At 60.4% G+C, this 136,032-nt stretch overlaps 2 protein-coding genes across 2 annotated transcripts; one reads left to right on the top strand and one right to left on the bottom strand.

Annotated features, from left to right (window-relative positions):
* Nucleotides 1-16,237: 16,237 nt before the first annotated feature.
* Nucleotides 16,238-95,974, bottom strand: EIF2AK3 (eukaryotic translation initiation factor 2 alpha kinase 3). The gene is made up of 17 exons (XM_068167686.1): nucleotides 95,694-95,974; nucleotides 79,185-79,314; nucleotides 53,297-53,491; nucleotides 50,505-50,635; nucleotides 45,346-45,580; nucleotides 44,940-45,102; nucleotides 43,599-43,736; nucleotides 42,844-42,966; nucleotides 40,972-41,192; nucleotides 34,926-35,038; nucleotides 32,879-33,001; nucleotides 31,013-31,162; nucleotides 27,427-28,195; nucleotides 23,688-23,855; nucleotides 20,900-21,001; nucleotides 17,418-17,480; nucleotides 16,238-16,541 (listed from the first exon to the last, which is right to left on the bottom strand). The coding sequence occupies exons 1-17, from the start codon at nucleotides 95,954-95,956 to the stop codon at nucleotides 16,365-16,367; spliced, it is 3,264 nt and encodes a 1,087-aa protein (XP_068023787.1). The 5' UTR covers nucleotides 95,957-95,974; the 3' UTR covers nucleotides 16,238-16,364.
* An 11,785-nt stretch (nucleotides 95,975-107,759) lies between these two features.
* On the top strand, nucleotides 107,760-131,159 carry RPIA (ribose 5-phosphate isomerase A). The gene is made up of 9 exons (XM_068167615.1): nucleotides 107,760-108,046; nucleotides 115,660-115,720; nucleotides 117,832-117,887; nucleotides 122,702-122,761; nucleotides 124,109-124,173; nucleotides 124,881-124,949; nucleotides 126,289-126,430; nucleotides 127,171-127,270; nucleotides 129,435-131,159. Exons 1-9 carry the CDS (start codon nucleotides 107,864-107,866, stop codon nucleotides 129,530-129,532), a joined length of 834 nt encoding a protein of 277 aa, XP_068023716.1. The 5' UTR covers nucleotides 107,760-107,863; the 3' UTR covers nucleotides 129,533-131,159.
* The last annotated feature ends 4,873 nt before the right edge of the window (nucleotides 131,160-136,032 follow it).

The raw sequence follows: 136,032 nt of genomic DNA on the forward strand, positions 1-136,032 counted from the left end.
GGGCAATCCCAGGCAGCAGCACAGGCTGGGGGAGACAGGCATTGAGAGCAGTCCTGTGGAGAAGGCTTTAAGGGCACTGGTGGATGGAAAACTGGATGAGAGCCAGCAACCTGGGCTCACAGCCCAGAGAGCCTGGGCTGCATCAGAAGCAGTGAGGTCAGCAGCCTGAGGGAGGGGATTCTTCTCCTATAGTTATTCATCTTAAGCTGTAGCTGCTTTTCCCCTGGCACCATGACCAAACAGCCCAGTGTCCAGCTTCCAACCTGGCTAGCTCTGCTCCAAAACCCACTGGCCACCATCCCATTGTTCTAAGTCCAACTCAACTTCCCCAGCAAGGCAAAGAAATCTGTGCAGGTAACATCAGCAGACAGCCTGGAGGGAAGGATCCATCCAGAGGGAGCTGGGCAGGCTGCAGAGCTGGGCCCAGGACAGCCTCATGAGGCTCAACAAGGCCAAGGGCAAGGTCCTGCAGCTGGGGCAGGGCAATCCCAGGCACTGATCCAGGCTGGGCAGGGACTGGCTGGAGAGCAGCCCTGCAGAAAAGGCCTTGGGGGTGCTGGGGGAGGAGAAGCTCAGCAGGAGCCAGCAGGGAGCACTTGCAGCCCAGAGAGCCAAGCAGAGCCTGGGCTGCAGCAAGAGAAGTGTGGCCAAACCCCACCACCATGATGGGATCCTGTGACAACCCCAGCACAGTGGGGTTGGAAGGGACCTCTGGAGTTCACAGGCTCACAGGAGGTCAGGGGTTGGAAGGGAGCCAAAGAGATCATCCAGTCCAAGCCCCTGCCAGAGCAGGAGCAGAGAACCCAGCACAGGTCACACAGGAACACATCCAGACAGGGCTGCAAAGGCTCCACAGAAGGAGACTCCACAACCTCTCTGGGCAGCCTGCTCCAGGCCTCTGGGACCCTCACAGGCAAGAAGTTCCTCCTCATGCTGAGCTGGAACCTCCTGTGCTGCAGTTTCCATCCACTGCCTCTTCTCCTATTCCAGGGTGCAGCTGAGCAGAGCCTGTCCCTGTCCCCTCCCTCCTGACCCCCAGCCCTCAGCTATTGATAGACATTGATCAGATCCCTCTCAGCCTTCTCCTCTCCAGACTCAACAGCCCCAGGGCTCTCAGCCTCTCCTCCCCAGGCAGTGCTGCAGTCCCTTCAGCATCCTTGCAGCCCTCCCTTGGACTCTCTCCAGCAGATCCCTGTCCCTCCTGAGCTGGGGAGCCCAGAGCTGGATGCAAGATTCCAGGTGAGGTCTCAGCAGGGCAGAGCAGAGCGGAAGGAGAACCTCCCTGGCTCTGCTGGACACACTCCTCTGCATGCCCCCCAGGACCCCCTTGGCCTTCTTGGCCCCCAGGGCACATTGCTGTCCCATGCAGAACTTGCTGCCCCCCAGCACTCCCAGCTCCTTCTCCTTGGGGCTGCTCTCCAGCAGATCCCCTCCCAGCCTCTCCTGCTGCAGTTTATTCTTCCTGCCCAGCTGCAGGACTCTGCTCTCATCCTGGTTGAGCCTCATTAGGTTCCTCTGTGCCCAGCTCTCAGTCTGCCCAAGTCTCTGAATGGCCTCACAGCCTTCAGGGGTCTCAGCCAAGCCTCCCTGTTTGTTATCATCAGCAAACCTGCTGAGCAGACTCTGTCTGTCTGTCTGTGCCCTCATCAGTGTCATTGATGAAGATGTTGAACAGGACCAGACCCAGCACTGATCCCTGGGGAACTCCACTGGTTACAGCTCTCCAGCTGGACCTGGCACCACTGACACCACTCTTTTGACTCTATTGTGTAACCAGTTCCTGTTCACTCTCACTGTCTGCTCTTCTATCCCACACCTCCTGAGCTTGCTCACAAGGATGTTATGGGAGACAGTTCACCCAGTTCAACCCTACTGCCAGCGCAGGGCTCCCACAGCAGCCTGCCCAGGATCACAACGGCCGGGGGAGGGGGTGGGAAGGTCTCCAGAGAAGGAGACTCTGCAGCCTGTCTGTGCAGCCTGCTCCAGGGCTTCAGCTCCTTCACAGTGAAGACTTTTCCCCTCCTCTTCAAGCGAAAGAGCCTTTTGCCAAGAAAGGTTGGAGCAGGCGAGGACCCTTCCCCCCCGGCACGCTGTGGCTCTGCGGTTCCTCCGAAAGGCCGCAGGGTTTCCGCATTTCGGTTCAGTTTAGCAGCAGAGCAACCCTTGGCAACCCTGCTGAACGCCTCTTCGGCTGTGCCCTCGCCCTGCCCGGCAGGGACCAGTCCGAGGGCAGGAAAAAAGCCCCCAGCACACAGGCGCCCTGCGCCCCAGGGACGGAGCGGAGCGGCGCCGGCAGCAGCGGCGGAGCAAGGCTGGCAGGGGGCGGAGCAAGGCTGGCAGGGGGCGGAGCAAGGCTGGCAGGGGGCGGAGCAAGGCCGGCAGGGGCGGAGTTAGGTCGGCAGGAGGCGGAGCAAGGCCAGTAGCAGGGGCGGAGCAAGGCCGGCAGGGGCGGAGTTAGGTCGGCAGGGGGCGGAGCAAGGCCGGCAGGGGCGGAGCGGGACAGAGGGAGGAGCGGGGCAGAGCTCCGGGTGCCTGCCTGCGGAGCCTCCCCTGGCCGCGGGCCCCGCGGAAGGCGGCAGCGGCAGCCGTAGCCGCAGCCGTAGCCGTAACTGTAGCCGCAGCCGTAGCCGTGACTGTAGCCGTTGCCGTAGCCGCAGCCGTAGCCGTAACTGTAGCCGCAGCCGTAGCCGCAGCCGTAGCCGTAACTGTAGCCGTTGCCGTAGCCGCAGCCGTAGCTGTAGCCGTTGCCGTAGCCGCAGCCGTGGCCGTAGCCGTTCTGGGTAAGTGCCGCCGCCGGGTCCCTCCCCCGTTCCCCGCAGGCCGTGCGGCTCCAGCCCCGGGCTCCCCGCGAGCAGCACCGCCGCTGCTCGCCCCCACCATCCAGGATCCCCTTCGCAGCGGGTTCTCCCCGGGCGAGTCCCGGGCACCCTGGCCAAAGGACCCCGCAAACCCTCGGCAGGGCTCTTCCCCCTGCTTCCCCACCCACGGTTAAAAGCTCCTTGCCGGCCAGGCGCCCGCAGCCTCCTCCCGGGCGCTGTCCCCCTGCTCCGGGCTGGGGAATGTGCTCTCCAGCACCGCTGAGGTTTTCTCTCCCGGGAGATGGGGTTTGCCCCCAAGGTTTGTGGTTTTGCCGCTCAGGGTCTGGGGTTTTGCAGCTTAGGGGGCTAGGGGTTTGCATCCCAGGGTTCCGGGGGTTTTGCCCTCCCCAGATGTTGGGATTTTGGCACCTGTGGTTTGGCGTTTTGCACCCTGGGGGGGTGGTGTGTTTGCTACCCAGGGGTCGGGGTTTGGCACCCCGATCTTCTTCTTGCACCCCCCCAGCGCCGAGGGGCAGCCGGTGCCTGCAGCGCGGGTTTCGCTTCGCCTCCAGTTCCCCTGCTGGGGTCGGCTTCGGGGTCTCCTCGCTCCTCACAGAAGTGGTTGCAATAGACAATGGTTTGCTGGGGAAGAGCATAAACTGCTGGGGGCACAGCTGGAAGGGGAGCCCTCCTGCTGGGGGCACAGCTGGAAGGGGAGCCCTCCTGCTGGGGCACAGCTGGAAGGGGAGCCCTCCTGCTGGGGGCACAGCTGGAAGGGGTGCCCTCCTGCTGGGGGCACAGCTGGAAGGGGAGCCCTCCTGCTAGGGGCACAGCTGGAAGGGGAACCCTCCTGCTGAGGACACAGCTGGAAGGGCAACGCTTGTGCTGTCTCGCAGGGGTGGTTTGTCACATTGCAGTGGGGCAGGAGCCATCAGCCTTGCACAGCCAGGCTGGAAGCAGCTCCGTGGGCTGGGGTCTGAGGGCCAGCGGTGCCCTTGGTACCTTGGGCGAAGCAGCAGGCATCCAGCCCAGCCGTGCTGCAGCTGCCCCGAGCTGGCTGACCGCCTGCAGCGGTTGGGTTTTAAGGGCAGGACTCAGTCTTGTGCTGGGTTCCCAGCCCCGGGGCTGCTTAGCTGACGGAGGGGTTGTAGGAGTTGTTCTGCCCTGGTTTGGGGGTGGAAAGAAGCCGTTGGTGCCCAGACAAATCCTGCCCTTCATGCGGGAAAGCTGGATGGAGGCAGGGAGGAGAGTCGGTGCCAAGGCTCTCTTGCTGCCTGGGCTCCTCAGGTGCCTGTGGTCCAGGGGGAAGCGTCCCAAGGGATGTGCCTCCTCCTGTCTCGGCAGGCACCAGCCCTACTTGCACTGCTTGAGCTGCTGCAGCCCCGGCCGGCAGCAGAAGGGAGGAAGGGGATGTCTGGGGGTCCCGGGGCAGGGCTGGTCCTTGCTGCCGTGTGCTGCCTGCTGCTTGGTGAGGTGGGAGACAGAGCTTGGCAGGAAATGTATCTCCAGCTTTCCTGATTCCTCCGGTGTGCAGCCCGCCCTGAGGCTGCAGAGCTTTCCCCCCTCCCCTGCTGTCAAGGCAAACCGTTCCGTGCTGAGGTGAAGCTTTTCCCTGGGGTTTGGCTGCCCAATAACTGAGGTCAAACTCTGTGTGCTCAAGGGGAGCTGCTGGAAGGCTGAGGCTGCTGTGCTCAGGCAGGCTGAGGGCAGAATCCTGCCCATCAGGTGTGGAGAGGAAGCAAAGCTGTGGCTTCCGAATGTGAACAGCACAGCCGGGAGCCCCTGCGGGGCTGGGAGGTTCTGGGATGTCCTCACCCCCTGCTGCAGCTGGCTGGAGAGCTCCCGGCAGCCAAGGCTGAGCGAGCAATGTTAAAGCCTGGCGCTGCTCTGTCAGCAGCACAGCCACGGCAGCTCTGCAGGACTGCTTCAGTCCTGGTGAGGAGAGCACATCCTGTGTCCCACAGATGCCAGTACAGGTGCTGAGGCTCTCTCATCCCCTGCTTCCCTCTCTTAACAACTCCCCAGGTGGTTGAGCAGTTCAGTCCTGTGCTGGCTGCCCAGCCAGAGGCAGAAGGGGTGAGGGAGACCAAGCCTGGCTGTGCCACAGGCTGTGAATGGGCTGCCAGGGACCTTCTCCTGCACAGACCGCATCAGGATGGAAGGGACTCTCACAGCTCATCTTGTCCAAGCCCTGTAGGCAGCAGGGACACCTCCAACTGCCCAGGGACACAGCCAGGCTGAGCTTCAATGGCTCCAAGGACAGAGCCTCAAGCCCAGCCCTGGGCAGCCTGTGCCAGTGTCTCCCCAGCCTCCCTCTGCAGAACTTCCTCCTCATGTCCAGCCTAACTCTGCCCTGCTCCAGGTTCAAACCACTGCCCCTGGGCCTATCCCCACAGCCCCTTCTGAACAGTCCCTCCCCAGCCTGCCTGCAGCTCCCCTGCAGATACTGAACTGCAGCTCTGAGGTCTCCCTGGAGCCTTCTCTCCTCCAGGCTGCACAGCCCCAACTCTCCCAGCCTGGCCCCACAGGGGAGGTTCTGCACCCTCTGATCATCTTGGTGGCATCCTCTGGACCCAAGATCTTTGACAAGGAGCCAGCAGCAGCAGGATCCTGTTGCCTGCAGTCTGAATTAGAGTTTAGAGTTGAAACCTGAAGATTCAAGCATCCATCATCCTTCCTTTGCTGTCAGGGACATCCTGGATGTCAGGTGTGGAGAGTGCAGCCCCTCAGCCCAGCTTTGTGCTGATCCAAACCAGTCAGAGCTCTGCTCTGCTGCTCCCTGTTGGGGGCACATTTCTCTCCTGTCTTTCTGCATCGCTGTCTGATGCTCCTGGATGCATCCTGCATTAATCAGCCTGCTGCTGGTCGTGTGGAGCAGGCCTGCCAAGGCAGGCTGCTGGCTGAGGTGGCCCTTAAGCAGCACAGGGAGCTTGCAAAGGTGAGCTGCAAGAGCTGTGCCCTCCTCCTGCTTGAAGTTTGAGGTCAGTGTGTTGACAGGTCAGGAGCAGAGCAGTGCTGGGGAGGTGATGCTGTGCTAATTGGAGCTTCTCTGACACTGCTGGGTCCTGACCAGCAACCCCTCTGAGCACAGCCATTGTCTGCAGCAGAAGGAGGATTCATAGGTTCATGGAATGGGTTGGGAGAGACCTTAAAGATGAGCCAGTTCCAATCCCCTGCAGGGACCCCTCCCACCAGCACAGGCTGCTCCAGGCCTCATCCAGCCTGGCCCTGAACACCTCCAGGCAGGAGGCAGCCACAGCCTCCCTGGGCAGCCTGTGCCAGAGTCTCACCACCCTCACTGCCAACAATTTCTTCCTCATCTCCACTCTCAGTCTCTCCTCTCCCAGCTCAAAGCCATTGTTCCTCAGCCTGGCACTCCCAGCCCTTGTCCAAAGTCCCTCCCCAGCTCTCCTGGATCCACTTCAGGCACTGCAAGGCTGTTCTAAGGTCCCCCTGGAGCCTTCTCTTCTCCGGGCTAACAGCCCCAGCTCCCTCAGCTTGGCCTTGTAGCAAAGGTCCTCAGCCCTCTGATCATCTTTGTGGCCTCCTCTGCACTCAGTCCCACAGTTCTGTCTCCTTCTTAGCTGAACAGCACCCAGTCAGTCAGACTCACCTGAGGCAGGAGTTCTGCAGCACAGGGCTGGTAAAACACTGCACAGGCTGCCCAGGGAGGCTGTGGCTGCCTCCTGCCTGGAGGTGTTCAGGGCCAGGCTGGATGAGACCCTGAGCAGCCTGTGCTGGTGTGGAGGGGGATTGGATTAAATGATCCCCGAGGTCTCTTCCAAGCTAAACCAGTCTGTGTTCATGGGCTGAAAGTGATTAGAGCTCAGCTTGAGGTGAAATGAGAGAGATGTTGCCAGACCCTGCAGAGGCCCCAGCAGGTGTAGGAGATGAGCTGGAAGATGTCTGTCCCCACCTTTCTTCTCTACAGGATGGAGTTCAAGGGGTGGTGTCAGTGGTGCCAGGTCCTGCTGGAGAGCTGTGACTGCTCCAGGGATCAGGGCTGGGGCCAGACCCCTGAACCCTGTGAGGCCATTCAGAGACTTGGGCAGACTGAGAGCTGGGCACAGAGGAACCTAATGAGGCTCAACCAGGATGAGAGCAGAGTCCTGCAGCTGGGCAGGAAGAATAAACTGCAGCAGGAGAGGCTGGGAGGGGATCTGCTGGAGAGCAGCCCTGGGGAGAAGGAGCTGGGAGTGCTGGGGGGCAGCAAGTTCTGCATGGGACAGCAATGTGCCCTGGGGGCCAAGAAGGCCAAGGGGGTCCTGGAGGGCATGCAGAGGAGTGTGGCCAGCAGAGCCAGGGAGGTTCTCCTCCCCCTCTGCTCTGCCCTGCTGAGACCTCACCTGGAATATTGCATCCAGCTCTGGGCTCCCCAGCTCAGGAGGGACAGGGATCTGCTGGAGAGAGTCCAAGGGAGGGCTGCAAGGCTGCTGAAGGGACTGCAGCACTGCCTGGGGAGGAGAGGCTGAGAGCCCTGGGGCTGTTGAGTCTGAAGAGGAGAAGGCTGAGAGGGATCTGATCAATGTCTATCAATAGCTGAGGGCTGGGGGTCAGGAGGGAGGGGACAGGGCCAGGCTCTGCTCACTGTGCCCTGGGAAAGGCCAAGAGGCAATGGATGGAAAGTGCAGCACAGGAGGTTCCAGCTCAGCATGAGGAGGAACTTCTTGCCTGTGAGGGTCCCAGAGGCCTGGAGCAGGCTGTCCAGAGAGGTTGTGGAGTCTCCTTCTGTGGAGCCTTTGCAGCCCTGTCTGGATGTGTTCCTGTGTGCCCTGTGCTGGGTTCTCTGCTCCTGCTCTGGCAGGGGCTGGACTGGCAGATCTCTTTGGCTCCCTTCAACCTCTGACATCCTGTGACTGCTCTATGCCCTGAAAGGCCACCAGAGCCCAGCTGGGAGAGGCTGCTCCCAGCCCCCCAGTTGGTGACTTTCCAGTGAAGGACATCCCCAGGCCTGTGCCCACAGCTCAGTGCCCAGGCTGTGCCCAAGTGGTGCCTGGCAAGGTGGGGATGATGTGCTGCAGGCTCTCCAGCAGGTGAGGATGCATCCATCCATCCCGGCACAGCAGCCTGGGCTCAAAGCCTTCTTCTTGGCCCCTTGGAGCACTGCAAGGCCACCAGAAGGTCTGCCTGGAGTCTTCTCCTCTCCAGGCTGCCCAAGGCCAACTCTCAGCCTGGAGCCTCCCAGCAGAGGGCTTCCAGCCCTGCCAGCCCTGCCGTGGCCTCCTCTGGCCCTGCTCCAGCAGGTCCCTGCCTGTGCTGAGGGCTCCAGAGCTGGACACAGCTCTCTGGGAAGGGTAACTGAATATTCCTGAGTCAAGGAGGGAGCTGCTGGTGTGAGCCTGGGGGGAGGGGGCTGGTGAGCTCCTGTGTGGGACAGGTCAGCAGAGCTCTGTGCAGGGACAGGGGCTGAGGTGTGTGAGGCTCTGTAAATCTGCAGCTGGGAAAGCTAGGAATCCTGGTGGAACAAAGCTTGGACAGGGAGGAAGGGTAAGGCCTGAGAAAGAATTGCAGAAGAGTCCCAGAAGGATCTTGCCAGGCTTGAGAAGTGGCCAGGGCCGGCTGCATGAGGGTCAGCAAGTCACAGGGCAAGCTCCTGCAGCACCAATCCAGGCTGGGTGCAGAGTGGGGTGAGAGCAGCCCTGAAGCAAGAGCCTTGGGGGTGCTGGGTGCTGAGCAGCTGCCCAGGAGCCAGCAGTGCCTCCTGCAGCCCTCAGGCAGCTGTGTGCTGGCTGCAGCCAGAGCAGGGTGGGCAGCAGGGCAGCAGAGGGGATCCTGCCCCTGGGCTCTGCTCTGCTCAGACCTCACCTCCAATCCTGCCTCCAGCTCTGCTGTCCCCAGCAGGAGAAGGACTCAGAGCTGCTGCAGAGAGTCCAGAGGAGGCCACAAAGATGCTGCCAGGGCTGGAGCAGCTCTGCTGTGAGCACAGGCTGAGGGAGCTGGGGCTGTGCAGCCTGCAGAGGAGAAGGCTCCAGGGGGAGCTCAGAGCTGCTGCCAGGAGCTGAAGGGATCCTGCAGGAAGGCTGCAGAGAGACTTTTCCTGAGGGTGTCTGGAGCCAGGCCCAGGGGGAATGGTTTGGAGCTGAGGCAGAGCAGGGTTAGAGTGGGGCTGGGGAAGAAGTTCTTGAGCAGGAGGCTGGGGAGGCTCTGGCACAGGCTGCCCAGGGAGGCTGTGGCTGCCTCCTGCCTGGAGGTGTTCAGGGCCAGGCTGGGTGAGGCCTGGAGCAGCCTGTGCTGGTGGGAGGTGTCCCTGCCCAGGGCATGGGGCTGGAGCTGGATGAACATTCAGGTCCCTTCCACCCTCCTAGATTGATTCTGTGGCTCTGTGGCAGCAGCCAGCCTGGGCAGCAGCCTCAGCTGCCTGTGGGGGCAAGGATGACAATGAGAGCACAATGACAGAATGGGCTTGCAAGGGACCTCCAGGGTCATCTGCCTCCATTCCCATGCCTTGTGGACATGCTGCCTGCACGGGATGCAGCTGAGCTGAGTGGGATTTAGCTGCCAGCCTCTTGCCTGCCCTCTCTCTGGCTCTTGCTGGTTTGGTCTCAGGCTTCACCTGCATTTGTGTTCACAGGAGGCCTTCTCCTTGCCATGGAGGACTTCAGCAAGTGCTGCACCTGCACCCTCGCCCCCAGGAGCTCAGAGCCTTCTACTGGAGCCAGGAGCAGTGATGGCACAGCAGGGTGTGTGGATTCTCCCTTGAAGCAAGGGCAGCACCCCCAGCACTGCTGCCCAGCCAGCCCTGTGCTGGTCATTCCCTCTCCTCTCCTGCAGCTCCTAGCAGTGGGAAGATGTTGGTGGACAGAAAGGAATCCTGGCTGGCTAATTGCTCCTCTGCTGCTTCATCCTTTGTGAGGGGAGAGCACAGGCTGGCAGGAACTGGCCTGCAGGAGGTGGTGGCTGGCCTGGTGCTGGCTCTCCTTGACTTGGTCACCCTGCTGGGGGGCACTGTGGTCCTCCTCTGCCCCGTGGTGGAGAAGAGGCTGCACACTGTCACCTGCGTGCTCATCATGTCCTTAGCCATGGCAGGCTTCCTGGAGGCTTGGCTGCTCATGCCCTTCAGGTAAAGAGTGCCTGCCAGCTCAGCTCAGTGCCTCTGCAGTGCCCCTTCTGCCCCCTGGGCAGCTGCTCCTCCAGCAGGGCTGCCTGGAGGGTAAATGAACCCCAGAGTGCCAGGCTGGAGGGGCCCCAGGCTCCTCTGCTCCAAGCTTGGCAGGTGATGGAGCAGCTGAGATGAGCTGGCCCAGCCCCCTGGCAAGCTGAGCCTGCAACCTGTCCCATGCAGGGGACTCCACTGCTGCCCCTGGGAGCTGATCCCAGGGCTGGCTGTGCTCCTGGGCTGCAATGGGAATGTCCCCAGCAGTACCTTGTCCCCATCACCCCTGGGCTTTGCCATGGCACTCCTTGTGCCAAGGGAGTCTCCATGCCCCTGGTAGCCACCCCTGATGTGCTGGGCCATGGTGATAAGGCCTGCCCTGAGCCTTCTCCTCTCCAGGCTGAGCACCCCCAGCTCTCTCAGCCTCTCCTCACCTGGCAGGGCTGCCAGCCCTTCTCTGGCCTTTCTGTACTGTGGACCAATACTCCAGCAAGATGCTCAGAGGGCTGAGAACCTCCCCTGTGGGGCCAGGCTGGGAGAGTTGGGGCTGTTCAGCCTGGAGAATGGAAGGCTGCAGGGAGACTTCAGAGCAGCCTTCCAGTACCTGAAGGGGGCTCAGGAGGTTCACCTCCCACCAGCCCAGCTTGCTCAAAGCTTCATCCAGCCTGGCCTTGCCTCCCCAGCCTCCCTGTGCAGAACTCCCTCCTGATGTCCAACCTAACTCTGCCCTGCTCCACTTTCAAACCACTGCCCCTGGGCCTATCCCCACAGCCCCTGGAGAGGAACTGTGGACGAGGGCTGGGAGTGACAGGATGAGGGCAATGGATTGAAGCCGGGAGAGGGCAGACTGAGACTGGAGATGAGGAAGAAACTACTCAGCTCTGCTGAGACCCCACCTGGAGTACTGCCTCCAGTTCTGGAGCCCCTATTGCAAGAGGGATGTGGAGGTGCTGGAAGGTGTGCAGAGAAGGGCCAGGAGGATGAGCAGAGGGCTGGAGCTGCTCTGCTGTGAGGACAGACTGAAGGAGTTGGGGCTGTTCAGTCTGGAGAAGAGAAGGCTCCCAGGTGACCTCATTGTGGAGGCTCCAAGTATCTGAAGGGGGCTACAGGAGGGCTGGGGAGGGACTGCTCAGGATCTCAGGCAGTGATAGGACTAGGGGGAATGGAATGAAGCTGGAGGTGGGGAGATTCAGGCTAGATGTGAGGAGGAAGTTCTTCCCCATGAGAGTGGTGAAGCCCTGGAATGGGTTGTCCAGGGAGGTGGTTGGGGCCCTGTCCCTGGAGGTGTTTAAGGCCAGGCTGGCTGAGGTTCTGGCCAGGCTGATCTAGTGTGGGGTGTCCCTGCCCATGGCAGGGGGGTTGGAGCTGGGTGATCCTTGTGGTCCCTTCCAACCCTGACTGATTCTATCATACTAAGAAATTCTTTAGAGTGAGGCTGGGGAGACTCTGGCACAGGCTGCCCAGGGAGGCTGTGGCTGTCCCCTGCCTGGAGGTGTTCAGGGCCAGGCTGGATGAGGCCTGGAGCAGGCTGTGCTGGTGGGAGGGGTCCCTGCCCAGGGCAGGGGGCTGGCACTGGCTGATCCTGAGGGTCCCTCCCAACCCAGCCCATTCTCTGGTTCTCTGAACCTCTGCTCTTTGCAGGAATCACATGAGCACTGGCCCCAGGCCTAGGGCAATGACAGCCAGACAGGCAGCAGTGCTGTCTCCCTCCTCTCAGCCTCAAAATGGCTTCTGATGAGGGGGGAAATGCAGAGCAAGCCGGAGGGGCTGCTAAGCTCCTGCCAGAGCTCATGTGAGACATGGAGGTGAGGGCTGCAGGGCTGGGGAGGCTGGCTGGGGGTGGGCAGGGAGGCTGCTGCAGCTGTGGGGTGCTTCACAGGGTGGGTTCAGGCCCTTCTGGGGGTGTCCTACCCCCTGCAGCTCTTGCTCTGTGGGAGCTGGGGAGTGCTGGCAATGGCCACAGGGAGCAGGGGCATGCAGGGGAAGTGCTGCAGTGGTGCTGAGCTGCTGCAGTGGTGCTGAGCTGCTGCAGTGGTGCTGAGCTGCTGCAGTCTGCCAGCTCCACCCCCTGGGGTTCCTCAGAGTGTAATGGACTAAAGCTGCAACCAAGGCCTACAATGGCTTGGGTTGGAAGGGAGCTTCAAGATCATCCAGTCCAAGCCCCTGCCAGAGCAGGAGCACAGAACCCAGCACAGGTCACACAGAACACATCCAGACAGGGCTGCAAAGGCTCCACAGAAGGAGACTCCACAGCCTCTCACCCCAGGTGGGGTTTCATGAGAGCAGAGGGGCAGAATCCCCTCCCTGTGCTGCTGCCCACAGCTTGGATGCAGCCCAGGACACAGTTTGCTTCTGTCCTGCCAGAGACCATTGCTGGCTCAGGTTGAGCTTCTCACCCAGCACCCCCAAGTCATAGTATGATAGAATCAGTCAGGGTTGGAAGGGACCACAAGGATCATCCAGTTCCAACCCCCCTGCCATGGGCAGGGACACCCCACACTAGATCAGCCTGGCCACAGCCTCATCCAGCCTGGCTGCAAACACCTCCAGGGACAGGGCCCCAACCACCTCCCTGGACAACCCATTCCAGGGCTTCACCACTCTCATGGGGAAGAACTTCCTCCTCACCTCCAGCCTCAATCTCCCCACCTCCAGCTTCATTCCATTCCCCCTAGTCCTATCACTCCCTGAGATCCTGAGCAGTCCCTCCCCAGCCTTCCTGTAGCCCCCTGCAGATCCTGGAAGGCCACAATGAGGTCACCTGGGAGCCTTCTCTTCTCCAGACTGAACAGCCCTTCTCCTCCAGGCTGCCCATTCCCTACCAGCCTGGATCAGTGCCTGGGATTGCCCTGCCCCAGCTGCAGGACCTTGCCCTTGGCCTTGCTGAACCTCATGAGGTTGGCTTGGGCTCAGCCCTGCAGCCTGCCCAGGTCCCTGTGGATGGATCCCTTCCCCCCAGCCTCTTGCCCACACCACACAGCTGGCTGCCACATTCCCTTTTCCTCCAGGCAGCACCTCCCAGGCAGCAAACTCACCTCTGCAGCAGGAGCTGCACAGCAGGAGCTGCACAGCAGGAGCTCTGCAGCACAGCAGCAGGAGGGGCCCAGCAGAGCCCTGCAGAGCTGCTGCAGCTGCCCCTGGGGGCAGGCTGTGAACAGAAGTGAAGACACCCGAGGGCCTGGGGTTGTTTTTATAAATAAAACAAAACAAAAGAGGTTTATTAAATCATTTTGAGACTTGAAAGAAGTCACAATAATTTCAGTGCACTCAACAGTGACAGCAAGTGCCTTCTGTACACCACCAACCCAAACGGATTGAGCCTGGCTGTAGAGAGAAAATCACTGCAGGGGGCAGGGCAGGAGGGGCAGGGAAGGAGCAGGAGAAGGGGCAGGGAAGGAGCAGGAGAAGGGGCAGGGAAGCATCAGGAGAAGGGGCAGGGAAACATCAGGAGAAGGGGCAGGGAAGGAGCAGAAGGGACAGGAGCAGGAGAAGGGGCAGGAGAAGGAGCAGGAGAAGGGACAGGAGAAGGAGAAGGAGCAGGAGCAGAAGAAGGGACAGGAGCAGGAGAAGGGACAAGGAAGGAGCAGGAGAAGGGGCAGGGAAGGAGAAGAGGCAGGGAAGGAGCAGGAGAAGGGGCAGGAGAAGGAAGGACAGGAGCAGGGCCAGGAGAAGGGTCAGGAGCAGGGCAGGGCCAGGAGAAGGGCAAGAGCAGGGGCAGGAGAAGAGTCAGGAGCAGGGCCAGGAGAAGGGCAAGAGCAGGGCCAGGAGAAGGGCAAGAGCAGGGCCAGGAGAAGAGTCAGGAGCAGGGCCAGGAGAAGGGCAAGAGCAGGGCCAGGAGAAGAGTCAGGAGCAGGGCCAGGAGAAGGGCAAGAGCAGGGGCAGGAGAAGGAAGGGCAGGAGCAGGGCCAGGAGAAGGTTAAGAGCAGGGGCAGGAGCAGGGCCAGGAGCAGGAGCAGGGCAGGGCCAGGGGAAGGGGCAGGAGCAGGGCAGGGCCAGGAGCAGGGCAAGAGCAGGGGCAGGAGGCAGCTCCAGCAGCAGGGCACTCAGGGCCCCACTGCCCTGAGTTTCCTGTGGGTTGTTTTGCTTTTCCAAGGTCCAGCCCCAGCAGCTGCCCTAGGCCAGGGCTGACTTCACCAGCCTGAAGCTGGCAGAGTCCCAGCACTCTCCTACATGATTTGATTATTGTTTCACTATGGCTCTTCCAACCACTGCCTGGAGGAAAACCAAACAACCCCAGAAAGCAAACCCAACCCTTTTCTAACGAGCACAAAGAAATGAGAGCTCCTTCTCCTCCTCCTCCTCCTCTGGCTGAGCTGGGGCAGGGGGCTGGGAGGGTTGGCTGTGGGCAGTGAGAGGTTGCAGAGCTGTGGGGCTGAGGACTTGGAGGGTTGGGGGTTGGAGTTTTTTTTGCCTTAAAAATAGTGCAGAGCCCAGCAGGGGACAGCAACAACAACAACAAAAGGTAACCAAAAGAGCATCCAAACAAAGGAGTTGTAGCTCGTGGCAGAACCCCATCTTCAGCTCCCCAGGGGATCAGCAGAGATCCTCACCAGGCTGTAGAGACTGTAATTTGCTCTATAAAAATACAGGATTTAGTTCTATTTACACCTTACAGCTCTCCCTTACCCAGCAAGCTCCACATAGACCAGCTGCAGAAACAACTGAGGAGGATGAGGATGATGATGATGAGAATGAGAATGAATCCCTCCCCCTGAGCACCTCCCCCCCAAAGCAACCCAGAGAGAAAGGAGAATGGGCACAAGATTGGTGGGCACAGGGGCTGGGCTGCACACCCCCCCCCCCGCCCAGGAGAGGGAATGGAATGTGGCCAAGTGTGGCTGGTGTGGGCTGGCAGAGCGCAGCCAGCTCTGTCCAGCACAGCTTCTCCCCCCGGCACGGCAGGCAGGGGCTGGGTCACCCGGGGCCAGGCCGGGCGCCCTGCTGGGCATCCTGCTGGGCATCCTGCCAGGTACCCTGCTGGGCATCCTGCCGGGCACCCTGCTGGGCATCCTGCCGGGCATCCTGCTGGGCATCCTGCTGGGCACCCTGCCGGGCATCCTGCTGGGCATCCTGCTGGGCACCCTGCCGGGCACCCTGCCGAGCACCCTGCTGGGCACCCTGCTGGGCATCCTGCTGAGCACCCTGCCGGGCTCCCTGCCGGGCGCCCTGCTGGGCATCCTGCCGGGCATCCTGCTGGGCATCCTGCTGGGCACCCTGTTGGGCGCCCTGCTGGGCATCCTGCTGGGCACCCTGCCAGGCACCCTGCTGGGCACCCTGCTGGGCACCCTGTTGGGCGCCCTGCTGGGCATCCTGCTGGGCATCCTGCCAGGTACCCTGCTGGGCACCCTGCTGGGCATCCTGCCAGGTACCCTGCTGGGCATCCTGCCAGGCATCCTGCCGGGCATCCTGCCAGGTACCCTGCTGGGCATCCTGCCGGGCATCCTGCTGGGCACCCTGCTGGGCACCCTGCTGGGCATCCTGCTGGGTACCCTGCTGGGCACCCTGCTGGGCATCCTGCTGGGCACCCTGCTGGGCATCCTGCCAAGCACCCTGCTGGGCATCCTGCTGGGCACCCTGCTGGGCATCCTGCCAGGTACCCTGCTGGGCACCCTGCTGGGCACCCTGCTGGGCATCCTGCTGGGCACCCTGCTGGGCATCCTGCCAGGTACCCTGCTGGGCATCCTGCTGGGCATCCTGCCGGGTACCCTGCTGGGCATCCTGCTGGGCATCCTGTTGGGTACCCTGCTGGGTGCCCTGCTGCACACCCTGCTGGGCATCCTGCTGAGCACCCTGCTGGGCATCCTGCCGGGTACCCTGCTGGGCATCCTGCCAGGTACCCTGCTGGGCACCCTGCTGGGCACCCTGCTGGGCATCATGCTGGGCACCCTGCTGGGTACCCTGCTGGGCATCCTGCTGGGCACCCTGCTGGGCATCCTGCTGGGCATCCTGCTGGGTACCCTGCTGGGCATCCTGCCGGGCACCCTGCTGGGCATCCTGCTGGGCACCCTGCTGGGCATCCTGCCGGGTACCCTGCTGGGCATCCTGCCAGGTACCCTGCTGGGCACCCTGCTGGGCACCCTGCTGGGCATCATGCTGGGCACCCTGCTGGGTACCCTGCTGGGCATCCTGCTGGGCACCCTGCTGGGCATCCTGCTGGGCATCCTGCTGGGTACCCTGCTGGGCATCCTGCCGGGCACCCTGCTGGGCATCCTGCTGGGCACCCTGCTGGGCATCCTGCTGGGCATCCTGCCGGGCACCCTGCTGGGCATCCTGCTGGGTACCCTGCTGGGCATCCTGCTGGGCATCCTGCCGGGCACCCTGCTGGGCATCCTGCTGGGTACCCTGCTGGGCATCCTGCCGGGCACCCTGCTGGGCATCCTGCTGGGCACCCTGCTGGGCATCCTGCTGGGCACCCTGCCGGCCAGGCTGCCGCTGCTGCCCCGGCCCAGCCGCGCCGGGGGGGCCCTGAGCAGTCACTTGCTGGGCTGCCTGCAGTGCCTGTTGCCCGAGAGGCTCATTGTCCGTGACCTCTGCCTCAGCACGGGCCTGGGGGGCAGCTCCAGCTCCTCGAACACAGGGTTCTCGATCAGCGCCGCGGCCTCCGGCCTCTCGGTGGGGCTGGGGGACAGCATCTCCTGCACCATGGTGTACTGCAAGGGACAGGGCACACTCACACAGCCTGCACCCCCCAGGGCACCAACCCCACTGCAGCCTCCTCTCAGGGAGCTGCAGGGAGCAAGGAGGTCTCCCTCAGCCTCCTCTGCTCCACACCAAACCCCCCCAGCTCCCTCAGCTGCTCCTCCTCAGCCCTCTTCTCCAGACCCTTCCCCAGCTCTGTTGCCCTTCTCTGGCCCTGCTCCAGCTCCTCAAGGTCCTTCTGGGAGTGAGGAGCCCAGAGCTGAACCCAGCACTCAAGCTGTGGCCTCCCCAGTGCTGAGCCCAGGGGCACAATCCCTGCCCTGCTCCTGCTGCCCACAGCACTGCTGCTCCAGCCCAGGCTGCTGGTGGCCTCCTTGCCCCCCTGAGCACCCCCTGGCTCCTCTCCAGCTGCTGGCACCCAGCACCCCCAGGGCTTTCTCTGCTGGGCAGTTCCCAGCCCCTCTGCCCCAAGCCTGGAGCCTCCATGGGTGGTTGCGACCCAAGTGCAGGACCCAGCCCTTGGCCTTGTTGACCTTGGCTCCTGGATCCAGCCTGGCCAGATCCCTCTGCAGAGCCTCCCAAGCCTCCAGCAGAGCCCCACTGGCACCCAGGGCAGTGCCATCTGCACACTGAGGGAGCTCAATCCCTCACCCAGATCACTGATAAAACATCAGAGCCCTGGCCCAGCCCTGAGCCCTGGGGACAGCACTGGTGACCAACCAGCACTGGAGCTAACTCCGCTGCCCAGCAGTGCCTGGGCCTGGCCCCCTGGCCACTAACACAAAATGCTCCACAACAGCTTTTGGGTTTCCCCTACAGAGCAGAGAGCTGCAGTGCTGAGGCAGCAGTGCTGAGGCAGCAGCTGCAGTGCCCAGTGCCAGACTCACCTCTTGTGCATATTTCTGAGTGAAGAGTGGTGGAAACTTCAGATTCCTAACATCACTCAGGGTCTGTGGAAACAAACAGGGAGAGCCCTATGGTAACCCTTCCAAAATGCCAGCCAGGACTCCCCCAGATCCCTGCAAACAAATCAGCCTGATGGCAAAGCTCCTTCTGGAAGGCTTCAGAGGGCAAAATCCACAGCCTGCTGCCCCTGGCCCTTTTCAGCAGGCTGTGATTTCCCAGCCAGCAGCACTCAGGCTGCAACAGGAACCACCCCACCAGAGCTCAGCTCTCTGCACTCTTGCACCACCCAGATGCACAAATTTCACACAGTCACAGAATTCCTGAGGCTGGGACAGACCCCTGAGCCCCCCCAGCCCAGCCTGTGACCCAACCCCACCACACAGCTACACCCTGCCACCAAGTGCCACATCCAACCTGTCCCTGAACACCTCCAGGGGCAGGGACTCCACCAGCTCCCTGGGCAGCACATCCCAGGGTCTGATTCCCCTTTCCATCAGGAAGTGCTTCCTGACATCCAACCTAACCCTCCCCTGGCACAGCTTCAGGCCATGGCCTCTTGTTCTGGCACAAGTTGCCTGGGAGCAGAGCCTGAGCCCCACCTGGCTACAACCTCCCCTCAGGGAGCTGTAGAGAGTGCTAAGGTCCCCCCTGAGCCTCCTCTTCTCCAGGCTGAACACCCCCAGCTCCCTCAGCCTCTCCTCATCACTTTCCCTCCACTCCCTTCCCCAGCCTGGTTGCTCTGCTCTGGACCTGCTCCAGCAGCTCAAGAGCTTCCTTGCAGTGAGGTCCCAGAGCTGCCCAGTGCTGGAGGTGAGGCCTCCCCAGTGCCCAGCACAGGGCAGAATTCCATCCCAAGTGCTGCTGGCCACACTGCTCCTCACACAAGCCAAGATGCCCTTGGCCTTCTCTGCCCCCTGGGCACACTGCTGGCTCCTGTGCAGCTGCTGCCCCCCAGCACTGCCAGGTCCCTCCCTGCCAGCTGCTCTCCAGACACTCAGCCCCAGGCTGTAGCCTCCATGGGGCTGTTGTGCAGGACCCTGCCCCTGGCCTTGTTGAATCTGCCAGAGCAGGGCATCCAGGGCAGGGCACACAGAACACATCCAGGGGGGGCTGGAAAGGCTCCAGAGCAGGAGACTCCACAACCTCTCTGGGCAGCCTGCTCCAGGCTCCAGCACCCTCCCAGGGACAAAGGTTTCCCTCCTGCTCCCCTGGCACCTCCTCTGCTCCAGCTTGCCCCCAGTGCCCCTTGTGCTGTCCTTGGCCATCCCTGAGCAGAGCCTGGCTCCAGCCCTGCACATCTTTATCCCAGCACTGAGGGCAGCCCTCAGGCTGCTCTGCTCCAAGCTCCAAGCCCCAGCTGCCTCAGCCTGTGCTCACAGGGAGCTGTTCCACTGCCTGCAGCAGCTCTGTGCCTCTGGGCTGGACTCTCTCAGGCAGTTCCTTGAGGTCCTTCCTGAACTGAGGGCCCAGAACTGGACACAAGATTCCAGCTGTGGCCTCCCCAGGGCAGAGCAGAGGGGCAAAAGAACCTCTCTGATCTGCTGACCACAGCCCTTCTAACCCACCCCAGGGTGCCCTTGGCCTCCTTGGCCCCAAGGGCTCCTTGCTGGCTCAGGGGCATCCTTCTGCCCACCAGGACTTTGTTCTCCTCTATCCTCCTTACTCAGCTTTTAAGTGATCTGCTCCCAAGCATCTGCTGTGGAAATAAAATGCCCTGCCACAGCCTCCGGGCTGCCAGCCTCAGGCAGAAGCAGGTCTCACTCTCCTCCCCTGGGGATCTTCCCAGCTCACTGCCACTCACTGTGCACCAACCTGCTAGGCTGCCTCACCAGGCAGAGGTTTTGCTTCAGCAAGCAGTGCTAATGCTTGGCTGATGCCAGGGCTCAGTGTAACAATGTGGAAGCAGCCACTGGAGTAGCTGCACTCCAGCCATGGGCAGGGGAGGGCTGGGAGGTTCTGGTGGGGCTACCAACAGAGCAAAAGGACAGTGACAGCCCTGGGGAGCTGGGCAGGCTCTTCACCCTCTTGTCTCCACAGATCCATAGCATGGGTTGGGTTGGAGAGGACCTTCAGGATCATCCAGCTCCAACCCCCTGCCGTGGGCAGGGACACCTCCCACCAGCACAGGCTGCTCAGGGCCTCATCCTCATGAAGTACATCAGAGTTGAGGCAGTTTCAGGCACACTCTGATCACTCTGCTGCTAGCCTCAGAACAGAAACTGGAAGGACAAAGCTGCATGAGATCCTGAGAAGCCAGGACAGAATGATAGAAGGGTTTGGGCTGGAACAGCTCTCTGAGCTCACCCAGTCCAACACCAACCCAACCCCACCATGGCCTCCAAACCATGGCCCAGCTGCCATGGCCACAGGGTTCTGGAGCACCTCCAGGCATGGGGACTCCACCACCTCCCTGGGCAGCCTCTGCCAGGCCCTGACCACTCCTGCAGCACAGAAACTTTCCCTCATCTCCAACCTCAGCCTCCCCTGGCACAATTCCAGGCCATTCCCCCCCTCTCCTATCACCTGAGACTAGGGAACCCAACTAGCTCCTTGCTGGGTGCAGGTGCCAGTCAAAGTGATTGTCTTCAGGGGGGCTGCAGCTGCTGTGGGTGGGAGGGGTTGAATCAAGCACTGCCTCTCTTCCAGACCATGCCCTGGTGTCTCATTAATGTCAGAGCACTTGAAGCAAGAGAATGCAGCACCAGCCCAGCTGAGGCTGCCCCCAAGGCCTGAGCCAAGCTGCTCCTTGCATCTCTGCTAACAGCAATCCATCCTCACAGGGAACTGAGCCCCTCCAGGCACAGGTTCAAATGACTCTCTCCTTCCTGCTCACCATAAACAGGAGGAGAAACCTTCCTGGCTGTAGCCCCTGTCCTCTGTGACCTTGTACCTGAGCAGGATGGCTCTCAGGTGCATTATAACAGCAAGGAAGGGTTGTGGTGCAGCTCCAGAGCTCCCAGCTTCACAGTGGATGCCCTGAAGGTGCCCTGAAGTGGGGAGACTGTGCTCAGAGCTGTGTGACACTCACAGCTCAAACTGTGAGCCACAGTCCTCACTAAGAGCTTTGGGTGCCAAGCACTGCAGGAGCAGAGCAAGGAAGGAGCAATAAAACTCCACAGTGTGGCTCCAGCTCTGGCATGAGAAGCAAGCTGGCAGTCCCCCAGTCACAAGCTGGATTTGTGGCCTGGATCCTCGGGCCTCCCAGCTGAGCAGCTGCTCTCACCTGGCTTGAGCACAGAGCAGCTTTGCACAGGAGTTAAGGCCTCAGCCCAAGTGCACAGAGCAGGAAGACTGAAATTTCCTTGCAGGGATGCAGGGGGTCTGCCCAAGGCTGATACAGAAGCTGTGCTCCTAACTGCAAGGCTTTGTCAGACTGGAAGGGAAGCCCTGGGAGAGGTTTGCCCAGGGGAGCAGCTGCTGGAAGCAGAGCATCCAAGTGAGGAGCAGCCAGTGCCATACATACCCTGACCCTCTCCATCTGTGTGCTGAAAGGGTAGAGCAGCTCGAAGAGGATCAGCCCCAAGGAGAAGATGTCCACCTTGTGTGAGTAGGTGTTCCCACAGATCTGCAAGGGCAACATGGGAGAGGTCAGCCAAGCTGCTCCCTGGGGACACCATGCACACAGCACCCCTGGCACTCAGGCTGTGCAAGTCACCAAGCTGTGTGCACAGCTCAGCACCCCAGGGCTGGCAGAACCTTGGCCAAGGGGGAGCAAGGCCCTGTGTAATCAGCTCCTCTCTGTAGGGCTAAAGGTCTCAACTCAGGTTCAGAGAACCATTTGGGCTGGAGAAGACCACAGGCTCACAGGATGTGAGGGGTTGGCAGGGACCTCTGGAGATCTCCCAGTCCATCACCCTGCCAGAGCAGAAGCAGAGAATCCAGCACAGGTCACACAGGAACACATCCAGACAGGGCTGGAAAGGCTCCAGAGAAGGAGACTCCACAACCTCTCTGGGCAGCCTGCTCCAGGGCTCTGGGACCCTCACAGTCAAGAAGTTCCTCCTCATGCTGAGCTGGAACCTCCTGTGCTGCACTTTTCATCCATTGCCTCTTGGCCTATCCCAGGGCACAGTGAGCAGAGCCTGTCCCTGTCCCTCCCTCCTGACCCCCAGCCCTCAGCTATTGATAGACATTGATCAGATCCCTCTCAGCCTTCTCCTCTCCAGACTCAACAGCCCCAGGGCTCTCAGCCTCTCCTCCCCAGGCAGTGCTGCAGTCCCTTCAGCATCCTTGGAGCCCTCCCTTGGCCTCTCTCCAGCAGATCCCTGTCCCTCCTGAGCTGGGGAGCCCAGAGCTGGATGCAAGATTCCAGGTGAGGTCTCAGCAGGACACCAGACCTTTAAGATCACTGAGTCCAAACATCCCCTCACTCCCCCAAGGCTGACAAAGCTTCACTCACTCACAGGTTCACCTCAGCCCTGGTGCTCAGCAGGGTGTCCTTGCTCAGCTGCCCTGCACCTGAGCCTCTGGAATGCATTCGGAGCAGGAGCAATGAAGGTACCCAAGCAGCAATCACAGCCACTCTAATTCATCTCTAAATCTATCTGGATTTGGAGTTATTGGCTGCTAAATCCATCTACACTTAGACTGACATCAAAATCTATCTGTCTTTCAGACCTACTGACATCTCCATCTGACTATAGTTAGATTGATTGACATCTAAATCTCTTATAGTTAGATTTATTGACATCTAAACCTGCCTGTGTTTCAACTTAGTTTCATCTCAATCTGTATTTATTGACCTCTAGATATTTAGACCAATTTACCTCTAGGTCTATGTTTAGATTTGTTTACACCTAGATCTACCTCTGTTAAGGTTTATGTGCATATAAATCTATCTGTAGATTAAGTTGTACCTGAACCTGCCTGAACTCAGATTTGTTTATAGCTGTATTTGGATTAATTTACTCCTAAGTCTATATTTATTTATATATAAATCAAGATCTATTGACATCTGACTCTATCTAGGTTTTAGATTTACACCTAAATCTGTCTGTATCCACATCAATTTCCCTCTGGGTTTAGACTCAAATCAACTTCCCTCTGGCTCTACACTTAGATCAATTTCCCTCTTGGTCCAGACTCAGATCAATTTCCCTTCTGGGTCTAGACTCAGATCAATTTCCCTCCAGGTCTAGACTCAGAGCAATTTCCCTCCGGCTCTAGACTCAGATCAATGTCCCTCCGTGTCTGGACTCAGATCAATTTCCCTCTGGGTCTACACTCAGATCAATTTCCCCTTGGGTCTGGACTCAGATCAATTTCCCTCCAGGTCTACACTCAGATCAATTTCCCTCTTGATCCAGACTCAGATCAATTCCCCTCCGGGTCTAGACTCAGATCAATTTCCCTCCAGGTCTACACTCAGATCAATTTCCCTCTTGATCCAGACTCAGATCAATTCCCCTCCGGCTCTACACTTAGATCAATTTCCCTCCAGGTCTAGACTCAGATCAATTTCCTTCTGGGTTCAGACTCAGATCAATTTCCCTCTGGTTCTACACTTAGATCAATTCCCCTCTGGGTCCAGACTCAGATCAATTTCCTCCAGGTCTAGACTCAGATCAATTTCCCTCTGGCTCTGCACTCCGATCAATTCCCCTCCGGGTCTGGACTCAGATCAATTCCCCTCTGGCTCTACACTTAGATCAATTCCCCTCTGGGTCCAGACTCAGATCAATTCCCCTCTGGCTCTAGACTCAGATCAATTCCCCTCTGGGTCCAGACTCAGATCAATTCCCCTCTGGGTCCAGACTCAGATCAATTTCCCTCTGGCTCTAGACTCAGATCAATTCCCCTCTGGGTCTGGACTCAGATAAATTTCCCTCTGGCTCTAGACTCAGATCAATTCCCCTCTGGGTCCAGACTCAGATCAATTCCCCTCTGGCTCTAGACTCAGATCAATTCCCCTCTGGGTCCAGACTCAGATCAATTCCCCTCTGGCTCTAGACTCAGATCAATTCCCCTCTGGGTCCAGACTCAGATCAATTCCCCTCTGGCTCTACACTCAGATCAATTTCCCTCTAGCTCTACACTCAGATCAATTCCCCTCTGGCTCTACACTCAGATCAATTTTCCTCTGGCTCTACACTCAGATCAATTCCCCTCTGGCTCCACAGCTATTCCCAACATTCACTCTGGACCTGGACTCCAAGCTCTGCCTTGAGGGGCAGAGACTTTCAGCACCCTGCTGGAGCAGCCTGCTGCCAGGAGGGCCGGGAAGGCTGCAGGGGGGAGCAGGGAGCACCAACCTGTTCTGGGCTCATGTAGAGCTTGGTGCCCACTTGCCCTGTGTGCCTGGCGTAGGCTGGCATCGGGGTGAGCACCGACTCCTCCTCCTCATCTTGGTCCATGGCAGTCACCAGGCCGAAATCCCCAACCTTCACTATGTCATCCAGGGTGAAAAAGATGTTGGAAGGCTAAGAGGAAACAAGAGGGGGAGAGAAAGGTAGGGGTGAGTGAGGCAGAGGGCTCCTGGGGCCACTGCGGCCTCATCCAGCTCCGCTCTGCTGGCAAGGCAAGGAAGCTAGACACAGAAATAGAGAGATACACACTGACCCCAGGCTGGGCAGGGACTTGGGGGTGCTGGGGGAGGAGAAGCTCAGCAGGAGCCAGCAGGGAGCACTTGCAGCCCAGAGAGCCAAGCAGAGCCTGGGCTGCAGCAAGAGAAGTGTGGCCAGCAGGGCCAGGGAGGGGATTCTGCCCCTCTGCTCCACTCTGCTGAGACCACAGCTGCAGCTCTGGGGCCAGTGCTGGAGCCTCTGTGCCAGGAAGGATCTGGAGGGGCTGGAAGGTGTCCAGAGAAGGGCCACGAGGAGGAGCAGAGGGCTGGAGCTGCTCTGCTGTGAGGACAGACTGAGGGAGTTGGGGTTGTGCAGGCTGGAGAGGAGAAGGCTCCCAGGAGACCTCATTGTGGCCTTCCAGGACCTGCAGGGGGCTCCAGGAAAGCTGGGGAGGGACTTTTGAGGGTGTCAGGGAGGGATAGGACTGGGGGGGATGGAGCAGAACTAGAAGTGGGGAGATTGAGATTGGCTGTGAGGAAGAAGTTGTTCCCCAGGAGGGTGGTGAGAGCCTGGCACAGGCTGCCCAGGGAGGTGGTGGAAGCCTCCTGCCTGGAGGTGTTTGCAGCCAGGCTGGAGGTGGCTGTGAGCAACCTGCTGTGGTGTGAGGTGTCCCTGCCCATGGCAGGGGGTCGGAGCTGGCTGAGCCTTGAGCTCCCTTCCACCTCTGACAGCTCTGTGGTTCTAAGGCTCCACAAGCAGCAGGCTGCCAGAACCAGCTGGGAAGCTGAGGGAAGAAGAATGATTCTGGCATCAAACCCCAGAGTGCTCAGCTCTTCTCACCCAGGGGAGGTGTCCTGGCACTACCCAGGGCTGCAGGAAGCCACCAGCTGCTGGCAAGAGCACAGAGAAGTTCTCCAGCCCTCCCTCCTCACATGGCAAGTTCCCAGCAGCTGCTGCTGGCTCCTGGGGTTTATTCTCACCCCAAGTGCCACACTCATTTGCACCTAGCACCTCAGCTTGGGCTTCTCTGCCCAGCACATGGGGGTGCTGGGTGCCAGCAGCTGGAGATGAGCCAGCAGTGCCCAGCTGGGCAAGGAGGCCACCAGCAGCCTGGCCTGGAGCAGCAGTGCTGTGGGCAGCAGGAGCAGAGCAGGGATTGTGCCCCTGGGCTCAGCACTGGGGAGGCCACAGCTTGAGTGCTGGCTTCAGCTCTGGGCTCCTCACTCCCAGGACACTGAGAGGTTGGAGCAGGGCCAGAGAAGGTCCCTGAGGAGCAGCTGTGCCCAACACAACCCAGCTGAGTCTGGACAGAAGGCTGAGAGCTCTGCAGCTCCCAAGAGCAGCGACAGCAGAGGTCTGCCTGAGCCCCCCCTCAGCTTCTTTGCCAGCTACCAATGGCCTCAGCCTTGACCTTCTGACAGGAGACTGACCTGAGAGGTCCCCCCTGCTGGGACAGAGCTCAGAGGGGTTTACAGCAGATTTTCGTTCTGGATGATCCCCTCAGCTGGGAAAGCCTTTTAGACCATGGAGTGCAACCACTGCCCAGGCTGGGACTAACCCACAGCCCTCAGCACCACAGCTCTGCCTCTGCAACACACCTCCAGGGATGGGCATGCAGCAACCTCCCTGGGCAGCCTGGGCCAGGCTCTGAGAAGCCTTCCAAGCCAGAAGCTTCTTCTACTCTCCAACCTAAACCTCCCCTGGGGAAACCCAAGTGTGGGAATTGGAGCAGCAGGACCTGAGAGGCCTGTAAGAGATGAGGCAGGTTCCAAAGCAGAGTTGTGTTTGTCAGCCTGGAAGTGTGGGGTGAAAGCCTCCTGCTCTGTGCCTGCAGGAGGCAGCTCTGTGACTGCCCTGAGCCTGCAGGTGAGTGAAGGAATTTGTGTCTGTGGAATGATGTGGCACAGCTCTGGCTCTTGTACCCTTGCCCACATCTCACACCAGCCACCTGGGGAGAGGTGAGGCCCTCAGATGTGTTAGTAAAATGTCTTCAGTCACCACACTGGAGGCCATGATCAATCCCCTGTGACACCTCAGGCCACTGCCTCTCCTATCACCTGAGCCTAGGCAGCAGAGCCCAACCCCAGCCCACTGCAGCCTCCTCTCAGGAGCTGTAGAGAGCAAGGAGGTCTGCCAGCTGCCAGCTGCCCTGCTGCCAGAGAGGCTTGCCCTGCCCTGAGGGATGATTCCTCTTCACTCCATGGGGCACTGCACCTCCAGGTGACTGTGCAGACCTGAACTCAGCTCCTGTAAGCCCCTGCCGAAGTCACTGATGAGACTCAGCTGCTCCAGCAGGGTTTCTCTCCCCTGCCATACACAGACTGTGGCCAGTTCCACACTCAGGATCTGCCAGTTTAAAGCAGGGGCTGGCACTGAGCTACCAGCCTGGCACTGCACAAGCAGCAGGCAAGTTTGGAACTGCTGCTGCCCAGGTCTGGCATGCAGCAGAGGGACCAGGACCCTGTGATGTCATTTGAGTCAGTCCAGGCCTCCCAGGGAACTACAGCACCAGAGGCTTCTGCAGGATGCCCTGGGGACAGAGCAGTCCAAGACCTTCTGACAGCAGTCAAGGAGAAGCTGTTTGCCTGCAGGACACAGCCAGGCAGGTATCCAGCTCCAGCCAGCAAGTGGGGAGCTGAGGCAGGCAGAGAATCACAGCACTGTCTGGGCTGGCAAAGCCCTTCCAGAGCAGCCAGCACAGCCATGCTCTGCCTCTGCCCAGGCTGGGGCTGAGCCATGGCCCTCAGCACCACAGTTCTGCCTCTCAAACACCTTCAGGCATGGGCATTCACCCACCAGCCTGGGCAGCCTGGGCCAGGCTTGGAGAAGCCTTTCAGTCAAGAAGTTTCTTCTAATGTCTAACCTAAACCTCCCCTGAAGCAAGTTGAAGCCATTTCCTCTTGTCCTGTTCCCAGGCAGCAGAGCCCAAACGCCCCTGGCTGCAGCCTCCTCTCAGGGAGCTGCAGAGAGCAAAGAGCTCTCCCTCAGCCTCCTCTGCTCCACACCAAACCCCCCCAGCTCCCTCAGCTGCTCCTCCCCAGCCCTCTTCTCCAGACCCTTCCCCAGCTCTGTTGCCCTTCTCTGGCCCTGCTCCAGCTCCTCAAGGTCCTTCTGGGAGTGAGGAGCCCAAAGCTGAACCCAGCACTCAAGCTGTGGCCTCCCCAGTGCTGAGCCCAGGGGCACAATCCCTGCCCTGCTCCTGCTGCCCACAGCACTGCTGCTCCAGGCCAGGCTGCTGGTGGCCTCCTTGCCCCCCTGGGCACCCCCTGGGCTCATCTCCAGCTGCTGGCACCCAGCACCCCCAGGGCTTTCTCTGCTGGGCAGTTTCCAGCCCCTCTGCCCCAAGCCTGGAGCATTCATGGGGTGGTTGTGACTCAAGCCAGCACCCAGCCCTTGGCCCTGCTGCATTCTGTGGTGATCATGCCAATAAACAGATTTAACCCCCCAGCCCCCAACTCCTTTGCCACTGTGCCCTTTGAACACAAACCTTGAGATCCCTGTGCATCAGTCCCTTGCTGTGCAGGAAGTCCACAGCTTCAGCTATCTGCAGGAATATCTGCAGGCACTCCGTCCTCTCCCTCTCCTCTATGCTGCACCTTCTGCTCATCCAGTCCTTGAGGTTCTCTTTCCTGCAGAGCTGCATCTGGATGTACAGGTAGACCTTTGGGGAGGGGGGCTTGACTTTGTCTGCAATGTTCTTAGAAAGGTCCAGGCTTAAACTTGTTGGCCTTGGTGGAGACACAGAGAGAGGACTTCCCGAGGCAGACTTCTTGTGCTCAGATTCCCTTGCACCTTTCGCCTTCTCCTCAGAGAAGCTCTCCCCGTGTGAAACACCAACTTTCTCCTCCTTGCTGGAGGCATTGCCACAGCCAGAGTCCTCAAACACAATAGAAGAGGAGGTGCCTTCCCTCAGGTGCCCTCCAGGAGCAGCTGAGGAGCAGGTCTCCAGGGAGCCCTCCAGGCCGTTGCTGTTGATGGTGCTGTCCTCTCCCTCACAGCCTGTGAGCACACTGTCCTGCAGGTTCAGCAGAGGGTCCTCTGACTGCTGCAGCTCCCTGTTGTCCGTGGCAGAGAACTCCAGAGGGGAAAACTGGCTTGCAGATGTGTCCTGCTGAGCACAGGGGATCCCCAGGGCCAGCTCCTGCTCCGAGCGAGTGGCGACCACTTCGATGTGCTCCCTGGCCGAGAAGGGCTCTGCTCGGATCTTGAAGGAGGGCACATCCATGGGGCTGGGAGAACTGAGAGGCCAGTCAGTGCTAGAGGAACACAACAGGCAGGTCAGCACTCTGGGCCTGCAAGCCACCCAAAGGCACTGCCAGGAGCCCAGGTTTAACTACTGCTGCTACTGAGAAACACATCATAGAATCCCAGAGTGGTTTGGGCTGGAAGGGACCTCAAAGATGATCCAGTTCCAGCCCCCTGCCATGGGCAGGGACACCTCCCACCAGCACAGGCTGCTCCAGGCCTCATCCAGCCTGGCCCTGAACACCTCCAGGGAGGAGACAGCCACAGCCTCCTTGGGCAACCTGTGCCAGAGTCTCACCACCCTCACTGCCAACAATTTCTTCCTTATATCCAGCCCTAATCTTCCCTCCTCAAGCTTTAACCCACTGCCCCTCATCCAATCCCCACAGGCCCTTCTGAACAGTCCCTCCCCAGCCTTGCTGCAGGTCCAGTCTAAGTCTGCCCTCTTTCAGCTTCCCTCATCCTGCCATGTGGGAATTGGAGCAGCAGGACCTGAGAGGCCTGTAAGAGATGAGGCAGGTTCCAAAGCAGAGTTGTGTTTGTCAGCCTGGAAGTGTGGGGTGAAAGCCTCCTGCTCTGTGCCTGCAGGAGGCAGCTCTGTGACTGCCCTGAGCCTGCAGGTGAGTGAAGGAATTTGTGTCTGTGGAATGATGTGGCACAGCTCTGGCTCTTGTACCCTTGCCCACATGTCACACCAGCCACCTGGGGAGAGATGGGGCCCTCAGATGCATTAATTATTGTGGCCTTCCAGGATCTGCAGGGGGCTGCAAGAACGCTGGGGAGGGACTTGTGAGGGTGTCAGGGAGGGATAGGACTGGGGGGGATGGAGCAAAACTAGAAATGGGGAGATTGAGATTGGCTGTGAGGAAGAAGTTGTTGCCCATGAGGGAGGTGAGAGCCTGGCACAGGCTGCCCAGGGAGGTGGTGGAAGCCTCCTGCCTGGAGGTGTTTGCAGCCAGGCTGGAGGTGGCTGTGAGCAACCTGCTGCAGTGTGAGGTGTCCCTACCCATGGCAGGGGGTTGGAACTGGCTGAGCCTTGAGGTCCCTTCCAGTCCTGACAGTTCTGTGACTCTGTGGTTAATCAATTTGTCTTCAGTGTAAGCAATCACTACATTGAAGTCCATGACCACTCTGCTGAGTCACTCTCACTCCCACAGCCCCTGTCCAAAGTCTCTCCTCAGCTCTCCTGGAGCCCTTCAGGTACTGGAAGGCTGCTTTGAGGTCACCCAGAAGCCTTCTCTTCTCCAGGCTGAACAGCCCCAACTCTCCTAGACTGTCCCCACAGGGGAGGTTCTCAGGCCTCTGACCACCTTGGTGGCCTCCCCTGGAGGGGGAGGTGTGGGAATCACTAAGCAGCAGGGCTCAGCAGCCCTTCTGCTGCAGAGGGTGGTGTTCCCTCAGTGAGACAAGAGTGCTGCTCAGAGGGACACTGAGCAAGCTCTGCTGCCTGGGCTCCCAGGGTGCAGTCAGGCTCATGAGCAGCAGCAGAAGCAGCAGCCCTGCAGACTGAGGTGCCTGACAGTGCCTGTTGGAGCTGCCTTGGAAGAGTGACAGCTGTGAGATGGTCATTTGATGCCTGAAATATAAAGGTTGCAACCTTCTCCAACGGGTTGGGCAGGTTCAGGTGCTATTATGAGGCCACTAAAGAGTCTGGGATGAGGCCCCATTCCTTGGCTGCTAACACCCCCCGACTTTTGCCTCTCTCCTAACACCCTTCATCTCATTTCCCATTTTTAACTACTCCTACCAAGCTTTCAAAATGCTCACTCTCATTATCCCTCACAGACTCCTGCTGAAATGAAGTCACTGGAGCACTGAAGGACTGAATGAGATTCACCTAAAGCAGTGGAAAGGAGCAAAGAAGAGAGAGATGCCAGAGTGTAAAACCTCATCAGAGTAGCCATGCCCCAAACTTCCAACCATGGGAAGTTTCAGTCACAGAAGCTGCATTAGAGAACTGCAAGATGTTTCCTGAGCTGAAAGAAGGACCTACAACAGAGGACCCAAAGAGAGGACCCAAAAATGCAGAGAAGCTATGACCAAGTGTGATGTAGTTGAATCACAGAACCGTAGAATGAGTTGGGTGGGAAGGGAGCCTCCAAGGGCAGCTTGGCCAAGCCCTGCAGGCAGCAGGGACAGCTCCAGCTAGAGCAGGCTGCCCAGGGACACAGCCAGGCTGAGCTTCAATGGCTCCAGGGACAGAGCCTCAACCCCAGCCCTGGGCAGCCTGTGCCAGTGTCTCCCCAGCCTCCCTCTGCAGAACTTCCTCCTCATGTCCAACCTAACTCTGCCCTGCTCCAGGTTCAAACCACTGCCCCTGGGCCTATCCCCACAGCCCCTTCTGAACAGTCCCTCCCCAGCCTGCCTGCAGCTCCCCTGCAGATATTGAACTGCAGCTCTGAGGTCTGCCTGGAGCCTTCTCTTCTCCAGGCTGCACAGCCCCAGCTCTCCCAGCCTGGCCCCACAGGGGAGGTTCTTCAGGCACCCCAATCTATGCTGTGAGGTTTGAGCATCCAGCATTGATGGCTTGGATGGCTTCATATTCCTATGGCTGTGCCCTGCTGTCGGGGAATTTGAAGCCATCCAAGCCATGACCTGACTTGACCCATGGCCTGGAAGTGTACAACAACATTTGCCTGTTGTTGCTAGGGGAAAAGTTCCCAGTGAGGAGCCCTGGAGCCCTCCCCAGGCTGAGCAGCCCCAGCTCTCCCGGCACAGCTAACGCCCAGCTCTCTGCTGCACAGCCCCTGGGCTCCCCACCAGCTCTCCAGTTCTGTTGCTGCCCCATCTCCAACTGAACTGTTAAGCTTCCCCCAGCCCTGAGTTACCTCTCATCTTTCAGCCACTGCTCATCCATCTTCTCCTGCCAGCTCTCCGGGGGAGCCTCCAGCCAGGCGTTGAAGTAGCGCACGATGCCCGGGTGCTCCAGCTTGGCCAGGGCCTTCACCTCCCGCATCACCTTCTCGCGGGCCAGCTCCCTGCCGGGCCAGCACACAACAGGGGCACGCTCAGAGGGCAGCAGCGTGGCACAGACACCTCTGCAGAGCAGCTCAGCACAGCCAGGGAGCCCAGCAGTGCTGCTCCTCACACAGACAGACAGACAGCCAGACAGCCGCCCCCCCTGAGAACGCCTTCAGAGGGCTGCAGCAGCAGGGTCTGCTCCCAGCAGCTCAGCACTCAGCCAGCTGCTCTCAAATCATGGCAGGCAGCAGAGCTGAGCAGGAGAGCTTCATGCTCCCCATTCTCCCAAGGGACAGAAAAAAGAGCCCTAAGCAGCAATGCCCTACAGGGCTGCAGGAGACACTGACAGCAGAGGAGGGAGGCAGGCAGGGACACCTTGGTGCTTCTTTCTTCATTGGCACAGAATAAGGAGGCTCCAGGATGACCATCTCCAGAGTGGGGCTGATTAGTGTGGAGAGGAGAAGGCTGAGAGGGAGCTGATCAATGTCTGTCAATAGCTGAGGGCTGGGGGTCAGGAGGAAGGGGCCAGGCTCTGCTTGGTGGTGCCCAAGGACAGCACAAGGACCAACAGGGACAAGCTGGAAGCCAGGAGGTTCCACCTCAACAGGAGGAGAAAATTCTCTGGTGTGAGGCTGCTGGAGCCTGGAGCAGGCTGCCCAGAGAGGTTGTGGAGTCTCCTCTGGAGCCTTTCCAGCCCCATCTGGATGTGTTCTGTGTGCCCTGCCCTGGGTGCTCCTGCTCTGGCAGGGGTTGGGCTGGGTGAGCTCTGCAGATCCCTTCCAAGCCCTGTGTTCTGTGATTCTATGGACAGGCAAGCAGGCAGCCTGCTGGTATCCTGACCTAATTAATTTCTCTTCAGAAAACCACAACTGGATCAAGTCAGGTCAGTTGGTTTGACTGGCTTTGAGTATGCTGGGAAAAGAAGACTTTAGGCTACCTTAAATGTCTTTACTGTCAAAGAGTCACACTGCTGTAACACATTCAAGACAGAGGCATTCTGGATGTCATGGCTTTACCCTCCCTCTACTGGCCTGCCTGTTGCTGTCCTAACTTGAGATTTCCAGCAGCAGTGTCTCCCATCTCCCACTAAAAGGAACTGCTGCAAGCTCTGTGTAGGGGAATTCAGCAGCATGGCTTGAGCACCTATGACTGAAAGACAAGGGAGGGGTTGTGGGACCAAAAACTGAAACAAAATGGGCAAATGGAGTCAGAAAAGCTGGGCAGGGAGAGAGGAAAGGGAAAAAGAAGGTAGGAAAGGTAAGGAGAGGAAGGAGAGAAGCAAATTAACAGTGCTACAAATGAGTGGTGCTGTTGTCAAAGGCTCTAATCAACAAGGGAATCAAAGCAGCTCAGGCCTTCATCCAGCCTGGAGGTGTTCAAGGCCAGGCTGGATGAGGCCTTGAGCAACCTGGGCTGGTGGTAAGTGTCCCTGCCCATGGCAGGGGGTTGGAACTGGCTGATCTTTGAGATCCCTTCCAACCCAACCCACTCCATGGATCTCTGAGCTGCCATGGGGCTGCAGCATCCTCACAAGGGTCCTGCTCTGCCAGCACTTCAGCCAAGCAGCTCACCCTCTGCTGGGATGCCAACTTCTCCATGCCAAACCCAAGTCAGCCCCCCCATGAGGGGTGTGTCCTGGATGGCAGAGGGGTGCTGGGCAGGCAGGGCAGGAGCAGCTGGGGCAGGAGCAGCTGGGGCAGGAGCCCCTGGGGCAGCAGCCCCTGCCCCTTCACCTGTTGGGCAGCCGGATGCGTTTGATGGCGTAGTTGCAGTCGTCCACTTTGTTCCTGGCTTCAAAGACCACTCCAAAACCCCCACGGCCCAGGCACTGAATGGGCTCAAAATCTGTCAGGTACCTGGGAGAGGGGAGGGGGCAGGGGCAGAAGAAAGGAGGGAGAAGAAAAATGTGTTAGTACAGAGAGAAAACCCCAAGGCATTTACCACTGAGAGTGAAACCTTCCTGGGAAGTGCAGGGAGCAAACTGAAGCAGCAAGTGGTGCATGGGGCAGCAGCTTGGGCCTGTGGCCACCAGCATCCTGGGGGGCAGCAGGAAAAGTGTGGCCAGCAGGGCTGGGGAGGTTCTGCTGCCCCTCTGCTCTGCCCTGCTGAGACCACAGCTGCAATGCTGTGTCCAGTTTGGGGCTCCCCAGCTCAAGAGAGACAGAGAGCTGCTGGAGAGAGTGCAGGGGAGGCTGTGAGGATGCTGAAGGGAGTGGAAGAGCTCTGCTGGGAAGAGAGACTGAGAGCCCTGGGGCTGATTGGTGTGGAGAGGAGAAGGCTGAGAGGGATCTGATCAATGTCTGTCAATAGCTGAGGGCTGGGGGTCAGGAGGAAGGGGCCAGGCTCTGCTTGGTGGTGCCCAGGGACAGCACAAGGACCAACAGGGACAAGATGGAAGCCAGGAGGTTCCACCTCAACAAGAGGAGAAACTTCTCTGGTGTGAGGCTGCTGGAGGCCTGGAGCAGGCTGCCCAGAGAGGTTGTGGAGTCTCCTGCTCTGGAGCCTTTCCAGCCCCCCCTGGATGTGTTCTGTGTGCCCTGCCCTGGGTGCCCTGCTCTGGCAGGGGTTGGGCTGGGTGAGCTCTGCAGGTCCCTTCCTAATGTTCTGTGATTCTGTGATCTATGGAGTGTGGTCAGAAGATCCAGGGAGGTTCTCCTCCCGCTCTACTCAATGCTCAGCAAGAGCTAAAGAACCTTTGGGGGCAAAAGCATGGGGCTGGCATCTTTTCAGTGGTGCCCATTGATAGGACAAGGGGCAATGGGCACCAAGTGGGACACAACTGATTCAAGAAGCAGTCTCCCATTCCATGGATGAGGAGGACATACAAGAGCAACATTCCTGCTGACAGGTGTCCTGGAGACACTCTGGGATTGCTTACAGCTGCAGGCTCCCATTGGGTGCTTGGTGTCAGCTGGTGATTATCCTGCTGAGCTGGAGAACAACAACAACTGATCTCTTTCCTCTGGATAGGTCTCACACTGACATCTCCAGGCAGACCTTAGAGCAACCTTCCAGTGCCTGAAGGGGGCTACAAGAAAGCTGGGTGAGGCTTTGAGGAACCTGCTCTAATGGGAGGTGGGAGATGTCCCTCTGCTCATGGCAGGGGGCTGGAGCTACATGATCTGGAAGGTCCTTTCCAACTGAAAGCACTCTGTGATTCTCTGCCTTTCCCCCAGGGCTTGCAGTGACAGGACAAGGGCAGTGGGCTGACTCTGGAGGCTGGCAGACTTAGGCTGCAGATTAGGGAGAAATTCTTTAGAGGACCTTCTGTATTGGTTGTTTTTTAAACCCATAGCTTTAAACCAAAGAGAGAGACCTGGAGCTGCTGGAGCAGGTCCAGAGGAGGCCACAGAGATGAGCAGAGGCTGCAGAACCTCCCTGTGGGGACTGGCTGGGAGAGCTGGGGCTGTGCAGCCTGGAGAAGAGAAGGCTGCAGGGAGACCTCAAGCAGCCTTCCAGTACCTGAGGGGCTCCAGGAGAGCTGGGGAGGGACTTTGGACAAGGGCTGGGAGTGCCAGGATGAGGAACAATGACTTTGAGCTGGGAGGAGGGGAGACTGAGACTGGAGAGGAGAAGAAATTGTTGGCAGTGAGGCTGGGGAGACTCTGGCACAGGTTGCCCAGGGAGGCTGTGGCTGCCTCCTGCCTGGAGGTGTTCAGGGCCAGGCTGGATGAGCACAGGCTGGATGGAGCAGCCTGTGCTGGTGGGAGGTGTCCCTGGAAATAAGATGATATTCTGTGATCCTGCAAGCCCTGCAAGTGCAGTGCTGGATGAGCTCACCTGGACACATATCCAGAGCTCTTGACATCACTCCAGCTGCTCTCCTGGGTGTCTCCAGCAGCAGGCTCGTACTTGCTGTCCGTCTGGCACTGCGTCTCCGACTCCTTCCGCAGCTGAGAAGGGACCAAGACAACAACAATAAAAACCAACCCAAGCAATCAGCTCCTCAGGTACTTCAGACCCATTTGTACCCCTGGCTATGGCAGTAACTGATATCACTGAAAGCATCTCCAAAGCTCTGCTCTGATTAGGAAGTTCTTCAGCATGAGGGTGGGGAGACTCTGGCACAGGTTGCCCAGGGAGGCTGTGGCTGCCTCCTCCCTGGAGGTGTTGAAGGCCAGGCTGGATGAGGCCTTGAGCAGCCTGCCCTGGTGGGAGGTGTCCCTGCCCATGATGGGGAGGTTGGAGTAGATGATTCAAAGCAGGGCCATGAAAATGATCAGGAGACTGGAAGACTGCTGTGAGCACAGGCTGAGGGAGCTGGGGGTGTTCAGCCTGCAGAAGAGAAGGCTCCAGGGAGACCTTAGAGCTGCTTTCCAGTACCTGAAAGGAGCCACATGAAGGCTGCAGAGGGACTATTTCCAAAGAGCTGCAGTGACAGGACAAAGGGCAATGGTTTGAAACTGGAAGAGATTTAGACTGGATGTGAGGAACAAGTTCTGCACCAGGAGGCTGCTGGAACACTGGAGCAGGTTGCCCAGGGAGGTGGCTGGGGCCTCATGCCTGGAGATGTTCAAGGTGAGGCTGGAGATGGCTCTGGGCAACCTGATCCAGAGGAGGATGTCCCTGCTGAGTGCAGGGGGTTGGACTGGATGCCCTTTGGAGCTCCCTTCCAGCCCCAACCATTCTGTGATCTCTCAGCTCCCTTCCCAACTAAGCTGTTGTGGGGACTGAAGAGAAAGAGTTCATCGCTTTGGCTTTGGAACCTGGAACAGTTTGCTGACAAGGCAGCACAAACCCTGGTGGTGAAGAGGCCTTGAGAGGAACTGGGGGAGGAGACAGACAGATCATGAACCTCTGGTATTTTCCTGTTTTCTTCAGCTTTCCTCAGCAGATTAGAAGCTGTGAATTGCTTAGCCAGTCACTAAGTTCAGATTCACACAAGTTTTGTGGTGCTGGCATGGAAAAGTCCTGCTGGCCTCATGCTTGTTCTGTAGTAGAAATATACATGGGCCCTGAGTGCTAGCAAGGGAGTTGGATCCTGCCCTGTCTCTGAGCTACCCATGGTGCCCAGCCTCTCCTCCCAGGATCACAGTCTCACAGTTGGTTGGAAGAGACCTCAAGGATCATCGAGTCCAACCTGTCACCACAGACCTCCTGACTAGACCATGGCACCAAGTACCACATCCAATCCCCTCCTGAACACCTCCAGGGATGGGGACTCCACCACCTCCCTGGGCAGCACATCCCAATGACGAATGACTCTCAATGAAGAACTTTCTCCTCACCTCCAGCCTAAACTTCCCCTGGTGCAGCTTGAGACTGTGTCCTCTTGTTCTGCTGCTGGGTGCCTGAGAGAAGAGCCCAACCCCCACCTGGCTACAACCTCCCTTCAGGGAGTTGGAGAGAGCAATGAGGTCTCCCCTGAGCCTCCTCTTCTCCAGGCTAAGCAACCCCAGCTCCCTCAGCCTCTCCTCACAGGGCTGTGCTCCAGACCCCTCCCCAGCTTTGTTGCCCTTCTCTGGACACCTTCCAGCAGCTCAACATCTTTCCTAACCTGAGGGCCCCAGAACTGGACACAGGACTCAAGGTGTGGCCTAACCAGTGCTGAGCACAGGGCACAATGACTTCCCTGCTCCTGCTGGCCACACTGTTCCTGATGCAGGCCAGGATGCCATTGGCCTTCTTGGCCACCTGGGCACACTGCTGGCTTGTGTTCAGGCAGCTGTCAATCAGCACCCCCAGGTCCCTCTCTGCCTGGCTGCTCTCAGCCACTCTGACCCCAGCCTGTAGCTCTGCATGGGGTTGCTGTGGCCAAAGTGCAGCCCCTGGCACTTGGACTTGTTGAATGCCATCCTGTTGGACTCTGCCCATCTGTCCAGTCGGTCGAGGTCCCTCTGCAGAGCCCTTCAGCCCTCTAACTGACCAACATCTGCTCCCAGCTTGGTGTCATCTGCACATTTGCTGATGACTGACTCAATGCCCTCATCCAGATCATCAATGAAGATGTTAAAGAGCACAGGGCCCAGCACTGCTCCCTGGGGCACAGCACTGGTGCCTGGCTGCCAGCTGGCTGTGGCACCATTCACCACCACTCTCTGGGCTCAGCCTCCAGCCAGTTCCTAACCCAGCTCAGAGTGCTGCTGTCCAAGCCAGGGGCTGACAGCTTGGCCAGGAGTTTGCTGTGGGGACAGTGTCAAAGGCCTTGCTGAAGTCCAGGCAGACCACATGCACAGGCCTCCCCACATCCACCAGGCAGTCACCTGATCATAGAAGGAGATCAGGTTGGAGAGGCAGGATGCTGCAGGGCTCTGTGCCTCAGCGTGCTACGTAACATCAGGGACCAGGAGACAAAGTGATTGTCTCAGCTGAACTCACAGTGGAAGATAAAAGCCTTGAAAAAGCTCAGCTCCTTTTCCCTGGACACAAGGTAAGCAGCTGAGGACAACAAAGATGGGGAATACTCTGACTCAGGAACAGAACTCTGTCCTGGAAGCCTGCCGGCAAATCTTTCAGCAGCATGGGAAGTCCATCAGTCCCTCTGTGCTCCAGCAGATGCTCCTGTGGGCTACTGAGCATCACCCTTCCATCACTTGTCAGACTGTGCACCATCCAGAAGTCTGTGATAAGGCTGGGCAAAGCTTTGGGACTCTGCTACAAAGGATGAAAACTGCCAACAGGGCTGCTAAGTACTTGGCAAACACTTTGTGAAGCGTTGAACACCCAGGCTGGGTCACAAGAGAGGGTTTCTCAAGGGGCTTCAGCACCGCCAGAAGCAATCTCAGCCTCTGTGCCCTTAAGTGGCGCTGTGGCTGCTCCCGACACGGGGCCAGCACCGCAAGCCTCGGCAGCTTCACCCCCTGCTGAGCCAGAGCTTCCTGAGCCTGCTGACAAAACTGCTCGGAAAGAGGAGCCTGAGGAGCCTGAGGAGCCTGGGCTCTGTCTCTTCGATCCTGCTGACAAGTGGCAGCTATTGGAAGGGAAGCAGAGAAAGGCGGCGACAGGGAGCTGCTCCCAGCTTCCCCAGGGACTCAGGCTCCACAGCCAGCCCCTGGCTGCGAAGGGCTTCTGTACTTTGTGACAAAAGACCTACACCAACCAGTCTGAGACCAGGGACTGGGTGCTCCCTGCACTCTGCAGCTGATGCAGGCTGTGTTGGGTAACTCAGTGTTGAGTCCTCAGGATTCTCAAACTGTTGCCTGTGGAAGGACCTTGCCAGGCTGGGCAGATGGGCAGAGTCCAAGGGCAGGAGACTGAACACATCCAAGTGCCAGGTGCTGCACATTGGCCACAGCAACCCCAGGCAGTGCTACAGGCTGGGGTCAGAGTGGCTGAGAGCAGCCAGGCAGAGAGGGACCCTGGGGGTACTGGGTGGCAGCAGCTGAACATGAGCCAGCAGTGTGCCCAGGGGGCCAAGAAGGCCAAAGGCATCCTGGCCTGCATCAGGAACAGTGTGGCCAGCAGGAGCAGGGAGGTCATTCTGCCCCTGTACACTGCACTGGTTAGGCCACACCTTGAGTCCTGTGTCCAGTTCTGGGCTCCTCAGGTTAGGAAGGAGGTTGAGCTGCTGGAAGGTGTCCAGAGAAGGGCAACAAAGCTGGGGAGGGGTCTGGGGCACAGCCCTGTGAGGAGAGGCTGAGGGAGCTGGGGTTGCTTAGCCTGGAGAAGAGGAGGCTCAGGGGAGATCTTCTTGCTCTCTCCAACTCCCTGAAGGGAGGTTGTAGCCAGGTGGGGGTTGGTCTCTTCTCCCAGGCAGCCATCACCAGAACAAGAGGACACAGTCTCAAGCTGTGCCAGGGGAGGTTTAGGCTGGAGGTTAGGAAGAAATTCTTCCCAGACAGAGAGATTTGCCATTGGAATGTGCTGCCCAGGGAGGTGGTGGAGTTGCCATCACTGGAAGTGTTTAGGAAGAGACTTGATAGGGTGCTTGGTGCCATGGGTTAGTTGATCAGATGGTGCTGGGTGAGAGGTTGGACTTGATGGTTTCAAAGCTCTCTTCCAGCCTGGTTAATTCTATTCCATTCCACTCTATCCCACTCTACTCTCTTCCACTCCATTTGGCAGGACAATGCCATCCCAGGGTCGACAGAGTCAAGCTGCGGGCGCGGAAGGGAAACCCCAGCAGATGACAGCAGGTCTGCCCTCACCCTGCTGCCCTCTGCCCGCAGCTGCAGCCCCGCGGGCAGCGCCGGGGTGTGTTTGGCTGCAGCATGGTCGCTCTCACACCGCATGGCCAGCTCCTGTTACACAGGGCAAGGCTGAAGCCAACCCTCAGCAGCTGGTACCGGATCAGTTGGCACAGGCTCCCTCCTCTGTCTCACCAATTCCATCACCAAAACCCTGCAGCTCTGCAGCACAACTTTCAACTGACACAGGAAGCAGCACAGCAAGTCATCCACTGACGTCCTGAGTGCCAGCATACTGCAGCTGCTCCCTCGGCTGGGATGCAGCCTCAGAGGGTTAAATGCTCTGGAATCACAGCACACAGGTGCCTCTCATCTTCCACCCTTTGGCAGGCTGCCTCACGCTCCTGTGTCCATTGCTACCTTCCCTGCTTGCATTCTCACAGCTGCTCATATAGGTGAGAAAGCTGAGGATGTCTGCAAACGTTTCCCGATGGCTTTCCCAGCACTAGGGGTACCACAAAACCTCCCCAAAACAGATCCTGGGGCCAGGATACCCAGCTGGCAAAACCAACGCCAGCAATGGGGCATCCACCAGACACACACAGCCCAGACACGCACAGCCCAGACACACACAGCCCGCAGGCCGAGCAACAGAGCAGACTAGACTGGAATTAACCAGGCGGGACAAGACCCTCAAGATCAAGCCCGACCTCTCCCCCCAGAACCATCTGATCAACTCAACCATGGCACCAAGTGCCTCAGCCAGGCTTAGGGTCACACTGGAGCTGCACTGGGGGCTGCACTGGGGGAGCGCTGGGGCCGTGCTGGGGGCTGCACTGGGGGCCATGCTGGAGCCGTGCTGTGGGCTGTGCTGGGGCTGTGCTGGGGCCCTGCTGGGGGCTGCGCTGGAGCCGCACTGGGATCACATTGGAGCCGCGCTGGGGGCTGCACTGGAGCCGCACTGGGGCCACATTGGAGCTGTGCTGGGGGCTGCACTGGAGCTGCACTGGGGCCACATTGGAGCCGTGCTGGGGGCTGCACTGGAGCCGCACTGGGGCCACATTGGAGCCGTGCTGGGGGCTGCACTGGAGCCGCACTGGGGCCACATTGGAGCCGTGCTGGGGGCTGCACTGGAGCCACACTGGGGCCACATTGGAGCCGTGCTGGGGGCTGCACTGGAGCCGCACTGGGGCCACATTGGAGCTGCGCTGGGGGCTGCACTGGAGCCACACTGGGGCCACATTGGAGCCGTGCTGGGGGCTGCACTGGAGCCGCACTGGGGCCACATTGGAGCCGCGCTGGGGGCTGCACTGGAGCCGCACTGGGGCCACATTGGAGCCGCGCTGGGGGCTGCACTGGAGCCGCACTGGGGCCACATTGGAGCCGTGCTGGGGGCTGCACTGGAGCCGCACTGGGGCCACATTGGAGCCGTGCTGGGGGCTGCACTGGAGCCGCACTGGGGCCACATTGGAGCCGCGCTGGGGGCTGCACTGGAGCCGCGCTGGGGCCACATTGGAGCTGTGCTGGGGGCTGCACTGGAGCTGCACTGGGGCCACATTGGAGCTGTGCTGGGGGCTGCACTGGAGCCGCGCTGGGGCCACATTGGAGCCGCGCTGGGGGCTGCACTGGAGCCGCACTGGGGCCACATTGGAGCTGTGCTGGGGGCTGCACTGGAGCTGCACTGGGGCCACATTGGAGCCGCGCTGGGGGCTGCACTGGAGCTGCACGCTGGGGCCGTGCTGGGGCAGAGCAGGACTCACCCTGCTGTGCGGGGGCGGGTGGAAGAGCTTGCGCACGATGCAGGTGGTGGCCACGATGCAGAAGAGGATGGTGCCCACGATCTCCTTCCACCAGTGGAGCAGCAGCACAGGATCCTTCTTGCGAATGCTCTTGTAGCTGGTGTCCTCAAAGAACCTGACCGTGATCTGGGTGCTGCGCTTGCTCCGCTCTCTCTTGTAGTAGGGCAGGTAATAGCCGTTGTCTGGTGGGGAGGACACAGAGAGGGCCACGGTGACTCAGAGGCAACCACACAACTGCTTTGCCTTCCCCCTGGCAGGTGTCCTCAGCAGACACAGAGGGCTTTTGTTTGCATGCTCATGGCAGGTCCCATGGCAGGTCAGAAAAGGCACTGAGTCAAGGCTGTGGGCTCCACAGCAACTGTGTAGAGGGGGAGGTGATGCTCCCCTTCTCCGCCCGGGTGAGACCACAGCTGGAGCTCTGGGGCCAGCTCTGGAGCCTCTCTGCCAGGAAGGATCTGGAGGGGCTGGAAGGTGTCCAGAGAAGGGCCATGAGGAGGAGCAGAGGGCTGGAGCTGCTCTGCTGTGAGCACAGACTGAGGGAGTTGGGGTTGTGCAGGCTGGAGAGGAGAAGGCTCCAAGGAGACCTCATTGTGGCCTTGCAGGATCTGCAGGGGGCTGCAAGAAATCTGGGGAGGGACTTTTGAGGGTGTCAGGGAGGGATAGGACTGGGGGGGATGGAGCAAAACTAGAAGTGGGGAGATTGAGATTGGCTGTGAGGAAGAAGTTGTTGCCCAGGAGGGTGGTGAGAGCCTGGCACAGGCTGCCCAGGGAGTTGGTGGAAGCCTCCTGCCTGGAGGTGTTTGCAGCCAGGCTGGATGTGGCTGTGAGCAAGCTGCTGTGGTGTGAGGTGTCCCTGCCCATGGCAGGGGGTTGGGACTGGTTGAGCCTTGAGGTCCCCTCCAGCCCTGACAGTTCTGTGACTCTGTGGTTCTATAACTGGTCTCTATCAGTGCCCATATGGAGACCAGGGACGAGTGGTGTCCCTCGGGGGCTGGTGCTGGGACCAGTGCTGTTAGACATCTTTGTCAGTGCCATGGGCACTGGGATTGAGGCACCCTCAGCAAGTCTGTGGATGACACCAAGCTGGATGGTGTGACTGAATTTAGACTCTGCTGCAGTGAGCAGTTGGCCTCATTACAGTTTGGGGCAAGTCTGGTTTGGGTCACAATGTCAAACTCATTGAGGTCTCAGCCTGGCATCTCCCCCCTCTGCAGCACCTCCTCTCTGCTCTGGGCATGGGACAGGGGAAGCTTTGCTCTCACAAACTAAGCCAGGGAGGCTTTCTCTTCCTCTTCCAACACTTTAGAGGTAAGAAAGGTCTCTGCTTGCAACCACAATAGCATGGAGGGAAGGGATCCCTCCAGAGGGACCTGGGCAGGCTGCAGAGCTGAGCCCAAGCCAACCTCATGAAGTACAACAAGGCCAAGGGCCAGGTCCTGCAGCTGGGTCAGGGCAATCCCCAGCACTAATCCAAGCTGGGTGAGGAGTGGCTCCAGAGCAGGCTGCAGGAGAAGGCCTTGGGGGAGTCAGGTGGTGACAAACTCCCCAGGAGCCAGCACTGGTCCCTGGCAGCCCAGAGCCAGCTGAGTGCTGAGCTGCAGCCAGAGCAGGGAGAGCAGCAGCACAGGGAGGGGATTCTGCCCCTCTGCTCTGCTCAGACTCATGTTCAAGGCCAGGCTGGATGAGGCCTTGAGCAACCTGTACTGGGGGAAGCTGTCCCTGCCCACAGCTGGGAGGTCAGAACTGGATGATCTTTATGGTCCCTTCCACCCCAACCCATTCCAGGCCTCTGTGGATCCATGCAGCACTTCCCAAGGTGGAAGCTCTACCTACCATATGGGTACTGCAGAACTGAGAGTGCTCCATTGCTGTACTCCTCATGAGAGTATTTGTCATTGCTGAGACACTTGTCAAACTCATCAGAGCCCACCAGCACTGGAGTCCTGGAAGGAGAATCTAAGCAGAGAGAAGACAGAGTTTCCTGAGCTGAATGGTTGGAAAACTTCTGTCCTTGGGTGACTTTAAATGAGAACCCCAAGTGCAGCAGTTCAGAAAACACCTCCTGGAACAGCTCATGAGAGCCACAATGAATGCAAGGAAGCACTAAGGGCATTTTATGGTCAGTTACTAGTAGCCTGCAGACATTGAAGCTCAGCCTGGCTGTGTCCTTGGGCAGCCTGCTCCAGCTGGAGCTGTCCCTGCTGCCTGCAGGGGGGTGGACAAGATGCCCTTGCAGGCTCCCTTCTAACCCACTGCATTCTGTGAAGCAGTGAATACCTCTCCCCCATGCATGAAACTCCTGGTCTGGGACAGGGCAATTCCCTCATTCCCATCACTGCAAAACTCTTCCTCCTCCTGGGGATGAAAACTTGGAGGCAAAGGCAGAAATGTTTTATTGGGTTTGATCCTGCCAAATCCCCAGGAGAAGCAAGCAACCACTAGACATTCATTTACCCCCAAAATGATCATTAATAGAGCAGAGAGAGAGTCCCTGAAGTGGTTCCCAGGTGCAAACACTCTCCTGGCCTGAAGCCCCTTGGGCAGCAGGAAGCTGTGCTCTGCTTTCAGGGCTCTGGGTTGGTACTCACGGATCAAAGGCTTCCACTTGATCTTGGGCAGAGGGATAATGGAGTTGTCATTCCTGGATTCCAGAGCCTTTGGGTTGCTTGGGAACTTCTCAGAAATCCTGACTGAGGACTGCAGGTACAGCTGGCCCCTGTACATCCCTGAGGGACAGAGAGAGTGCAGGGCTTAGGTTTAGTTCTCTTCACCCACGGAAGAAAATGGCCCAGGTAAAATATGTGGTGAAATGGCATCCTGGCCTGCATCAGGAATAGTGTGGCCAGCAGGAGCAGGGAAGTCATTGTGCCCTGTGCTCAGCACTGGTTAGGCCACACCTTGAGTCCTGTGTCCAGTTCTGGGCCCCTCAGTTCAAGAAGGACATTGAGAGACTTGAAGGTGTCCAGAGAAGGGCAACAAGGCTGGGGAGGGGTCTGGAGCACAGCCCTGTGAGGAGAGGCTGAGGGAGCTGGGGTTGCTTAGCCTGGAGAAGAGGAGGCTCAGGGGTGACCTCATTGCCCTCTACAACTACCTGAAGGGAGGTTGTAGCCAGGTGGGGGTTGGTCTCTTCTCCCAGGCAGCCAGTAACAGAACAAGAGGACACAGTCTCAAGCTGTGCCAGGGGAGGTTCAGACTCGAGGTGAGGAGAAAGTTCTTCACCGAGCGAGTCATTCGTCATTGGAATGTGCTGCCCAGGGAGGTGGTGGAGTCCCCATCCCTGGAGGTGTTCAAGAGGGGATTGGATGTGGCACTTGGTGCCATGGTCTAGTCATGAGGTCTGTGTTGATAGGTTGGACTCGATGATCCTCGAGGTCCTTTCCAACCTAAGCTATACTGTGATACTGTGAAAAACATCACCGGAAAGAGTTCACAGCTTCACAGATTGCTCTGGGCTGGAAGGTCCAGGGAAGGGCAACAGAGCTGGGGAAGGGTCTGGAGAAGAGGGCTGGGGAGGAGCAGCTGAGGGAGCTGGGGGGGTTTGGTGTAGAGCAGAGGAGGCTGAGGGAGACCTCCTTGCTCTCTGCAGCTCTCTGAGAGGAGGCTGCAGTGAGGTGGGGGTTGGGCTCTGCTCCCTGGACAAGAGGAAATGGCTTCAACTGGCCCCAGGGGAGGTTTAGGTTGGACATTAGAAGAAACCCTCTTGACTGAAAGGGTTCTCAAAGCCTGGCCCAGGCTGCCCAGGCAGGTGGTGGAGTCCCCATCCCTGGAGGTGTCTCACAGAGGCAGAGCTGTGGTGCTGAGGGCCATGGCTCAGCCCCAGCCTGGGCAGTTAGGTCAGGACTGGACTGTCTGACTTGCTTTCTTCCAGCCTGAGCAGGGAAGGGACTCAGCCATGTTCACTGCAGAGCAGGCTGCAGGCAGTGTCTCACCCAAGTAGACGCTGGACTCGGTGGCCCCCCTGGCAGCTTCCACCAGATCTTCCTCATCCTCCAGCACCTCACTGCTGGCAGTGTAACTTGTGTCATCAAACAGGCTGATGGGGATGACTTTGCCATCCTTCACCAGCCATGCAGAGGCAATTGGAGTGCAGAACTGAAGGGGAGAGAGAGGTAAGTGGCAAGTTACTGTTGGATGAAGCAGAGAGGAGATGAGAGCGATGCTAAGCACCAGGCTAACCTTCCTGAGGGCCTTTCTGTAGAGGTTCCAAGTCAAGAAAGTGCCCAGCAGATGCCTGCTGCTTTGTGAAGCCCCCAGCTGACCCCAGGCTGACAGCCAGCCTCCATGCTGCTGCAGAGCCCTGGCTTGCAGCAGGGCCTGCAGTGTCTGTCCCCCTACCTGGTACTCCCACTCCAGGTGTCCTCCTCGCCTGTTGAAAGCCATCACCTTCCAGTCAGCTACTGAGACCTTTATCACAGTGTCTTTCATCAGAGCTTCCTGCTCCTCCACATCTGAAATGATTTTGGTTTCTTCTTTGCTCAGAGGTGGTTTCAGAGTGCTCTCCAGGTACCCAGCTCGGGTCTCAAGCTCGGGGACGTAGCGCAGCTCGAAGTGACCGACGCTGAAATTCCACCTGCAAGGGAAACAGGCAAGAGGGGAAGGAACTGCCTGAGCCCAGGCAGGCTCCACATCCTCCATCCAGGAGGGTCTTAGCCTCTTATCGAGGCTTGGCCCACAGAACTCAGATAAACACAACTGGGGAGTGCTAATCCAGAAGCAGAGAATGGTTGGGGCTGGAAGGGAGCTCCAGAGCTCACCCAGCCCAACCCCTGCCAGAGCAGGGCACCCAGAGCAGGGCACACAGAACACATCCAGGGGGGGCTGGAAAGGCTCCAGAGCAGGAGACTCCACAACCTCTCTGGGCAGCCTGCTCCAGGCTCCAGCACCCTCCCAGGGACAAAGTTTTCCATCCTGTGGCACCTCCTCTGCTCCAGCTTGCCCCCAGTGCCCCTTGTGCTGTCCTTGGCCATCCCTGAGCAGAGCCTGGCTCCAGCCCTGCACATCTTTATCCCCAGCAATGAGGGCAGCCCTCAGGCTGCTCTGCTCCCAGCTCCAAGCCCCAGCTGCCTCAGCCTGTGCTCACAGGGAGCTGTTCCACTGCCTGCAGCAGCTCTGTGCCTCTGGGATGGACTCTCTCAAGCAGATCCCTGAGGCCCTTCTTGACCTTAGGGGCCCAGAACTGTACCACACCAAACAAGCTAAGAAATCTGGCCAGAGATGATGGGCAAGGTGAGAAGGCAGCTGAAATAGGGCCAAGGGCATCAAAGTTTAGTGCACAGAATGAGCAATTCATCAAGCAGGACAGCTGGGGGCGTTACGAGGAAAGCATTCATGTAGCTGATGAACAGCCAAGTGTAAAGCACCCAGGAAGCACCATGCTGCATGGCACAGAACCACAGAATGGTTTGGCTTGGAAAAGTTATCTCAGATCACTCAGTTCAACATCACCCCAGCCCCACCATGGCCATCAAACCATGGCCCCAGCTGCCATGGCCACAGGGAACCCCTCCAGCCATGGGGACTCCACCACCTCCCTGGGCAGCCTCTGCCACTCCCTGACCACTCCTGCAGCAGAGGAATTTTTCCTCCTCTCCAACCTAAGCCTCCCCTGGCACAATTCCAGGCCATTGCCTCTTCTATCACCTGATTCCAACCCCCACCCCACTGCAGCCTCCTCTCAGGGAGCTGCAGAGAGCAAGGAGCTCTCCCTCAGCCTCCTCTGCTCCACACCAAACACCCCCAGCTCCCTCAGCTACTCCTCCTCAGCCCTCTTCTCCAGACCCTCCCCCACCTCTGGTGCCCTTTTCTGGCCCTGCTCCAGCCCCAGTGAGGGGCCCAAAGGTGCTCCCAGCAGGGCAGAGAGGGACCTGGGGGTGCTGGGTGATGGTAGGCTGAACATGAGCCAGCAGTGTGCCCAGGGGGCCAAGAAGGCCAATGGCATCCTGGCCTGCATCAGGAACAGTGTGGCCAGCAGGAGCAGGGAGGTCATTGTGCCCTGTGCTCAGCACTGCTCAGGCCACACCTTGAGTCCTGTGTCCAGTTCTGGGCTCCTCAGGTTAAGAAAGATGTTGAGCTGCTGGAAGGTGTCCAGAGAAGGGCAACAAAGCTGGGGAGGGGTCTGGAGCACAGCCCTGTGAGGAGAGGCTGAGGGAGCTGGGGTTGCTTAGCCTGGAGAAGAGGAGGCTCAGGGGAGACCTTCTTGCTCTCTCCAACTCCCTGAAGGGAGGTTGGAGCCAGGTGGGGGTTGGTCTCTTCTCCCAGGCACCCAGCAGCAGAACAAGAGGACACAGTCTCAGGCTGTGCCAGGGGAGGTTTAGGCTGGAGGTTAGGAAGAAGTTCTACACACAGAGAGAGATTGCCCATTGGAATGTGCTGCCCAGGGAGGTGGTGGAGTCACCATCACTGGAGGTGTTCAGGAGGAGACTTGACAGGGTGCTTGGTGCCATGGGTTAGTTGATTAGGTGGTGTTGGATGATAGGTTAGACAGGATGGTCTTGAAGGTCTCTTCCAACCTGGTCTATTCTATTCCATTCCATTCTGTGGAGGTGAGCTGTGCCAGACAGCAGCTGCAGAGCCTGCTGCAGACAGGAGAGGGAGCAGGGGCACAGGGAATGGCTGCTCTGAGCTCCCCAAAGAGCCCACAGGAAGGCTGCAGAGGGACTCTTCATCAGGTGTCTAGAGACAGGACAATGCCTCCTGCCTGGGGGTGTTCAAGGATGAGACCTGGGCTAGTAGAGAGGAGTCCGTGCCCACGGGGGGAGGTTGGAGCAGACAGCCTTTGGAGGTCCCTTCCAACCCAACCCCATCTGGGATTCCAAGGCTGTAGCTGTGTAAGACAAGCAACCTTCCCAGCCTGTATCCCATGGGGCAGGTCTGGGGGGGAGGGTGTGAGTAGAACAGCTGCCTGGACTTTGTTGGAGACATCCTGCTGCATTAGCACAGCAAAGTCACAGCCTGAACTGGTTTCTCCAGCAGCTAAGGACCTGTGCTCTGAGCAGGAACAGGCTCTGAACATCACCACAGCACCTCTCAGAGTGGGACTTCCAAAAACTAAGGCTGAAAACATTTTAGCCAGGGCCTTGAGCAGCCTGGGCTGGTGGGAGGTGTCCCTGCCCATGGCAGGGGGGTTGGAACTGGAGGAGCTTCAGGCTCCCTCCCAACCTATTCCATGATTCTGGGACTGGAATGAAGGTCTTGCAGTTTGCTGTCAGAGCAAGCATGCAAGGTCAGCAGCACACAGACAGCCCTGGCTGCCCTGAGGAGCAGGCTGTACCTCTGCTCAGGTAACTCCAGCCCAGCTGGGAATGACAGCATCTGAAGGGTGGGTGGCAAGCAGCAGGGGCCAGGCTCTTTCCACGGGTGCCCAGTGACAGGGCAAGGAGCAATGGACACAAACTGGAACACTGGAAGTTCCTCCTCAACATGACAGAATTCTGCACTGGGAGGGTGCTGGAGGCCTGGAGCAGGCTGCCCAGAGAGGTTGTGCAGTCTCCTGCTCTGGAGCCTTTGTAGCCCTGTCTGGATGTGGTCCTGGGTGCCCTGCTCTGGCAGGGGTTGGGCTGGGTGAGCCCTGGAGCTCCCTTCCAACCCTCCCATGCTGGGGCTCTGTGCTAGGGAGCATGGTCACCATTATCAGTCCCAAGCACTTGCCTGCACCTCAAGCAGCAGCAGCTGCCTGCAGGCAGGCCAGGGAGCACCTCACTGCAGGACCACCCTGGGAGGGCAGGACTGCAGCCAGTGGGTAACAGCAGGAGCCAAACACCCAGCCCCACAGCTCTCCTGCAGCAGGCTCCTCTTGGGGCAGGGGACTGCCTGGAGACAGCCAGCCCACACTGCCTTCCCTGGGAGAGACACTGCAGCCAGAGCCTGCTCCCAGCCTCTAGGGACAGGCAGCACCTGAGGGCTGGCTTCCAAAGCAGCTTGTGGGGAGTGTTCAAGCTGGGGAGGTTGCTTCCTGCCCCTCCCGTTGGGTGAAGCCAGCAGCCTGGGGCAGAGCACAGGGCAGAGCACGGGGCAGAGCATGGGGCACAGCCCAGGGACAGCCCAGGGGCAGAGCATGGGGCAGAGCACGGGGCAGAGCACGGGGCAGAGCATGGGGCACAGCCCAGGGACAGCCCAGGGGCAGAGCATGGGGCAGAGCACGGGGCAGAGCACGGGGCAGAGCATGGGGCACAGCCCAGGGACAGGCCAGGGGCAGAGCACGGGGACAGGCCAGGGGCAGAGCACGGGGCAGAGCATGGGGCAGAGCACGGGGCAGAGCATGGGGCAGAGTATGGGGCACAGCCTGGGGCAGAGTATGGGGCAGAGCACGGGGCAGAGCATGGGGCACAGCCCAGGGACAGGCCAGGGGCAGAGCATGGGGCAGAGCACGGGGCACAGCCTGGGGCAGAGCATGGGGCAGAGCACGGGGCAGAGCATGGGGCAGAGTATGGGGCACAGCCTGGGGCAGAGTATGGGGCAGAGCACGGGGCAGAGCATGGGGCACAGCCCAGGGACAGGCCAGGGGCAGAGCACGGGGACAGGCCAGGGGCAGAGCACGGGGCAGAGCATGGGGCAGAGCACGGGGCAGAGCATGGGGCAGAGCACGGGGCACAGCCCGGGGACAGCCTGGGGCAGAGCCTGGGGCAGAGAATGGGGCAGAGCATGGGGCAGAGCATGGGGCACAGCCTGGGGCAGAGCATGGGGCAGAGTATGGGGCACAGCCTGGGGCAGAGCATGGGGCAGAGTATGGGGCAGAGCATGGGGCACAGCCTGGGGCAGAGCATGGGGCACAGCCCAGGGCAGAGCATGGGGCAGAGTATGGGGACAGGCCAGGGGCAGAGCATGGGGCAGAGTATGGGGCACAGCCCAGGGCAGAGCATGGGGCAGAGCATGGGGCAGAGTATGGGGCACAGCCCAGGGCAGAGCATGGGGCAGAGCACGGGGACAGGCCAGGGGCAGAGCATGGGGCAGAGCATGGGACAGAGCATGGGGCACAGCCCAGGGCAGAGCATGGGGCAGAGCATGGGGCACAGCCTGGGGCAGAGCATGGGACAGAGCATGGGGCAGAGCATGGGGCACAGCCTGGGGCAGAGCATGGGGCAGAGCATGGGGCAGAGCATGGGACAGAGCATGGGGCACAGCCCAGGGCAGAGCATGGGGCAGAGCATGGGGCACAGCCCAGGGCAGAGAATGGGGCAGAGTATGGGGCACAGCCTGGGGCAGAGCATGGAGCACAGCCCGGGGGGGGCACAGCCCGGGGGGTGCAGCACAGCCCGGGGCGGGGGGGGCACAGCCCGGGGGGTGCAGCACAGCCCGGGGCTGGGGGGTGTCACAGCCCGGGGCGGGGGGCAGCACAGCCCGGGGCGGGGGGGGGGCACAGCCCGGGGCGGGGGGCAGCACAGCCCGGTGGGGGGCAGCACAGCCCGGGGGGGGGCACAGCCCGGGGGGGGGGCAGCACAGCCCGGGGCTGGGGGGTGTCACAGCCGGCTGCGCGCTGCCCGCAGCCCCGCACTCACTTCTCGGCGCCGCTGCGCGGTCCCACCGCCCGCACGGTCTTCTGGGTGCGGTGCAAGAGCAGCGTCTCCTCCTGCTCCGCCTCCTCGTCGTCCCAGCGGCGGCAGCCCACGGCCGAGCAGATGTACTTCACCTGGGGCAGAGGGCGAGAGGCTGGCACAGGCTCCCAGCCCCCGAGGGGGAGCTCCAAGCACACCGAAGTCACCGACAGCCGCAACCCTGCCCGGCCGCTGCCGCCCCACGGCCGCGGGGAGCTCTGCTCCGGGGCTGGGGCACAGACGAGGGCTTGGCACGAGCAGAATCCTCAGCAGAGTCTGAGGCATCTCCACCCTGGGGCAGTTTGACTTCCCCTGGACTGCGTTTTGCTATGTTTCCAACAGAAAGCAATCTTAGCTCTGTCGTTCCTGCCTGCCTCCACAGCCATCACTCTCTCACCCTGCACCGAGGCTGAGCCTTGCCCTGACCCAGGTGCAGGGCCTTGGCCCTGGCCTTCTGGAACCTCCCCAGGCTCTCAGATTTGTTCAGCCTGGAGAGGAGAAGGCTCAGGGGAGACCTTATTACCATGGACTTCCCCCTCTACTCTGCCCTCCTGAGACCTCATCTTGAGTCCTGCCTTCAGTTCTGGGCTCCCCAGCTCAGGAGGGACAGGGATCTGCTGGAGAGTCCAGCTAGGAGGATGATCAGGGGACTGCAGCACTGCCTGGGGAGGAGAGGCTGAGAGCCCCGGAGCTGTTGAGTCTGGAGAGGAGAAGGCTGAGAGGGATCTGATCAATGTCTATCAATAGCTGAGGGCTCGGGGTCAGGAGGGAGGGGACAGGGACAGGCTCTGCTCAGCTGCACCCTGGGATAGGCCAAGAGGCAATGGATGGAAACTGCAGCACAGGAGGTTCCAGCTCAGCATGAGGAGGAACTTCTTGACTGTGAGGGTCCCAGAGGCCTGGAGCAGGCTGCCCAGAGAGGCTGTGGAGTCTCCTTCTGTGGAGCCTTTGCAGCCCTGTCTGGATGTGTTCTGTGTGACCTGCCCTGGGTTCTCTGCTCCTGCTCTGGCAGGGGGTTGGGCTGGAAGATCTCTTTGGGTCCCTTCCAACCCCTGAGATCCTGTGATGTCAGTACATCCAGGTGGGGCTGGAAAGGCTCCAGAGCAAGAGACTCCACATCCTCTCTGGGCAGCCTGCTGCAGTGTCCCAGGAAGGCTGCACTGCCATGGTCCTGCCTGCACAGCTCCTGCAGAGAGCCAGGCACACTGCCTGCCAGAGGCAGCTCTGCTGCTGGGGGTACAGGCTACCCAGGGAGGTGGTGGAAGCCTCCTGCCTGGAGGTGTTTGCAGCCAGGCTGGATGTGGCTGTGAGCAACCTGCTGTGGTGTGAGGTGTCCCTGCCCATGGCAGGGGATTGGGACTGGCTGAGCCTTGGGGTCCCTTCCAGCCCTGACAGTTCTGTGCCTCTGTAAAATGAGCAGCCCCAAGGTCTACCTCCTGCAGACTGGGGCAGCAGCAATCTGTTGGTGCCCAGTGCCCCCTGCTATCAGAGAGGAACTCAAGGTGATTCCATCACACTCACATTGGCTCTCTGCTCTTCATCATCACTGATCCCCACTGCAAGTGGCCTACACTGGAATCCAAGGCTGACAGGAGAGGATTCATCTGTGCAGAGCACACCTTGGGAGCTGGGCAATGGAGTGAGCTCCAGTGCTGGTTGGCCATAAGTGCTGTCCCCAGGGCTCAGGGCTGGGCCAGGGCTCTGATGTTGTATCAGTGATCTGGGTGAGGGATTGAGCTCCCTCAGTGTGCAGATGGCACTGCCCTGGGTGCCAGTGGGGCTCTGCTGGAGGCTTGGGAGGCTCTGCAGAGGGATCTGGCCAGGCTGGATCCAGGAGCCAAGGTCAACAAGGCCAAGGGCTGGGTCCTGCACCCAAGAAACACAGCAGGCTTGGGGCAGAGTGGCTGCAAAGCTGTATAGCAAGGAAGGACCTGGGGGTGCTGAGGGACAGCAGCTGAAGATGAGCCAACAGTGCCCAGCTGGCCACAAAGGCCACCAGCAGCCTGGCCTGGAGCAGCAGTGCTGTGGGCAGCAGGAGCAGGGCAAGGATTGTGCCTCTGGGCTCAGCACTGGGGAGGCCACAGCTTGAGTGCTGGCTTCAGGTTTGGGCTCCTCACTCCCAGGAGGACCTTGAGGAGCTGGAGCAGGGCCAGAGAAGGGCAGCAGAGCTGGGGAAGGGTCTCGAGGAGAGGGCTGGGGAGGAGCAGCTGAGGGAGCTAGGGTTGCTCAGTGTGGAGCAGGGGAGGCTGAGGGAGACCTCACTGCTCTCTGCAGCTCCCTGAGAGGAGGCTGAGTGAGCTGGGGGTTAGGCTCTGCTCCCTAGTCTCAGGTGACAGAAGGAGAAGCAATGGCCTGGAATTGTGCCAGGGGAGCCTTAGGTTGGAGATGAGGAAAAGTTTCTTTGCTGCAGGAGTGGTCAGGGCCTGGCAGAGGCTGCCCAGGGAGGTGGTGGAGTCCCCATGGCTGGAGGTATTCCAGAGCCCTGTGGCCATGGCACTTGGGGCCATGGTTTGGTGTCCCTGGTGGGGCTGGGGTGCTGGTGGTTGCACTGGGGGAGCTCAGAGAGCTTTTCCAACTGTTCTATGATTCTCTCTCTGTGCAGCAGCTGCAACCCCCAGCCCTGGCTCCCCAGGCAGCTCAGACTCCGCTCCCCTCGGCTGCGTGCTTAGAGCCGCCCTGCAGCGTCCATCTCAGGAGCATCTTATGTGCAACAGTGCTCAAAACACAGAGACAGAAGACAGCTTCCAGGCTCTTACCTTCCCTGAGTATGAGCTCAGCCCATAGGTTGTCAGAGACTTTCCCCCAACCAGGACAACATCCTCCCCAAACTTGTAGGAGGACTCGAGGAGGGACTCGACGGTGAAGGGCACAGCTTCCATGCTCTCCCGCTCCCTGTCCCACTGGAACAGGTCCCCATCCAAGGAAGGGATGATCATCTTGTTGCCAAACACCTGCAAGGGTGGCAGGGAAGGGGGGTTACCATCAGCCCACAGCTGGATCCAAACACACATCCCAGCTGCAAGCAGCAAGGCTCTGCCCTTCCCCTCTGCTCCACTCTGCTGAGACCACAGCTGGAGCTCTGGGTCAGTTCTGGAGCCTCTATGCCAGGAAGGGTCTGGAGGGACTGGAAGGTGTCCAGAGCAGGGCCACGAGGAGGAGCAGAGGGCTGGAGCTGCTCTGCTCTGAGGACAGCCTGAGAGAGTTGGGGTTGTGCAGGCTGGAGAGGAGAAGGCTCCCAGGAGACCTAATTGTGGCCTTCCAGGATCTGCAGGGGGCTGCAAGAAAGCTGGGGAGGGACTTGTGAGGGTGTCAGGGAGGGATAGAACTGGGGGGGATGGAGCAAAACTAGAAGTGGGGAGATTGAGATTGGCTGTGAGGAAGAAGTTGTTCCCCATGAGGGTGGTGAGAGCCTGGCACAGGCTGCCCAGGGAGGTGGTGGAAGCCTCCTGCCTGGAGGTGTTTGCAGCCAGGCTGGAGGTGGCTGTGAGCAACCTGCTGTGGTGTGAGGTGTCCCTGCCCATGGCAGGGGGTTGGAGCTATATGAGCCTTGAGGTCCCTTCCAGCCCTGACAGTTCTGTGATCCTAAGGCTGTCCAAGCAGGGACACTGCATTGCACTCCAGCCTCCTGTTTGGAACCCAGAGGCTTCTCTCTCCAAGTTCTGCTGGAGACAGGAATTGTTCAGGCATTCAGACCACAGCTGGCTTCCACCCCCAGTTAAGCAGCAGTTCAGTGTGGCACCTGCTCCACTGGAGGCCAAACACCTTAGAGCTCAACCAGTTCATGGATCTGAATGCAGACACACTGCAGAGTCTGACATGGGGAGAAGCACTCCTGAGGACACAGGCCCTGGCTCCACTGCAAGCTGTGCAGATCATTTCTGAGAGCTCCCAGACAATGGCAGTGGCAAGGAAGGTTCTGCTGCACTGCTGCTTCCACAGCCAGGTCACTGCTAAGCCCTGTGCTGAGCTGCAGCCAGAGCAGGGAGGGCAGCAGCACAGGGAGGGGATTCTGCCCCTCTGCTCTGCTCTGCTCAGCCCCCACCTGCAGCACTGCCTCCAGCTCTGGGCCCCCAGCACAGGAAGGACCTGGAGCTGCTGGAGAGGGCCCAGAGGAGGCCACCAAGATGATCAGAGGCTGCAGAACCTCCCCTGTGGGGCCAGGCTGGGAGAGTACCTGAAGGGACTACAGGAGAACTCAGGAGGATTTATTCTTAATCTGCCCTGCCCCACTTTCAAACCACTGCCCCTGGGCCTATCCCCACAGCCCCTTCTGAGCAGTCCCTCCCCAGCCTGCCTGCAGCTCCCCTGCAGATATTGACCTGCAGCTCTGAGGGCTCCCTGGAGCCTTCTCTTCTCCAGGCTGAGCAGCCCCAGCACTCTCAGCCTGTCCTCCATCCCTCTGATCATCTTTGTGGCCTCCTCTGGACCCTCTCCAGCAGGTCTGTGTCCTTGTTTTGGGGGTCTCATAGCTGGACCCTGCACTGCAGGGGAGGTCTCCCCAGAGCAAAGGGATCCCAGCCCACACTCCCCCCTTGCCTTTGCAGAGAGTCAAACCCACCTTCCCCTGCCCAGAGCTGCTCAGCTGCCAGCACACTGCTCCTTGGCCTTTTCTTGACCACACAAATCACAAAGAGAAAGGGCAGAGCCCCAGGCTGCCCAGGCCCTGCTGCCCATCCATCACACTGAGGTCTGCAGGGAGCCCCTTGTTGGGAAGCATGACTCACTGCCAATGAGTGCTCAGGGACTGCTTGGGAAGCTCATTAGCAGCATGAGAGACCACAACTAACACGCAGCACTGCTGGCTGGAGCCACAGTGGCTGTGCCCACCCCCAGCACTGAGGAACTGCAACCCACAGCAGCTCAGCTTCTCAGAACATGCATTAAGAGGGGGATGTTAATGAGGCTTCTTCACAAGCCCTGTCCATTTGGGCAGCCCTCCACAGCATGATGAGAATGGATTCAGCCATGCCCCAGGGCAGGGTGCAAGGAGCCCCTCTGGTGCAACTGCAGTGATCATCTCCAACCCCACCTCAGAATCATGGAATGGTCCAGGTTGGAAGGCAGCTCCAAAGGGCATCTGCTCCAACCCCTCAGCAGGGGATCATCTATTCCAACCCATGGGCAGGGACACCTCTCAACTACACCTGGCTGCTCAAGGCCTCTTCCAGCCTGGCCTTGAACACCTCCAGGGAGGAGAAATCCACAGCCTCGCTGGGCAGCCTGTGCCAGACTCTCCCTTGTACTGAAGAACTTCTTCCCCAGCTCCACTCCAACCCTGCTCTGCCTCAGCTTCAAACCATCCCCCCTTGGCCTGGCTCTAAGGACCCTCAGGAAAAGTCTCTCAGCAGCCTTCCTGCAGGATCCCTTCAGGTACTGGAAAGCAGCTCTAAGGTGCCCACAGAGTCTTCTCTTCTCCAGGCTGAACACCCCCAGCGCCCTCAGCCTGGCCTCATAGGAGAGAAAATCCTCCTCCCAACACAGTACTGCTGCCCAGGCTCACACAGGGGCTGTTGGGGAGGGACTGAGCAGAAGGGGCTGTGGGGATAGGCCCAGGGGCAGTGGTTTGAACCTGGAGCAGGGCAGAGTTAGGTTGGACATGAGGAGGAAGTTCTGCACAGGGAGGCTGGGGAGACACTGGCACAGGCTGCCCAGGGCTGGGGTTGAGGCTCTGTCCCTGGAGCCATTGAAGCTCAGCCTGGCTGTGTCCCTGGGCAGCCTGCTCTAGCTGGAGCTGTCCCTGCTGCTTGGCCAAGCTGCCCTTGGAGGCTCCCTCCCAAGCCAAAGCAATCTGTGAGTGTGTGACAAAGGCTCAGCAGCACACCAGAAATGCTCAGACAAACAGAATGCTGAAGCCATGCAGAAGAGTCAGAAGGTGCCTGGTTGTGGAAGCAGTGTGAGGCTCTGAAACCAGAGCTGCTGCATCACTAAAATCCCCTCTGATCTGACACTTCTTCAGTCCTCTAAGTGGGTCACAGAGGAGCAAACAGCATGAAGCAAAGCTGGGATTCACCCAAAGAGAGGGAGAGACAAATCCTGCCAACATGTGCATGCCACACCTAGCAGCTCTCCTGGCACTGCCTGAAACAGGAGAGAATGTCACTGAGCTGCCCCACACTGCTGGTGACTGCTTAAGACTCACAGATTGCAGTGGGCTGGGAGGGAGCCTCCAAGGGCAGCTTGGCCAAGCCCTGCAGGCAGCAGGGACAGCTCCAGCTAGAGCAGGCTGCCCAGGGACACAGCCAGGCTGAGCTTCAATGGCTCCAGGGACAGAGCCTCAACCCCAGCCCTGGGCAGCCTGTGCCAGTGTCTCCCCAGCCTCCCTGTGCAGAACTTCCTCCTCAGGTCCAACCTAACTCTGCCCTGCTCCAGGTTCAAACCACTGCCCCTGGGCCTATCCCCACAGCCCCTTCTGAACAGTCCCTCCCCAGCCTGCCTGCAGCTCCCCTGCAGATATTGACCTGCAGCTCTGAGGTCTGCCTGGAGCCTTCTCTTCTCCAGGCTGAACAGCCCCAGCTCTCCCAGCCTGGCCCCACAGGGGAGGTTCTGCAGCCCACTGACTGTGGCCTCCTCTGGTCCCTCTCCAGCAGTTCCATGTCCCTCTTGTGCTGGGGGCCCCAGAGCTGGACCCAGCCCTGCAGGTGACTGCAGAGCAGAGCAGAGGGGCAGGGTCCCCTCTCCTGAGCTGCTGGCAGTGTTGGATCCCTCCCAGATATTGAGCTTCTGGCAAGAAAGTGCAAACACCTGGCAGTGACAAATGCTGCAGGGTGGCCTAGCACTGGGGAGCTAAACACAGCCAGAGCCAGCTCTGTGCATCCCCAGCACACAGACAGGGGCCAAGAGATGTCCTCCCCTTGTGCAGGGAGGGCTCACCTGTGCTAATAAAGGAGACAGAGCAGTAAGCTCTGCACCAACATTCACATCCCAGAGCAGCCTGGGGGCAGGCTGGGGAAGCTGTCCTTGGAAGGACAAAAGGTGCCAGGGCCAAAGCTGCAGCATTATCTTGTTAAAACTCAGAATCCAGACCCAGCAGGGCTGGCAAAGCCCTTTCACAGCACCCAGCCCAACCATTCTGGAGCTCTACTAAGGCTGGTACCCATGCACCACGGCTCTGCCAGGGATGGGCATTCAACCACCTCCTTGGGCAGCCTGGGCCAGGCTTGGAGAACCCTTTCAGTTAAGTTCCTTCTAATGTCCAACCTAAACCTCCCCTGGAGCAAGTTGAAGCCATTCCCTCTTGTCTTGTTCCTAGGCAGCAGAGCCCAACCCCCACCTGGCTCCAGCCTCCTCTCAGGGAGCTGCAGAGAGCAAGGAGCTCTCCCTCAGCCTCCTCTTCCCCACATCAAACACCCCCAGCTCCCTCAGCTGCTCCTCTCCAGACCCTTCCCCAGCTCTATTGCCCTTCTCTGGCCCTCCTCCAGCTCCTCAAGGTCCTTCTGGGAGTGAGGAGCCCAAAGCTGAAGCCAGCACTCAAGCTGTGGCCTCCCCAGTGCTGAGCCCAGGGGCACAATCCCTGCCCTGCTCCTGCTGCCCACAGCACTGCTGCTCCAGCCCAGGCTGCTGCTGCCCTTCTCCTCCTCTCCATCCCCTTCCCCAGCTTGGATTCTCTCCTAACATTCCCCAAGCACAGGACTGTCACAGACTGCTTTGCAATCCACTCTTGCAGCAGTGCAGAACAACTTTCAGGCTCTGCAGCTGTTCCTTTGCTTTCAGAAAGCCTCTCAGGTGGGACAGAGCTGCAGTCACTAGGGAGGCACCCTGGGCATTTCTCTTGTCCTGAAGGTGTTATTCTAGAGCCTCACTTGGAACTTTTCCCCTAGCAACAACAGGCAAATGTTGTTGTACACTTCCAGGCCATGGGTCAAGTCAGGTCATGGCTTGGATGGCTTCAAATTCCCTGACAGCAGGGCACAGCCATAGGAATATGAAGCCATCCAAGCCATCAATGCTGGATGCTCAAACCTCACAGCTTAGTTTGGGGTGCCTGAAGAACCTCCCCTGTGGGGCCAGGCTGGGAGAGCTGGGGCTGTGCAGCCTGGAGAAGAGAAGGCTCCAGGGAGACCTCAGAGCTGCAGTTCAGTATCTGCAGGGGAGCTGCAGGCAGGCTGGGGAGGGACTGTTCAGAAGGGGCTGTGGGGATAGGCCCAGGGGCAGTGGTTTGAACCTGGAACAGGGCAGAGTTAGGTTGGACCTGAGGAGGAAGTTCTGCACAGGGAGGCTGGGGAGACACTGGCACAGGCTGCCCAGGGCTGGGGTTGAGGCTCTGTCCCTGGAGCCATTGAGGCTCAGCCTGGCTGAGTCCCTGGGCAGCCTGCTGGAGCTGGAGCTGTCCCTGCTGCCTGCAGGGCTTGGCCAAGCTGCCCTTGGAGGCTCCCTCCCAGCCCAGTGCAGTCTGTGAGTCTTGCACTTGAGCAGAGCAGATTGAGATTGGACATCGGGCAGAAATTCTTTCCAGGGAGGGTGCTGAGACTCTGGCACAGGCTGCCCAGGGAGGCTGTGGCTGCCCCCTCCCTGGGGGTGTGCTTAGCCAGGTTGGTCAGGGCCATGGTCTGGAGGAAGGTGCCCTTGAGCATGGGCAGGGGGGTTGGGACCAGCTGGTCTCGAAGGTCCCCAAAGCATTCTGTGCCTCCATCCTTCTGCACAGCAACCGCTGTGGGCTCCGCCTGCAGCGCAGGGGGGGCGGGGAGGGGACTTTCCTTGAAAGCACAGGCAGGCAGCATCGGCATGCGGCTCAGGTGAAGGAATGACATCAGCCTGTATCTCTGAAGCATTACCTCATCTCCTCAGCCAGGCAGTGACTCACCCAGGCAGTCAGCTGCAAATCTCTCGGCACGGCAAATGTAGGTTAGCAGGATGCGCACGGCTCCGCTCCCCCCCCCCCGCGCCCCGAACCGCGATTTGCTCAGCCCGGCCGCGCCGCACACGGCCCCGCCCCGCACACCGCCCCGCCCGGCGCCTGCCTCCCCCAGCGCCTATCCCAGCGCCTGCCCCAGCCGCGGGAAGGCTTCAGAGGCAAGCGCCCAGCCCCCAGCCCGCTGCCGAGCTGCCGGCCGGGGAGCTGCGGCTCGCCATTGGCTGCGCCCGGCCTGCCGCAGCCCAATCAGCGCCGGGGGCTGCTCAGTCGCCAGGCCGACAAGGGCTGAGGTAATGCGGCTGCTGCCCGCCTGCCCCGGCCCCACCGCACCGGCACGGCACCGCCACGGGCACCGGCACCACCGCACCGGCACCCGCGCCCGGGGCACCGGCACCACGGCACCGGCCCCACAGCACCGGCACCCGCGCCCGGGGCACCGTCACGGCACCGGCACCTGGGGCACCGGCACCTGGGGCACCGGCACCTGGGGCATCGGCACCTGGGGCATCGGCAGCCGCGCCCGGGGCACTGGCAGCGGCACGGCACCGCCACGGCATCGGCAGCGGCACCGTCACCACAGCACCGGCAGCCGCGCCCGGGGCACCGGCTGGCAGGGCAGGGCTGCCCGGGCTCTGCCCAGCGCTGCGGGGCACCGCAGGCAGCTGCCGCGGCAGGCGGAGAGCTGCGGAGTTACAGCCCCAGAGCAACAAACAACAGAGAGGAAGGCACACAAACCCCCCACAAAAATCCATGTCAACAGCACAAGGAGCCGAGGCAGGGCAGGCTGCAGGGGCCGAGGCAGGGAAGGCTGCAGGGGCCGAGGCAGGGAAGGCTGCAGGAGCCGAGGCAGGGAAGGCTGCAGGGGCCGAGGCAGGGAAGGCTGCAGGAGCCGAGGCAGGGAAGGCTGCAGGGGCCGAGGCAGGGAAGGCTGCAGGGGCCGAGGCAGGGAAGGCTGCAGGGGCCGAGGCAGGGAAGGCTGCAGGGGCCGAGGCAGGGAAGGCTGCAGGGGCTGAGGCAGGGAAGGCTGCAGGGGCTGAGGCAGGGAAGGCTGCAGGGGCTGAGGCAGGGAAGGCTGCAGGGGCTGAGGCAGGGAAGGCTGCAGGGGCTGAGGCAGGGAAGGCTGCAGGAGCTGAGGGCAGGGAAGGCTGCAGGAGCCGAGGCAGGGAAGGCTGCAGGGGCTGAGGGCAGGGAAGGCTGCAGGGGCTGAGGCAGGGAAGGCTGCAGGGGCCGAGGCAGGGAAGGCTGCAGGAGCTGGCTGCAGGGGCTGAGGCAGGGAAGGCTGCAGGGGCTGAGGCAGGGAAGGCTGCAGGAGCCGAGGCAGGGAAGGCTGCAGGGGCTGAGGCAGGGAAGGCTGCAGGGGCTGAGGCAGGGAAGGCCAGTGCCTCATCACCCTCAGCGTGTTGCAGTCTGAAGCCATTCCCCTTCATCCTGTCCCTCCCAGCCCTCCCCAGCTCTCCTGGAGCCCCTTCAGGTACTGCAAGGCTGCTCTGAGGTCTCCCTGCAGCCTTCTCTTCTCCATGCTGCACAGCCCCAGCTCTCCCAGCCTGGCTCCACAGGGGAGGTTCTGCAGCCTCTGATCATCCTGGTGGCCTCCTCTGGACCCTCTCCAACAGATCCATGTCCTGCCTGTGCTAGGGGCCCAGCACCCCAGGTGTGGTTTCATGAGAGCAGAGGGGCAGAATCCCCTCCCTGTGCTGCTGCCCACAGCTTGGATGCAGCCCAGGACACAGTTTGCTTCTGTCCTGCCAGTGACCATTGCTGGCTCAGGTTGAGCTTCTCACCCAGCACCCCCAAGTCCTTCTCCTCCAGGCTGCTCTCTGCCCATTCCCTACCAGCCTGGATTTGTGCCTGGGATTGCCCTGCCCCAGCTGCAGGACCTTGCCCTTGGCCTTGCTGAACCTCATGAGGTTGGCTTGGGCTCAGCCCTGCAGCCTGCCCAGGTCCCTGTGGATGGATCCCTTCCCCCCAGCCTCTTGCCCACACCACACAGCTTGGTGTCATCCACAAACTTGCTGAGGGTGCCTCCATCCCAGTGTCCATGCTGCTGGCAAAGATGTTAACTGATTCATTTACCCCAAGCCTAACCCCTCTGACCTTCCAGGCCAAGGCTACCATTCCCTCCTCTAGGATCATCTCCACCACAGCACCACTGTCACCCCTGGGAAGGGAGCCCCCAGCAGGCAGAGCCTGCAGAAGGCTGCTTCCCAGGGACAGCTGAGGCTCAGCAGACCCTTTCAGATGAATTCAGCCAAGACATCAAAAGCCACAGCTGGCAGCTTCCCTCTGCAGGGCAGGAGCAGGAGTCTGCATGAGCAAACCTGGGCCAGCAGCCAGGGTGTGCCCACACTGCAAGCAGAACCCATGCAGTGGTGCAGCCACCCTGCCAGGACTGCCTCCAGATGCTCAGCACAGCACAAGGGCTCGGGATGCCCCTGGGGCAGGCTGCTCTGGAAGTGATTCATCAGTTGCCCTTTGTGGATGTGCACACAGGGAAAGGCTGAGAGCCCTGGGGATGCTCAGTCTGGGGAAGCCTGAGAGGGAACCTCATCAATGTCCACAGATAGCTGAGGGCTGGGGGTCAGGAGGAAGGGGCCAGGCTCTGCCTGGTGGTGCCCAGGGACAGCACAAGGACCAACAGGGACAAGCTGGCAGCCAGGAGGTTCCACCTCAACAGGAGGAGAAACTTCTCTGGTGTGAGGCTGCAGGAGCCTGGAGCAGGCTGCCCAGAGAGGTTGTGGAGTCTCCTGCTCTGGAGCCTTTCCAGCCCCACCTGGATGTGTTCTGTGTGCCCTGCCCTGGGTGCCCTGCTCTGGCAGGGGTTGGGCTGGGTGAGCTCTGGAGCTCCCTTCCAGCCCCTGCCATTCTATGATGCATCTCACAGATGCTCTGGCTCAGGACCTCCTGCCCCTCTGAGGGGTTAGATCTGCCCTTCACCCTGGATTTCAGGATGCTGAACCATCTGTTTCCCCTTCAGCCCCCTGCAGGATCCCTGCAGCAGAGGCTCCTACAAGCCACACTGCTCCCAGCAGGAGCACAGAGGGAGAGCTTTTTCTTCAGCCCTTCTGCAGGGTCCCCAGCATCAGCACTACTGAAGGAGGGAACAAAGCTCCAGAGGCACAGCTATCACCTGCTGCAGAGCAAAGGCTGCTGAGTGAAGCCCTGCTGAAAGAGCATTCTTCAGGGCTCCCAGTGCTGTCCCAGCAGGCAAGGAAGAAGAAGAGGGACTGCAAAGGGCAGCCCACAGCTGACATCAGCACCATGCCCTCTGAGGCCTGCCCAAGGGCAGTGAGGCAGGGCAGCAGGAAGCCCAGGTGCAGGACTTTCCCTGTGCCTCCCTCCCCTCTGCTCACCAAGGGCAGCTCCTGTCAGCCTCCTGCCCCCAGGCACAAGCACAGCCTGTCAGCAAGGCCAGGGCCCTGAGAAGGGCTGCACTGGGCCACCTCAGCAGCCAGCACAGCAGCACTCCGTGCAGCACTTCCTGCAGCAGGAGCACGCTGCCTGCCTCCCTGCAGAGCCAAGAGCCAGCCCGTGCCAGAGGCACACAGGGCACTGCTGGCACCAAGGGGCTGAGCAGCTCTGCCCAGCACAGCCACCCAGGTGCTTCCCACCCCTCAGCAGCAGTCCCCCCAGCAGGCTGCACAGCTCACCCACAGGCACGTCACAGCAGCACTCAGCTGGCCAGTGCTGGCCCCCTCCTGCTGCCTGCAGGAAGCTCCTTACCATAGAACCACAGGATGGGAGGGATTGGAGGGGAGCTGCAGAGCTCGCCCAACCCCTGCCAGAGCAGGGCACCCAGGGCAGGGCACCCAGAACACAGCCAGGGGGGGCTGGAAAGGCTCCAGAGCAGGAGACTCCACAACCTCTCTGGGCAGCCTGCTCCAGGCTCCAGCAGCCTCACACCAGAGAAGTTTCTCCTCCTGTTGAGGTGGAACCTCCTGGCTTCCAGCTTGTCCCTGTTGGTCCTTGTCCTGTCCCTGGGCACCACCAAGCAGAGCCTGGTCCCTTCCTCCTGACCCCCAGCCCTCAGCTATTGACAGACATTGATCAGATCCCTCTCAGCCTTCTCCTCTCCACACCAATCAGCCCCAGGGCTCTCAGTCTCTCTTCCCAGCAGAGCTCTTCCACTCCCTTCAGCATCCTCACAGCCTCCCCTGCACTCTCTCCAGCAGCTCTCTGTCTCCCTTGAGCTGGGGAGCCCCAAACTGGACACAGCATTGCAGCTGTGGTCTCAGCAGGGCAGAGCAGAGGGGCAGCAGAACCTCCCCAGCCCTGCTGGCCACACTTTGCTTGCTGCCCCCCAGGATGCCTTTGGCTCTCTTGGCCCCAAGGGCTCCTTGCTGTCCCATGCAGAGCTTGCTGCCCACCAGCACCCCAAGGTCTTTCTCCCTGGAGCTGCTCCCCAGCAGCTCCCCCCTGCTCTGCCCTGGTGCCTGCTGTGGCTCCTGCCCAGCTGCAGGACTCTGCCCTTGTCCTTACTGAACCTCAGGAGGTTCCTCTCTGCCCAGCTCTCAGCCTGCCCAGGTCTCCCTGGATGGCAGCACAGCCTGAGGGGGTCTCAGCCACCCCTCCCAGCCTGGTGTCCTCAGCACACTGCCTGAGGGTCCACTCTGTGCCCCCATCCAGGTCATGGATGTAGGTATTGAACAAGCCTGGGCCCAGCACTGACCCCTGGGGACCACCACTGGCCACAGCCCTCCAGCTGGGCTCTGCACCACTGATCACAACCCTCTGGGCTGTGCTCAGCCAGCCCTCAACTCCCCTCAGTGTCCACTCCTCTAAGCCACACTTCTGAGCTACAGGGATGCTGGGGGAGACAGTGTCCCAAGCCTTGTGAAGTCAGGGCACACAACATCCCTGCTCCCCCTGGGCCTGCCCACAGTTAGCAGGATACCAGAGCAGTCAGACACAATGTGCAGATCCACTGCTGCTCTGCTCACCTCCTGACAGCTTCTGCCCATTCCAGGCTTCCCTCTCCTTCCAGCACCCCAATGCTCCACCAGCCAGTTCCATGTCTCACAGGTCAGAGGAGACTGAGCCCAGCCATGAGCAGAACTCCCCTGGCTCTGCCCCTGGTGGAGGAGCAGTGCAGGAGGTGCTGCTGGCACCTTGTGCTGGGCTGAGGGCTGGGGAACTCCTCTGCCAACTCCTTGCTCTCTCCTCAAAGCAAGCCTGCAGCCTGGAGCTGCTCTCTGCCAGGAGCCTGCACTTCAGATCTCAGCATCAGCTCAGGGGAAGCTCCCAGGCTCTGACACTGCAGACAGCAACTGCTGACAGCAGCAGAGGGGCTGCAGAGCTCTGCTCCCCAGCATCAAAGGCACAGACTGCTAGGGGCTGGGAGGGAGCCTCCAAGGGCAGCTTGGCCAAGCCCTGCAGGCAGCAGGGACAGCTCCAGCTAGAGCAGGCTGCCCAGGGACACAGCCAGGCTGAGCTTCAATGGCTCCAGGGACAGAGCCTCAACCCCAGCCCTGGGCAGCCTGTGCCAGTGTCTCCCCAGCCTCCCTCTGCAGAACTTCCTCCTCATGTCCAAGCTAACTCTGCCCTGCTCCAGGTTCAAACCACTGCCCCTGGGCCTATCCCCACAGCCCCTTCTGAACAGTCCCTCCCCAGCCTGCCTGCAGCTCCCCTGCAGATATTGACCTGCAGCTCTGAGGTCTCCCTGGAGCCTTCTCTTCTCCAGGCTGCACAGCCCCAGCTCTCCCAGCCTGTGCCCACAGCAGAGGTTCTCCAGCCTCTGATCAGCTCTGTGGCCTCCACTGGACCCTCTCCCTCAGCTCCATGTCCTTCTCTTGTTGGGGGCCACAGGAGCACAGGACCTTGTTAGGCTTGAGTGTTGAGACCTCCTCTGCCTCCTGTCCTCCCTTAAGCAGCTGAGCAGGGCAGGAGAGAGCTGCAGCATGGTAACTGCACTGACCCAGCTTCAGCAGAGGCCAGGCCCCAGTCCTGCTTGCTGAGCACTCCAGAGCCCCTTGCTCTGGCAGAGCTGGCACCACTGCTCCTTTAGTCACACTCAACCAAGACTTGGGGCTGGGAGCACAGAGCTGCCAGGCTGCTCTGCTGCCATGGCAACAGACTCTTAAAAACTCTGCTCTTTAATAACCATCATCAGCCAAAAACAGGCAGGGTGCTGGGAGAGAGGCTTCACTGTGACAGGATCCCATCCCCCTCCTGAAGTCTGGCTGGGAAGCAAAGGCTGCTGCAGTGTGCTGGAGCAGGGGAGCAGGTCACAGCTGCTGCTGGAGCAGGGCTGCAGGTCACAGCTGCTCTGGAGCAGGGGAGCAGGTCACAGCTGCTCTGGAGCAGGGGAGCAGGTCACAGCTGCTGCTGGAGCAGGGCTGCAGGTCACAGCTGCTCTGGAGCAGGGGAGCAGGTCACAGCTGCTGCTGGAGCAGGGCTGCAGGTCACAGCTGCTCTGGAGCAGGGCTGCAGGTCACAGCTGCTGCTGGAGCAGGGCTGCAGGTCACAGCTGCTGCTGGAGCAGGGGAGCAGGTCACAGCTGCTGCTGGAGCAGGGGAGCAGGTCACAGCTGCTGCTGGAGCAGGGGAGCAGGTCACAGCTGCTGCTGGAGCAGGGCTGCAGGTCACAGCTGCTGCTGGAGCAGGGGAGCAGGTCACAGCTGCTGCTGGAGCAGGGCTGCAGGTCACAGCTGCTGCTGGAGCAGGGGAGCAGGTCACAGCTGCTGCTGGAGCAGGGCTGCAGGTCACAGCTGCTGCTGGAGCAGGGGAGCAGGTCACAGCTGCTGCTGGAGCAGGGCTGCAGGTCACAGCTGCTGCTGGAGCAGGGCTGCAGGTCACAGCTGCTGCTGGAGCAGGGCTGCAGGTCACAGCTGCTCTGGAGCAGGGCTGCAGGTCACAGCTGCTGCTGGAGCAGGGGAGCAGGTCACAGCTGCTGCTGGAGCAGGGGAGCAGGTCACAGCTGCTGCTGGAGCAGGGCTGCAGGCCACAGCTGCTGATGGAGCAGGGCTGCAGGTCACAGCTGCTCTGGAGCAGGGGAGCAGGTCACAGCTGCTGCTGGAGCAGGGGAGCAGGTCACAGCTGCTCTGGAGCAGGGGAGCAGGTCACAGCTGCTGCTGGAGGAGGGCTGCAGGTCACAGCTGCTGCTGGAGCAGGGGAGCAGGTCACAGCTGCTGCTGGAGCAGGGGAGCAGGTCACAGCTGCTGCTGGACCAGACCTGCAGCCCTCAGCTGCTTCAAACCAACCCCCCAGGAGACACTGAGAAACCCCCAGCCCTGAGCCCTGCAGGGACAGGAACTCCTGCAGCAGCTCAGCAGCCAGCCCAGCAAGAGTGGCACTGGGGCAGTGCTGGGATGCTGAAGCCCTGGGTGGTGGTAGGCCAGGGGCTGCTGGCAGATGCTAGAGGCACACAGGAGGCATTAGGGAGAACTCCTTCCCCAGGAGGGTGGGGAGGCACTGGAACAGGCTGTCCAGAGCAGCTGTGAGGGTTCCAAGCCTGGAGGTACCCAAAGGCAGGCTGGCTGGGGCCTGGGGCTGCCTGGGCTGGTGGGAGGTGTGCCTGCCCCCAGCAGGACTTTGGAACTGGAGGAGCTCTAAGGTCTCCTCCAACCCAAAGCATTCCATCAGTCCATGCTGTGACTCCACCACCAGCTCATGGGCTCACACAACTCTCTGCCCTGTGCTGCAGCAGGCCTCTGGCTGGGCATCAGGAGTGAGAGCCACTGATGATCTGCCAACAGCAGAGCTGTGCACCAGCCAGCACAAAGCATGCAATGGAGCAGAAGTAATTGAACCACAAGCTGCTATAAAGAGAACTAAACAAGAGAGGCAGCCCAGAGAAAGCCACCTGATGGCAGATGACCTTCCCAAGCCCTGCAGCAATGGAGCCTGACCCTGCCTGGGAGGCTGGCAGATGAAAGCTGCCGACAAACGTGAGCCTCCAGTGACTGAGGAACTGTCCTGGCTTGGCTCAGGGCACAGCAGCACTTGGGAGGGCTGGGGCTGAGAGCTCTGCTGCCACACATGGGATGAAGCACAGAGCCAGGCTGGGTGAGGAGTGGCTCCAGAGCAGGCTGCAGGAGGAGGCCTTGGGGGGGTCAGGTGGTGACAAACTCCCCAGGAGCCAGCACTGGTCCCTGGCAGCCCAGAGCCAGCTGAGTGCTGAGCTGCAGCCAGAGCAGGGAGAGCAGCAGCACAGGGAGGGGATTCTGCCCCTCTGCTCTGCTCTGCTCAGCCCCCACCTGCAGCACTGCCTCCAGCTCTGGGCCCCCAGCACAAGAAGGACCTGGAACTGCGGGAGAGGCTCCAGAGGAGGCCACAGAGATGAGCAGAGGCTGCAGAACCTCCCCTGTGGGGCCAGGCTGGGAGAGCTGGGGCTGTGCAGCCTGGAGAAGGCTCCAGGGAGCCCTCAGAGCAGCCTTGCAGTACCTGAAGGGCTCCAGGAGAGCTGGGGAGGGACTGCTGACAAGGGCTGGGAGTGCCAGGCTGAGGAACAATGGCTTTGAGCTGGGAGAGGGGAGACTGAGAGTGGAGATGAGGAAGAAATTGTTGTCAGTGAGAGTGGTGAGACTCTGGCACAGGCTGCCCAGGGAGGCTGTGGCTGCCTCCTGCCTGGAGGTGCTCAGAACCAGGCTGGATGAGGCCCGGAGCAGCCTGTGCTGGTGGGAGGTGTCCCTGCCCAGGGCTGGAGGGATGAGGACTAGAAGATTTTGAAGGTCCCTTCCAACATAAACCATCCAGTGAAGCTCTGAAGTTCTTCCTGCAGCTCTCCATGCATCCCCTAACCGCAGCTGGCATCACCCAGGCACCTCTGCAGCAGCAGCAGTGACTGCAGCAGAGCTCTGGCAGAGCTCCCCACAGGCAGGGCCAGCAGAAGGCCACCAGCTGCCCCTCCAGGAGGCCTTCTCTGCTGTGACTGCACAGCCCCAGGCACTGCTTGGAAGCTGTGCAGCAAGGCCATGGGCCTGGGTGCTCTCCCTGCTTGTCACCTTGACAGGGAGCAGGATGCTCAGCACCACCACTCCCCCCCTGCATTGCCCTCCCCACAGGCTCAGCACCTCCCAGGAAGCAGCTTGCTAGGAAAGGACAACTGCTGGCTGCCCAAACACCTAACCCAGGCAGTCTGGCATGGAACCATGGGATGGTTTGGGTTGGAAGAGCTCTCTGAGCTCACCCAGCCCAGCCAGCACCCCAGCCCCACCATGGCCACCCAGCCATGGCCCCAGCTGCCATGGCCACAGGGCTCTGGAACCCCTCCAGCCATGGGGACTCCACCACCTCCCTGGGCAGCCTCTGCCAGGCCCTGACCACTCCTGCAGCACAGGAACTTTTCCTCATCTCCAACCTAAGCCTCCCCTGGGGCAGCTTCAGGCCACTGCCTCTCCTTCTATCATCTGAAACTGGGGAGCAGAGCCCAACCCCCCCTGGCTGCAGCCTCCTCTCAGGGAGCTGCAGAGAGCAGTGAGGTCTCCCTCAGCCTCCTCTGCTCCACACCAACCCCCCCCAGCTCCCTCAGCTGCTCCTCCCCAGCCCTCTTCTCCAGACCCTTCCCCAGCTCTGCTGCCCTTCTCTGGCCCTGCTCCACAGACTGCAGTGGGCTGGAGGGGAGCCTCCAAGGGCAGCTTGGCCAAGCCCCTGCAGGCAGCTCCAGCAGGCTGCCCAGGGACACAACCAGGCTGAGCCTCAGTGTCTCCAGGGACAGAGCCTCAGCCCCAGCCCTGGGCAGCCTGTGCCAGTGTCTCAGTCCCCTCCTTGTGGTGGGGTCCCCAAACCTTTGGCCAGTGACTTTTCCTGCACTGAGCACCCTGAGGCAGTTGGTGCTCAGGAGGATTCTGTGCTTCCCCTCACCCAGCAGGGAGCTGCACACCCCTGTCCCCAGCTCACTCCAGCAGCTCTCCCCAGCCTGCCCCTGTGCCAGCCATGCCCAGCCTGGCAGTGCCCAGCAGCAGGCTCTGGAGCTGCAGAGCAGCCACTCTGCCCTGGCACAAGGCAGGCTCCCCTGCCCTCAGCCCTGCTGTGCCTCCCCTGCCTCCCCTGGGATCTACCTGCCTGGGAAGGGCAGTCCTGGACACTCATCTCTCACTCAGGAGGAGCCTTCCCAGGACCATCACAGACTTGCATCCCCCTGCCCCAGGCAGCACAGGATCCATTTCCTCCCCTTGCTGGCAGCCTGTGGGCAGAGCTCTCTCTCACACTGCTCAGCTCTAACTGCCCCCAGCCCCTGCTAGCAGCCCCCACATCTTGGGCTGCAGTGGATCCCCTTGGATGCCCTGCTGAGGGCAGAAGGCCTGCACTGCTGGCAGCTGGGTGATGCCCCAGGAGTGCTCTGCAGGCAGGAGCTCAGCTCTCACAGCCTCTGCTGCTCCTCCCTCTGCCTCAGCAGGCCACAGCACCGAGGCTCAGCTGCAGGGCACAAGAAGCTCTGGAGCCTGCAGCCCTTTCCTGCAAGGCAGGAGGAGGTGCCCAGCTGAGTGCCTACAGACAGCTCCCCTGGCTGATGGCAGCTTCAGCCTCCCACTCTGCTCCCACAGCACTCCAGGAGTTGATTCTCTGCCTGCTGGGCTAAGGCTTGGCTTGAGTTTGGCTCAAGGGAACCAACTTGTGATCCTCCAAACAGCCACAGACAGGGCTGGGTTGGAAGGGAGCCCAAAGCTCAGCCAGCTCCAGCCCCTGCCCTGGGCAGGGACACCTCCCACCAGCACAGGCTGCTCAGGGCCTCATCCAGCCTGGCCCTGGACACCTCCAGGCAGGAGGCAGCCACAGCCTCCCTGGGCAGCCTGTGCCAGAGTCTCACCTATCTCCTCCTCATCTCCAGTCTCACTCTGCCCTCTTGCAGCTTCAACCCCTTGCTCCTCACCCTAGCACCACAAGGCCTTGCAAGGATTCCCTCTTCCCTCCCCAGCTTCCTTACAGCCCCTCCAGGCACTAGAGGAAACCCCCAGCAGGATCCTGGGCTGGTCCCCAGCAGCCTGCTGAGCCCAGAGAGCTCAGACCCCTGCCCAAGTGCCCAGAAAGGTTTCTCCTGAGTGGCTCTCACCACAAAAGCTGGCAAGGACCAGAGGCATGGGATGGTAGGGGGTGGAAAGGAGCCCTGCAGACCACCCAGCCCAAGCCTCCTGCAGGATCACCTCCAACCAGATCACAGAGGGTCACACCCAGGCAGACCATCACCTCCCTGGGAGCCTGCTCCAAAGCTCAGCACCCTCCACCCCAGCAAGTCCCTTCTCTTGTCCAGATGGAACTTGCTGTACTCAAGCTCAGGCCCACTGCCCCTTGTGCTATTGCTGGGGACCCCTGAGAGCAGTCTGGCCCCCTCCCCTTAGACATTGGTGAGCACTGATCAGGACCCCCTCAGCCTCCCCTCCTCCAGGCTGCCCAGCCCAGCTCTCAGCCTCTGCTCCCAGGAGAGCTGGCCCAGTGCCCTCAGCAGCTCCCTGGCCCTGGGGCAGGCTCTCTCCAGTAGTCTTTGCCCTTCCTGAGCTGGGGTGCCCAGAACTGGCCTCAGCACTCCAGATGTGGCCTCAGCAGGGCAGAGTGGAAGGAGAGGAGAACCTCCCTCCACCTGCTGGCCACACTCCTGCTAAAGCAGCCCTGGCTGCCCTTGGCCTTCCTGGCCACAGGATCCCATTGCTGTCCCCTGGCCCTGCTGCTGCCCCCCAGGACTCCCCAGAGCTGCTGCCCACCCCTCAGCCTGCACTGCTCCCTGGGGCTGGGCTGCAGGGCCCTTCCCCTGCCCTTACTGAGGGCCATTGGATTCCTCCCTGCCCAGGTGCCACAGGATGGCAGCACAGCCTCAGGGGGGTCAGCCACCCCTCCCAGCTTAGCATCACCACTGCACCTCCAGAGGGTCCTCTCTGGCCTCTCATCCAGACCAGAAGTGGAGCCAGCCCTGAAGAACACAGCCCCAGGGCCAGGAGAGAGCCTCTGGAGGGTGAGGCTGGGGCCAGCTGCTGGGACACAACCCAGCCCAGGGGCTTCCCCTTCCCAGGCTGCAGCTCCCCATGGCTGGGGACATGGCAGCTGTCCCCTCACCCCTCACCTCTCCAGGGAGGCACAGAGATGCTTGCTGAGGGATCAGCCTGCCCCCAGAGCCCAGGCCAGGGCACTGTCACCTACACACTGGTGCAGCCTACAACTGCTCCCACACCTGCAGGCCTGAGCTCTGCTTTGGGCTCCTCACTCCCAGGACACTGAGGAGCTGGAGCAGGGCCAGGGAAGGGCACCAAAGGCTCTGGAGAAGAGGGCTGGGGAGGAGCAGCTGAGGGAGCTGGGGGGGTTTGGTGTGGAGCAGAGGAGGCTGAGGGAGACCTCACTGCTCTCTGCAGCTCCCTGAGAGGAGGCTGCAGCCAGGGGGGGTTGGGCTCTGCTGCCTGGGAACAGGACAGGATGAGATAAATGACCTCAAGTTGCCCCAGGGGAGGTTTAGGTTGGACATTAGAAGAAACTTCTTGACTGAAAGGCTTCTCCAAGCCTGGCCCAGGCTGCCCAGGCTGGTGGGTGAATGCCCATCCCTGGCAGAGCTGTGGTGCTGAGGGCCATGGCTGAGCCCCAGCCTGGGCAGAGGCAGAGCATGGCTGTGCTGGCTGCTCTGGAAGGGCTTTGCCAGCCCAGAGCATTCTGCCACCTTCCCACAGGAGCTGCCCTGCCACACTGAGCTCCCTGCAGCACTCCCACAGTGCAAGGAGAAATCACAGCCCCAAGGCCTGTCCCAGCTGCTCCTCTCACCTCACCACCATCCCCTCTGCCCCCTGCCCACCCTCTCCTCAAACATCACCTGCCAGCTTTTCCACAGGAGTCTCTCTGCCATTCCCCTCTCCCACAGCAGGCTTTGCTCTGCCTCCACCTTGTCTCCAGCCTCCCCTGGCCCAGGATCTTTGCTAGGAGGCTGCTGGAACACTGCAGCAGGCTCCCCAGGGAGGTGGCTGAGGCTCCATCCCTGGAGCTATTCCAGGTGAGGCTGGAGAGGGCTGTGGGCAACCTGCTGCAGTGGAGGATGTCCCTGCTGAGTGCAGGGGGCTGGGCTGGGTGAGCTTTGGAGCTCCCTTCCAGCCCAGACTCTGTGATCAGCCACTGCAATACCCAGGGACAAGGTCACAGCTTCCTGGAACAGATCCCCATGGAAGCAGGAGACAGAAGCCCATGAAGCAGCTCAGTGCAGAGCTGTGCAGGTAAGAGGAGCTGTCCCCCTGGTGAGGCAGTGACAGCAGCCTCAGCACTGTGCTGGCAGCCACTCTCCCTGCCTGACAGACACCTCTCCATTGGCACTCTCATCAAGCAGCATTGTTTTAGGGAGCTGATTCTTCCCTGGGTCTGCTCCTTGAGTTCAGGTGATGCACTCACCACAAGTCAGCTGCATCTAAAGGAAGCTCCTCCTTAGCTGTGCTGAGACTTCACCTGCAGGGCTGGGGCCAGCCCTGGAGCCCTCAACACAAGGACCTGGACCTGATGCAGCAGCTCCAGAGGAGGCCATGAGAATGCTCAGGGGGTTGGAGCAGCTCTGCTGTGGGGACAGGCTGAGGGAGCTGGGGGTGTTCAGCCTGGAGAAGAGAAGGCTCCAGGGAGACCTAACAGCAGCCTGCCAGGACCTGAAGGGGCTACAAGAAGGCTGCAGAGAGACTGTGTGCAAAGGCCTGCAGGGACAGCACCAGGGGCAATGGCTTCAAAGCAGAGCAGAGCAGATTGAGAGTGGATGTGAGGAACAAGTTCTGCCCCAGGAGGCTGCTGGAACACTGCAGCAGGTTGCCCAGGGAGGTGGCTGAGGCTCCATCCCTGGAGCTCTTCCAGGTGAGGCTGGAGAGGGCTGTGGGCAGCCTGCTCCAGTGGAGGATGTCCCTGCTGAGTGCAGGGGCTTGGACTGGATGAGCTTTGGAGCTCCCTTCCAGCCCAGCCCATCCTGTGCTTGTTTGTAGGCTGAGGTTCAGCAGCTTCAGCCCCAGCCCAGGCAGCAAGCTTCATGTGCAGGGAGCAGGGAGCTGCAAGCAGAAGGCTTCTCATCTTCCCAGGGGACAGCAAAGGAAACTTCTCAGACTCTCCTGCAGAAGCCTGAAGTGCAGCTGGCAGCTGCCACCTCTCCAGCACTGCCAGCCTGCCCTTGGTGGTTCCTGCTGCAGCCTGGGGCCAGGGGAAGCAGGCTCCCCTTGCAGTTCCCCAGACACAGCATGAGCAGCTCTCCCCTCCTCACTGCTCTGTTCCCATGACAAGTGATGAACATCTCACTTGTCAGCATCCCAGAGCAGCACTTAGGAGAGCTGAAGTGTTTGACAGAGCTGCTGGAACAGCTGAAGCCTCCCTGCCTCACTCTGCTAATGAACACCTGAGCTCCAGAGAGCAGAGCTGACAGCTGACAGCCAGCACAGGCACCAGCTCTGCTCTGCTCCCAGCCTTGGAAGATCTGAGCTCTGCTCTTCAAAGGCTTCCAGACCAGGTCCCTCCCAAGCCAGCCCATTCTGTGGCTCTGTGATGTTCTGCAGCACAGAGGATCCAATGCCCTCGAGCTCCTGTGAGCTCCAGCTCCTGCTTTTCATCCCAGGGGCAGCTCCAGGGGAGCTCTGGGTGTCCTATGTGGCACTGGCCCTGAGGGGTCCATGGTGGCTTCAGAAGCAGGTGAGTGCTACCCAAGAGCTGCTTCAGCAGGCTTCCCTGCACTCTCAGCCAAGACAGCTAGACACCCACCCAGGGGAACAACTGCAAGCCAGCAGCAGCCTTTCCTCCCCTCTGGAAGGACACAGGCCTTTGACACAGGCTGCACAGGGAGCTCCTCACCTGCCTCCTCTTGCTCGGTGTAGGTTACCAGCTGACATCATGCTGCTGGAGCCACACACTGCTCTGCCCTGGGAAGGACCTTCCCCAGCACCCAGCTCCAGCCCCTGCCATGGGCAGGGACACCTCCCACCAGCCCAGGCTGCTCAAGGCCTCATCCAGCCTGGCCCTGAACACCTCCAGGCAGGAGGCAGCCACAGCCTCCCTGGGCAGCCTGTGCCAGAGTCTCACCAGCCTCACTGACAACAATTTCTTCCTCACCTCCACTCTCAGTCTCTCCTCTCCCAGCTCACAGCCATTGTTCCTCAGCCTGTCCCTCCCAGCCCTTGTCCCAAGTCCCTCCCCAGCTCTCCTGGAGCCCTTCAGGCACTGCAAGGCTGCTCTGAGGGCTCCCTGGAGCCTTCTCTTCTCCAGGCTGCACAGCCCCAGCTCTCCCAGCCTGGCCCCACAGGGGAGGTTCTGCAGCCCTCTGCTCATCTCTGTGGCCTCCTCTGGAGCCTCTCCAGCAGCTCCAGGTCCTTCTTGTGCTGGGGGCCCAGAGCTGGAGGCAGTGCTGCAGGTGGGGGCTGAGCAGAGCAGAGCAGAGGGGCAGAATCCCCTCCCTGTGCTGCTGCTCTCCCTGCTCTGGCTGCAGCTCAGCACTCAGCTGGCTCTGGGCTGCCAGGGACCAGTGCTGGCTCCTGGGGAGTTTGTCACCACCTGACTCCCCCAAGGCCTCCTCCTGCAGCCTGCTCTGGAGCCACTCCTCACCCAGCCTGGATCAGTGCTGGGGATTGCCCTGAGCCAGCTGCAGGACCTGGTCCTTGGCCTTGTTGTACTTCATGAGGTTGGCTTGGGCTCAGCTCTGCAGCCTGCCCAGGTCCCTCTGGAGGGATCCCTTCCCTCCATGCTAGAGAGGAAGAGAAAGCCTCCCTGGCTTAGTTTGTGAGAGCAAAGCTTCCCCTGTCCCATGCCCAGAGCAGAGAGGAGGTGCTGCAGAGTGGGGAGATGCCAGGCTGAGACCTCAATGAGTTTGACATTGTGACCCAAACCAGACTTGCCCCAAACTGTAATGAGGCCAACTGCTCACTGCAGCAGAGTCTGAACTCAGTGCCTGGAGTCTGCCAGCTGACAATGACAGCAGATGAAACACTGAAGTGATGAAAGCCAGCTCCACACGTTGGAGTGAAGCTTATGTGGAGCACTCAGCACTGGTGCTGCCAGCTCTCAGCAGCATTTCTTCCCCTGGCAGGCAGGCTGGGAAGGCCTCTGCTCCTCACACTCCAGGGCCCCTGGCAGGCTGCAGGGAAGTTTGACTTCCCAAGCTTGCCCTCTGCTAGGCTCTGCCTCTGAAGTGCCAACAGCCATCAGCCTCTGTGGCCACACTTGTAGAAAGCATTTGAGAGCCCCCCTGCAGGCTTCCCCTCTGCAGACAAACACTTCAGAGCACACAGGGATGTCAGGAGCTCCACAAGGCACTGCCTGCAGCCTCCCCAGGGAAGGCAGTGTGGTGTGGGAAGGGCTCCAGTCTGTGCTGGCTGAGCACCAGCCTTTGGCTTCTGCAGGCACAGCACACTGGGAGGTGCTGAGCCCCTGGGCAGAGCAGCTGAGGGACACCACCCAGTGTGCAGACCCACCCCTGCCCTGCTCAGTCTCTGCATTCTCAGCACTTGGAAGCCCTGGGCTCAGGGCATCAGCAGTAGGGAGACTGAAGTTTAGACCTGCACAGAATTCTGTGTCTGGCAGCCAGGGGCTCTGCTTGCACTGAGCTCAGCCTCACAGACTGCAGGGGGTTGGGAGGGAGCCTCCAAGGGCAGCTTGGCCAAGCCCTGCAGGCAGCAGGGACAGCTCCAGCTAGAGCAGGCTGCCCAGGGACACAGCCAGGCTGAGCTTCAATGGCTCCAGGGACAGAGCCTCAACCCCAGCCCTGGGCAGCCTGTGCCAGTGTCTCCCCAGCCTCCCTCTGCAGAACTTCCTCCTCATGTCCAAGCTAACTCTGCCCTGCTCCAGGTTCAAACCACTGCCCCTGGGCCTATCCCCACAGCCCCTTCTGCTCAGTCCCTCCCCAGCCTGCCTGCAGCTCCCCTGCAGATATTGACCTGCAGCTCTGAGGTCTCCCTGGAGCCTTCTCATCTCCAGGCTGCACAGCCCCAGCTCTCCCAGCCTGTCCTCCAGCCCTCTGACCATCTCTGTGGCCTCCTCTGGACCCTCTCCAGCAGCTCCAGGTGCCTCTTGTGCTGGGGGCTCCAGAGCTGGACACAGAAGCCCAGGGGGTGTCTCAGCAGAGCAGAGGGGCAGAATCACCTCCCTGACCCTGCTGGCCAGGCTGCCCTTGACCAGCAGCTCCCTACAGGTGCCAGAGCATCACTGCAAGTGCCTGGCACTGAAACCATCTGTGAAGGAGCACAGCTTGCAGCTGCCTCCTGCCTCTGCACAGAGCTCTGCACTGAGAGCTGGGGGTTCAGTTCCACTCCAGAACTTATCTAAGGGAAAGCTCTTCTGGTAGTGAGGAAATGAAACAGGTCTGGAAAGGCCAAAGCAGTTGCACCCATGAATAAGCAACTCACTCTCAGACCTGAGGGACCATGAGTGGGCCATGAGTTACCACTCTCACTCCTCCTGCAGTCTGGTGGAGAGTCCCTTGGGGGGCAGTCCCTTGGGGCCAAGGAGGCCAGGTGAGGCTCTGGTGAGAGAGGATTCTGCCCCTGGGCTCTGCTCTGCTCAGACCTCACCTCCAATCCTGCCTCCAGCTCTGCTGTCCCCAGCAGGAGGAGGACACAGAGCAGCTGGAGTGAATCCAGGGCAAGCCTCAAAGAGGATCCAAGGGCCTGGAGCAGCTCTGCTGTGAGCACAGGCTGAGGGAGCTGGGGGTGTTCAGGGGACCTTGGAGCTGCCTTCTAACACCTGAAGGGACCCTAGAGGGAGGCTGGAGAGGGTGAAAGCCTGGCACAGGCTGCCCAGGGAGGTGTTTGAATCCCCACCCCTGGGGCAGAGCTGTGGTGCTGAGGGCCATGGCTCAGCCCCAGCCTGGGCAGGGGTAGAGGATGCTTGGCTCTGATCAGTGGCAGGGACTGGCTGGAAAGCAGCCCTGAGGTGAGAGACTTGGGGGTGCTGGGGGAGGAGAAGCTCACCAGGAGCTCTCAGTGTGCACTTGCAGCCCAGAAAGCCAATCAGCTCCTGGGCTGCATCAGGAGAAGTGTGGCCAGCAGGGCAAGGGAGGTGATTCTCCCCCTCTGCTCAGCTCTGCTGAGACCCCACCTGGAGTACTGCCTCCAGTTCTGGAGCCCCTATTGCAAGAGGGCTCTGGAGGTGCTGGAAGGTGTCCAGAGCAGGGCCAGGAGGATGATCAGAGGGCTGGAGCACCTCTCCTGTGAGGACAGACTGAAGGAGTTGGGGCTGTTCAGTCTGGAGAAGAGAAGGCTCCCAGGTGACCTCATTGTGGCCTTCCAGGATCTGAAGGGAAGGCTGGGGAGGGACTGCTCAGGATCTCAGGCAGTGATAGGACTAGGGGGAATGGAATGAAGCTGGAGGTGGGGAGATTCAGGCTGGAGGGGAGGAGGAAGTTCTTCCCCATGAGAGTGGTGAAGCCCTGGAATGGGTTGTGCAGGGAAGTGGTTGGGGCCCTGTCCCTGGAGGTGTTTAAGCCCAGGCTGGATGAGGCTGTGGCCAGGCTGATCTAGTGTGGGGTGTCCCTGCCCATGGCATGGGGTTGGAACTGGATGATCCTTGTGGTCCCTTCCAACCCTGACTGATCCTATGATGCTATGATCCCAGTGGTCTTTCCCCAGGGCAGTGACTCTGTGGCTCCAGGGCCCATGCTCTTTGTCACCCCCTGGAGTGCCCTAGCTGGAGCACTTAGGCAGCAGTGAGCTCTGGGTGCCACTTCTTCAGTGCAGGGAATAAACCCCAAGCCCTTCCTTCCAGCCTCAGGGTACCTGAAGTGCTGTGCCCAGGGCCCCAAGCAAGGCACCCAGCTCCCCAGGTGGGCTCTCAGCTGACTGAGGAGTGAGGCCAGCCCCAGTGCTCCAGGGTGACCTTCAGCACTCTGCTCCTTGTGTTCCCTGCCAGCCTGCTTCCCCAGGAGACACAGCCCCCCCAGCTCTTGGTTCATTCATGAAGCCACAAGGACTCTGCTCTTCTTGAGGGGACAAAAGCAGCCAGACACAAAGGCAAAGCAGAGGATCCTTCCCTGGGACTTGCCTTCACCCAGCCCCTGCAGACAACTCCCAGGCTCACTTGCATCAGCTGCCTTGGTAGTTGTCACTTACCTCAGCCCCTGACAGGCTCAGAGGGCTCAGAGTGGCAGCATGATGTAAGCACCCCGAGACAGGGGCTGCAGAGCAGCTCCCAGACCTCACCCACACCACATGGGCTGCACTGCTCAACACTCCCCAGGGCAGGGACTGTCCCCCTGGGTGCTCAGCACTGGGGAGGCCACTCCTGCACTGCTGCATTCAGTGCTGGGCACCTCAGCCCAGAGGGACACTGAGGGGCTGCAAGGGGGGCAGGGGAGGCCAACTGGGGGGGCAGGGGAGGAGTCTGCTAAAGAGCAGCTGAGGGAACTGGGACACTGCTTACTTTGAGCAAGAGGAGGCTGAGGGGAGACCTTATCACCCCTGAAGGGACAGCAGAGAGGGTGCTGCTCTCTTCTCACAAGGAATCAGTGAGGGAACAAGGGGATGGCCTCAGGCTGTACCAGGGGAGGGTGAGGCTGGAGGCTGGGCACTAGGGAAGGTTTTCAGTGCCAGAGTGGTCAGGGCCTGGCAGAGGCTGCCCAGGGAGGTGGTGGAGTCCCCATGGCTGGAGGGGTTCCAGAAGCCTGTGGCCAGGGTTTGGTGGCCATGGTGGGTCTGGGGCAGTGGTTGGACTGGGTGGTCTGAGAGGGCTTTTCCAGGCCACACAATTCCATCCCTCTGCCCTGGCTTCTCAAGCCCTGGCTCAGTGGTGGCCTGGGCAGAGCAGGGCTAAAGGTTGGACCTGGTGCTCTCAAGGCTCTGCTCCACCCTCCACGGCCCCAGGGTTCTGTGGCAGGGAGCAGACTGCACTCACCTCACCACCCCCAGCTCTGGGCTGCAAGCTTCAGGCAGGAAGGGGCCTGAGCCTTACCTCTGGTTTACTGAGGCTGGATGAGACCAGCGAGCCGGAGCCCACGTCCAGGTCCCACTGCTTCCTGCCGCGGTCCTCGGGATCCAGGGCGGCGATCCGGCCGTCCAGGGTGCTGATGATCACCAGGGCCCTGCAGGGGAGACTCTGTCAGAGCTCAGCAGGCACTGCCTGCCTGCTGCACGCTGCCCCCAGGCTGAGAGCCACGGGGGGAAGGGAAGAGAGCTGCCTGCCTGCCTGCTCCTAGGGGCAGGTCTGACCTGCAGCCCCGCACAGCATCACCTGCTGAGGTGTTCACAGCCACAGCACAGAGCTGACCTACAGCCAGGCCCAACACACATCTGCAGCAGCCCTTCAAAACCACCCCAGCTCCAGGGAGACAGGCCTTGGGCTGCTGGGGGGCAGCAAGGAGCCCTTGGGGCCAAGAGAGCCAAAGGCATCCTGGGGGGCAGCAAGCAAAGTGTGGCCAGCAGGGCTGGGGAGGTTCTGCTGCCCCTCTGCTCTGCCCTGCTGAGACCACAGCTGCAATGCTGTGTCCAGTTCGGGGCTCCCCAGCTCAAGAGAGACAGAGAGCTGCTGGAGAGAGTGCAGGGGAGGCTGTGAGGATCACAGTCTCACAGAATCACCAAGGTTGGAAGAGACCTCGAGGATCATCGAGTCCAAGCTGTCACCACAGACCTCATGACTAGACCATGGCACCAAGTGCCACATCCAATCCCCTCTTGAACACCTCCAGGGATGGGGACTCCACCACCTCCCTGGGCAGCACATCCCAATGGCTAACAACTCTCTCAGGGAAGAACTTTCTCCTCACCTCCAGCCTAAACCTCCCCAGGCACAGCTTGAGACTGTGTCCTCTTGTTCTGGTGCTGGCTGCCTGGGAGAAGAGACCAACCCCCACCTGGCTACAACCTCCCTTCAGGGAGTTGGAGAGAGCAAGAAGGTCTCCCCTGAGCCTCCTCTTCTCCAGGCTAAGCAACCCCAGCTCCCTCAGCCTCTCCTCACAGGGCTGTGCTCCAGACCCCTCCCCAGCTTTGTTGCCCTTCTCTGGACGTGTTCTGGATGCTGAAGGGACTGCAGCACTGCCTGGGGAGGAGAGGCTGAGAGCCCTGGGGCTGTTGAGTCTGGAGAGGAGAAGGCTGAGAGGGATCTGATCAATGTCTATCAATAGCTGAGGGCTGGGGGCCAGGAGGGAGGGGACAGGGCCAGGCTCTGCTCAGCTGCACCCTGGGATAGGCCAAGAGGCAATGGATGGAAACTGCAGCACAGGAGGTTCCAGCTCAGCATGAGGAGGAACTTCTTGACTGTGAGGGTCCCAGAGGCCTGGAGCAGGCTGCCCAGAGAGGTTGTGGAGTCTCCTTCTGTGGAGCCTTTGCAGCCCTGTCTGGATGTGTTCCTGTGTGCCCTGCCCTGGGTTCTCTGCTCCTGCTCTGGCAGGGGCTTGGACTGGCAGATCTCCAGAGCTCCCTTCCTGCCCCTAGCACCCTGTGAGCCTGCAGGGACAGGGCTGGCTTGCAGCAGGCTCCCACTCTGCTCACAGGCAGCCTGCCCTGGGGGAGGCCTGCAGCCAGGGACCCAGAAGGACCTTTCCAGACCCTGGATGGAGTGGGAAGGAGGAACTGTGCAAAGCAACCTGGCTGTGGGTGAGGGTGCAAGGGCGGGGGGGGGCAGGGAAGGCACAGGCTGAGGGTGGGACCTGGCTGTGTCAGACAAGGAAGGACACTGCAGCACTGTGGGGAACTGAAGCCAAAGGTCCCAAACTGCCTGTGCAGGGAGCTGGGGGCTGAGGGGAGGAGGAGCTGCCATTTGCCCGTGAGGAGTGGAAAAGTGAAGTCATTGTCTTCAAACACATGCACAAGCACAGGGAGCTCATTGTATCACCTCCAGGAAAGGCCAAGGGAAACCCTGCAGCTTCACACAGAGAAGGGAACCAAACACCTGGGGGGGCTGAGACTGGGATGGAGGCTGGAGCAGGGCAGGCTGGGCTGGAGAGGCTGGAGCAGGGCAGGAGAGGCTGGAGCAGGGCAGCCTCAGGCTGGGCTGGAGAGGCTGGAGCAGGGCAGCCACAGCCTGGGCTGGAGAGGCTGGAGCAGGGCAGCCTCAGCCTGGGCTGGAGAGGCTGGAGCAGGGCAGCCTCAGCCTGAGCTGGAGAGGCTGGAGCAGGGCAGCCTCAGGCTGGGCTGGAGAGGCTGGGGCAGGGCAGCCTCAGCCTGGGCTGGAGAGGCTGCAGCAGGGCAGGAGAGGCAGGAGCAGGGCAGCCTCAGCCTGGAGAGTAGGAAGAATGCTTTAGACTGAGGGTGGGGAGACACTGGCACAGGCTGCCCAGGGAGGCTGTGTTCAGCCTGGAGAAGGCTCCAGGGAGACCTTGGAGCATCCTTCCAGTACCTGAATGTCCTTTCCAACTGAAAGCACTCTGTGAGTCTCTGCCTTTCCCCCAGGGCTTGCAGTGACAGGACAAGGGCAGAGAACTGACTCTGGAGGCTGGCAGACTTAGGCTGAAGATTAGGGAGAAATTCTTTAGAGGACCTTCTGTATTGATGTTTTTTTAAACCCATAGCTTTAAACCAAAGAGAGAGACCTGGAGCTGCTGGAGCAGGTCCAGAGGAGGCCACAGAGATGAGCAGAGGCTGCAGAACCTCCCTGTGGGGCCAGGCTGGGAGAGCTGGGGCTGTGCAGCCTGGAGAAGAGAAGGCTCCAGAGAGACCTCAAGCAGCCTGCCAGTACCTGAGGGGCTCCAGGAGAGCTGGGGAGGGACTTGTGACAAGGGCTGGGAGTGCCAGGATGAGGAACAATGGATTGAAGCCTGAAGAGGGGAGATTTAGAGTGGAGATGAGGAAGAAATTGTTGGCAGTGAGGGTGGGGAGACTCTGGCACAGGCTGCCCAGGGAGGCTGTGGCTGCCTCCTGCCTGGAGGTGCTCAGGACCAGGCTGGATGAGGCCTGGAGCAGCCTGTGCTGGTGGGAGGTGTCCCTGCCCATGGCAGGGGCTTGGAACTGGCTGAGCTTTGAGGTCCCTTCCATCCCAACCCATTCCATCAACCTGTGAATGGTCACCAGCTAGAACCCCCCAGCAGGGAGCTGCACAGAAGGCCATGTGGCAGCTGCCACCCTGAGGTGGCCAAGCAGCTTCCTCCCCTCCAGCAGCTCAAGGAAACTGCTAGGAAAACCCCAACTGAGCAAATATTTGAGCAGCAGCCTCCACAGCTCCTGGGAGCTGAGCAGACACAATCATTCCACCTGTGCAGAGAGCAAGAGCAGGTTAATGATCAACCAGGGGCAGGAGACTGTTCCCAGGCAGGGCAAACAGAGCTCACACTGAGCTGGGAGGCAGTATTGATCTGCTGGAGGGTAGGGAGGCTCTGCAGGGGGACCTGGCCAGGCTGGATGAGCCATGCCCAGTGGGATGAGGTTCAGAGCCAAGGGCTGGGTCCTGAACCTGGGTCACAAACACCCCATGAAGGCTCCAGGTCTGGAGAAGAGTGGCTGGACACTACCCAGCAGAGAGAGCCCTGGGGGTGCTGGGTGCCAGCAGCTGGAGAGGAGCCAGGGGGTGCCCAGGGGGGCAAGGAGGCCACAAGAGAAATGCCCAGGGTGCCTCCCCAGTGACTGCAGCTCTGTCCCACCTGAGAGGGTCTCTGAAAGCAAAGGAACAGCTGCAGAACCTGAAAGTTGTTCTGCACTGCTGCAAGAGTGGATTGCAAAGCAGTCTGTGACAGTCCTGTGCTTGGGGAATGTTAGGAGAGAATCCAAGCTGGGGAAGGGGATGGAGAGGAGGAGAAGGGCAGCAGCAGCCTGGGCTGGAGCAGCAGTGCTGTGGGCAGCAGGAGCAGGGCAGGGATTGTGCCCCTGGGCTCAGCACTGGGGAGGCCACAGCTTGAGTGCTGGCTTCAGCTCTGGGCTCCTCACTCCCAGAAGGACCTTGAGGAGCTGGAGCAGGGCCAGAGAAGGGCAATAGAGCTGGGGAAGGGTCTGGGGAGGAGCAGCTGAGGGAGCTGGGGGTGTTTGGTGTGGGGAAGAGGAGGCTGAGGGAGAGCTCCTTGCTCTCTGCAGCTCCTGAGAGGAGGCTGCAGCCAGGGGGGGTTGGGCTCTGCTCCCCAGGCTCAGGTGACAGAAGGAGAGGAACTGGCCTGGAATTGTGCCAGGGGAGGCTTAGGTTGGAGATGTAGAAAAATGTCTTTGCTGCAGGAGCAGTTAGGGACTGGCAGAGGCTGCCCAGGGAGGTGGTGGAGTCCCCATGGCTGGAGGGGTGCTGCAGAACCCTGTGGCCAGGGCAGGGCTGGGTGCTGGTTGCACCCTGAGGCAGTTCTGTGCCTCCAGGCTCCCAGGAGTGTCCTGTGCACACACAGCACAGAAGCTGTCTGCTTTGTGCTGCAGCTCTGAAGCCCTCTAGCACTGCACAAGAGCACACCCCAGGTGGCTGCAGGGCAGTGGTGTCTTGGTGCAGCTGACACGTGGAGGATGAGCAAAGGCAGCAGGGTGGCTGAGAGAGGGACAGAGAGAGTGCAGTGCAGAGCCCCCCCCAGAGCTGCCTGGGAGAGGCTCCCCTCCTGCCTGCCTTCTCCTCCAGCAGCCAGTGTTTGATGCCTTTCTGCAGCTCTCCTCCATCCATTACCTGTCCCCAGCAGATGCAAGCCTCCACCTTCCCCCAGAGCTGCCTCCTCAGCTAGGCCTCAGCCCCACCAGCCAAGGCAGCAGCTCTGGGATGGGGGCCTGCGGTCACCCCGGTGGTGGTGTGCCCACACCTCAGCTGAGCAGGAGGGGCAGGATCACAGCCTCAGACCACAGCTGCTGAGGGACCCTTCCTGCCAGCAGCACACCCCTGCAGCAGCTGCAACCCCCACCCCCTGCAGCAGCTGCAACCACCCCCTGCAGCAGCTGCAACCCCCACCCCCTGCAGCAGCTGCAGCCAACCACCCCCTGCAGCAGCTGCAGCCAACCACCCCCTGCAGCAGCTGCAGCCAGCCACCCCCTGCAGCAGCTGCAGCCAACCACCCCCTGCAGCAGCTGCAGCCAGCCACCCCCTGCAGCAGCTGCAGCCAACCACCCCCTGCAGCAGCTGCAGCCAGCCACCCCCTGCAGCAGCTGCAGCCAACCACCCCCTGCAGCAGCTGCAGCCAGCCACCCCCTGCAGCAGCTGCAGCCAGCCACCCCCTGCAGCAGCTGCAACCCTCACCCCCTGCAGCAGCTGCAGCCAACCACCCCCCCTGCAGGAGCCAGGGTACTGACATCCCCCCAGGGCAGTGGGAGCCTTTCACCACCCCGTATGGCTGCCAGCCTCTGCTCCCTGAGCTGGGCTGCTGAGCAGCCCTTGCTGTGCCAGAGGAGCAGGAGCAGCTCAGCCTCAGCTGCACCACACAGCAGGAGGGATTGCTCTGGGTGGGAAAGCTCTCTAGGACCACCCAGTCCAACCAGCACCCCAGAACCCCCACAGCCACCAAACCATGGCCCCAAGAGCCACAGGGCTCCCTGGGCAGCCTCTGCCAGGCCCTGACCGCTCTGGCAGCACAGAGATTGTTCCTCCTCTCCAACCTAACCTCCCCTGGCACAATTCCAGGCCAGTTCCTCTCCTTCTCTCACCTGAGCCTGGGGAGCAGAGCCCAACCCCCCCTGGCTGCAGCCTCCTCTCAGGGAGCTGTGGGGAGCCAGAAGGAGCAACCATGAATCTGCCCTGAGAAATGGAGCTGGCTGCAAGGGCAGCTTGGGCTTCCCTCTGTGAGGAGAGGCTGAGAGGTGCACTTGGCCAGCCTGGAGAGGAGAAGGCTCAGGGCAGGCCTTATCAGCATGGCCCAGCACATCACAGTATCACAGCATCACCAAGGCTGGAAGAGACCTCAAAGATCTGTGGCTGAGGCTGCCTCCTGCCTGGAGGTGTTCAACAACAGCTTGGATGAGGCCTTGAGCAACCTGGGCTAAGGACCCTTCCAGCTCAAACCATTCTGCATCTCTGACTTGTGGGTCAGAGAGGTGAATGGAAGCAGCACAGAAGGGCTGAGATGGGTGCCTGAAGGCAGCAGCAGGAGCAACCTTCAGTGTTCCTTTGGGGAGTGAAGATATCACAGTAGAATCAGTCAGGGTTGGAAGGGACCACAAGGATCACAGAAGCACCAAGGTTGGAAGAGACCTCAAAGCTCAGCAAGTCCAAGCTGTCACCACAGACCTCATGACAAGACCATGGCACCAAGTGCCACATCCAATCCCCTCTTGAACACCTCCAGGGGTGGGGACTCCACCACCTCCCTGGGCAGCACACTCCAATGACCAATGACTCTCTCAGGGAAGAACTTTCTCCTCACCTCCAGCCTAAACCTCCCCTGGCACAGCTTCAGACTGTGTCCTCTTGTTCTGCTGCTGGATGCCTGGGAGAAGAGACCAACCCCCACCTGGCTCCAACCTCCCTTCAGGGAGTTGTAGAGAGCAATGAGGTCTCCCCTGAGCCTCCTCTTCTCCAGGCTAAGCAACCCCAGCTCCCTCAGCCTCTCCTCACAGGGCTGTGCTCAAGGCCTCTCCCCAGCCTTGTTGCCCTTCTCTGGACACCTTCAAGTCTCTCAATGTCCTTCCTAAACTGAGGAGCCCAGAACTGGACACAGGACTCAAGGTGTGGCCTAAGCAGTGCTGAGTACAGAGCACAATGACCTCCCTGCTCCTGTTCCTAATACAGGCCAGGATGCCCTTGGCCTTCTTGGCCACCTGGGCACACTGCTAGCTCATGTTCAGGCAGCTGTCAATCAGCACCCCCAGGTCCCTCTCTGTTTGGCAGCTCTCAGCCACTCTGACCCCAAGGGTGGCTACCAGGGGCATGGAGACTCCCTTGGCACAAGGAGTGCCATGGCAAAGCCCAGGGGTGATGGGGACAAGCTACTGCTGGGGACATTCCCATTGCAGCCCAGGAGCACAGCCAGCCCTGGGATCAGCTCCCAGGGGCAGCAGTGGAGTCCCCTGCATGGGACAGGTTGCAGGCTCAGCTTGCCAGGGGGCTGGGCCAGCTCATCTCAGCTGCTCCATCACCTGCCAAGCTTGGAGCAGAGGAGCCTGGGGTCCCCTCCAGCCTGGCACTCTGGGCTCTGAACCTAGAGCTCATGTTTCTGGTCCCATCTTACCTTGCTCCTCAAAGCCAATCCTGCCAGGCAGAGCCTGCAGAAGAGCCTTGCTCTAGTAACCAAAGCCTTTGTTTCTTACTCTGCTTTGATGCAAACCAAACCCTTGATGAGGTTTAAGCCTTCCCCCAGCCTGCAGGGAGGTGGAATCCTCTCCCCTGAAGTGAATCAGAGTCAGTGCTGCAGTGTGCCCCAGAGCCCAGGGCTGGAGCTACCCTCCCAGGCCCAGACTGCCCTGTCCATGCCACACTCCCTCTGAGAGCCTCTGCTGCTTGCACCTTGGCCTGCTGAGAGTGTGAGGTGCTGGCAGGAGACCTTCCAGGAGACCTTTGTCTCAGACCTTCTGACACAAAGCCATTGAAGCAGCTACTTCAAGGAACTATCCTGCAGCCTGGAGTGCTGTGAAGCAGGCAGCTTGGCTCCTGTGACCCCTGTGCTGACACAGCCCTCTGTGCTGGATGGTGCCCCCTCCTTACAGCAGCCCAGCAGCACCTGGCCCTGACTGCAGGGTGAAGAGCTGGGCTTTAGCTGTGCCTGGGAGGCTCTGCTGGCTGCAGAGGCCAGAGCTGCACCTGCAGCTCCACCACACTTCACTGCAGTAGCCACACTCTGGAGGCAGCCCTGGGACACCTGGCAAGCTGCAGGGAAAAGGCATTTCTGTGCCAGCTGCTGCCCTGGGTGTCCTGGTTGGACAGGACTAGGCCCAAAACAGGTTTCAGTAAGATCCCTAAGAAGCTGGGGGAGATAGACAAAAGGAAACATGTCCCAGTCCAAAGCTAGCCAAAGCTGTTTGGCAGGGATCCTGACCACTCACTGCTGTGCTGATGCCCAGAAGGTGATTGGCTAAGTTTCCAATCACTTTTCTGCCAGTGGTCAGTTTGGTTTCACAAAAGCAGTTCAACAGAGGGGTTCTTCAGTAACCCAGCCCCTTTTTCCCCTTTGGTTCTGGCTCGTCTTCAGCCAGCCAGGTGCGTGCCACTCGCCCATCCCCTCCACCAGCATCCCCCACCTGTACTCCAGTTTCACTTCCAGCGTCAGGCGACGAGCTTGGGTCCTATTTTTACTTTTCCTTGGCTTTGCAAAAATGATACCAAGAACAGAATTCTGGATGTAGTGGTTTGAGCCTTAACTGAGAGTTAAAAGCTCAAATGGGGAAAAGGCTGAGAATCTCTTCCCCACTTCCCCCCCACCTCCTCCCTCCAAACAGGGAGAGGAGGGAAAAAAGGTAAGGAGCAAATCCACTAATCAACAATCTGGAGTCAGCTTGGAAGTAGAGAGGCAAATAATTTCTTTTTCCTTCAAATATATATATATATATAGCAATAACAGGGAATAAGGTTCACAAGGGCAAGGAACAAGAATGGATGGGAGGGGAATAGAAAAAGAATAATACAAAACCAGTCTGTCTCTGAGGAGGTGCAGAGGCAGCAGGGAGAAGGATCAGGTCCAGCCACGTGGTTGAGGATCAGGAGAGCAGCTGCAGTAGCTCTCATCCAGCAGAGGCAGGAGCCAAAAAGGAGCTCCAACAGCTATGAGGTCCTGCTTTTTATACCCTCGCTGGGCAGGGAGGGAGGGAGTGGAACAGACTCAGCTTTCCCAGGGGGGAGACGCCCTTCAGGGAGTGTAAAGTACCCGCAAGCCTCCACCCTGCTTTCTTCTTTTGTTTTCAGAAAAAGGTGTTAACCCACCACACTGGATGATAAACTTTCCTGCCTGCAGCTCTCAACAGCAGGTCTTGGACTGCTTCAGAATCTCCGGCCTGAATATTGCTTCGTCAGTGATTCCGATTACTGACTTCATAAAAGCGTATTGGGCATTAATATCCTTCTCACCCTCTGCCTTTGCTGCAGCAGGGAGCAAAGGAGACCCAGCTTGTTATTGAGTCAGGAATTGTGGCTCCTTGCTCTCCCTTCCACTTAGAGTTTGATATCAGGAGTGTAGCTACTCCAGATGGAATCCTTCCTCTACCTAAAGCGTTCATACCATTAGTATTACCAACGCTTTGTGTGAGTCATTCCCCACCGGATACCCGAACCCAAACCAATTGTCAATAAGTTTATGAACGCTTGGCGTGGGAAAGTTATTATTAATAAAGTCAATTAATTCCTTTTATTCATTGATCAAGCCTTAGGAGCCTTTTGGGGTTTTTTTTTTACTGAATTCAATTCACTGGGTAATGGGCACAGAATGGGTTGGGATGGAAGGGACCTGCAAGCTCAGCCAGTGCCAGCCCCCTGCCATGGGCAGGGACACCTCCCACCAGCACAGCTTGCTCCAGGCCTCATCCAGCCTGGCCATGAACACCTCCACACAGGGAACAGCCACAGCCTCCCTGGGCAACCTGTGCCAGTGTCTCACCACCCTCACTGCCAAGAACTTCTTCCTCATCTCCAGTCTCCATCTCCTCTCTCCCAGCTCAAAGCCAATGTTCCTCAACCTGGCACTCCCAGCCCTTGTCAAAAGTCCCTCCCCAGCTCTTTCAGGTACTGGAAGCCTGCTCTAAGGTCTCCCTGCAGCCCTCTCTCCTCCAGGCTGGATAACCCCATCAGTGAGGAGGGTTAAGCTTCCTCCTCTGGGCAGAGGCAAGACCCTGAGCTGAGTGAGGTTCCCAGATAGACTCTAAGCCAGCCTGGCCCAGCAGTGCCACAGAGTTTGCCCTTCTGCAGCTCCCAGCTCTCCCTCCTCAGCTCCAAGCCCAGCCAGGCCATGGGCAAAGGCAGCCCAAACCCCAGCCAGAGGGCAGGGCAGAGGCTGGCCAGAAGCAGAGCAGAGTGTGCACAGGGCAGGTCCTGCTCTCAGCACCACCTGCACAGAAGAGGCCATCTCAAGTCCCCACCTGCCCTGACCTCCAGTCCTGACCAACTCTGCCAAGCAATTCCTTATCAGTGGCTTCACCACCTCCTGACTGGGGGCAGCCCCAAGACTGCCCTGACCAAAGCCTCCAGCTGCCAACCACAGCCAAGTGTCCCAGGAGCACTGCCAAAGCAGCCCTGGGGCTGGCAGATCAGCCCACCTGAGGCACAGCTCCTTCTCAGCTGGAGGTCAGCAGCCACAGCTGCAGTGCCAGGCAAGCAGGGGGAGGAGAGCCAAAGAGCACCCAGGCTGCAGGGCCCTGGAGGGGCAGGAATTGTGCTGAGAGCCAACCATGGACTCTAGCAGAGAGTGAATCTCATCACAGATACTACAGAGGGGAGGGAAACAAAGCCACCAGCACGAGCCCAGGGCTGCAGGTAGCCTCCACCAGCCTGGCGCAGAACCAAACCAAGCCAATGATCCACAGGAAGGTATCACTCCCAGCCAGGCAGCTGCTGCAGGCCCAGCAGGCTGCTCAGCCACAGGGCACCCTGGGGGCACTCACACACAGCCCCTGGCTCCAGCCCCTGCTCCACAGCACATCGACCAGGTGATGGATCCAGGGATCAGTGCTGGGCCCCATCCTCTTTAACATCTTCATTGATGATCTGGATGAGGGGATTGAGTCAGTCATCAGCAAGTGTGCAGATGACAGCAAGCTGGGAGCAGATGTTGGTCAGTTAGAGGGCTGAAGGGCTCTGCAGAGGGACCTCGACTGACTGGACAGATGGGCAGAGGCCAACAGGATGGCATTCAACAAGTCCAAGTGCCAGGGGCTGCACTTTGGCCACAGCAACCCCATGCAGAGCTACAGGCTGGGGTGAGAGTGGCTGAGAGCTGCCAAACAGAGAGGGACCTGGGGGTGCTGATTGACAGCTGCCTGAACATGAGCCTGCAGTGTGCCCAGGGGGCCAAGAGGGCCAATGGCATCCTGGCCTGCATCAGGAACAGTGTGGCCAGCAGGAGCAGGGAGGTCATTGTGCCCTGTGCTCAGCACTGGTTAGGCCACACCTTGAGTCCTGTGTCCAGTTCTGGGCTCCTCAGTTCAAGAAGGACATTGAGAGACTTGAAGGTGTCCAGAGAAGGGCAACAAGGCTGGGGAGAGGCCTTGAGCACAGCCCTGTGAGGAGAGGCTGAGGGAGCTGGGGTTGCTTAGCCTGGAGAAGAGGAGGCTCAGGGGAGACCTTCTTGCTCTCTCCAACTCCCTGCAGGGAGGTTGTAGCCAGGTGGGGGTTGGTCTCTTCTCCCAGGCAGGCAGCACCAGAACAAGAGGACACAGTCTCAAGCTGTGCCAGGGGAGGTTTAGGCTGGAGGTGAGGAGAAAGTTCTTCCCAGAGAGAGTTGTTAGCCATTGGAATGTGCTGCCCAGGGAGGTGGTGGAGTCACCATCCCTGGAGATGTTCAAGAGGGGATTGGATGTGGCACTTGGTGCCATGGTTTAGTCATGGGGTCTGTGGTGACAGCTTGGACTTGATGAGCTTTGAGGTCTCTTCCAACCTTGGTGATACTGTGAGACTGTGATGGAGGAGCAAAGGCCTTCTGTGCCCTCACAGAGGGGCAGCAGCAGGACCAAAGCAGGGGGCCAGGGATCAGTAAGCACACAGCTGGCAGAGCGAGCACCAGCAGCACAGTCAGAGCTCCCTGGCACCTTGGCAATGTGAGAGCACCTCTGGACACACCTCCCCCACCCAGCCACCTACAGCCAGCCTCCACAGCTCACTGACCAGGCTCTGGCTTACCAGTCCCTGTCCTCCTGTGCTCACAGCCAGGAGCTGCTTGTTGAAGTGCAGCTGTAATGGGCCCCCAGGCACAGCATCTCCTGCAGGCTGCCACAGGCACTGCCAAGAGGCCAGCCCTGCCCCTTCAGGCCACTGCCTGTGTTCCACCAGGCCAGCCTACTGTGGGAGCAGCTGGCCTGAGCACTCCTCTGCTCTGCTGAAGGTGTCAGCTCTACCCAAGAGCAGAAGAGCTAAGACTGAAAGGGAAGATCACAGAATGGGCTGGGTTGGAAGGGACCTTCAAGCTCATCCAGCTCCAGCCCCCTGCCCTGGGCAGGGACACCTCCCTCCAGCCCAGGCTGCTCCAGGCCTCATCCAGCCTGGCCCTGAACACCTCCAGGCAGGAGGCAGCCACAGCCTCCCTGGGCAGCCTGTGCCAGAGTCTCCCCAGCCTCACTGCCAACAATTTCTTCCTCATCTCCACTCTAAATCTCCCCTCTTCAAGCTTCAATCCATTGTTCCTCAGCCTGGCACTCCCAGCCCTTGTCAGCAGTCCCTCCCCAGCTCTCCTGGAGCCCCTCAGGTACTGGGTGTACACAGCATGGAGGAGGAACACTTCTGGAGCCCCCCTACCCCCTGCCACTGGGCAAACCCTCTGTGTGCATTCCACTAAGCTGGGTTCCATCAGAAGAAAGCAGCACTTAGCAGCACTGTGGTACAGCCTTTACCCCTGCTCTGGCTGCAGCTTCAGCAGCTCCACAACCTCAGAACCCTCCAAAGGCACTGGGACCACTGCAGGCACAGCTACCAGCCACAGCCCAGCTCCCAGCAGCAATGCCAGGTCCAAAGCCTACCTGAGTGCAGCTACAGAGCACCAGGGGTCACAGCTCACAGGGTGTCAGGGGTTGGAAGGGACCCCTGGAGATCTTCCAGTCCAACCTCCTGCCAGAGCAGGAGCAGAGAACCCAGCACAGGTCACACAGGAACACATCCAGACAGGGCTGCAAAGGCTCCACAGAAGGAGACTCCACAACCTCTCTGGGCAGCCTGCTCCAGGCCTCTGGGACCCTCACAGGCAAGAAGTTCCTCCTCATCCTGAGCTGGAACCTCCTGTGCTGCACTTTCCTTCCCTTGCTCCTTGGCCTGTCCCAAGGTGCAGCTGAGCAGAGCCTGTCCCTGTCCCCTCCCTCACAATTACAAACTAAGCCTCACATTTTCTTCTGGGAACTTAAAAAAAGAAACCTCAAACCAAAGCTGATCACACTGCCCTTTGGCCACACCAGCCCCAGGCAGTGCTACAGGCTGGGCTCAGAGTGGCTGAGAGCAGCCAGGCAGAGAGGGACCTGGGGGTGCCGGGTGACAGCAGCTGAACATGAGCCAGCAGCGTGCCCAGGTGGCCCAGAGGGCCAAGGGCATCCTGGCCTGCATCAGGAACAGTGTGGCCAGCAGGAGCAGGGAGGTCATTGTGCCCTGTGCTCAGCACTGCTTAGGCCACACCTTGAGTCCTGTGTCCAGTTCTGGGCTCCTCAGGTTAGGAAAGATGTTGAGCTGCTGGAAGGTGTCCAGAGAAGGGCAACAGAGCTGGGGAGGGGTTTGGAGCACAGCCCTGTGAGGAGAGGCTGAGGGAGCTGGGGTTGCTTAGCCTGGAGAACAGGAGGCTCAGGGGAGACCTTCTTGCTCTCTACAGCTCCCTGAAGGGAGGCTGTAGCCAGGTGGGGGTTGGGCTCTTCTCCCAGGCACCCAGAACAAGAGGACACAGTCTCAAGCTGTGCCAGGAGAAGTTTAGGCTGGAGGTTAGGAGGAAGTTCTACACAGAGAGAGTTGTTAGCCATTGGGATGTGCTGCCCAGGGAGGTGGTGGAGTCATCATCACTGGAGGTGTTCAAGAGGGGATTGGATGTGGCACTTGGAGCCATGGTTTAGTCATGAGGTATCACAGTATCACCAAGGTTGGAAGAGACCTCATAGCTCCTCAAGTCCAACCTATCAACACAGACCCCATGACTAGACCATGGCACCAAGTGCCACATCCAGTCCCCTCTTGAGCACCTCCAGGGACAGGGACTCCACCACTTCACCTGCCAGTGGTGACAGGTTGGACTTGGTGAGCTTTGAGGTCTCTTCCAACCTTGGTGATTCTGTGATACATTCCTGTGCCTGCAGCACAAGCAGCTGGGGCTGGGGTGGTGCTGAGGCCATGCTGACCTGCCAGGCCAGATGGACACTGTGCTGCTGAAGGACAATCAGCTGAGAAATTCAGATGGGAGGGGAAAAAAAAAAAGAGGGAAAAAAAAAAAGAGAGAAATGAGGCAAATACTATGGGCAGGCAGATGTTCTATTTTTATTTGATGACAGCAAGTCTATTCCTATGCACTAACCAATTAGAGCACAGCTACATTTAATCTCTGCCTTGAATCACTCAGCTGAAGAGCTTCACTGCCTTCAACTCAGCTCTCCTAGCCAGCACAGAAGACTCATTCTGAAACACACACTCAGGGGCTACACAGCAGTCCCATGACAAACTGAACCCTCCACAAGCACAGCAAAGTAGCTCAGCTCCTGAGGGCCTGGCAGGCAAAGGAATGATCCTGTGGCTAAGAGGTGAAGAGGTTCTCACAACCTCATGAGGTTCCACGAGACCAAGGGCAAGGTCCTGCAGCTGGGGCAGGGCAATCCCAGGCACTGATCCAGACTGGGCAGGGACTGGCTGGAGAGCAGCCCTGCAGAAAAGGCCTTGGGGGTGCTGGGGGAGGAGAAGCTCAGCAGGAGCCAGCAGGGAGCACTTGCAGCCCAGAGAGCCAAGCAGAGCCTGGGCTGCAGCAAGAGAAGTGTGGCCAGCAGGGCCAGGGAGGGGATTCTGCCCCTCTGCTCCACTCTGCTGAGACCACAGCTGCAGCTCTGGGGCCAGCTCTGGAGCCTCTGTGCCAGGAAGGATCTGGAGGGGCTGGAAGGTGTCCAGCGAAAGGCCACGAGGAGGAGCAGAGGGCTGGAGCTGCTCTGCTGTGAGCACAGACTGAGGGAGTTGGGGTTGTGCAGGCTGGAGAGAAGGCTCCCAGGAGACCTCATTGTGGCCTTCCAGGATCTGCAGGGGGCTGCAAGAAAGCTGGGGAGGGACTTGTGAGGGTGTGAGGGAGGGATAGGACTGGGGGGGATGGAGCAGAACTAGAAGTGGGGAGATTGAGATTGGCTGTGAGGAAGAAGTTGTTCCCCATGAGGGTGGTGAGAGCCTGGCACAGGTTGCCCAGGGAGGTGGTGGAAGCCTCCTGCCTGGAGGTGTTTGCAGCCAGGCTGGAGGTGGCTGTGAGCAACCTGCTGTAGTGTGAGGTGTCCCTGCCCATGGCAGGGGGTTGGGACTGGCTGAGCCTTGAGCTCCCTTCCAGCCCTGACAGCTCTGTGGCTCTCCTCACAGCACACCCGATGGTAAGTTCTCAGCTGGTTTCTGGCTCGGGTATCCTGACCTAAAAGCGTTTCACTTTCAGAATGGGCTCTCAAAGGCAGCAGGCACTTAGTCATGTCCTCTGCCTGCGGCTTCTCATCCCATCTGCCTCAGCCAATGCGAGAGCAGAATGCAAACAGCTCAGCAACATTTCCGCGCTGGAGTCAGGGCGGAAAGCCTTCCTCTGGCCAGGGCTGCTCGCTCCATGTGATTACAGAGCCCTGCGCTTCCTCCTGCGAGCTTCCGCAACCTGCCCGGCAGTTCGTCTCAGGCGCCTCGCCTCCCTCCAGGCACACAGCAGCGGCGGCGTGCAGCAAACAGCGCCACAAAGACGGCGTTCTGCCCAGGAGAGCACGGCCGGCAGGCAGCGAGCGCTGCTCGGAAGGAGGGCGAAGCGCAGGGGCTGGGCAGGGCGCAGCCGGCAGCAGCTCTGCCTTTGGGTTTCCCTCCCGCCGGCGCGGTGCTGCCGCCCGGGGAGCGCCGGGGCAGGGAGCCAGGCTCGGCGCTGCCGGGGTGAGGGGAGCGGGCAGTGTCTGTCACACCGGGGGACGGCTGGCAGCTTATTGCCCTAAGCACTACAAGTGGCTCAGTTGGTAACACAGAAGAGCCTTAATGGGAGGGTCGTGAGTTCCAGTGGGCAACAGTGTCCTCCCTGCTCCACTCATGGGGTCTGTGGTGACAGGTTGGACTCGGTGATCTTTGAGGTCCCTTCCAGCCTTAGGAACACTGAATCTGCTGAACCTACAGCGCTCCGCTCACTGACAGCCGCGGAAAGGAGCAAGCGCCTTAACGCTGGTCCTGAAGTCCTCTTTCCTTCCTGCCACAGCCTTTCCCGCTCCAGCCTGCCCATCCATCCCTGCAGCTCCCCAGCACAGGACACATCCTCTCTGCCTCTCCTCCCACCCTCGGAGCCCGCCCTGCGCGTCCCCGCAGCTCGGCCAGGGGCAGCCCTTGGCAGCGCACAGCCCAGCTCTGCCGCCCCGCTCCTCCCTTCTCCCCCCCCAGCCCTCCCGACCCTGCCAAGAGCCGCTCCAGCGAACCCCACTGCCGCACGGCCCCTTCCCCACACACGACCCCCCGGAGCGAGCAGCTCAGGCAGCACCCCAGCTGCTGATCTCCAGCCGGGACACAGCCCGCTCCCCTAACACACACACACACACCCCGCCCCGTCCCAGCAGCACCGCACACCGGCCCCGCTCCCTGCTCCCTTCTCTCCTGCGGCACCGACCCCCGCCCCGGGCACCGGTGGCCGCCAAGCATCCCCGAACCGGGCGCCAGCCTCCTCCCCAGCATCTCCACGCACTGCTCCCCCGCCCAGCAGGCCGACCCCTGCCCCCCGCAGCCGCAGGCGCCGGCCCTCGGCCGAGCAGCTGACCCTCCCCCGCAGCCCCCGGTCCGCCCGCCCCGACCCACCTGCCGCCGCTCCGGGCCTCTCCGCTCTCCTCAGCCTCCTGCTCCCCGGGCGCCGCCGCCGCCACCCCGGCCTCATCATCCTCCACCGTCACGTCGGCGGAACCGGCCGGCAAAGCCGCGGGAGCGGCGGCCGCCCCCAGTCCGAAAGCGGCCTCCACGGCCGCGGCATCGCCCGTTGGCGGCTCCGGGCCGCCCGCCGCCACGCCGAACAGCACCAGCAAGGTGAAGGCGGCCAGAGCGCTGCGGCACCGCAAGCCCCGCATGGAGGGGCCCCGCCTCGCCCGCCGCCGCACAGCCGTTAGGACATGAACGCTGCCGCCAGCGCCGCTGCCGCCGCCACAGAATGGGCGCCCGCGCTGCCCCCGCCCCGCCCCGCCCGCCACGTACCGGCACCCCGCGCGCGGTCGCCCCCGGCACCGCCGCCCGCCCTGCCGCGGCGGGGACGCAGCCCATTGGGCCAGAGCCACGCCGCTCCGCCCGCCGCTTCCTTCTGATTGGTGAGGCTGGCGGGGAGGGCGGGAAGGAGCGGTGTTTGTCAACAGAGCTGCCGGGCCAATTGGAGTCACGCCGCTCGCTCCCCTCCTTCCTCCGCTGCTCCGGCCAATCGAGAGCGCATGATTCACCGACCTGCTCCGGGATTGGCCGGGTCGCTACACCAAGCGCAGCGCTGACTGGCGCGCCGGGCGGCGCGGTCCCGCCCCCTGGCGGCCGGCCCTCGGCCTCGCTGCAGACGTGGCCGCTCCTGCGCGCCCGCGGGGCGGGGCCGGCGGCGCACACCACCCGCGGCGGGGGCGGGGCTGGGGCCGGGACCCCTCCCGGCCGAGTGGACGCGTGGGGCGGGAGCGGCGGAAGGAGCTCCGTCGGGGGTCCGCCATGTCCGCGGGGGGGCCGGGGGAGCTGCCTGCCGAGGGTGCGGCAGCCGAGGCATCCGTCCGCCTGTGCCCGCACCAGCAGTGGGCAGATTGAGATTGGCTGTGAGCAACCTGCTGTGGTGTGAGGTGTCCCTGCCCATGGCAGGGGCTTGGGACTGGCTGAGCCTTGAGGTCCCTTCCAGCCCTGACAACTCTGTGATTCTGTAATCTCCCTCTCCTCACTGCCTCCGGCAGGCAGATCCTACCTTGCTTCTGCTTGACCTTGGCTGCGCTGCTTTTGTTGTGACTGCTGTTAACTTCTCTGCTTCTGTCTCTTGCTCCTTTAGCACAGGGGGTCAGGGAGGCAGAAGCTAGCAGCTTCCCCTGCTCCTTGGCCAGGGGAGCTTTGTGCTGTTTATTGCTTGTGAATAGAATAGAATAGAACAGAATAGAATAGAATAGAACAGAATAGAATAGAATAGAATAGAATAGAATAGAATAGAATAGAATAGAATAGAATAGAATAGAATAGAATAGAATGGAATGGAATGGAATAGAATAGAATAGAATAGAATAGACCAGACCAGGTTGGAAGAGACCTTCAAGATCATTGCATCCAGCCCATCAACCAATCCAACCCACCTAAACAACTAACCCATGGCACCAAGCACCCTATCAAGCCTCCTCCTGGACACCTCCAGGGATGGGGACTCCACCACCTCCCCAGGCAGCACATTCCAATGGGCAATTTCTCTCTCTGGGTAGAACTTCTTCCTCACCTCCAGCCTAAACCTCCCCTGGTGCAGCCTGAGACTGTGTCCTCTTGTTCTGGTACTGGCTGTAGGTGTTGTAAATGTTGTATCTTTGTACACCTCCATTGCATCCCAGTGTAGGCTGCAGTTCTGCTGGTAAATACAGCTTCATTTGCTTCCAGCTGAGCTGCTCTGGCAAAATTTAATGGTGGGGGGGTGTGGGGGTGGAATTTGCACCCCCCAAACTGAGTCCCACCCCAGGAACTGTTCTTGCCTCTGCACGTCCTACCTGCCACACAGCCATCCCTCCTGGTGCCAGCCACCAGCCTGGCCCTTGGGTAGCTACCTTGGACCACCCCAGTGCATCAGGCTGCCCAGAGAGGAACCTCCCCAGACAAAGGGGCTCCATTAGCAGCTGCTCCAGAGCTACTGGGCCCCTAGAAGATAAGAGTTCATTGATTACTAATGAGCTGAGATGTCTCCCATCGCTGTTAAGTGGTCCACCCACAGGTCCTCCTGCCTCTGTACAAACACAGAGCCTCCATGTCCAATCAGCACTGCACCGGTATTGACTTTTCAGTCATGGCCATCTGGTAATGGCCCCCTCCCACCAGCAGGGCTGGCTGGGATCTGGCCTGGCCAGGGATGGATTGCCCCTCATGTTCTCCACTGCCAATCACTGCTCTGCTGCTCAGAACCTCTGCTTTGCCCCCACGCTTCCAGAGTGGGCAGACACTGGCACAGGCTGCCCGGGGAGGTGGTTGAGGCTCCAGCCCTGGAGACATTCAAGATCAGCCTGGCTGTGGCCCTGTGGGTGGTTGGACAGGATGCCCTTCGAGGGTCCCTTCCAACCCAGTGCCATCTGTGAGTCTCTATTCCCCCCCAGGCTCTTTATCTTTCCTGTCTGATCTCTCCACTAATAAAGCAGAGCTGCCAGTGTTCCTTTCCCCTGGGTTTTGGCCCTGTGGCTCTCTGATGAGCTCTTTCTGCAGTCTGTCATTGTCATTTGCAGACTTCTGCCTACATTTTGCTTCCTTCTGGCACTTGTTTTGAGCAAGCTGGAATCATAGAATCACAGATCTCCTGAGCTTGGAAGAGACCTTTGAGATCACCAAGCCACCTCATTACTTGTCTAGAGCTCACAATCCAACCACTGCTGCCTCTTGGAAACGCCTCCAGTGACTCCACCACGTCCTTGGGCTCCTGTTCCCATGCCTTAGAACCCTTCTGGGGAAGAAATTTTCCCCAATGTTCCACCTAAACCTCCCCTGGCACAACTTGAGGCTGCTTCCTCTTGTCCTGTCACTTGATGCATGTGAGAAGAGCCCAACCCCCACCTCCCTGCAGCCTCCTCTCAGGGAGCTGCAGAGAGCAGTGAGGTCTCCCTCAGCCTCCTCTTCTCCAGCCTAAACACCCCCAGCTCCCTCAGCTGCTCCTCCCCAGCCCTCTTCTCCAGATCCTTCCCCAGCTTGGTTCTTCTTCTCTGGACACACTCCAGCCCCTCAGTGTCCTTCTTGGAGTGAGTGGCTCAGAAGTGACCCCAGGGTTGGAGCTGAGGCCTCAGCGTGCACTGGCAAAGCAGCAGCTGCTGGCACTGAGGCCATGGGCACTGCTACCCAGCCTGCCAGGGAGCTGCAGCCCAGAGCCTTTGGTCTCTGGAGCTTTTTACTTCACTGTAATAGAGTCTGAAAGCCTTCACCTTGTGCCTCATGCATTCTGAGTAACTGCTGGGCAGATGGGCAGAATCCAAGGGCAGGAGATTGAACACATCCAAGTGCCAGGTGCTGCACATTGGCCACAACAACCCCAGGCAGTGCTACAGGCTGGGGGCAGAGTGGCTGAGAGCAGCCAGGCAGAGAGGGACCTGGGGCTGCTGGTCGATGGTAGGCTGAACAGGAGCCAGCAGTGTGCCCAGGCAGCCAGGAGGGCCAATGGCATCCTGGCCTGCATCAGGAAGAGTGTGGCCAGCAGGAGCAGGGAGGTCATTCTGCCCCTGTACACTGCACTGGTTAGGCCACACCTTGAGTCCTGTGTCCAGTTCTGGGCCCCTCAGGTTAGGAAGGAGGTTGACTTGCTGGAAGGTGTCCAGAGAAGGGCAACAAAGCTGGGGAGGGGTCTGGAGCACAGCCCTGTGAGGAGAGGCTGAGGGAGCTGGGGTTGCTTAGCCTGGAGAAGAGGAGGCTCAGGGGAGACCTTATTGCTCTCTCCAACTCCCTGAAGGGAGGCTGTAGCCAGGTGGGGGTTGGTCTCTTCTGCCAGGCACCCAGCACTTGAACAAGAGGACACAGTCTCAGGCTGTGCCAGGGGAGGTTTAGGTTGGAGGTTAGGAGGAAGTTCTACACAGAGAGAGTGATTGCCCATTGGAATGGGCTGCCCAGGGAGGTGGTGGAGTCACCATCCCTGGAGGTGTTCAGGAGGAGACTTGACAGGGTGCTTGGTGCCATGGGTTAGTTGATTAGGTGGTGCTGGATGATAGGTTGGACACAATGATCTTGAAGCTCTCTTCCAACCTGGTCTATTCTATTCTATTCTATTCTATTCTATTCTATTCTATTCTATTCTATTCTATTCTATTCTATTCTATTCTATTCTATTCTTTCTGTGACATTTCATCATGGCACCCACCTGGCCTGCTAATACTTTCCTGCTTTACCTAACTCCTCTCTCTTCAGGGTTTTCCTGTCCCAATGTTTATAAAGAGTAATCCAATCCCTTCTGGTATGTTGGCAAACCACACCAAAGGCTTCCATCCTTCCCTTCCACTCCTGCCTCTCTGCTGCCCTGCTCCTCTCACCAGCCCTCCCCTGCACCTGCTCCCCTTGAAGCTCATCTCTGGCACAGCAAGGTTTGGGGCACTCATGCTGAAGGACCACTACAACTTAGTTAACAGGAGGAGAAACTTCTTTGATGTGAGGGTGCTGGAGGCCTGGAGCAGGCTGCACAGAGGCTGTGGAGTCTCCTTCTCTGGAGACTTTCCAACCTCCCCCGGCCAGTTCTGGAACCCCTGTCCCAGGAAGGATCTGGAGGTGCTGGAAGGTGTCCAGAGAAGGGCCACGAGGAGGAGCAGAGGGCTGGAGCTGCTCTGCTGTGAGGACAGACTGAGGGAGTTGGGGTTGTGCAGGCTGGAGAGGAGAAGGCTCCCAGGAGACCTAATTGTGGCCTTCCAGGATCTGCAGGGGGCTCCAAGAAAGCTGGGGAGGGACTTGTGAGGGTGTCAGGGAGGGATAGGACTGGGGGGGATGGAGCAAAACTAGAGGAGGGGACATTGAGCTTGGCTGTGAGGAAGAAGTTGTTCCCCATGAGGGTGGTGAGAGCCTGGCACAGGTTGCCCAGGGAGGTGGTGGAAGCCTCCTGCCTGGAGGTGTTTGCAGCCAGGTTGGATGTGGCTGTGAGCAACCTGCTGTGGTGTGAGGTGTCCCTGCCCATGGCAGGGGGTTGGGACTGGCTGAGCCTTGAGCTCCCTTCCAACCCTTGCAATTCCATGACTGTGATCTGGGGCAAGCTGCCCTGGGTGCCCTGCTCTGGCAGGGGGGTTGGACTGGGTGAGCTCCCTTCCCAACCCCACCACGCTGGGATGCTGTGACATGTGAATTCTAATCCCCACTACAGGCACAGACTGTACAGAAACTGGGACTCTGTGCCATGCTTTCCCCAGTAACTCCTCTCCTGTCCCAGCAGTTGTCCAGAGGGCCTGGGAGACAGACAGGCAGTGACCACAGACCCCAGGGGTTCAGGCTAGCAGGGTACACCACAGGCAGACTCCCGCTTCAGCCTTTCTGCTGGGTCATGAAGATTTATTCAGCTTAAGGCACAAGAGCCACAGCCCTGTGCCAGTGTCCCTCACCTCATTTTGTTGCACCTCCTCCCAGCCCCCACCCTGAGCAGGAATGGAATGGAATGGAATGGAATGGAATGGAATGGAATGGAATGGAATAGAATAGAATAGAATAGAATAGAATAGAATAGAATAGAATAGAATAGAATAGACCAGGTTGGAAGAGACCTTCAAGATCATCCTGTCCAACCTATCATCCAACACCACCTAATCAACTAACCCATGGCACCAAGCACCCTATCAAGTCTCCTCCTGAACACCTCCAGGGATGGTGACTCCACCACCTCCCCGGGCAGCACATTCCAATGGGCAATCTCTCTCTCTGTAGAACTTTCCCCTCACCTCCAGCCTAAACCTCCCCTGGCACAGCCTGAGACTGTGTCCTCTTGTTCTGGTGCTGGCTGCCTGGGAGCAGAGCCCAACCCCCACCTGGCTACAACCTCCCTTCAGGGAGTTGTAGAGAGCAATGAGGTCTCCCTGAGCCTCCTCTTCTCCAGGCTAAGCAACCCCAGCTCCCTCAGCCTCTCCTCACAGGGCTGTGCTCCAGACCCCTCCCCAGCCTTGTTGCCCTTCTCTGGACACCTTCCAGCACCTGAGCCTTTTATCTTTGGGGGGAGGCTCTACCAGCTTTCCAGGCTCTCATCCGGATGAATCCCAGCGTGCTCACCGCTGAGGCAGCTGCCAGCTGTGGGTCAGCTCTGGGATGGGCACTGTCACCACCACAGCCACGACCAGCCCTGCCAGGCAGCTGCACAATTTGCTCTGAGCGTTACCGAAACTCTGCCCCAGCCGCAGGCTTCCTGCGCTGCGCACGGCAGTGCCTCTCGCTCTGCACTCCGCTGCGCCTGGCACAAGGCTCTGGCTCCGGTCAGACTCCTGCCGGGGGGGAGCGGCAGCCCGCAGGCCGTGCGGCAGGCTGGGGCGGGCTGTGCCCGGCAGCGGCGCTGCTCTCACCCCCGGCCGCTCCTCTCCGGCCCCTCCGCGGCCGGGCCCACAGCGCCACCTGGCGGCTGCCCTCTGCCTGCCTCACCGATTGCCTTGGCTGGCAAGGAGCCTCCAAGGGCAGCTTGGCCAAGCCCTGCAGGCAGCAGGGACAGCTCCAGCTAGAGCAGGCTGCCCAGGGACACAGCCAGGCTGAGCTTCAATGGCTCCAGGGACAGAGCCTCAACCCCAGCCCTGGGCAGCCTGTGCCAGTGTCTCCCCAGCCTCCCTCTGCAGAACTTCCTCCTCAGGTCCAACCTAACTCTGCCCTGCTCCAGGTTCAAACCACTGCCCCTGGTCCTATCCCCACAGCCCCTTCTGAACAGTCCCTCCCCAGCCTGCCTGCAGCTCCCCTGCAGATATTGACCTGCAGCTCTGAGGTCTCCCTGGAGACTTCTCTTCTCCAGGCTGCACAGCCCCAACTCTCCCAGCCTGGCCCCACAGCAGAGGTTCTCCAGCCTCTGACCATCTTTGTGGCTTCCTCTGGACCCTCTCCATCAGATCCACGTCCTTCATGTGTTGGGGTCCCATATCTGGCCCCAGCCCTGCAGGTGAGGTCTCCCCAGAGCAGAGCAGAGGGGCAGGATCTCCTCTCCCCATCTCTGGCCACACTGCTTTGGATGCAGCCCAGGCTGCCCTTGGCCTTCTGTGCTGCCAGTGCCCACTGATGGCTCCTGTCCAGCTTCTCCCCACCCCCAGCACCCCCAAGTCCTTCTCTGCAGGGCTGCTCTCAATCTCATCATCTCTCAGCCTGACTTGATATTGAGGATTGCCCTGACCTAGGTGCAGGACTTTACACTTTGCCTTATTGAACCTCTTGAGGCCTTGCTGAACCTCAGCCACCTCTCCAGGTCTCTCTGGGCACACACAGCTCCTGGGCAGACAGATTTGACACCCAGAGGCCTTCTCCAGGAGTTGTCTCAACTTAACAAATGCTTTTCAGCAGGGTTAAGCTGGGCTAAGTATGCCACAGAAGATGCTCCTACGACCTTCCCACTCCCAACTGACTGCTCCTGCTGCCAGGAAAGGTCCCAAAACCCTGAGCTTGGCTTTGTTGGTTACCCTTCAGACAAAACCAGCCCTCTGCCAACACATGGAAGCAGCAGGAGAACCTGGCAGTGGATAAGCTCCATAAGTGATGGAGCACAGGGTGGGAATGCTCCTTGCTGACAACAGTGCTGTCTGAGAGCAGGGCAGCTTCAGGCAGTTTCCCAGCTCCCCTTCAGAGAGATCTTAGCTGTTCAGCTTGGCTGAGCCAGCTCAGCTGTGCCCCCCTGGCTCTTTCTGCCCACCTGACAAGGTGGGGCAGTGGGGCACAGCAGTTCCAGCACCACCCCTGTGGCCAGTCTGGGAATGGATGGTGTGTGAAGGCAGCCAAGAGCAGGATCGTGCCTTTGTCTCAGCCACAAGCTGTTCTCTCAGCTGCTGTGTCCCTTCCTAACATCATTTCAGCCTCAGATGCAGCACTGGGCACCCCAAGTCCTGCAGCCAGCCTTGCCAGCCTGATGGCCCAGGCTGCTCCCTGCATTTCAGCAGAGCTGGCAGCTGGCAGCCTCCTCCCTGCTCAGCAAGCAACGTGTCTGCTCAAACAAAGCAGGTTCAGACACCTCCCTCTGTCCTAAGCAAGAGGGTGGGAGCTGGCTGGCAGCCAGGCTGTGACACAGGACAAACCCAGGCTTGTAGGAGCCACCCCTGAGCTGCCTGCAGGCAGAGCTGGTTGTCCCTGACATACAAAGCAAATCCACCTCCCAGATGTCCAACCCCACCTGAGTGTGCAGGGCAGGGCCCAGAGACCTGCCTGCTGTCACCAGCACAGAAACCCCAACAGGAGGCCCTGCTGCTTCCATGGCCATGCTGCTGTTGGGCTGCTGGTTGGACTGGGTGACTTCAGAGGGCTTTTCCAACCCAAGCAACTCTGGGATTAGGATAGGATAGAATAGAATAGGGTAGAATAGAATAGAATAGAATAGAATAGAATAGAATAGAATAGAATAGAATAGACCAGGTTGGAAGAGACCTTCAAGATCATTGCGTCCAACCTATCATCCAACACCACCTAATCAACTAACCCATGGCACCAAGCACCCTGTCAAGTCTCCTCCTGAACACCTCCAGTGATGGTGACTCCACCACCTCCCTGGGCAGCACATTCCAATGGGCAATCACTCTCTCTGTGTAGAACTTCTTCCTAACCTCCAGCCTAAACCTCCCCTGGCACAGCCTGAGCCTGTGTCCTCTTGTTCTGGTGCTGGCTGCCTGGGAGAAGAGCCCAACCCCCACCTGGCTACAACCTCCCTTCAGGGAGTTGTAGAGAGCAAGAAGGTCTCCCCTGAGCCTCCTCTTCTCCAGGCTAAGCAACCCCAGCTCCCTCAGCCTCTCCTCACAGGGCTGTGCTCCAGACCCCTCCCCAGCTTTGTTGCCCTTCTCTGGACACCTTCCAGCAAGTCAACCTCCTTCCTAACCTGAGGGGCCCAGAACTGGACACAGGACTCAAGGTGTGGCCTAAGCAGTGCTGAGCACAGGGCACAAGGACTTCCCTGCTCCTGCTGGCCACACTGTTCCTGATGCAGGCCAGGATGCCATTGGCCTTCTTGGCTGCCTGGGCACACTGCTGGCTCATGTTCAGCTGCTGCCACCCAGTACCCCCACGTCCCTCTCTGCCTGGCTGCTCTCAGCCACTCTGACCCCACAGGTCCTAAGCAGGATATATTGCACCAGTAGTTACCATCCCAACAGGCAAGGTGGTGCCAGCCCATGTCCTTCAGCACCACATCCCTGCCTCTTTCCAACAGGATGGATCTTCAACCACCTCCCACAGAACCCCAAAGCAGTGCAGCTGCTCCTTCGGTGTGACCATGGCAGAGCCCCTGGCCCTGCCTGAGGCACAGCCCCCAGCAGAGGTGGGCACTCACCCAGCCTCCCCACCTCTGAGCTGCAGAAAGGTGGCTGCCAGCTGGCAGAAAGCGCTGGGGCAGGAGCGGCCATCACGCGCTGCGCAGAGCCAGCAGGCAGAGCACAGCCTTTGTTCAAACACCTCCCCCTTGTCCACAGCACGGGGTGGCCACCCCGGGCAAACAAAGACACCAACCTTTCTAGTCCTGACAAAAACCACAGTGGAATTGCAGAGCTGGGCAACAATGAGACAGGAATGCAGGGGGCACGACCCCGAGGGCAGCCCTGCTGCTGGGAGGGCAACAGCACAGAACATTCATGACACCTCATGAGGCTCAACAAGGCCAAGGGCAAGGTCCTGCAGCTGGGGCAGGGCAATCCCAGGCACTGATCCAGGCTGGGCAGGGACTGGCTGGAGAGCAGCCCTGCAGAAAAGGCCTTGGGGGTGCTGGGGGAGGAGAAGCTCAGCAGGAGCCAGCAGGGAGCACTTGCAGCCCAGAGAGCCAAGCAGAGCCTGGGCTGCAGCAAGAGAAGTGTGGCCAGCAGGGCCAGGGAGGGGATTCTGCCCCTCTGCTCCACTCTGCTGAGACCACAGCTGGAGCTCTGGGGCCAGCTCTGGAGCCTCTGTGCCAGGAAGGCTCTGGAGGGGCTGGAAGGTGTCCAGAGAAGGGCCACGAGGAGGAGCAGAGGGCTGGAGCTGCTCTGCTGTGAGGACAGACTGAGAGAGTTGGGGTTGTGCAGGCTGGAGAGGAGAAGGCTCCCAGGAGACCTAATTGTGGCCTTGCAGGATCTGCAGGGGGCTGCAAGAAAGCTGGGGAGGGACTTGTGAGGGTGTCAGGGAGGGATAGGACTGGGGGGGATGAAGCAAAACTAGAAGTGGGGAGATTGAGATTGGCTGTGAGGAAGAAGTTGTTGCCCATGAGGGTGGTGAGAGCCTGGCACAGGTTGCCCAGGGAGGTGGTGGAAGCCTCCTGCCTGGAGGTGTTTGCAGCCAGGCTGGAGGTGGCTGTGAGCAACCTGCTGTGGTGTGAGGTGTCCCTGCCCATGGCAGGGGGTTGGGACTGGCTGAGCCTTGAGCTCCCTTCCAGCCCTGGCAATTCTGTGATTCTATGATTCTGCGCCACCTGTTGTGGCCTGACCTTGACATGAGGAGGAGGCTCTACAGACCTGCAGCTCTCCCCCACTGCAGCCTGGAGAGAAATTGAGATGCCTGTGTGTGGTCCCAATGTGGCTCCCAGGGCTGAGAATGCTGGTGCAGAGTCCTGCCCCCGGGGAGGAACAATCCCCTGCAGCAGCACAGGTGAGGGGGGACCTGCTGGGAAGCAGCACTGTGGAGAAGGACCTGGGGGTCCTGGGGGACAAGTTCCCCATGAGCCAGCAAGGTGCACTTGTGGCCCAGAAGGCAAATGGTCTCCTGAGGTGCATTTAAAAGTGTGGCCAGCCACAGGTTAAGGGAGATTCTCCTCCCCCTCTGCTCTGCCTCATCTGGAGTGTTGTGTCCAGTTCTGAGCTGCTAAGAGACAGGGAACTGCCTGAGAGAATCCAGCAGAGGTCCACAAAGCTGCTGAGGGGCCTGGAACAGCTCTGTGAGGAGCAAAGGCTGAGAGCCCTGAGGCTGAGAGCCTGGAGCAGAGCAGCCCCAGAGGGGAACTGAGCAATGCTCAGCAAGAGCTAAAGGACCTGTGGTGGGTCAAGAGGCTGGGGCCAGACTCTGCTCAGTGGTGCCCAGGGACAGCACAAGGGGCATGGAACCTCCTGGGTTCCACTTAAAACCTGAAGAAATCAGGAGGAAAACTTTCCTGTGAGGGAGCAGGCTGCCAGGAGAGGTTGTGGAGTCTCCTGCTCTGCAGACATTCCAACAAACCCCCGCCGGCCATTGTGACCCTGGGCAAGCTGCTGTGGCTGCCTCTGCTCTGGCAGGGGGGTTGGACTGGGTGATCATCAGGGGTCCCTTCTGATAGGATTAAGGGGGGCAGCGTCTTTACAGAAGGGAGAACTGGCTAAGAGGGAGTTGAAATAGCAAAGCAGAACCAGACAGTTCAGCTTATCCATGTGTTTGAGGATCACAAACAGCCTCTGCCCAGGGCCTCACCGGGGCTCTGGCTGTCAATCAGCAGGTGGCTGTCTGAAGGCCACAGACACTGAACACCACCTGAGCTGCTGAACTGTTAGGACAGAGCTCAGGCTTAACTTCTTTACCCAGAGAAGTGAGAAGCCTCATTCAGATGAACAGAGAGTGTGTGATGCAGGGGGTGGGGGTGTTCCATGCAGTAGGCGGATCGGGGAGTCTGTAAATCCTGAGTGCCTCAGCCAGGGGGAAAGGGAAATTCGTGCCTGGGAGTTCAGGATGGAAGGGAAGCTGCACCTTCCAGCCATGTGAGAGACCCCGCGGACAACTGTCCTGTGCACTCCCCCTTATTCAAAGTTTCAGAGGACTCCTCTGCCGCCGTTAGGAACAGGAAGCTCTAGCTCGGATTCATCTTTCCCTCCAAGCCCACCCCGCCGGGATGCTGTGACACTTGGAGGCTGTGCGTGTGGGGTTGAGCATCTCCCCACACGCACGGACACAGCACAGCACCTCCGGCTTGCGGAGCAGCGCGGCGGAGGGAGGGAGGCGCGGGCACGCCGAACCGTGCCGAGCCGTGCCGAGCCGTGCCACGCCGAGCCGAGCCGTGCCACGCCACGCCGTGCCGTGCATTATGGGCACTGTAGTTCTCGGCTCGCAGCACTACAAGTCCCAGCCTTCCGCAGCAGAAAGAGGAGGAGGAGTAGCAGAAGGAGGCGGAGGAGGAAGGCAGCCGGCTCGGCCCAGGCCTCCAGCCCGTGAGGGAGAGCCCCCCGGGGGCGGGCCGCGGCGGCATGCGGCTCCTCGGCCGGCCCGGCCCGCTCCGCAGCACTGCCCTGGCTGCCCGGCCGCCAGGCAGGCTCAGAGCGGGGCCGGCGGCGCGGAGGCGCTTCTCCACCCGCGGGCGGCCCGGCGGCACCATGGCAGAGGAGGCCAAGAAGCTGGCAGCCTTCGCCGCCGTGGACCAGCACGTCCAGGTGAGGCTGCCACGGCTCGGCTCTGCTCGGGGCGCCGACCCCGCGGGCTGCGAGCGGCGGCGGGGAGCCCCCGGGGCACGGGGGTGGCGGCGGGGGGCACCGAGCCTCGGGGTGCCCGAAGCGGCTCTGGGGTGCAGGGACTGCCCCACAGCACGGAGCGGCTCTGGGGTGCAGGGACTGCCCCGCAGCACGGAGCGGCTCCGGGGTGCAGGGACTGCCCCAAAGCACGGAGCGGCTCTGGGGTGCAGGGTCTGCCTCAAAGCACGGAGCGGCTCTGGGGTGCAGGGTCTGCCCGGCTCTGGGGTGCAAGGACTGCCCCACAGCACGGAGCGGCCACGGGGTGCAGGGTCTGCCCCACAGCACGGAGCGGCTCTGGGGTGCAGGGTCTGTCCCACAGCACGGAGCGGCTCTGGGGTGCAGGGTCTGCCCCAAAGCACGGAGCAACCACGGGGTGCAGGGACTCCCCAAAGCACGGAGCGGCTCTGGGGTGCAGGGTCTGCCTCAAAGCACGGAGCGGCTCTGGGGTGCAGGGACTGCCCCAAAGCACGGAGCGGCTCTGGGGTGCAGGGACTGCCCCAAAGCACGGAGCGGCTCTGGGGTGCAGGGACTGCCCCAAAGCACGGAGCGGCTCTGGGGTGCAGGGACTGCCCCAAAGCACGGAGCGGCTCTGGGGTGCAGGGACTGCCCCACAGCACGAAGCGGCTCTGGGGTGCAGGGACTGCCCCAAAGCACGGAGCGGCTCTGGGGTGCAGGGACTGCCCCAAAGCACGGAGCGGCTCTGGGGTGCACAGTGTCCCCAGTGCACAGAATGGCCACCGGGTGCACAGATGGACCTCAGGGTGTGTGGAGTAATAGGGGGACGGACACGGACACGGTAGGACCTCCACCTTGCGGGGTGGCCAGGGGTGCACAGAGCCTCCCGGTGCACAGAGGCGCTCCGGGCTGCACGAACCCCTCCAGTGCACAGAGTGGCGGCGAGGTGCTGGGACTCCCCGACGGATGGAGTGGTGATGGGGTGCATGGAGCCTCCCAGTGCATGGACAGACCCTGGAGTGTGCGGAGCAGCTGTGGGTGGCAGGGACCTACGCCCAGTGCAGGGTGGCCGTGGGGTGTTCCACGCCTGCCAGTGCGTGGACCGGCTGCAGGTTGCAGGGACTCCTCCCGTGCGCTCAGCAGCCCGGAGGTGCATGGATGGATTGTGGCATGCACGGGCAACTCAGCCCCATCTGGAGCACGGAGAGTCTCGGGGGGCAATGGACTGATTGTCCCTGCCAAGCCTCTTCCTCCTTCGTTTAGGTGTGCGCTCCTTTCCGCCTGCAGACAAGGCAGGAGCCGCCTCTCCCTCGCCCTGCGCACACCCTGCACACACCGCCCGGGCAGCGGTCCTGAGCAGCTCTACACCTTCACTCTGCCCCCTCCTGCGAGCTGGGCTGCCGTGGGGGTACAGGCTAGCGCCGTGTCCCGCTCCTTAATCCAGCTGTGGGGTGCTCCCCTGCTGCACCCTGTTTCTGAGCCAGAGCCCCTAACCAGGGAGCTGTGCCCTCCGCAGGGAGGGAGGTGCAGCAAGGGGCTGAAGGGCAGCCAGGAGCGGAGCTACTCAAGCTTTGGCTACTCAAGCCTGATGGTGAACGCCTGGGAGGTGAAGGGTTAAAGGCACGCAGCGGTTATCGCAGTGTTTGCTGTGCAAGGCCTTTTGCAACGACAGTGGCGAAACTGGAGTGGAGTTGTTGCCAAGACGTTAGCAGCCGGGGGTGGGGGCGGCAGGGGAGTTCTCCTTCCAGCTTCCCGCGCTGGCTTGGTGCCTTGGGGCTCTGTTGCTGAGGGCTTCGCTGGCCTCCCGTCAATGTTTCACTGGTTCTGTAGCCTCTGAGGGCTTCGCTGGCCTCCCGTCAATGTTTCACTGGTTCTGTAGCCTCTGAGCGCTCTGTACCTGCCTGCAAGGAGCACAGCTGCAGGATGTCCCGGCCGGCAGAAAGAAAAGCAGGCGGGGGGGGGGGGGGGGGGGGGGGGGTAGGGGGGGAGAAGCCCTTCGCTTGCTGACCCGAAGCAAGCCGCGGAATTGTGTGGGGAGGGACTGCAGGAGGACTGGTGGAGCCAAGGTGTGGAGCCAGGGCAGGACTGCTGCTGTGGGTGGGCACACAGTCACAGAATCACAGAGTGTTGGGGGTTGGAGGGGACCTCTGAAGATCATCGAGTCCAACCCCCCCCCCGCCAGAGCGGCATCACCTAGAGCGGGTTGCACAGGAGCAGGTCCAGGTCTGGGTGAGAAACACCCAAGGACAGAGGACAAACAGCTGAGGCAGTGACCAGGGTCCCACTCCAAACTCCCCTTGGTGTACTTTACAAACACCTTGTTTGGCCTGGGTGAGAGCAGGACCATGACCCCAGTGTTCCAGCTGGGAGTCACAGAGTGGGCTCTGCAGGACACTGCCCCTGGCTTGAGTCCCTGCTGTCAGCACTAGCTCCTGCTCCGCTTTGTGATCGGGGTGGTGATCGGGGCGGGGGTTTAGGTTGGAGGTTAGAAGAGCTGAGTGCACCTTTGATTTGGATGGAAATGTGGCTCTCAGTTTTGAGCTTCCCCTAGTGAAAGCAGCTGTCCCTTGTGCTCTTCTGAAGCCAAGCAGGCTCGGGGTGATGTTTCTGGCTGATCAAAGCTCAGAGCCTGGCTGTGAGCCTGCTTAAGGAAAGCACACAGTGCCCAGGGGAAGGCTGCAACTGCTGCTTGTGCAGGTTGGCTCAGAGCAGGTCAGGGTCGCCACAGTTAGATGGCTGCAGCTCTCCGAGGGAGCCAGCCTCCCCTTCAGTTCGCACTGTCAGGGTGCAGCTGCTGTGTGTAACAGTTTGGGCTTTAGATCTGTCGCTGTTAGTGGGAGGAACAACATCAAGTCTGAAAGCAAACCTGGAGGCTCCCTCCGCCCTTGCCTGATCGGGAGGTGACTCAAGGGGCTTGGTACTGCTCGTGGGGCTTGGTACTGCTCCTAGCTCAGGCTCCTCCTCTGGCACCATCCTTCACACCCATCCCAGCAGCTCCCTGTGCAGCCTGTGGCTGGGGGTGTGTGGGGGGATAGGAGAGGAGAGCTTTTTGCTCTTGCTTTTGTTAAAGCCAGTTTTGTTTGCCCGCAGCAGTTGTCCCTGGGCAGCTGTAGGAGCAGATTTGCCCAGTACTGCAGCACACCCCAAGAGGATTCTGTTCATTTTGGAGAAGGCTGCAGGGAGACCTCAGAGCAGCCTTCCAGTAGCTGAAGGGGCTGCAAGAAGGCTGGGGAGGAACTTCTTAGAAGAGCTGGGAGTGCTGGGACGAGGGACAATGGCTTTGAGCTGGGAGAGGGGAGACTGAGGCTGGAGATGGGGAAGAAATTCTTTGCAGTGAGGGTGGGGAGACTCTGGCACAGGCTGCCCAGGGAGGCTGTGAATGCCTCCTCCCTGGAGGTGTTGAAGGCCAGGCTGGATGGGACCTAGAGCAAGCTGTGCTGGTGGGAGGTGTCCCTGCCCATGGCAGGGGGTTGGAGCAGGGTGATCTTTGAAGGTCCCTTCCAACCCAGCCCATTCTGTGGCTGTGTGACCAGCCCCAGGCCTGGGCTCTGCTGCCCTGAGGGCTGATTGGAGCAGGCTGGCCTGGGGCTTTAGTGCTGTAAGCGGCTTGGGGAGAGCTGGCTTTGGGTTTACACAACAGTGCTGAGGGCACAACAGCCCTGCTGGCAGCTCTGCAGAGGGCACAGTGTGGGCGAGAGCCGTGGGCCCTTCTGCCCCAGGGGGCTGAGGACTGCTGAGAGGCAGCTTTGGCCTTTGCCCTGTATTGATCTCCTGCTCTTTGCCCACGTCAGTCCGAGTCCTGCACACCTGGGTTGGCCCAGCCTGGTGGTGCTGCTGGCAGCCACTCCATGCCCGTGGCTTGGTTGGCACCTGCAGTGCTGGGCCCTGGGTTTGCAGGGGCAGTGCTCACTGCTGGCTCTGCTCAGGGAGTCCATCCCGGAGTCCTCAGCTCTGTGTGGCTCCAGCCCTGGGGTTTGTGTGCTGGGGTAAGCAACTGGCAATGGCTTCTTCTGTGCAGGTGGTGCTGAGAGCAGGACCTGCCCTATGCACACTCTGCTCTGCTTCTGGCCACCCTCTGCTTTTGCCCATGGCCTGGCTGGGCTTGGAGCTGAGGAGGGAGAGCTGGGAGCTGCAGAAGGGCAAACTCTGTGGCACTGCTGGACCAGGCTGGCTTAGAGTCTATCTGGGAACCTCACTCAGCTCAGGGTCTTGCCCCTGCCCAGGGGAGGAAGCTTAAACCTCCTCACTGATGGGGCTGTGCAGCCTGGAGGAGAGAGGGCTGCAGGGAGACCTCAGAGCAGGCTTCCCTGCTGGGGAGCTGAAAGAGCTGGGGAGGGACTTTTGACAAGGGCTGGGAGTGCCAGGACGAGGAACAATGACTTTGAGCTGGGAGAGAGGAGATGGAGACTGGAGATGAGGAAGAAGTTCTTGGTGGTGAGGGTGGTGAGACACTGGCACAGGCTGCCCAGGGAGGCTGTGGCTGTCCCCTCCCTGGAGATGTTGAAGGCCAGGCTGGATGAGGCCTGGAGCAGGCTGTGCTGGTGGGAGGTGTCCCTGCCCATGGCAGGGGGTTGGAGCTGGCTGATCTTGCAGGTCCCTTCCAACCCAGCCCATTCAAATTCATCACCAGGACCCTGATGTGCTCCTCCTGCTTCATGGTGGAGTGGCTGACCCTGAGACTTTCCCCACTCCTTTAGGGCATCCAGCTGCCCCAGGGAGCTGTCCCACCCCCTAGAAGTGAGGGCACAGAGAAGCCCCTGCCTCTTCCACCTTGAGGCAAGTACTGCCCCTGTGCTGCCTGCTCTGCTTGCCCTGCCCTTGCCTGGCCACCCTTGGCCCCGAGCGCGGGAGGGCGGCAGCAGGAGGCCTCGGGGAGCTATTGGGTTTCCGCTGGCAGCGTTGCTGGCATGCAGCTGGCAGCTGTTGCTTGCCCCATCTTTTGCAGAGTCATGGTGCTTAGTGAGAGCTGGGGGATAAGCTGAGCCCCTGCTTGCCTGCTGGGTGTCAGAGAACATTTGTTTCTTTAAGGTTCTTGACCTGCAGCAGGGAGGGAAATTGTTAATCCGAGAGGAATGTGACCTGCCTTGAGCAGGCAGGCTGTCACCTGAGTTAAGTTTTAGTTGGTTGAAGTGCTGCAGGTGTGTTTTTTTCCTTCCACAACTGCTGAGCTGTGGCTTTACTCCACATGGAGACAGAGCCCCAGACCTGTCTAATGTCCAGGAGATAAAGCACAGCAGCTCCCTGCCTGCCTCTCCGGATGGCTTCAAGTCTCTCCCGTCTGGAGTCTCTCTCTAGTGATATTTGGCCTCTTTAAGTTGATTTAAGCTTTGGAACCCATCCCAAGAAGGAGAAACACACTGGAAATGGGAAGTTGTAAGAGGCTCTCAGTTGGTGGGAGATGGAGCTGATGATAAACAGATGTACACAGCAGAGCTCCTTCTGTGGAGCTAACAGAGCTGCACCCATCCACCCTCAGCCTGCAGCAGCTTGCACAAGTTCTGTTCTGGGTGAGACAGCAGTGACCCTTCTTAAACTGCACCCTAGGCAGGGAGAGGCCAGGGCTGAGCTGTGGGTAAGCTGTGACCCTCTTCAGCACACCCTGCCAGGCTCACCCATCAGAGGGCTGGAGCACCCCTCCTGTGAGGACAGACTGAAGGAGTTGGGGCTGTTCAGTCTGGAGAAGAGAAGGCTCTGAGGTGACCTCATTGTGGCCATCCAGTATCTGAAGGGGGCTCCAAGAAGGCTGGGGAGGGACTGCTCAGGATCTCAGGGAGTGACAGGACTAGGGGGAATGGAATGAAGCTGGAGGTGGGGAGATTCAGGCTGGAGGTGAGGAGGAAGTTCTTCCCCATGAGAGTGGTGAAGCCCTGGAATGGGTTGTCCAGGGAGGTGGTTGAGGCCCCAGCCCTGGAGGTGTTTAAGGCCAGGCTGGATGAGGCTCTGGCCAGGCTGATCTAGTGTGGGGTGTCCCTGCCCATGGCAGGGGGGTTGGAACTGGGTGATCCTTGTGGTCCCTTCCAACCCTGACTGATACTATGATACTATGATCCTTCAGGCTCGCTGCTGGGCTCTCATGCAGCCAAGCTGTGTGCTCTGCTTTGGGGGAGCAGTTTTTGTTGTGCTCCAGAGCAGCTGCTGTGCTCTTTGCTTTGGCCTCTGGTGCATCCCTACTCTTGGCAGCAAACCCTTGCTTTTGCTGTGTGGCTTCCTTGGGAGATGTTATCTTGAGGCTGTTTCAGCTTCTTCCTTTGTGGCATTGTCTGCAGCTCTCAGCTTTCCGGCAGGAGAGGATGTGCCAGCAGCCAGAATGAGAGGAAATGGCCCTGAAGTTGTGCCAGGGGAGCGCTGGGTAGCAGAACAATTTCTTCACTCAGAGGGTTCTCAGAACACTGGCAGAGGCTGCCCAGGGAGGTGGTGGAGTCCCCATGGCTGGAGGTGTTCCAGAACCCTGTGGCCATGGCAGCTGGGGCCATGGTGTGGTGGCTGTGGTGGGGTTGGGTTGCTGGCTGCACTGGGTGAGCTCAGAGGCCTTTTCCAACCCAAACAGTTGTGTGGCTCTCTGGAGTCCATTCCACAGCTGCCTTTGCTGGCTGTGTGCTTGGTCAGGGCAGGAGCAGTGGGGTCCTGCTGCACACAGCTCAGTGTCCCCAGCACACAGCTCTGCCCCATCCTGCCCAATGCAATCAGCAGAGCAGGCAGAGGCTGTGGCTGTAGGCTGTCAGGAGCTGCCAGTAGCTTCTGGTTGCTTCTGCCTGGTGGCCTTGCTCCCCTCAGAGCTGCTGGGGAGGCTGCTGTATGGACCCACTGGCTTCTTTTTCCAACCCCAACAATTCAGTGCCTGTGTGGGACACCCCAGGAGCAGGGGCATTTATCAAGGGCATGGCCTTTAGGGCAAGGCTGAGCTGCTCAGCACCCCTGAGGTGCAGCAGCAGCTGTGCCCTCGCTGGCACACTGCGTTCCCTGCCTTGCCTGCAGCCTGCTGAGCTGCTGTGTGCTGGCAGGGATCTCTGGGCAAGGTTCCTCTTACATGTGTTCAACACCTCCAGTCTGCTGGGAGCAGCTGCCAGCCCTGCTGCTACAGAAGCATAGCATTGTTAGGGTTGGAAGGGACCCCAAGGATCATCCAGTTCCAGCCCCCTGCCATGGGCAGGGACACCTCACACCACAGCAGGTTGCTCACAGCCACCTCCAGCCTGGCTGCAAACACCTCCAGGCAGGAGGCTTCCATCACCTCCCTGGGCAGCCTGTGCCAGGCTCTCACCACCCTCCTGGGGAACAACTTCTTCCTCACAGCCAATCTCAATCTCCCCACTTCTAGTTCTGCTCCATCCCCCCCAGTCCTATCCCTCCCTGACACCCTCACAAGTCCCTCCCCAGCTTTCTTGGAGCCCCCTGCAGATACTGGAAGGCCACAATGAGGTCTCCTGGGAGCCTTCTCCTCTCCAGCCTGCACAACCCCAACTCCCTCAGTCTGTCCTCAGAGCAGAGCAGCTCCAGCCCTCTGCTCCTCCTCGTGGCCCTGCTCTGGCCCCCTTGCAGCCATCCCCAGTGACAGCTCTCTGCCTCTCTTTGCTTTGCAGAACAATCAGGTCCTTGGCATCGGGAGCGGCTCCACGGTTGTCCATGCTGTGCATCGATTAGGTAGGCTGCTCCCCTCCTCTTCCTCTCCTTCCCACCACAGAAAGTCCTCTCCTGTGGCTGCCCCAGCCCCTGGAAGCAGTCTGGATGCTACTGCCTTAGAGCTCCGATCTGTTCACTGCCTGCTGAAAGCCAAAGGTTAAAACTGGGTCTTGTGCTCCGAGTGTATTGCCTGGAGAGTGCTGAGGGGGTGATGGTGTGGCACCTGTTTGGCCCATGCTGCCAGCCAGAGTGCTTCACTGGCACTCCCCCTGTGCTGGAGCTGAGCCCCTGTTTCAGTGCAGCTCTGCCAAGCCCTGGCTTGCTCTCTGGCTGTGGGCCATGCAGCTGCTCTGCTTCCGTTAACCGTTGGTGCGCAGCTCTCGTCCAGGCTGGCTGCGAGGCTGCTGCTGGAGGGGACTGCAAGGGAGCCCTCTGGGTTTGGTGTTTTGTATACCCTACAGCTGCATCTCCCTGCTTGCCCTGGGGGCAGCTCTGCTCAGGAGGGGGTTCAGAAGGTGAGAGCACAGCATTCAAGCAGCATTTCTGCCGAGCAGGGGTGGTTGCCCTCACGCCTCCTTCCAGAGGGGGCAGAGGTGCAGTGGTTCTTTGGAAGGGCAAGGAGGTGCTGGAGCCCTCATCCTGCTCTGCTGACCCTGGCTGCTGAGCAGAGCAGAGCAGCCCTGTGTGGAGTGCAGCATCAGCCCTCTCACTCCTGGGGGCCTTGCTCAGGCACAGGGAGGGAAAGCAGGGTTCAGTGTGTCCCACCAGGAGGGCTGGGGAACGTGCTGGAGCCCTGCAGCTCCTGGGGGCTGGGGAACTTGCTGGAGCCCTGCAGCTCCTGGGGGGCTGGGGAACCTGCTGGAGCCCTGCAGCTCCTGGGGGCTGGGGGATCTGCTGGAGCCCTGCAGCTCCTGGGGGCTGGGGAACTTGCTGGAGCCCTGCAGCTCCTGGGGGCTGGGGAACTTGCTGGAGCCCTGCAGCTCCTGGGGGCTGGGGGACCTGCTGGAGCCCTGCAGCTTCTGGGGGCTGGGGGACCTGCTGGAGCCCTGCAGCTCCTGGGGGCTGGGGGACCTGCTGGAGCCCTGCAGCTTCTGGGGGATCTGCTGGAGCCCTGCAGCTCCTGGGGGCAGAATGGGACCTGGAGGGCCCCCAGCAAGGAGGGCTGAGGTCTGGGCACAGAAGTGAAGCAGAGGTGGTGCTGTGCCTGCCCCTTGGCACCTAACCCACCCCACAGAGGCTGTGCATAGCCCTCTTCTGGGAGCTGGTGTGGGAGCTCAGCTCAGCTCAGCTCTCTGGGCTTGGCTCAGTGTCACAACCACTCTCAGTCTGGTCAGGATTGGTCTCTGAGTAGCTGGATGTGGTATTGGAAGGGGAATGTCTGTCCCTGGCTGCAGACTCTGAGTTCTCACCCCTGCTGAGCACATTAGCACTGGACCAGCAGCCTCAGGGACTGCATCTTGCCTCCTTCCAACCTCCCCTGGCAGCACCCTGTGCTTGCTCTTGCTGACTCTGGGGCTGGTGGCTTATGCCTAAGTGGTGTAATTAGTGAAACAGCATATTGCTCATAATGAGACCTCAGTAATAGGTGTGTGAGTGGTTTGGGCTTAGCCTGGGGGAGGAAAGATGAGCTTCCACTTCATGGCATACTGGACTTTATTAGGCCCTTCCCTGCCACGGGTTTCAGTGCTCTGTAATAAATGAATGTGAGGTCCCCAGGGCAGCAGGCCAGAAAGCCTCTCAGGCAGCTGCTGAAGCTTTCTGTTCCCAAGGAGCACAGCAAAAGCAGTCTGCTGGAGGGAGGGAATGGGCTGGGGCTGGTGTCCCAGGTGAGGATTGGCTGCCCAGGCTCCTCTGCTGCTGCAAACACGGAAGGGTAATGGCTCCTGGTGCCTGGGAGGGCTGAGCCAGGCTGGGGGGCTAAATGCTTCTGACTGCGGAAGCTGAGGCTCAGCCTGTGCAGGGTGGCACCTGGCTGCCTGGTGAGCCTGACTGAGTGATTGGCAAGCCAAGCAAATAATTGCAGTGATTGAGAGGGGCTGCTCTGAAGTGAGGGCTCTTAAAGGGAAAGCTGCTGTGAGCTTGTCCTGCTGCAGCACACATGCAGGCTCCTGCTGTTTGTGTTTCCCCTGCAGCCCAGCGGGTGAGAGAAGAGAACCTGAGCATTGTCTGCATCCCAACCTCCTTCCAGGTAAGTGCTGCCCTCCTGTGCTGCTCCAGACACTCAGGGGGTTCCCTTGGGCAGCTCTCCAGCCTGGCTCCCTGTGCTGGGAGTTAATGGAAGCACCACTGAAAGCAGCTGGGATGCAGCCTGCAGATGGACCTCGGGAAGCCTTGAGGACAGGCTGGATGGATGAGCCAAGGCCAGGGGGGTGAGGTTCAGCAGGGCCAAGGGCTGGGTCATGAAGGCTCTAGGCTTGGAGTAGAGTGGCAGGAAACTGCCCAGCAGAGAAGGCCCTGGGGGTGCTGGGTGCCAGCAGCTGAAGGTGAGCCCAGGGGGTGCCCAGGGGGGCAAGGAGGCCACCAGCAGCCTGGCCTGGAGCAGCAGTGCTGTGGGCAGCAGGAGCAGGGCAGGGATTGTGCCCCTGGGCTCAGCACTGGGGAGGCCACAGCTTGAGTGCTGGCTTCAGGTTTGGGCTCCTCACTCCCAGAAGGACCTTGAGTAGCTGGAGCAGGGCCAGAGAAAGGCACCAGAGCTGGGGAAGGGTCTGGAGAAGAGGGCTGGGGAGGAGCAGCTGAGGGAGCTGGGGGTGTTTGGTGTGGAGCAGAGGAGGCTGAGGGAGAGCTCCTTGCTCTCTGCAGCTCCCTGAGAGGAGGCTGCAGCCGGGGAGGGTTGGTGTCTTCTTCCTAATGTCAGATGATAGGAGAAGAAGAAATGGCCTCCATTTGCCCCAGGGAAGGTTTAGGTTGGACTCTAGAAGAAACTTCTTAACTGCAAGCCTGGCCCAGGCTGCCCAGGCTGGTGGGTGAATGCCCATCCCTGGAGGTGCCTCACAGAGGCAGAGCTGTGGTGCTGAGGGCCATGGCTCAGCCCCAGCCTGGGCAGAGTTAGGCACTGGTTGGCCTGGGTGCTCTGGGAAGGCTGTTCCAACCAAAACAATGCTGTGATTCTGTGAGCTGGTGCTGTTTCAGCCTGCCCTGAGCTGCAGGGGTGCCATGGTGCCAGGGCTGTGTGCTGAAGCTGTGTTGGTGTGTGGCAAGCTCTGGATGCTGCTCGTGGAGCAGCTGCTCTGTAGTGGTGAACCAGACTCCTAGGACACAGTTCCTTGGAGGCTGTTGGCCTCCTTTGACTCTGTGTCCAGCCCTGCAAACTGCCAGAGCCAGGCTGCAAGCAGTAGTAGGAAGCTGCTGGTTTTCCAGGAGGCACCCCCAGGGCATCAGCTGCCTTCCAGAAGGGACTGCAGGATGGAAATCAGTGGAGTCCCCACCTGGGATTGGGTCACCCCAAGGTGGCTGTTGAGAGGTTTGCAGAGAGGGATGGTGTGGCTTGGTGGTGAAAAGCAGAGCTGCTGGGGAGGCTTCTGAGCTGCTTCCCTGTCTTCAGGCAACTGGCTTTGGTCTCTGCCTCTGTTCCCTGAGGTGGGAATGTGCAGCAGAGGAGCAGCTGGCCCCTTGGCCCCTTCAGGCAGGTAGTGGTGACTTGATGTGGACCACCCTCTGCCCTGGCCCAGAGTCAGCCCTGTACCCTTCTCCCAGTCCTGCTGTGCACCTTGGGGTGGTGCTTCTGCCCCAGCTTTACCCCCCTGACTTCATCAGCAGTGTTGCAGTCTGTGCAGGTGATCCTGGAGGCCTCTTCCAAGCTGGCTGGTTCTGTGATTCTGAGGCTGTCCTTGAGGGGTTTTCAGGACCTCAGTGACCTGGAGACTGAGCCCACTTCAGCCTGGAGGTTGGATAGAGGCCAGCATGAGCTTCCCTCAACTCTTGTGGCCACTGAAGCTCCTCTTAGCTTGCAGATGTTGTGTGGGGGTGAGGGTGGGGTGCTGGAGCTTTGGTTTTCCCAGCTGTGGCAAACTGGCAGTGGCCACCTGGGGTGTAACACAAATGGCTGCAGCAAAACCTAGTTCTGTGGGGGTTTTTGGTTGGTTGTTTCCCTCCTTTAACCTCTCAGTTCTTCTGTAGGGCATACAGAGTGTGGTGAGAGTCTGCCTTGGGCACTGAGGGGCTGGAGTGTCCAGAGAAGGGCAACAGAGCTGGGGAAGGGTCTGGAGAAGAGGGCTGGGGAGGAGCAGCTGAGGGAGCTGGAGGGGTTTGGTGTGGAGCAGAGGAGGCTGAGGGAGAGCTCCTTGCTCTCTGCAGCTCCCTGAGAGGAGGATGCAGCCAGGTGGGGGTTGGGCTCTGCTCCCTAGTCTCTGGTGATGGAAGGAGAGGAAATGTCCTGCAGTTGTGCCACTCTTTGCTGCAGGAGTGGTCAGGGCCTGGCAGAGGCTGCCCAGGGAGGTGGTGGAGTCCCCACAGCTGGAGGTATTCCCTGTGGCCATGCAGCTGGGGCCATGGTGGGGTTGGGTTTAGTTGGGCTGGGTGATCCTGGAGGGCTCTTCCAACCCAAGCACTTCAGTGGTTGTGTAAAATATCCCATCCTGGGACAGGGACCCTCCTGAGCTAGGAGCAGTGCTCTGGGTTGCAGTGTCAGGTGCTGGGGGAGGCGGTGCCAGGGCAGGAGGGATGTGCTGGAGCCTGTGGTGCTGTGGAGGGTTGGGGCAGTGGTGTGGCACTGCAGGGTTTCTTAGCAGTGATACAAAGAGGTGGTTAAAGGGAAGAGAGAGCCCTGCAGCAGCAGCAGTGCCCCAGGGCTGGGGCAGGCTCCCTGAGCTGCTCAGCATGCTCAGTCCCCAGGCAGCAGTGCTGCCTCCAGGTGGGGCTGGCTGCCTCAGCTCCCCGGCCTTTAATTCTCCTCCTTTCCTCTTGTCAGTCTGGGTGGTCCCAGCAGCAGCAGTAAGCTAGAGCAGGGTAAGTACCTGTCCCTTGGCTGCTGTGCTGTGCCTTCCTCTCACCCGGAGCTGAGCAGACAGGGCACCAGAGCTCTGCCCTGCCCGCAGCTGTGCCGCTGCTGATGCTTCTCTCCCCGCTGGGGGAGCTCTGCTTTGGAGTCCTGCTGCCCTGCCCTGCTCTCATGGCATGGCAGCAGAGACCCTGAGAGCCACCTCCTTTCCACACCAGTGACTCCCAGGCTGCATGTCCAGCACTGTGTCTCTCAGTGCTTTCCATCCCCAGATCCAGGGACACGCTGCAAGCTCCCTGCTGGTTGGATTTTGTGAGGGCTAGGCCAAACCGTGAGCACAGATGAGCAGCACACAGCCTGTGGGGATGAAGCTGCATGCCATGAAATGCCACAGCACACAAGCCAAGTCGTAGCTCCTTGCCAGGAGCACCACCTGCTGACCTTAGTGCTGCTGGGGTGCCCACGGGGGGGGGGGTTGATGCACTTGGGGGGTGGTGGTGGGTGAGAGCCATGGGAAGCAGTTGGCTCAGGCTGTGGTGTTAGGGGCTTTGGTCTAGCTGTAGCAGGGCAGGAGGTTCAGACTTGAGCAGAGTCTGTGTGTGGAGGGAGCCTCCCTTGGGTGAGTGCAAGTGTGAGGTCCTGCAGCTGGCTCAGGGCAATCCCCAGCACTGATCCAGGCTGGGTGAGGAGTGGCTCCAGAGCAGGCTGCAGGAGGAGGCCTTGGGGGTGTCAGGTGGTGACAAACTCCCCAGGAGCCAGCACTGGTCCCTGGCAGCCCAGAGGCAGCTGAGTGCTGAGCTGCAGCCAGAGCAGGGAGAGCAGCAGCACAGGGAGGGGATTCTGCCCCTCTGCTCTGCTCTGCTCAGCCCCCACCTGCAGCACTGCCTCCAGCTCTGGGGCCCCCAGCACAAGAAGGACCTGGAGGTGCTGGAGAGGGGCCAGAGGAGGCCACAGAGATGAGCAGAGGCTGCAGAACCTCCCCTGTGGGGCCAGGCTGGGAGAGCTGGGGCTGTTGAGCCTGGAGAAGAGAAGGCTGCAGGGAGATCTCAGAGCAGCCTTGCAGTACCTGAGGGGCTCCAGGAGAGCTGGGGAGGGACTGCTGACAAGGGCTGGGAGTGCCAGGATGAGGAACAATGGCTTTGAGCTGGGAGAGGAGAGATTGAGAGTGGAGAGGAGGAAGAAATTGTTGGTAGTGAGGGTGGTGAGACTCTGGCACAGGCTGCCCAGGGAGGCTGTGGCTGTCTCCTCCCTGGAGGTGTTCAGGACCAGGCTGGATGAGGCCTGGAGCAGCCTGGGCTGGGGGGAGGTGTCCCTGCCCAGGGCAGGGGGCTGGAGCTGGATGAGCTTTGAAGGTCCCTCCCAAGCCAGCCCATTCTGTGGCTCTGTGATGTTCTGCAGCACAGAGGATCCAATGCCCTCAAGCTCCTGTGAGCTCCAGCTCCTGCTTTTCATCTCAGGGGCGGCACCAGGGTAGCTCTGGGTGTCCTATGTGGCACTGGCCCTGACGGGGTCCATGGTGGCTTCAGAAGCAGATGAGTGCCACCCAAGAGCTGCTTCAGCAGGCTTCCCACTGGCTCAACTTGCCATTTTTGGCCTTCTTTTGGGTTTTTTGGGGGGGGTGTGGGGATTTCCTTGCCAGTGTGCCCCCCTGGCACTGTCAGTGCTGCACTCCTGCAGTTTCTCCTCGTGTGGCTCCTGTTTCTCAGCCAAAGGGACTCAGAGGGGCTGGGTGGGCAGGAGAGGCAGCGGTGGCCAAGCTGCAGCAGCACAGGGCTCCCAGAGCCTCTGCCCTGGCTCCAGCTGCTTGCCAGCAGGCTGATGGTGCTGGCTGCTGTGCAGGGTGCGGAGTCCTGCCCCAGCTCAGCTCAGCTCAGCTCAGCAGAGGGTGAGCTTGTGGCAGCAGTGACCTGCTGCTGAACCGCTGTGCTGCTGCAGCCTGCCCACCAGCCTGGCCTGCAGCAGGGGGCTGCCCCTGCTTGCCACAGCTGAGAGGCTGGCAGGGGGCTGGCAGAGGGGGCTGCTGCCCTGTGCTGCTGGCACTCACTGCCGTTTGTGTCGGTGCACAGGCCCGGCAGCTCATCCTGCAGAGCGGCCTCACGCTCAGCGACCTGGACCGGCACCCCGAGGTGAGTGCTCACACCGCCCGTGACCGCGCCCGCCCCGTGACCGCGCCCGCCACCACACCCTCCCGTGACCGCCCCCCCCCCGACGGCTCCCGCCCCCCCCCCCCCGGCTCCGCCCCCCCCCGACGGCTCCCGCCCGCCCCCCGCCGGCCTCTCCTCCCGGACCACTCCCCCCCGACGGCCTCCCGCCCCGGGACCACTCCACCCCGACCGCCTCTTCCCCCCCCCCCGTGACCTCTCTCTCCCCCCCCCGTGACCACACCCCCTCGACGTCTCCCCCCGGTGACCACACCCCCGACCCACCTCCCCCCGGTGACCACACACCCCCGACGACCTGTCCTTGTGACCACCCCCCCCCCCCGACCTCCTGCCCCTGACCTCCTGCCCCTGGGCTGCTCCTCAGGCAGCTCCAGCAGCCTTTGGCTCAGCACGTTCAGGCAGCTGTTGGGCTCCTCTCACTCCCAGGACACTGAGGAGCTGGAGCAGGGCCAGGGAAGGGCAACAAAGGCTCTGGAGAAGAGCCCTGGGGAGGAGCAGCTGAGGGAGCTGGGGGGGTTTGGTGTGGAGCAGAGGAGGCTGAGGGAGAGCTCCTTGCTCTCTGCAGCTCCCTGAGAGGAGGCTGGAGCTGGGGGGCGTTGGGCTCTGCTCCCCAGTTTCAGGTGATAGGAGGAGAGGCAGTGGCCTGAAGCTGCCCCAGGGGAGGCTGAGGTTGGAGATGAGGAAAAGTTTCTTTGCTGCAGGAGTGGTCAGGGCCTGGCAGAGGCTGCCCAGGGAGGTGGTGGAGTCCCCATGCCTGGAGGTATTCCAGAGCCCTGTGGCCATGGCAGCTGGGGCCATGGTTTGGTGGCTGTGGTGGGGCTGGGTTGAAGGTTGGACTCAATGATCTTGGAGCTCTTTTCCAAGCCAGGCAGCTCTCTGATTCTCTGAACCAGAGCTGGCTTTGTTTACTTCCCCCCTGGGCTGCAGTCCCTCCTGAGTGCTTGCCCTGTTAGCTGGCAAGCAGGCTGCCCAGTTATGGCTCCCCCCAGGCCTTTGGAATCTCTCCCAGGCTGAGGCTTGGTGGCCTGGGATGGAGATGTGGTGTTGCTGAAGTGCTGTGACCAAGATTTCCCCCAGCAGCCCCCAGCCCATGGCTCACAGCAGCAGAGGGGAACTGACGTGGATGCAGGCAGGGGTGGGGCTGGTGCCCTGGGGTGGGGGACACACCAGCTTGTCTCTGGGGAGGCAGCAGAGTGCTCCCAGCTCTCACAGCATCTCTGCCTGCTGCCTGGGACCTGACACCCTCCCAGGAGCAGCCTCTGGGTGCTTCCCAGGAGGGATTTCCACAGCAGGCTCCTCCTCTTCCTACAGCTCGACGTTGCCATCGATGGAGCAGATGAAGTGGACTCTGACCTCAACCTCATCAAAGGTGGAGGGTGAGCCTTGCTGTCCGTCTGTCTGTGCCTGGTGCTGCTGCTGGGTGGCCTCTGAGCGTCCTGGCCTGGCTGCAGATGTCTCTGGGGTGGGCTGGGGAGGCTGAGGGGATCCTGTGCAGGGCTGTGAGTGCACCTGAGGTGAGAGCTGGCTGCTGACCTAAGGCATGAGAGGGACAGAGTGGGGCAGGGGAAGGAGCCCTGGTATGGGACAGGAGGACCACCAAAGCCAGGAAGAAGCCAGTGGAGGGGACTGGAGTTTTAAAGCACCAGGGACACTGAAGAGCAGTCTGCTTTCTGCTGGTGTTTTAAAGGCTGAGAGCTGGGGCTGCTCAGCCTGGAGAAGAGAAGGCTCCAGGGAGGCCTCAGAGCAGCCTTGCAGTACCTGAAGGGCTCCAGGAGAGGTGGGGAGAGGCTTTTGACAGGGGCTGGGAGTGACAGGATGAGGAACAATGGCTTCAAGGTGGAAGAAGCTGGATGTAGATTAGATGTTAGGAGGAAATTCTTCCCCATGAGGGTGGTGAGGCACTGGAACAGGTTGCCCTGGGAAGCTGCGGAGGCTGCAAGCCTGGCAGTGTTGAAAGCCAGGCTGGATGAGGCCTTGAGTGAGCTGGGCTGGTGGGAGGTGACCCTGCCCATGGCTGATCTTTGACCCAGGCCAAGGCAGTGCAGGGCTGTCACACTGATGGGATGTGTTTTTGCCCCTGCAGTGGCTGCTTGACCCAGGAGAAGATAGTTGCAGGATATGCCAAGTGCTTCATCGTCATCGCCGATTACAGGTGGCAGTGTGACAGCTGGAGCCAGCTCTGTGTCCCCTGGCAGGGCTGGGAAGCTGCTGTGGGAGGCCTTGACTCTCCTTCCACTGGGGCAGACTCCTAGCAAGTCACTTCAGCCTGGCTGCTTCATTCTGAGCTCAGCAGGCCCTGCTTGGGAGCCAGCGGAGCTGCTGAGGGCAGGGCTGCTCTGCTGGCAGCTCGGTGCCTGGCAGCACAGAATGCATTGGCCCTTCTGCACATGCAGCTGCAGGGAAAGGATCTCGTGTCCTGTTTGCCCCAAACATGTCAGAGCAGGGCTCAGGAGGGAGCAGAGCCTCCTGCAGCGAGCTGCTCCTGCTGCGCCGCGCTGCTCCTGCTGCGCCGCGCTGCTCCTGCTGCGCCGCGCTGCTCCTGCTGCGCCGCGCTGCTCCTCCTGTGCGGAGCTGCTCCTCTTGTGCGGAGCTGCTCCTCCTGCGCCGCGCTGCTCCTGCTGCGCCGCGCTGCTCCTCCTGCAGCGAGCTGCTCCTCGTGTGCCGAGCTGCTCCTCCTGCGCAGAGCTGCTCCTCCTGCAGCGAGCTGCTCCTGCTGCGCCGCGCTGCTCCTGCTGCGCCGCGCTGCTCCTCCTGCAGCGAGCTGCTCCTCGTGTGCCGAGCTGCTCCTCCTGCGCGGAGCTGCTCCTCCTGCAGCGAGCTGCTCCTCCTGCGCCGCGCTGCTCCTGCTGCGCCGCGCTGCTCCTGCTGCGCCGCGCTGCTCCTGCTGCGCCGCGCTGCTCCTCCTGTGCGGAGCTGCTCCTCCTGTGCGGAGCTGCTCCTCTTGTGCGGAGCTACTCCTCCTGCAGCGAGCTGCTCCTCCTGCGCGGAGCTGCTCCTCCTGCAGCGAGCTGCTCCTCCTGCGCCGCGCTGCTCCTGCTGTGCCACGCTGCTCCTCCTGCGCGGAGCTGCTCCTCCTGCGCGGAGCTGCTCCTCCCGCGCCGAGCTGCTCCTCCTGCGGCGCGCTGCTCCTCCTGCGCGGAGCTGCTCCTCCTGCAGCGAGCTGCTCCTCCCGCGGCACGCTGCTCCTCGTGCGCCGAGCTGCTCCTCGTGCGGCGCGCTGCTCCTCCCGCGCCGAGCTGCTCCTCCCGCGGCGAACTGCTCCTGCGCCGAGCTGCTGTTCCTGCAGCTAGCTACTGCTCCTGCTGCACCGCGCTGCTCCTCCTGCGCTGCGCTGCTCCTCCTGCGCCGCGCTGCTCCTCCTGCATGTGTGCCCAGGGGAGCTGCCTGCCGCGTCCGCCGGGGCCTGCGCCACCAGGGGGAATGTGACTCGGAACGGGGGCAGCGGTGCCAGGCCTGATGCTGACCACCCCCTCCTCCAACTGTGTCCTCAGGAAAAGATCCCAGAGCCTGGGGGAGCACTGGAAGAAGGGAATTCCCATCGAGGTGATCCCCATGGCTTACGTCCCTGTCAGCAGAGCCCTGAGCAGGAGCTTCGGGGGCACGGCGGAGCTGCGCATGGCGGTCAGCAAAGCGGTGAGAGGCCCTGGGCACCCCAGAGCTGCCCCCCCCAGGGCACCCCAGCCTCTGGCCATGCCCAGGGGGCTGCCCTCCAGACTAAGAGCTTTCTCCTAGGCCATGGGTTTGGCATCTCTGCTGAGAGGGTGCAGTGATGCAAGGGCAGCCTGGTGCCCTGCTCCTGTGTGGCTCTGTGTGTGTGCAGGGGAAGGAGCAGGTGGCCTGGGTGAGGCTGTTGGGGACTGCTCTGGTCCACTAAACCATTGTGGGGATGGCTGGACCCCAAGAGGGCTGTGCCAGACTCTGGCTGTGCTTGGTACAGAAGGAGCTCCTGGTGACAAGTGGGAGGAGCAGCTGAGGGAGCTGGGGGTGTTCAGTGTGGAGCAGAGGAGGCTGAGGGAGACCTCCTTGCTCTCTACAGCTCCCTGAGAGGAGGCTGCAGGGAATTGGGGATTGGGCTCTGCTCTCTAGTCTCAGGTGATAGGAGGAGCGAAATGGCCTGGAGTTGTGCCAGGGGAGGCTTAGGTTGGAGATGAGGAAAAGTTTCTTTGCTGCAGGAGTGGTCAGGGCCTGGCAGAGGCTGCCCAGGGCCTGGCAGAGGCTGCCCAGGGAGGTGGTGGAGTCTCCATGGCTGGAGGTGTTCCAGAGCCCTGTGGCCATGGCAGCTGGGGCCATGGTGGGGCTGGGTTGGAGGTTGGACTGGATGAGCTCAGAGAGCTCTTCCAGCCCACACAATTCTGTGATTCTGTGCTTCCCAGGGCCCTGTGGTGACAGACAATGGGAACTTCATCCTGGACTGGAAGTTTGACAAGGTCCATGACTGGAGTGAAGTCAACACTGCTATAAAGATGATACCAGGTAATGGCTGTGATGCTGAGCAGCACAGAGCTGGCTAAGGCCTGCTCCATGGCACACAACCCTGCTGCTGGGAGCTCTGCCCTGGGCAGGAGGAAATGTATGAGTGCTTCCTGCCCTCTCCTGGGTCAGCACCATGCTGGGGGTTGGCAAGGGCCTCTGGAGTTCAGCCAGTCCAAGCGTGCTGCTGAGGCAGGGTCATCCAGGGCAGGTCCCACAGGAACACATCCAGGTGGGGTTTGAGTATCTCCAGAGGAGACTCCACAGCCTCCCTGGGCAGCCTGCTCCAGGACTCTGGCACCCACATCTGTTTCTCCTTGAGAGCTCAATCAGCTGCCTCAGCACAGCTGTACCCTGGTGGCCTTCCTGTGCAGTGCTGAAGCCCTGGGGTGCTGCTGGCTGCCCTGGGACACCACTTCTGTCAGGCACAGCACTGCTCTGCTCTGCCCTGCTCTCCTTCAGCCCTTTCAGACAGGGACTTGCATGGAGCCCCTGGGGGCTCTGGCAGGAGGCTCTGCACTGGCTTACAGCATTTCCCAGAAGCTGCTTACAGCCTTCTGTAGTCACAGAGTTGTTTGGGCTGGAAAAGCTCTCTGAGCTCACCCAGTGCAACATCAACCCAACCCCACCGTGGCCACCAAACCCTGGCCCCAGCTGCCATGGCCACAGGGCTCTGGAGCACCTCCAGCCATGGGGACTCCACCACCTCCCTGGGCAGCCTCTGCCAGGCCCTGACCACTCTGCAGCAAAGTAGTTTTTCCTCATCCCAGACAGTTGTGTGGCTCTCTGGAGTCCACTCCACAGCTGCCTTTGCTGGCTGTGTGCTTGGTCAGGGCAGGAGCAGTGGGGTCCTGCAGCCCACAGCTCAGTGTCCCCAGCACACAGCCCTGCCCCATCCTGCCCAGTGCAAACAGCAGAGCAGGCAGAGGCTGTGGCTGTAGGCTGTCAGGAGCTGCCAGTAGCTTCTGGTTGCTTCTGCCTGGTGGCCTTGCTCCCCTCAGAGCTGCTGGGGAGGCTGCTGTATGGACCCACTGGCTTCTGCCCTGCTGGAGGAGCAGCCTGCTGGCCTTGGCCCAGCCCAGGCTCTGTGAGCCCAGTGGTTACCCAGCACTTGCTGGCAGCCAGCAGCATGTGGCAGGCTTGGGGCTTTGGCAGGAGCAGAGCTGCAGGAAGCAGGGAGCAGCTGAATGCTCTGGGGACAGCTGCTGGCCTGGGCTGCCCTGCTGCTGCAGTGCTGCACAGGAGCTGCAAGGATGCTGAGGGGGCCTGGTGAGCACAGGCTGAGGCCTGGGGCTGGGTAGGCTGCAGAGGAGAAGGCTGAGAGGGGAACTGATCCATGTCTGTAAATGTCTGAGGTGGGAGGCAGGAAGTAGGTGCCAGGAGCACTGTGGTGGTGTCCTGTGCCAGGACCAGGGGCAGGGGATTCCACCTGGAAGCCAGGAGGTTCCACCTCAGCATGAGCAGAAAGCTCTCTGGTGTGAGGCTGCTGGAGCCTGGAGCAGGCTGCCCAGAGAGGTTGTGGAGTCTCCTGCTCTGGAGCCTTTCCAGCCCCCCCTGGATGTGCTCTGTGTGCCCTGCCCTGGGTGCCCTGCTCTGGCAGGGGCTTGGGCTGGGTGAGCTCTGCAGGCCCCTTCCAACCTCTAACCTTCTGTGATGTGGCTGCAGCCGGGGGCTGTGCCGGGCACGGGGGAGGGGTTGGGGGAGGGAGTGCCGGGCACGGGGTAAGAGGGAGGGTGTGCTGGGCACGGGAGGGAGGTCGGGGGAGGGAGTGCCGGGCACGGGGCTGTCCTTGGTCGGGTGTGCCGGGCACGGGGGGGGCAGGGGGAGGGAGTGCCGGGCACGGGGGGGGAGGGGTCGGGGGAGGGATTGCCGGGCACGGGGCTGTCCTTGGTCGGGTGTGCCGGGCACGGGGAGGGGCAGGGGGAGGGTGTGCCGGGCACGGGGGTAAGGGGGAGGGTGTGCTGGGCACGGGAGGGAGGTCGGGGGGAGGGAGTGCCGGGCACGGGGCTGTCCTTGGTCGGGTGTGCCGGGCACGGGGGGGGGCAGGGGGAGGGATTGCCCGGCATGGGGCGTGTGTGTGTGCCGGGCACGGGGCTGTCCTTGGTCGGTGTGCCGGTGTGTCCGCCGGTCGCTGTGCGGGTGCCTAAGGCCGGGTGCCGTCCCGCAGGCGTGGTGGAGACGGGGCTGTTCCTGGGCATGGCGCAGGCGGTGTACTTCGGCATGCAGGACGGTTCGGTCAGCGTCCTCCAGCGCCAGCCCTGCTGACCCGCCGCCCGCCCCGGCCGCCGCCGCTCCGCTCCGCGCTGCCCTCCCCGCCCCTGCCTTAACCGCAGCGCGGCCGCGGCGGCCCCGGGACCCGCGCCGGGCCCCTCCGGAGCCGCGGCGAACGGTGGCCGTGCGGCAGCGAGGAGCCAGGCTCTGCTTCCGGAGAGCTCTGCGGCGGCGCCCGGGAGCCAGGGGCGCGGAGTTGATTCGAGCGTTTGAGTTGAGGTTCGAAGAGTGCTGCACCTAAAGAGTGCCCCGGGCCTGGGGGCCTGGCGTTGGGCTTGCGTTTCTTGGGGTTTGGAACAGAACTTGAACCCTTCTGGGTGCTGCTGGTGCTGGTGACCCGGGGCAGCGGTGCTGGTGGTGCTGGTGACCCGGGGCAGCGGTGCTGCTGGTGCTGGTGACCCGGGGCAGCGGTGCTGGTGGTGCTGGTGACCCGGGGAAGCAGTGCTGGTGACCTGGGGCAGCGGTGCTGCTGGTGCTGGTGACCCAGGGCAGCAGTGCTGGTGACCCAGGGCAGCAGTGCTGGTGATGCTGGTGACCCAGGGCAGCAGTGCTGCTGATGCTGGTGACCCAGGGCAGCGGTGCTGGTGGTGCTGGTGACCCAGGGCAGCGGTGCTGGTGGTGCTGGTGACCCAGGGCAGCGGTGCTGGTGGTGCTGGTGACCCAGGGCAGCGGTGCTGGTGGTGCTGGTGACCCAGGGCAGCAGTGCTGCTGATGCTGGTGACCCGGGGCAGCAGTGCTGGTGGTGCTGGTGACCCAGGGCAGCAGTGCTGGTGGTGCTGGTGACCCAGGGCAGCGGTGCTGGTGACCCAGGGCAGCAGTGCTGCTGATGCTGGTGACCCGGGGCAGCGGTGCTGGTGGTGCTGGTGACCCAGGGCAGCAGTGCTGGTGGTGCTGGTGACCCGGGGCAGCAGTGCTGGTGGTGCTGGTGACCCAGGGCAGCAGTGCTGGTGCCCCTAGGTCCCAAGCCCCACCCTGAGCCCCCTGTCTGGCAGAGTGATGCACACACACAGAGCACATGCAGTGGGGACCTGCTGATGCCTTATTTGGAACCTTTTTGGTTCGGGATTTTATTGCCTTTTCTTTTTCTACACCACTTTTTTTAAGCCCTGTGGGATGTCTGTCTGTCCTCTCTGCTGGGCCCCTTCTGCTGGGCTCTGCATCCTCTTGTCTGGGCCAGGGCTGCGGTCCTGTCCTGGAGGGGACGTTGCTCTTTCGTTGGGTTGGTGTTTTTTGAGCCCAAAGCTGCTCTCCGTGGTTTCAGTACCTCTGATGAAAGTCTGTTCCTGTCGTTGGAGATGTCTGGGACTCTGTTAGCCCAGAGAACTCTTGAGTCCTTGGTGGAGTGTGGAGAAGCAGCTCTCGGCCGCTGAGGGCAGGTGGAAGGCTGCTGGGCGGCAGCTGAAGGTTCCTTGTCCCCCTGCTGGCCGCGGGTTGGGCTGGGGAAGGGCAGAGCAGAAGGCACAGGAGAAGGCTTCCTGCCCGAGCTCTCCACATGTAGCAGGAGAGAGACTCCTCCACCAGCTCGTTCTTGTTGTGGTGTCCAGGTGCTTTGCATGGTTCTGATGGCCAGATGCAAGGCCTCTCTTTGTCTTGTGGACTCAAATAAAACTGTTCTACTACACTCTCTGGTGGCTGGCTGGTTCTTGAAGGGACTCTGCTGAGGGCATCCTCTGCTGTGGGCATCCTCAGGCTGACTTCTGCCCCTTCCAAGGGCCCTTCCCCCAGGCCAGCTTCCCCCTCTCAGCGTTTGGCCTTTGTGCTGCAGGCTTCCAGGGGTTAACAAAGCAGATGATCTAATGGCCACTCGCAGGCTGCAGCTCTCCTCTCCTAAATCTGCCTGTCCCAAACCTGCCTCCCAACACAGCTGCTTTTGTCTCCAAGAAGGAGCTATTTTTGTGGCTTGCATCCTCCCCTCCCTGCACATCCATTCTGCTGATTCTGAAGCACTCCTTGGGAGCCAGCTGGGCTCCATCCAGCCCACAACGTGCCAGCAGCACCAGAGCCTCTCTTCCTGCCAGCCTGCTGCTGCCAAGCCCCACTCCTGCCCTGGGACTGGGGTTGGGGATGCACTTTGGGCTCCTGAGGCAATCCCCCCGAAGCAGCAAGCAGTGGAGCAGCTCTGCAGAGAGGAACCCCACAGCTCCACAGGGAGCTGCAGCAGCAGTGCTTGCCACAGAGCTGGGTCCAGGGGGGAGGGTGCAGGGGGAACCTGTGCCCCCCGTGGCCCTGCAGGCAGGGAGTCCTGTGCTAAAGCCAGCCCGAGTCAGCAGTCCCCCCGGGTGGGCGTGGTTAATGCAAATTAACCCCAGGAACAGGAGCACTCCCTGGAGGCCAGGCACCAGTGGTGTGCCCCAGGGATCAGAGCTGGGCCCCATCCCCTTTAACATCTTCATTGATGATCTGGATGAGGGGATGGAGTCAGTCATCAGCAAATGTGCAGATGACACCAAGTTAGGAGCAGATGTTGGTCAGTTAGAGGGCTGAAGGGCTCTGCAGAGGGACCTTGACTGACTGGACAGATGGGCAGAGGCCAACAGGATGGCATTCAACAAGTCCAAGTGCCAAGGGCTGCACTTTGGCCACAACAACCCCAGGCAGAGCTACAGGCTGGGGTCAGAGTGGCTGAGAGCTGCCAAACAGAGAGGGACCTGGGGGTGCTGATTGACAGCTGCCTGAACATGAGCCAGCAGTGTGCCCAGGTGGCCAAGAAGGCCAATGGCATCCTGGCCTGCATCAGGAAGAGTGTGGCCAGCAGGAGCAGGGAAGTCATTGTGCCCTGTGCTCAGCACTGGTTAGGCCACACCTTGAGTCCTGTGTCCAGTTCTGGACTCCTCAGTTTAAGAAGGACATTGAGAGACTTGAAGGTGTCCAGAGAAGGGCAACAAAGCTGGGGAGGGGTCTGGAGCACAGCCCTGTGAGGAGAGGCTGAGGGAGCTGGGGTTGCTTAGCCTGGAGAAGAGGAGGCTCAGGGGAGACCTCATTGCTCTCTCCAACTCCCTGAAGGGAGGTTGTAGCCAGGTGGGGATTGGTCTTTTCTCCCAGGCAACCAGCACCAGAACAAGAGGGCACAGTCTCAAGCTGTGCCAGGGGAGGTTTAGGCTGGAGGTGAGGAGAAAGTTCTTCACTGAGAGAGTTGTTAGCCATTGGGATGTGCTGCCCAGGGAGGTGGTGGAGTCCCCATCCCTGGAGGTGTTCAAGAGGGGATTGGATGTGGCACTTGGTGCCATGGTTTAGTCATGAGGTCTGTGGTGAGAGGTTGGACTTGATGATCTTTGAGGTCTCTTCCAACCTTGGTGATTCTGTGATACTGTGAATTCATTACCATAGCTGAACTCCCATTCTCCACCCAGCCCTGCTCTCCAGGGGGTGGTCGTTGAGGATGAAGTAAGAGTCTTCCACACTGTGTGTTTGTCACCTTTGGTCCAATTACTTCTTGTCACACAGGGTCACAGTACCTTAGAAGCTGGAAGTGAGCTCCAGAATTCATCCGGTCCAGAGCAGGGGCACCCAGGGCAGTCTGCACAGGAATGCATCCAGGTGGGGCTGGAAAGGCTCCAGAGCAGGAGACTCCACAACCTCTCTGGGCAGCCTGCTCCAGGCTCCAGCAGCCTCACACCAGAGAAGTTTCTCCTCAAGTCTGAAGCTGTTGTTCCTTGGCTTATTGCTGTGCAGCACCCAAAAGAGCTTGGCCCCCTCCCCTGACCCCCAGCCCTCAGCTATTGACAGACATTGATCAGATCCCTCTCAGCCTTCTCCTCTCCACACCAATCAGCCCCAGGACTCTCAGTCTCTCTTCACAGCAGAGCTCTTCCACTCCCTTCAGCATCCTCACAGCCTCCCCTGCACTCTCTCCAGCAGCTCTCTGTCTCTCTTGAGCTGGGGAGCCCCAAACTGGACACAGCATTGCAGCTGTGGTCTCAGCAGGGCAGAGCAGAGGGGCAGCAGAACCTCCCCAGCCCTGCTGGCCACACTTTGCTTGCTGCCCCCCAGGATGCCTTTGGCTCTCTTGGCCCCAAGGGCTCCTTGCTGTCCCATGCAGAGCTTGCAATCGTGTTCCAGTTCCTCTTATCTCTTAGGCTAACAGTTTCTGCTTTTTCAGTCAAAAGAAGCATTCAAACCTTGACCCTTGGTGGTTAAATGTTCAACTAGTTGCAGAATGTTCAACTAGGGCAGGACTGAGCTGCCATGGGTCCTGGTGCATGGATTCCCCTGGCCCTGGGGAAGACAAAGGTGTCAAGAGGGAGCAACAGCAGCACTGAAGTTAATGAGCAAGAGAAGTGATGGAACAAGAGCCCATGCCAAATATAATGCAGCAAGAGAGGGCTTCAGATGGAAGCTAATTAACCTTTGGTTAATAGGGGAAGTAATTAAACTGAATTAATTAAACTAAGTGGAAATAAAGTAGGTGTTTAGTTAAAGTGAATCACCTCAGCCCCACCCCCGCCAAGGGTCAGAGCTGGGCTGGCCACTGCATGAGTGCCAAAGGCTCTCCAGGAAGCCCTCTGCTTCCCAAAGGGAAGAGAAAGAGAAGGAGGGAGAGAGACTGACTGGGTGGGAGAGAAACTGACTGGGTGGGAGAGAAACTGACTGGGTGGGAGAGAAACTGAACCAGCTGGGATGGAAATAAAACACACAGAAAGAGACAGGGACCAACATCAGCCCTGAGCTTGTGAGCAGCTGGATGTAACCAAAGCAGTGATGCTGGCTGTGGTCCAGCTGCTCCAGGAGGGGAGGAGGAAAAGAGCCAAGTGCCAGGTCCTGCACTTGGGTCACAACCACCCATGGAGGCTCCAGGCTTGGGGCAGAGGGGATGGAAACTGCCCAGCAGAGAAGGCCCTGGGGGTGCTGGGTGCCAGCAGATGAAGATGAGCCCAGGGGGTGCCCAGGGGGGCAAGAAGGCCACCAGCAGCTTGGCCTGGAGCAGCAGTGCTGTGGGCAGCAGGAGCAGGGCAGGGATTGTGCCCCTGGGCTCAGCACTGGGGAGGCCACAGCTTGAGTGCTGGGTTCAGGTTTGGGCTCCTCACTCCCAGAAGGACCTTGAGGAGCTGGAGCAGGGCCAGAGAAGGGCAGCAGAGCTGGGGAAGGGTCTGGAGAAGAGGGCTGGGGAGGAGCAGCTGAGGGAGCTGGGGGGGTTTGGTGTGGAGCAGAGGAGGCTGAGGGAGAACTCACTGCTCTCTGCAGCTCCCTGAGAGGAGGCTGCAGGGGGGGGTTGGGCTCTGCTCCCTAGGAACAGGTGACAGAAGGAGAGGAACTGGCCTGGAATTGTGCCAGGAGGCTTAGGTTGGAGATGAGGAAAAGTTTCTTTGCTGCCAGAGTGGTCAGGGCCTGGCAGAGGCTGCCCAGGGAGGTGATGGAGTTCCCATGGCTGGAGGGGTTCCAGGACCCTGTGGCCATGGCAGCTGGGGCCATGGTTGGGTGGCCATGGTGGGGCTGGGGTGCTGGCTGGGCTGGGTGATCTTGGAGGGCTCTTCCAACCTGAACAATTCTCTGATCCTATGCAAAGGGAAGAACTCCTCCTTCCCAAAGTGATGTTTCAGTTACCCAGCACTGTGATTCTTGCAGAGCTGCTCTGCAGTTGGAAGCTCAGGTAAGAGAGGACATGTTCTGCCTTCAAGATGAAGACCTGGAAACCACCTCTCATTTTTTCACCTAAAGCCTCTGGAGCCTCTTCATCTTCCCTTCCAGTACCTCCAGTGAGAGTGGTAGTTCCCCTTCATCTCCACAGCCCATCCTGGTCAGCCTAAGCAGAGGCTGAGCCATCTGCTCCCTGGGGGTCTGGAATCTCGTGCAGGATTCATTCACAGGTTCAGAGAATGATTTGGCTTGGAAGGGACCTTCAGGATCATCCAGCTCCAGCCCCCTGCCCTGGGCAGGGACACCTCCCACCAGCCCAGGCTGCTCAAGGCCTCATCCAGCCTGGCCTTCAACACTTCCCTGGGCAGCCTGTGCCAGTGTCTCCTCACCCTCACTGGCAAGAATTTCTTCCCCATCTCCAGTCTCAATCTGTCCTGCTCAAGCTTCAATCCATTTCCCCTCAGCCTGGCACTCCCAGCCCTTGTCAGAAGTCCCTCCCCAGCTCTCCTGGAGCCCCTTCAGGTACTGGAAGGCTGCTCTGAGGTCTCCCTGGAGCCGATCCCTGGCAATCCCTTTCCCATTGTTACTTCACTTTCCACGGGCTCCAGTCTGGGTTTGGATGGTTTCCTCCCTTCAGAGAATGCTGTAACAGCAACCTCACAGACATCCAGCTGCAGTTTTGTTTGCAGTAAATGTTGCCATTGGAGTGAAAAGGGAATCCAGAGGAGCAATGAGTGGCCACAGCAGAGCCTGATGCTGACCCAGGCTGGTGCTCTGCCTCTGCTGTGTTCAAAGGAGGAAGGAGGATGCCCTGAAGGCCTGGGGGAGGTAACTGCTGCGACCCTGCCTTTGAAAGAGAGATGGAATCTGCACACACTGACACAGATTGCACTGGGCTGGAAGGGAGCCCCCAAGGGCAT

Source organism: Melanerpes formicivorus, unplaced genomic scaffold, assembly GCF_026170545.1.
Source record: "Melanerpes formicivorus ecotype bairdi unplaced genomic scaffold, bMelFor1.0.p_v2 SCAF_121, whole genome shotgun sequence".
NCBI lineage: Eukaryota > Metazoa > Chordata > Aves > Piciformes > Picidae > Melanerpes > Melanerpes formicivorus.

What these genes read in the sequence shown, in the direction of transcription:
- EIF2AK3 (XM_068167686.1), bottom strand. Translation starts at nt 95,956, where the DNA reads ATGCGGGGCTTGCGGTGCCGCAGCGCTCTGGCCGCCTTCACCTTGCTG. An exon ending in ACCTGGAGTGGGAGTACCAG is followed by an intron (nt 45,103 to 45,345) that starts GTAGGGGGACAG and finishes TCTCCCCTTCAG; the next exon opens with TTCTGCACTCCAATTGCCTC. An exon ending in CGAGTCCAGCGTCTACTTGG is followed by an intron (nt 43,737 to 44,939) that starts GTGAGACACTGC and finishes TCTGTCCCTCAG; the next exon opens with GGATGTACAGGGGCCAGCTG.
- RPIA (XM_068167615.1), top strand. Translation starts at nt 107,864, where the DNA reads ATGCGGCTCCTCGGCCGGCCCGGCCCGCTCCGCAGCACTGCCCTGGCT. An exon ending in GCATGGCGGTCAGCAAAGCG is followed by an intron (nt 126,431 to 127,170) that starts GTGAGAGGCCCT and finishes TGTGCTTCCCAG; the next exon opens with GGCCCTGTGGTGACAGACAA. An exon ending in TGCTATAAAGATGATACCAG is followed by an intron (nt 127,271 to 129,434) that starts GTAATGGCTGTG and finishes GCCGTCCCGCAG; the next exon opens with GCGTGGTGGAGACGGGGCTG.